This window comes from Vigna unguiculata, chromosome 1 (genome assembly GCF_004118075.2).
Source record: "Vigna unguiculata cultivar IT97K-499-35 chromosome 1, ASM411807v1, whole genome shotgun sequence".
Taxonomy (NCBI): domain Eukaryota; kingdom Viridiplantae; phylum Streptophyta; class Magnoliopsida; order Fabales; family Fabaceae; genus Vigna; species Vigna unguiculata.
In genome coordinates this window covers 20234216-20378394 of record NC_040279.1, presented here as the reverse complement: position 1 = coordinate 20378394, position 144179 = coordinate 20234216, and the positions used below count along the sequence as shown (strand labels likewise).

The 144179-nt window shown below is 35.0% G+C and overlaps 7 protein-coding genes across 10 annotated transcripts; 2 read left to right on the top strand and 5 right to left on the bottom strand.

Annotated features, from left to right (window-relative positions):
• Positions 1 to 14383: 14383 nt before the first annotated feature.
• Positions 14384 to 15894, top strand: LOC114175083 (major pollen allergen Ole e 1). Its single transcript, XM_028059842.1, has 2 exons — positions 14384 to 14889; positions 15238 to 15894. The coding sequence occupies exons 1-2, from the start codon at positions 14706 to 14708 to the stop codon at positions 15573 to 15575; spliced, it is 522 nt and encodes a 173-aa protein (XP_027915643.1). The 5' UTR covers positions 14384 to 14705; the 3' UTR covers positions 15576 to 15894.
• Positions 15895 to 28525: 12631 nt separating this feature from the next.
• LOC114173521 (omega-hydroxypalmitate O-feruloyl transferase) lies at positions 28526 to 30739 on the bottom strand. Its single transcript, XM_028057981.1, has 3 exons — positions 30570 to 30739; positions 29972 to 30422; positions 28526 to 29507 (listed from the first exon to the last, which is right to left on the bottom strand). The coding sequence occupies exons 1-3, from the start codon at positions 30722 to 30724 to the stop codon at positions 28650 to 28652; spliced, it is 1464 nt and encodes a 487-aa protein (XP_027913782.1). The 5' UTR covers positions 30725 to 30739; the 3' UTR covers positions 28526 to 28649.
• Positions 30740 to 49624: 18885 nt separating this feature from the next.
• LOC114189455 (actin-related protein 2) lies at positions 49625 to 66012 on the bottom strand. 4 transcript variants are annotated; one of them, XR_003605679.1, is made up of 16 exons: positions 65840 to 66012; positions 65583 to 65693; positions 65291 to 65425; positions 65139 to 65210; positions 64758 to 64836; positions 64356 to 64405; positions 61742 to 61845; positions 61590 to 61658; positions 61444 to 61507; positions 60791 to 60859; positions 60476 to 60559; positions 60062 to 60249; positions 58171 to 58256; positions 55584 to 55642; positions 51096 to 51162; positions 50129 to 50204 (listed from the first exon to the last, which is right to left on the bottom strand). XR_003605679.1 is itself a non-coding variant. In XM_028078008.1 (15 exons), exons 1-15 carry the CDS (start codon positions 65879 to 65881, stop codon positions 49944 to 49946), a joined length of 1170 nt encoding a protein of 389 aa, XP_027933809.1. In that variant the 5' UTR covers positions 65882 to 66009; the 3' UTR covers positions 49625 to 49943. The 4 variants fall into 4 exon arrangements, 1 of the variants encoding a protein (XP_027933809.1); XM_028078008.1 differs by lacking the exons at positions 58171 to 58256; positions 60062 to 60249 and adding an exon at positions 49625 to 50024 and having other exon boundaries at positions 50121 to 50204; positions 65840 to 66009; XR_003605681.1 differs by lacking the exon at positions 58171 to 58256 and having other exon boundaries at positions 60062 to 60254.
• Positions 66013 to 75122: 9110 nt separating this feature from the next.
• On the bottom strand, positions 75123 to 86671 carry LOC114189488. The gene is made up of 4 exons (XM_028078065.1): positions 86387 to 86671; positions 85882 to 86104; positions 85702 to 85836; positions 75123 to 75271 (listed from the first exon to the last, which is right to left on the bottom strand). The coding sequence occupies exons 1-4, from the start codon at positions 86669 to 86671 to the stop codon at positions 75123 to 75125; spliced, it is 792 nt and encodes a 263-aa protein (XP_027933866.1).
• Positions 86672 to 96273: 9602 nt separating this feature from the next.
• LOC114189482 lies at positions 96274 to 98948 on the bottom strand. Its single transcript, XM_028078056.1, has 7 exons — positions 98790 to 98948; positions 98409 to 98676; positions 98224 to 98287; positions 98016 to 98137; positions 97859 to 97943; positions 97178 to 97298; positions 96274 to 96471 (listed from the first exon to the last, which is right to left on the bottom strand). The coding sequence occupies exons 1-7, from the start codon at positions 98946 to 98948 to the stop codon at positions 96274 to 96276; spliced, it is 1017 nt and encodes a 338-aa protein (XP_027933857.1).
• Positions 98949 to 105859: 6911 nt separating this feature from the next.
• Positions 105860 to 114110, top strand: LOC114185205. Its single transcript, XM_028072801.1, has 11 exons — positions 105860 to 106206; positions 107027 to 107089; positions 107187 to 107278; positions 107944 to 108768; positions 108899 to 108998; positions 109084 to 109233; positions 109341 to 110126; positions 110260 to 112416; positions 112494 to 112560; positions 113174 to 113322; positions 113400 to 114110. The coding sequence occupies exons 1-11, from the start codon at positions 106140 to 106142 to the stop codon at positions 113735 to 113737; spliced, it is 4794 nt and encodes a 1597-aa protein (XP_027928602.1). The 5' UTR covers positions 105860 to 106139; the 3' UTR covers positions 113738 to 114110.
• A 23802-nt stretch (positions 114111 to 137912) lies between these two features.
• LOC114175354 (pentatricopeptide repeat-containing protein At5g14080) lies at positions 137913 to 140353 on the bottom strand. The gene is made up of 2 exons (XM_028060133.1): positions 138487 to 140353; positions 137913 to 138379 (listed from the first exon to the last, which is right to left on the bottom strand). The coding sequence occupies exons 1-2, from the start codon at positions 140147 to 140149 to the stop codon at positions 138096 to 138098; spliced, it is 1947 nt and encodes a 648-aa protein (XP_027915934.1). The 5' UTR covers positions 140150 to 140353; the 3' UTR covers positions 137913 to 138095.
• Positions 140354 to 144179: the final 3826 nt, after the last annotated feature.

The following is a 144179-nucleotide window of genomic DNA, read 5'->3' as shown; positions in this document are numbered from 1 at the left end:
ATAGTTGGTGAAGTTGGGACAGAGTTTGAGGATGATGATGATGGGGTGTTTGTAATTAAAAGAGAAAGGATTTCTTCAGGTGATCTTGTGAACGTGACATACAATTAAATCATTGTGTTCAAAGGGAAAGACGACTTACATTGCAACATTGGAAAAACATGTTCATCTGTTTTTAATTCAAATGTGTCATACATAATATTTCCTTCAGAAGTGATGGTGGGTCGTCTGAAGTATAGGTTGTTTATGGATGTGTTTGATGGGCATGGAATGGCTGCACAAACTCTTTGTTTCAACGTGTTGTATGTGCAGTTGTATGGAATGCGAAATATCTGAGGACTCTGACATATGAACTTGACTCCATCCTCACAGAGTTTCATTTCCTTATTTGTGTATAAGGTCGCTATGTAAGAATTGGTGAAATCCTGAGACTCTGTGATGCCAAACATTTCAGGGGAAAAATGTTCCATGTTAGGGTTTTGAATTAAGAAAGAAAAGATAAATGGAGATGGCAAGGAATGAATGTGTTTGACACTTGAATATTTTCATTTCCTGTAGTGTAGGAAGGTGGTATTTATAAGCATAATGACACCATTATTGAGTGAAAAGAAAAAAAAATATTATTGAGCTTCAATTGATTACGTACATATCAAGTTGTCATATTTAAATAGTACAAACGCATAGTAGAATATTGTCCCATAATCTCATAATTTTATTTCACAATAACATTATTCAACGATGGCTGCCTGTGTCGCATGGTGGCCTTTGTGCGGGTCGTCGCGGTCGTCTCTCGGGTTGTGGGGGAGGAGGGGGTGACTCACTTTCGTTATCAGTATCTTCCACTTCCACAGATTGAGAACCTTCTTTTGAAACATGAAATGGAATTTCTGGTCTGTAATATTATTGTGAAGATGATGGGCCTCAGTATGCGGATGGTGGAGTCAGTGATGGTGTCCCAAACATTTGTGATGGAACATCGCCATAGCTGGAAAATTGTGGGGCAGATGAACCACCATAATATTGGGATGGACCCGCTCCAAAGGTTGATGGCGGTGGGAAAAAACCATATGAAGTCGGGACCTGTTGAGATGACGGTGGAGGTTGCATTCTTTGATCCCAATTCCCATAACCTGGAGTTAGATTTTGTGAGTGAAGAAGGCCAAAAAAGAGTCTCTCCGTACGAAGTTACTGATGTGAAAGCGGATTTTGATATTGCTCAGGCATGTCATACTAAAAGAAAATTAATAATGAATTGACATGTTTGAAAATCAATAATAATAAAAATTCAATAGGCGAGATATAACGGATGGTATGATTTATGTACCATTGCATGTAGGGAGAGTTATCACGCAGATGGCCACTTTTAGTGAAAGGTTCGCCCTGAACAATGGAATTATGACGATTATTTCCATAGTATTATAAACCGATGATGATATTGCCTCCAATTAATTTCTCCTCTTCCTCGGAGATCAATTCGGTGAACCTCATCCAGGTTCATCGGGTCGGCTGGGATACTCTGTCGCCAACCAAATTGTCTGACTACCGGTCGACTTGGTGGAATTCAATAGTTGCAAAACAGATAAGAGGAACCAATGCCCGACTTATGAGAGAAACATTTATGATGATCATGTGACTAACATGGGGTTGTCGATATGGTGTCCATAAGAATTGCAAAAATTAAGGTTAATATTAAACATAAAAAAAACAAAGGGAATTTGAACAAACAAATTAGTAGAGCACTAGTGATAATGAACCTGTTTTGGTTGAATATGATCAAATTTTTTTCGAAACTCGATCACAGTTGTTTGGTCATGGAAGACGGAATGTGTTTGCCGACACCACCTCACACTTAAGGGGAACGCAAGACCAGCCACAATCTCGTCATCTGTGACTGGTTATATTTCTGGAGAGATACATGTGAATCTCTCCCACGCCCAACACTGCAGCAATAACATGCATCCACCAATGTTGTCTTGTTGGAATTTTGTGTTGTGAACCAATGCACGATACAGACATGCCAACACTACGGATCTCCAACTAAAATTTGAAACATGATCCAATTCTCTTAACAATGGCAAGAACATAAAATGAACGAGACTGGCTGATGTATCTGGCATTAACATGCTGCCAATCAGTATGAGGATGTGTGCTCGTGCATACTGTCCAATTGTTGCTAGGTTTGCGTCATCTGGTAATTTCTCGGAATCTAGTATTTAGCCATGATAGCTTTATCCGGTTCCCTGTGATCATATTTTCTGGTGGAATGTCCTCCAATAAATCTTAACACAATTGCAGCAGGTTCACCATCAATTGGCACCCTCAATTGTAGTGAAACATCCTTAAGGGTAACAGTTGTTTCTCCTAGTGGCATGTGGAAGGTGAGTTTCAATCCTCCACCTTTCGCATAGTGCTATTATCATGAGGTGGTTAATCTCCATATTACTCACTTTCAAAACGTGACCAAAACCAGCTTGATCAATTAACATTCTGACCCTAGGGTCAATAAGATTTGTATGTTTTAAAATCCAGATAGAATGGCGTCGTGGTCGGAGCACTCTCTCGTTTCCTTCCCAAATCTGGTTCGTGATGTGGTCGTCTTGATGATGCAATACTGAAAAGTTTGCTGACAGATTATTGTTCTGAGCCATAATAAACTACGTAAAAGAATATGAAAAGATTACAAGAATATGATTTAAACTTAATGAATAAGAAAACGTACACAAAAATAATTTCATAAAATTGACCGAACCTGTGAGATTGACGGATGAGAACTTATTTTTGATACACTGCAATTCCAACTACAAAGGCAAAGCTATGAAGTCTTTTGTGATGTGAAATAAGTGTTGCACCTAACATGCCTATTTAAACTACAACAACATACTATTCATTCACATGCCTTCCCTTTTTTTTTTCTCTCTTTCTCTCACGTAACAAATGACTTGTCTCACTAATGACAACCTATTGTACTATACCTGATAAGTGCCAAAATTCAGTAAAGATTCATAACAAAATCTGGCACTTATGCTTTTAATGGATGTTCATTTCATATTGATTCTCCCTAAATCTAAGTTTCAATCACATGCTTCCAAGTTTTGATTTAAAGAAATCATTTGATCCTATTTTGTGTGTTTTTTAGGAAAGATTAAAGAGAACTCAAGAAGAGTGAAGGAGAAAGCAAGAAACAGAGAAAATAGGGAAGGAATGCTGTCAAGGTCTCTCAAACCAAAGCATTCTCGCTTAAGCTAAAGCAATTGCCGCCATTCTCGCTTAAGCGACGCAGACTCTCGCTTAAGCGAGACTGGAGACCCTCTCTTGCCGCCATTCTCGCCCAGGCGAGCTCAGATGTTGCCAATCTCGCCTAAGCGAGATCCTTTCTTCAGCTTGAAGTATTCTTGCTCGCCTAAGCGAGATGTTGGCTTCAGCACATCTCGCCCAAGCGAGAGGCTTTCTTTGGGATGAAGAATGTTGTCTCGCTCAAGCGAGACTTAGGTAGCTTGAGCGAGACTTCGTGGGTATATATTCTCCGTGCATCAGAAAGTGATTTTCAGCTGGGAATTTTTGGAGAAGAACGCATCCGCGCTGCAGAGTTGTTACTGGGAGCATCACACAGATTATAATTCTTCTTCTTTTTCTTTAGCTCTTAGGATTTTGATAGCTACCATGAGTGGCTAATCTCTTTCCTTGGGATTGAATGTAATCTACTCGAACTTGAATGTAATCTGGTGATATTTATATATAGCATTTCTGTTTTACTCAGTATTGGTATTATTGTTCTGCTCTTAATGCTTACTTCTATCTGATCAATAGATGTTTTGATTTTGATTTTTAGATCTGATTGGAAAGTATTTCTAAAAATCCGATTTGAACAATGATACTTGATATACTGTGATGCTAGGAATAGATCTCAATATATCAATTGCTTTTAACACTCGACCGTAATGCTGGATAGTTTGTTGAATATGTGAGGAATCAATATTCAGGGAACTAATCTTATGAATTTTATACGCGAGGGATCGGTATAAATGTTTTTTTGAGTGTGCATCAATATTGGTATTTTTAGATGTTATATATTATATTCATCCAGATTACAGACAAGGGAAATAGATGAAATTCAATCCCAGTTTCTTTTATTGATCTTTTAACTAATTTTCTGTTTTACTATATTTTATTTATGCAATTTAGTTTAACTGCTGATAATTCATCGAATTAAAATTTCTGCATATATATGCTGATTGAGATAATTATTAATTTTCACTGAATCCGTTCCTCGTGGGTTCGACACTCCTACTTTAAATCATTATACTACAGTTGACTTTTGGTACGCTTGCCAAGAGGCCAACAAGTATACCCCGCATGCACACTACCACATGACTTCTTCTATTCACCACACACGCCTTTCTCTTGAATAATAATGGTCTTCTGAAAGATTCTCACACCAATTTTCAATGTTGCAGGTGAATGAGAGAACGGAAAAACATGCATTATTGTGAATAGTATTGTGCAGAAGCGTGAATTATTGTGAATAGCATTGTGCAGAAGCATGAATTTGGAATAGTAATATGGCAGCTTGCAGGTGCAACAGACGTTCAGGAATCACGTTCAAGTGTTGCAAAATAAAAGTGTAAGAAAAAACGTCATGGGGGAGCACGTTTTTTAATTGAAAGTGTATGGGGGTGACGTTTTCATAGTGGAAAGTGTATAGGGGGTGACATTTTCTAAATAGAAAACGTTGGGGGTGCATGTTTTCTAAAAAGAAAATGTCGGGGGAGGGGGGGTGGTGCACGTTTTCTAAATAGAAAATGTTGGGGGATGCACGTTTTCTATATGAAAACGTTTTGGGGGTGCACGTTTTCTTTAGTTCCTTTTTTTTCTTTTCGCACCCCAACCCATTCCTTTCGATTCTGGAAACTGAAACGCATTTGGTAAATAATGTTATGCCAACCACTTTCAAGTGTTTATATATACAATCACACCACCATTTGTTCTTCTATCAATATTTCCCTACATACCAAGCTTGACATCTCAAATCTCTTAAAATATATTTGCATACCAACGTGTTCATAATGAGTTCATGGAATTATAGAGGATCTTTTTTGTCTAATCCAATCGAAGACGAACCTGTCATTCCAAACATCGTCAAAGAGTTTACTTCCGATGATTTTTATGAAGACAATGTAGACGATCAAGAAATTGTTCTGGTTCCTACTATGGATTACAATCCATATGGGGAAGTCGAACTATAGGAACGAATGCAATTCGATTCAAAAGAGACAACAATGTCTGCCATAAAACATTATCACATCACCAATGGATACAACTTCAATGTGGTAGAATCGAAACCTCATCTTTACGTTGCACGATGCATCCATTACAACAATGGATGTCAATGACGTTTGAGGGCTAGTTACAGTAAAATCAGACATCATTGGGAAATCAAGTCCATTGATGGTACACATACATGTTTCTCTACATTAATTTCACAGGATCACTGCAATCTGGATTCCACCCAAATTGCTTCCATTTTTTTTCATTTGGTCCGAACAAATCCAAGCATTCGCATCAAAAGCTTGGTAGCAAACATAAAAAGTCGTTACGGATATACGGTCACATATAGAAGAGCATGGATAGTGAAGGAAAAAGCAATTACCATGGAGTATGGTGATTAAGACCAAACTTATAATTAAGTTCCCAGATGGTTACAAGCTGCCCAACAAACTAATCCTGGGACAATTTTCCAACTTTCCGATCCTCCAATTAATGTTGATGGTGAGGATGAGACATCCACATACATTATGGAACGTTGCTTCTGGGCATTTGGACCATGCATTGAAGGTTTTAAGTATTGTAAACCTGTTGTTCAAGTCGATGGAACATTTTTAACAGGCAGATATCATGCCACCTTGCTAACTACAATTGCTCAGGATGGAAATAGAAACATATTTCCTTTGACATTTACAATAGTAGGTGCGACAAAAGAGACATTGATTTGGTTTTTTCAACTACTACGAGAGCATGTAACTCCTCAACCAAATCTATGCCTAATTATTGATAGAGGCAATGGAATTTTGTCAGCCCTATGATCGAAAGAAGTTGACTTGGAATCATACAATCTTCACTTTGTCTATTGCATACGTCATCTGGGTCCAACTTCAACAACCGCTTCAAAAATGCAGATCTCAAGAAACAATTCATTAACTTGGGTATGACATTTTCCTAACTTTACATTCCACATGCACAAAATATTTCCTTCAAACAAAATATTATTTCATTTAATTATATTTTTCTTTTTCACAACTTACGAAGTCAAACAACCTACCGTGCAAGCAAAAATTTCAGCTATGAGGTCCCAATTCCCACAAGCAGTAGCTTAGATTGATAAAATCACCTTACATAAGTGGTCTCAGGCTTATGATGGGGGGCGGAGGTACACCCACATGACTACAAACTTGGTGAAGTACATGAACTCTATGCTTAAGGGGGCTCGATCATTATCTATCTGTGCACTATTGAAAATTACATTTCAAAACATAAATGCTTGGTTTGTTGAACGTGGCTTAAAGGCAGACTCTATGTTAAGAGCTGGTGTCAATATCCAGAAGACGTCACTGCCTTGCTCCAACAAAATCACCAGAAATCCGCATATTGTCATGTTCAACGCTACGATCAAGATAATTCTGAATTCGAGGTGCAAGAGATATCGAACCCCCATCAATATCGGCCAAAACCAATCTGATTCACTGTCAGATTAAATGATTGGTGGTGTGATTGTGGTCACTTCCAAGCTAGTTGACTACCCTGTCATCACGTCATAGCTGTTAGTTCTTTTGGTCATATGCCACTTACAAATTTTATCGATCAAGTTTACAGCCTTGATTACATAAATAAGGCTTATCAAGTCCAATTTCACCCACTACGAAATGGAGACTATTGGTCAACATATACAGGTCTTAATTTCAATCCGAACCCACAAACTAGGCACAATCCGGACGACCTACAACGACTAGGATCCATAACGAAATGGATCAACCCATTACGGATAAACCAAAAAAATGCTTTTATTGTCCCACTGAGGGTCATCATAGGGGACAATGTCCATTTCGCCAATAATTTGTACATTTTTAATTTCAATTAATTTACTTGTCAATGCTTTTTTCTTCTTTCTTCAATGTCAAAATTAAGACAATTTTTATGAAAATAACATTTCTTATGCGTTCATCCACTATAATTTCAAATACTTTATTCTTTGATGGACCAAAAAACTCTATAAAATCATTACAAATTATTATGCTTGCCTTTGTATCCAATTCAAATTTAATCAACTTTTTTTTTTTAAAAATTGGGACTGTAATCGATTACAATACCTTTGTAATCAATTACATTTAACCCAAAAATAATGCATTATGCATGTAATCGATTACAGTTCGTCCGTAATCGATTACATTAGATCCAGAACACTGCAACGCATGCAGTAATCAATTACATCATAGGGTAATCAATTACTGCATGAAAAATGTTACCCCCTGAACGATTTCATGTAAAAACATGTCCCCCCACAACGATTTTTTTTAAAAATAGTGCACCCCACACGATTTCGCCCTCTGACTATAATTGACCAAAAAACGTTTGGGGGCATGACGATTTCTTCATATGAAAATGTTCAGCCCCCACACGTTTTGCCCATATTGGTAATTTTTTAAAAATATGCCTACTTCCGTAATAAACCCAACTGAAATGCCTATAAGGGAAAAAAGCCAAGAAATGAACTTGACTGGAAATTACTCTCTCTGATCTCTATTTTGCCTCCTTTCTTAGTCACAATAGGACTGTTTTTATAGTCTTTTTCCTCTATTTTACTGACATTCCAATTAGTAAGTAAGGCCTGACCTATCCTCCCGCGTTGACTTGCATAACTTTCCCGTATATCTTGCCAAGTCGTTCTCCCTGCCACGTTTTCAGATTCGTGTCTATATTCGCGGACTAGTTCCTGATATCTAGGCCTATTTTCCTCCTATTGGGTGTGCCCTCTTTCGTGGTGGAGTTTAGTATCCATACATTGGGCCTAATGGGCCAAATTAAAATTCTCCATACTAAACTTTTAGGCCTTTGGCTACACAAGTCGGATCCCGAGCTCGAACCCTTAACAACTTATACAGGTCGGATTCCGAACTCAGATCTATACCAGTACACCATACTAAACCTTTGGACCTTTGGCTACACAAGTCGGATCTCGAGCTCAGACCCTTAACAACTTATACAGCTCAGATTTCGAACTCTGACCTATACCAATACAATTTTATAAGAGCATTTGTCCATTGATCGACCGTCGGAATAATGATAAACACGAGGTTTCTTGGATAAAACATTTTTCTTGAACAAAAAATATAAATTTTCATATGTTTTCTGCATGAATGAATAACAAGAAACTAATTTTAGAAACAAAAGATCGTTAGTCACGATAGTGACCAATTTAGATACTAATTTAAAAAATTAAAAATTATTGGTTACTAAAATAGTCATTATTATAAATAAAAAAGTATAATTAATCACTAATTATAAATAAAAAACCAGAATTTGTCATTAAATTGGTCACTAATTAATTAGAGACTAATTTATAAACTAACTCATTTTAGTAGTCAAAACTTAGGTAGCTAACTTTTAGTGACCAATTTCCTTTGGTAGCTAAAACCATGGTAACTAATTTTAAAGACCAATTTTAGTAACCAATTATAACTTTTTATTCATAATAGTGACTATTTTAGTAACCAATAACTTTTAGTTTTGTAAATTGGTATCCAAATTGGTCACTATAGTTACTAATTATTATTGATCACTAAAATTGATTAGTATTTAGATGTTTTCTTGTAGTGATTGTTAGTGACTACCCTTGTACTTTGGTTGTCACAATAGAGTTGGAACAAGAGAATAAACTGATAATTTAGTGAGCAACGTTTGTATTTAGGTTATTTTAGCAACAACACTAGCCAAACAATGAAATTCAACTTTAGTCGAGGATGTAACAATAACATGTTATTTCTTTGACCACCAAGAAATAATATTTTGTGTCAAAATAAATGGCAGCACCTGAAGTAGAATGTTTATCATCTAAGTCTAAAGCCTAATAAAAATCATAGAGAGCCTTTATCGAAAAGGATTGTGAAGAAGAAGCCGGTTGAAGACATAAACAATAATGAAGTGAGCATTTCAAGTATCGCAAGATACGCTTAACTACCAGCCAATGAGAATCCAAAGAAGAAGCATAAAATTAAAACACTTTATTCACAACATAACTCAGCTCTGGTCAAATAACGATAACATATTGAAAGCATCCACAATTGATCTATAAAGGGAAGGATCATGAAAATGGTTTGAACCAGCTTTAGTAAGTTTGTAATGAGCTATCATGGGAGAAGAAACAAACTAAGTTTGTAATGAGCTTGGTCTTTTGTAAGAGACCTCTTCTTTGGGTTAAAAGAAGAGAACCACCAAGCATTTATTTTATTTCGATACTAAGAAAATAGTCTAATTTTCCCAATTGTTTGAGAGAAAATTAGAGAGAAGATAAGAAATGAGTATTTGTACCACACAAACAGAATTGCCAATAACGATTACATCATTTACATAAACCAAGATAGATACAATGTGCTTGTTTGCAACATACACAAATAGGGAGGGATCACATTTATTGCCAGCAAACCTAAGTTGAAGAATGGTATTCTCAAGCCTATGAAATCATTGACTCCAAGCTTGCTTGAGGCCATAAATGGCTTCATGTAATGTGCACACCAGAGATTTATCAACGACTTCAAATCTTGGTGGTTAGGTCATATAGATAATTTCTTGAAGATAACCATTTAGGAAATCATTATTAACATCAAGTAATTCAATTCCCATTTATTTGTTAGAGCAAGAGTAATTACCAAGTGGAAGGTAAAGAGGTTAACAAAAGAAAAAGTCTCATTAAAATCACAACTAACATCTTGATTAAATCCCATAGTCATTAATTGGGCTTTATACTTGTTGGCAAAACCGTTGACATTCTCTTTAATCCGAAATACCCATTTACAACCAACTGCATGTCTACACCGGGAAGCAAAAAAAGATTCCAGCTTTTATTAGCAATAAAAGTCTCAAATTCTTGTCTCATGACAGCCAACCATTGAGAATCAACTAGAGATTGTTTCATAATTTTTGGTTCACAATGTGCCAAAAGAAGAGAATGATGAGTTTTAGGTATGTAAATACCAGACTTAGATCTGATTTGCATGAGATAGACATTTAAGGTTGTCCTAGGAGGAGAATTTAGAGTCTGAGATGATGAAGTAGACAAAAGATCTTAAGATGTAAAGGAACATGTAGAAGGAGGAGATGATGAATTAGAAATATTAGGAACAACAATAGTAGGTTCAAGGGTTTCAAGAGAAGAATGAAAGGAAAAATTGGCACTAGGAAAAATAACAAGAATAGTGGTAGGAACTAAACATTCAACTTTGGATGAATTATTAGAATGAGAGGTAGAGAGAAATAGGTCACGAAAAGAATATGTCGACTCGTTAAACACAACATCCTTCGAGATATACAACCTACCATTTGGAGAGTGTTAGCACAAGTGACCTTGGTGTATGAATTTGATGAAGCATGTGTATGAGATCATATGAGGTTGATGAATAATTGATAAATATTTGTTGATGATCGAGCTTCTAGTTAGTTGAATCTGGAAATGACATGAAGATAAAGAAGCTTGAATGTTGTATTGTATTCGTATACTATATGACATAGGTTAGATGTCGTTTTATCTTAGGTTTTTAACAGGTAAAAATGTCTGCTGCATATAGTTTTGGTTTGAATGTATTCAATGAGTTGAATTGTTATTCAATCGACTAATTTCACTTAAGTCAAGTGAAATCAACAGATTGTACGGACAAATCAACTTGTTGAATTCACTTATGATCAAGCTATATAAGCTGGTTTTTAAGAGAGATGAGTAACAAATTGAGATTTTTGAACGTGAAAAATAGTAATACGAATTTTGAAAACTCTCTCTCTAGAATACATAGTGTGCAACTATTGATTGAAGATCTTGCTTGATATTGGAAACATTTTTGCTTGGTGGAAGCTTGAAGAACATGTGTTGATTAATTGTTTTAAGCTTTTAATACCAATGAATTCATTAAGAACCACTAGTGTAGAACCACTAGAAACATTGATCCTGAATGTAGAAATCAAATCAAGAAAAAGATAAAAGTTGGAATCTATGAATCAAGGATCATGAACCAAGTTTTGATAGCAAAACTGAAAATGGGTTTGACCAAATTTTTGAATCTTTGAATTGCAAGAATTCATAAAGGAAAATTATAAAAAGTCAAGAAACATAAAAAAATATCTAAATAAAATTAGAAGACAACAAATCATAGAAAAAACAATGATTAATAACATGAAATTTGTGTTGCACCGAAAATCTGTAAAAATGGGTTTAAAACTTGTAAAACTAGAACTAGAATCTGTAAAATGCAGAAAACCCAGAACATGAATTGTAAATTGAATAAAAGACAAATGGAAAAATAGAATCCACTCAAAAGTAGTAAAATCAAACAAAGAACAAAGAAGAGAAATGAAAATTTGGCATTGAATTGAAAGCTGAAATCTAAATACAAGAAAAGAGTTCAATCACTATGGGATGGCTAGCAAACTTGCTCACATTGTAGTCTAGTTCCCCTCCCTCCTTCGAGCAACAACACCTCAAAGACTCCCAAAAAACTAAAACTAAAACTTTGAATTAAGTTTTATGCACGCGCGCGCGCGTGTGTGTATGTCTGTGTGTGTGTGTTGGTTTTGTTTTTATTCTACTTATTATATCCTATTTAAAGAAAATAAATACATGAACCAACTTAGACTTCTAGAAGACAAATTCTGAAAACATATTTATACAATGTATTTCTACTTACATGGTCTCCTAGGTAACTAACATAACTCCTCTTTAACTTCTTCTTGACTTCTCTAACTTCTTGCTACTCATTCCATGAATCCATGCAAGTCAGCTTGATGCTTTGTCCATCCTTGCTACCATCTTGGATTGGTGATGTTGACACTTTAAACTTTGCTTTTGGCTGTTTTTATTCTTTTACTTTGCCAACTTTCTAGGCTTCATGTCTTTAAATCTCATCTTAAGCTTGTTGGACAAAACAATTAAAGCTCAAATTAGTCAAGTCAAGAAGGTTAAATCAAAGATAGAGTCAAAACAACACGATACTAAAGTAGTCTTAAGATCAAAACCCCTTAAACTAGAATTCACTCTAAAAACACCCTTTTTAACACATGTTCACTAAAACAAGGATTTTTAGAAGAAAGAATGAAAATACTCTAAAAACAAAAAATAAGGAAAAGAAAACCTCCAAAAGAAGAGCTTCAAACTACTAGAATTGTGCCTAATTTATCACTTAACACACCCCTACACTTGGAGGTTTGCACTACTAGGCAAAGAAACAAGAAAACAACAACTAAAGACATCTCAACAGCATTGAAACATCATCTACCAACTAGCTGATCTTATTTTTTCACAAACCAACCACCAAAAGTAGCTTCCATACCTCATAGCTGTCAAAAACACATCAAACATGTTAAGTTAAACAACATTCAATTAAAACTCAGCTTAAATCAAAATTAAAGCCTCACAAGAGAATGTTTCTCTAATTCTCTCATGCATATATGGTAAGTGTATCACTGAGCATACTCTTGGAAAGCCTCTAACATCCACTACTTATAATCAATCATAACGCAAGAACCATTAGGACTTTATTTAAAGCTTGTAATGCAACAAAGATCAAGTTTTGAGATTGTTGAGCAATAGACAAATTGAAGGTGAATTGAGTAACATAGGCATGGGGTTGTGGATGAGGCATGGTATGTTTACAGGGTGGTGTCAATGAATTTCATAAAGGACATGTCTAAGAAGAAGGTCCATGATGTTCATAATGTTGTGTTGGGTGTATATTAGAGTAGGGAGTATAACGGGGAACAATATAATTAGGGTCAAAGTGGTGATAACAATGAGCAACAATGTGACCAAATCTGTTGCAGACCTGACACTAAATTTTACATGACCACTAATTGAAAAATTTATAAAAAAATAAAAAAAATTGAAAATTCCACAAAATGACACGTGGCATGTACGGAGACGATGTTAACATTGACTTAACGGCAGGGACCAAATTGAACATTTTAAAGAATTAGAAGACCAAATTGAACCAAAAAATAATAAGGAGACCAAAATGAACCAACCCAACAAATTAGGGGACCAAAATGATAATTAAGCCATTATCCAATTTTTAATAATCACTTATTACAAGAGTCAATCGAATAATTTGTTCATAAAACGTTTTTAAATAATTTTTGAAAATGATCTAATATTTTGTATAGAAGCTATGATGACTTATGCTTCTTAAACATAGATATAAAATTTCTATATACAAATGAATCCCACATTTAGTCACTAAAGTTATATAACATTTAATGCAATGTCAACAAAATCTTCAAGCAACTTCAGATCATGTCATGAAGTTGATCAACTTCATCAACATACTTATCCTTCTTTTAACGCAAGCAATATAAATTTACAGAGATTATCTTACTAGGGACTTGTGTAGGCAAATAAGTTATATTTTAGGTTAACTCATTTTCAACTCAACCAACCACCCTTTCAATTTTTAATGTTTAACCAAACAAAGATTGAAACCATTATGAAAAAAGAGGGAAACACTGTTTTGTTTGCAGTGTTGCAAAACTCAAGGTTTGTACTGTGTAAGTGTAACCATTTAATTTTATCATGGGACCAGTAGTTGCAATCTCACCTAGTGATGCATTCTCTGAATTGACCCTTTCTCTGTTCTGAAGTTCACATGAACGACATCAATGCTCCTACCCCTCCCCAATGTTTCACGCTTTTCTTCAATGCCTTACCCTTTTATGTCATGTCAGCCATAGTCACATGCTCACAAGGTATTGCTATTCATATTAATCAACTCAATAAATGAGTCACCCATCATAATATGCTTAATACATTAACTTTCCAAAAAGGAAATAAATAGAGATTTTCTCCAGAGAAATCTGTCATCAAAATCTTACGTCTCCTTTTTCTTTATAATATGTTTTTTTCTCTTTTGGGTTTTAATTAAGAACTGATATTTTATTGAACAGAAATATCATGTGACAGAATCTAAACCACTCTGCTAAGTGCTGTAACTGTTAGTACCATTTTATGTATAAGAAAGTAAAGAGAACCGTGACAACTTATAACCCTTCGTTGATACTACACAACCCTTTTTTATGTGCCTATGGTTGCATTTTCCCGAGTGGTATATCTCTATTTAAAGGAAACCCCATTTCTCAACTTCCCCAATAGAAGCTATCTTGTTCTTCTCCAACAAAAGAATCTACCACCACTTCTCTCTCCTACTCATGAACTCCATGTCTTGCCAAACAACATTCACATGTCTTTGTTTCTTGTGAAAAAAAGATAAAATTATTTTCAACTTTTTGCTTGGAGTTGCTTCTCCACTAACCACTGCTCCTCTTTATCCACACCCCTAGAATTCATCATCTTCTACTAGCAGCTAAATGCTAATGCTCTGAAAGAAAACCGAAGTTCTACCTCCTGCTGCTCATAAAGATCACATTCGGACGCTTCCCACCATTTTTTTTTTCCAAACTTGGCCATGAATCCCATGACCCTCTTGCTCCTTTTGCCTTTGTTCACTCAGTTTTTGGAAGTTGAGCCTGCAAAACCCAAGCTTTCAGGGAAAACCAGGTTCCCCATCTCACAAATCAGTGTGATGGGCTTTGTTTATTGTGATTTCTGCTCCAACAACAGCTTTTCCGGACACAGCTACTTTTTGCCAGGTGATAACTCTCAATAAACCTCTAGTAGAATGCTTTGTGTGTAGTGTTTTAAGTTGGAATGTGCATATGAACGAGTATTTGAATGTACGAAATGGTTAGTTTCTTGCAATGTGATAAATTATGACTTGAATCTTCCTCAAAAGTGCTGTTTATGTTTAGTGTTTAGTAGTGTCTCCATATGTTGGATTCTGTCTGAAAGATGAACTCAAAAATATGTTTTTTGGTACTAAAGAAAGAAAGAACTGCTTTCCTTTTGTGTTGAGAAAACAATTACTCTCCCTAAAACAGAAAGAGTTCAAATAGGGGTGCATCTTACACTCTTTTTTCTTGATAATTATGTCCATGCAGGTGCTGAGGTAAAAGTAGACTGCATGTTCAAAGCACTCTCAGAGAAAACTGCAGAACAGATTTCACTTTCAGTTAACAGAACTACGAACAAGTATGGGATGTACAAGCTGGAAATTCCTTCAGTGGATGGTGTGAAATGTGCAGAAGATTCTGCAGTTGTGTCTTCATGCCAAGCAAGCTTAATAGGTAGCTCATCCTCTGCTTGCAATGTTCCTGGCTACAGAACCACTTCTAATGTGATTGCTATCAAAGCAAGAAAAGCGAATCTCTGCATATACAGCTTCAATGCTTTAACTTTCAGACCATCCAAGAGGGACATCACCTTGTGTGGTAATTAAAAGAACAAGCTTACACAAGTAGCCCTAGAGCTTGGTCACTTGTGTATACATACAAATTTCAAGAAAATAAATGAAAAAAAAAAAAAAAACTCATATGTTCTCTTTTTGAAGCTCTTTTACTGCATTATTTGTCTGGTAATACTGTTTTCATGTTAGAGAGAGTATCATGGAAGTAGAGTTTGGATGTGAGAGATAGTTCCTTTTTGATTTATGCAGTTGATTAGGTTTGTTAAAATGTACTAGTAGATGTATATTGTACAGAGCATGTAAGTTGTTCAAGAAAGCAACCCATGAATAAACAAGTTATTGTTATGCATAATATATTTCCCACATGGATAAACACTTTGGAAAAGAGAAGGGAGAAGGAGCACATGGATCAAAATAAATGGGGCAAATCTTCAGTTCAGATCAATTTCTGCATATGCAATTTTTTTCTGAAAAAAAATGTTAACATTTCCTGGTTTGGTTTTGTAGACTAATAGTCATAAAAAACCCATCAATTCTCTATTAACTATGCCTCAAATTACTACTTGCTACCTGCTAGTAGACAATTGATTAATAACAGCATTCTATGAAAATATCCAAAAGTGCAACACAACTGAATCCAAAATTCCTAGTGTTAGCAGGATCCTTCTCCATCACTTTTAAGATTTGCCTCAATATCATAGAGCAATTGTTCTCCATCGCTTTTAAGATTTGCCTCAATGTGTCATATCATAGAGAAATTGTTCTTTGTCCATTTATATGTATACACGGGCCCTCAATCATGATGCAACTTGCTATTAACTCCAGAACTCCGTACAGAGAATATGGCAGGTAATTATCAAATATTGTCCCTCTGGTCCTTTTTAATCTGCTATACTGTGGAAGATAATTGCAACCAGCCTAATCAACAAAGGATAATCAAGAACAATGCCAAAACATACTTCTAACTTTTCATTCCACTCTTACATTTATGGCAATAATTAAGGAATGATAGTTCTTATTGAAATTTAGGGTGTTTACGGATTGAATATTGAATGATTCGAATCACATCTATTTTATATCTAAATAATTGGTTAAATTTTTTATCCAAATCTATTTTTTCAGCAAAATTAGTTTGAATATTTTAAAATCAAAATCCAAATATTTGGATCAAAATTTAAATCCAGTCCAAATATTTGGATCAAATTCAAAATATAGAATCCAATTTTTGTGAAAGAAATTTAAATTGATTTTTTTTAAATTTGGTTAGAGTTGTCAATTTGGCTCAACCCTTACGTGGACTAGGGTCAAAAAGGCCCACAGGACAAAAAAGCCCTCCATTAATGAAGTCCACAAGACCAAAAACCATACAAAAACCCTATGGGTCAAGGTCCGCCCATCAACTTTCTTCTTAAACATGAAAAATATATTATTTTTTAAAATATATTATTAAACTTTTTGTCGTCGGCTCAGGGTCGACAGGTCTATTCCTCGTGCCACCTGACCTCACACAGTCGGGTCATCGAGCCCACCTGACCCGTTAGGGTCGTCGACCCTGCCCGGTCTGTACGAGTCGTCAGGCCGACTCAACCTGTCTGAGGATCGGGTCAACTTAGCCTATCTAGGTCGTTGGGCCGACTCAGCCTTTCCGAGTCACCGAGCCTGCCCGACCCATCAAGGTCGTCAGACCTGCCCAGTCCGTATAGGTTGTCGAGCACAACTTGTTTGAGTTGGATTATCCATATTTGAAAATCTTGATTTAGAGAATGGAATCCAATTCATAAAATATATAAAATATAGATTAGATTGAAATTCAGATCCATTAAAATGGATTTTAAATGGATTGGACTTTAAATAAAATGGATTGGATCACAGCAAAAGTAGATCAGATCAAGATAATTATATTTTTTGCCCACCCCTATTGAAATCGATGAAAGATAACATAACAAATTATGGTTAAAATATGTTAATAAGATTAAATAAGTCATTTAATTTTTATAGTTTTATTTTTTAGTTTTTATATCTAAAAATAACTTCTTTCAATATAATTTTATTTTTTGTAGATATTTTTAGATATGGATCTTTCGTAGATATAATATAAAGACTGAATGTGGATTTTTTTAATATAAAAATTAGAGACATTTCTTTTTTAATTATGAGAACAAACGAGTAATTAATGGCAATTAATGTTGGCTTGTATGACGTGGAAAAGTACTAGTTCAAGTGGTTGAGAGTACTTGGTCATGTCGAAAGGAATTGGGTTTGTGTCCTATGTATGCTAATTGGGTGTTATTTTAAGTGTTTATTATTTTAAAAATATGCTTGATCATGATGAGTGATAATATAATCCTAAATTTATAGGAATTATCACGAAACATGAATTAGTTAAATTGGTTGTGCATTGACTTGACATTGGAATGGGTGTGAGTTTGAACCTTGATAGAGACAAATTAAACTTTCTTTTTGCCAAAATTCATTTTGGCATGAATGTGAAAGGCCAGAAACCCTAGCTGGCAATGGCAATTACAATCACCATTAAAGTGAGTTTAGTTTTTCTTTCCATTAACCATCATTAAGGCTTAGTAATTGGAGCAATTAAGGGGAAAAGAGAGAGGTTTGAAGGTTGTTGTTGGTTAGAACTGAGAGGAGAGGTTTCCATACCATAAATGGTTCTAATTGAGAAGAAGGAGAGTTGAATTGAGCAAGCACTAAAGGGGCCATTCTTGATCAAGGAAGAAGCTCAAGAACTACCAATTTTAAGCTAGGAATCCAGGTTAGGGGAGCTGAGTTTGTTTTATATTGTATTTTTATACATTCATGTAATGCATGAACTGTTGATATTGTATGAACTGCATGGCGGTGATGAGTAACCGCTAGGCGACACGAGCCAAGTTGCTCATTTTTTATGTTGTGGTAGTTGTTGAGCAACTTTGATCGAAGGGAAAGATATTATTATTTGAGAATGGAAAGTTGGATACTAATGTGGTGAGAAATAACAAGTAATCAGAATTAATTGGACTAAATTGGTATGAAGCTTTATGGTTTTTTTGGTGAATTTGGGGTTAATTGTAGTTGAAATTATGATGACAGAGGATTGATAATCTAGTAGTAAGAATTGAATGTAGCCACATGTTGAAAAATGGATTAGATTATCCTATTGAAGAAGAAATGGTAAAAGGTAAGGTGTTCTGGGTTTGGGTTCGTGCAGGTGTTGATGAACTCTGGAGAAATCAAGGTTTGAATGCACTGCCTAACGGTACCAAGTTTGCTGCCAGGCATCAACGCGGCAGTAGGTGCAGTGAGGTTTGGGTGACGCAAATTAAGGTGGAATTGTGATTCTAGGTAATTATTTAGGTCATACAGGGAAAATATCATAAGAGACTTGTGGTATGAGAAGTGAGAGTTGTCAACACTCAATTTCGTCCGGGTAAAAAAAAGTTTTTTTTTACCTAGATAATAATTAGGAAGAAAGTTAAAAAAATACAAAAAAATAAATATTTAATTAAGCATAAATATATATTTCAATTTTTACTTTTTATCTTATTTCAACTTTATTTTCATCTTGTTTTTGTTTTGTTTTTGTTCGTTTTACTTTTATTTTGTGGTTTTTATTTTACTTCATTTTATTTTATTACTATTATTATTGTTATTATCTTATATCATTTTTATATCCATTTTAACTTTTTTATTTTATTTTTTTGTCTTATTTCATTTCTTTTTTATTCATTCTTTTTATTTGGTTTCGTTTTTATTTTGCTTTGTTTTATTTTATGTTTGGGTTTAATATATTTTAGTGTACTTTTATTTCATTTTAGCTTATTTTTATCTTATTCCTTTTTATTTAGTCGTTTTTTTTAAAAAAAAAAAGTGATAAAAAAAGGTTTAATGAATGGTCTAAGTGATTTTGAAAGAGGTCAAGGTGCCTGCACCCGCCATCAAGCCCTACTTGCATTCGTCATTCTACCATTTCTTTATTTGGGTAATGATTAGTTGTGCAGTCTATGTTGTAGTTAGTTTGTATACGAAGATGGAAACTGTCTCTAATATCATAGGGTGGCTGAGGTGCAGGAAGTAATAATATGACAAGGCAACCTCCCTTTTGTTGGAGGGCTTATGTTCCCATGGATCGAGGATTCAAAAGGAGGGGAGAAGAAAAGGGGATTACAAACGGTTGGAAAAGGAGAAAAAAAAAGAGGAGGATAAGACAACAGAGGGGAAGGGAAGGCAAAAAAGGAGGAAAAGAGTAACAAGCAGCTGGAACAAGGAGAACAAAGACTCGAGACCATCAGCAAGCCAAGGAGCCCCAAGAGGTGTGGCACCTCTAATACTTGAGTGAGCATGTTGCAGGTGTGTTAGGTATGATATGTTTCATTTCCAATCTTGAAAGCCATGAACGAATATGACATTATTATGTTTGCTGCATTTTATCTGTAGGAGTCGTGATTCAAATATACTGCAAGATTTTGGTAATCCCCATTCATACCTTCATGTACCTCCTACTAATTACTCATGTACCCCTATATTTTGTTTTCCACTTTTATCCTTCTTAAATAATTTCATCCTTTTATTTATTTATTTTATTTAAAACAAAAACAAAAACAAATATATTTGAAAATCATCAAAAATTGCAAAAAAAATAAAAAAAATCTAAAAAATAAAAATGTTCTCTTTCACTTTATTGTGTCTGTCCGGTCACTCGCACCGTGTGACACTTATTTTCTAAAAATCCCAAAAAAAATTTCTTTTCTTGTGGTGTTTGTCCGGCCGTCCGCGTCGTGTGACACCATTTTTCAAATAATCTCAAAAACACCAAAAAATACAAAAATTTTAAAAATACAAAATATCAACATTTCCCAACAAACATTTCTTTTAAGAACTACGTGATCCTTGATTCTCCATTGTGAGATACGTAGGAGCAAGGCCAGTCCTTGTCAGGTTCACCTCTAAAAAAATCAAATCATTTTCTTTGTTTTCCATATATCTTGTAATGAACTACATAACCCTGATTTCTCATTTTTAATGAGAATACGTAGGACCAAGGTCAATCCTTGTCAGGCCCAAAAAATAAAAAAAAAATACTTTTGTTTCTTTTTAGCATTTTTGCCTTATTATTTTTGGGGGAAAATAACATTTTTGAAAATCACATCGACTTTGCATTTTTAATTAAAGGTACCGCCCTCGGGTGGGCGCTGTAGGGTGCTAACATCTTCCCTACGCGTAACTGACTCTCGAATCTAAAATCTGGTTTTTTCGCAGACTTGTTTTATTTTTATGGTTTTCCGTAGTTTTCCAGAATAACTATGGTGACGAGTCCAAATATCTTTTTAAATCCATTTTCTTTTATGGTTCGTCATCCGTCGCGATCCCGGTTGCGACAAGAGTTAATAAATATAATGAGAAATTTAAATGGGTAAACTTGAAACTTGTAAGCATGGATTGAGAAGAAAAGGTTAGTTATTAGCTAGAGGGAAGTCTAAATGTTACTAGAATGGGAAGCCTGAGTATGTTTGGTATACGTTCAATGGCTTAGGTAGATATTGCATTGATTAATATGGAGATGCATTCATAGAGAAACAAGAGACTATGCATATAGGGACTTAGAGGTGGGAGATACTGTGTGGTATAGAACTGATTAGGGAAAACATAAACAAAATTTCTACTGTTCTAGAGTCTTTTGAAGAGGAATGGTTGTGTGATTAAATTCGGTAATGATATGGGTTAGAGTCGAGAAGCTTCCAACATGTATATGAATGTAGTTGTGATAGTATATAAGGTTGTTATAGATGTTGGGATATTGTTGTAGGACTCACATGTATTGGGAAAACTGGACTATAGAGAAAAACTAGTAAGTTTCACTGTACTGGTGTAGCGTTTGACGGTGAGGTTGGAATTGCTAGGCGACGGGATTTGTTTCGCCAGACAATAGTTGTAGGATCAGAGGCTCTAGAGGCGTGAGGCGTCTTGTGGTAGAGTTGTTTTGTCAGGCGGTCTGTAACTGAGTTTCGCTTGGCGGCTCTGGAGTAATGCTAGCCGATAATGCTGAATCAGGACTTGTGATTTGTTTGCTTTGGTTGGGTGTGGTCTACAAGGCTTTGGTGATACCTTAAAGAACGACTTGCTGGAGTGTGCCTTGAGTTGTGGCTCGAAATGTCTCCCTTGAGTTGTGGCTCGGGATAGAGGGAAAACATGTGGCATTCCTTGAGTTGTGGATCGGAATGACATCTCTTGAGTTGTGGCTCATGATAGAGGGAAAACATGTGGCATTCCTTGAGTTGTGGCTTGGAATGAAATCTCTTGAGTTGTGGCTCGGGATGGTGGATGAAAATGAGGAATCCTTTAGTTGTGACTTGTACGAATGGGTCCATAAGCTTTCCCTTCTTGGTAGTTAGTCGACGAGTTTGGTAGTCTTGGGACTAGGAAATATGTTTGTATTGGGAACTCCACCTGGCTTTACAGAGTGTGGTCCGTAGCAGGTTCCCGCACGTGTTCTATAAGTTGTGGCTTGTAGGTGTGGCAACAAGGGTATCTTTAGGTATTCATATAAAGACGTAGATCATGGATAACATGGTGGTGGCCATGTGGCTTTGATCAAAGGATAGAGATCCTTTGATGAGTGTATGTTTATATATATTTGAATTATTATATGTTACTGATAGCTCACCCTATCTACTTGTGTTTGGCGATGATAGTGTATTACGTTACATGGGAGTTAGATGATGTTGCAGGTGGTACTAGTGAGGCATAGACTCGGAGCGGGGCTAACGTGGGGAAAAACTTTATCAGAGATTTTATTATTTATGGTTTTGAATAATTTTGTAAACTTTTATTTTACCCGACTTGTCTTGACCTTCAACTTAGGCTCACTCACCTCGATTCTTTGGCCCAGACCAAGTCAACTCAGTTCTTTAACCCCGGCTAACTCAACGTGCCTTTGTCTCGGGCCGACTCATTTTGATCCTTTGGCCTGTCCGAATAAATTCAAACTTAGACATGAGCTGACTTGGCTCAACGTAGCATGGTGAGTACCCAACTTGACTCAAACCAAGGTGGACTTGACTCGACTTGGGCCCGACTTGACTCAGGTGAATGTGGGCCTGACATTAGTTTATTGGAGGTAGGCCTGACATGACTCTAGCAGAGGTGGACCTAACATGACTATGCCAAAAGTGGGTCTAACATGATTCTTCCAAAGGAGGGTGTGACATCCAAAGGTGGGTTTGACATGGCTCAACCAAAGGTGGGTCAAACTTAACTTAGCATGAGGTGGGCCTGATTATAGTTGCCTAAAGCTGAGGTCAACTGACTTGGCTTATGTGGGCCCAAACTTACTCTACTCGAGGTGGGTCTGACCTTACTCGGTCCAAAGTAGGTCTAACTTAATTTGGCCTAAGATAAGCCTAGCTTAACTAGGCCCGAGGTGAGCCCAACTTGTTTAGAGTTGGGCTCAATTTGACTTAGACAAATGAAGAAATCCTTAGATGAAGGAAGTTAAAGCTAGATAAGCTCTAGAGGGTTTTGAAAAGAGGCTTAACACCAAAAGAAATTCTCTAGGGGAGGTAAAGAATTTCTTAAGAGCATTGTAAAGAGGTTTAGCATAAAGGAAACCCTACATACAAGGAAATGCCATCAATTGAGCAGAGCAAGCAAACTTTGAGTGCAAAGGTTTTAAAGAGGACATACTAGGATGACTCTTGAAATAAAGGGTAGATGTAATGTTGCAGACATTGAGTGCTAGAAGGCTATATTAGGTATAGTTCCATATTGTAAACATTTTGCTATCTGTTGTTAATGGGTTTATATAGTAATATCCTACTCATCATGAGTAGTTAAGCTTCTTTATGTTGGAATTGAATGGAATAATGACTTCTTTGTACTTTCTTCTTATTTATGCAATCATATTCAAATGTTTATGTTTTCCATTTGATTTAGTTTTGTGCTTGATTCTTAAATTGATAAGGAACCTTTGTACTTAATCATAGATATTGAATGAGATTGGAAAATGGTTCCATTATTTGAACTAAACTAAATTATCCAAAGCGAGCAACTATCAAGAGTGGAGTTTTATTTGTATGAGTTCATATTTATGCACTCATTTAATGTTTAATTATATGTATTTAATTGAAATTTTGTGTTTAAAAGGATGTCTTAATTAACAATTCTGATAATTGGGTTTATTGAACTTGTGTGTCAAAATGCACAACTTAAGTATCTTAGCTTTCCTTAGCCAAAGTGTTCCCCAACTAGTTTCACCAATTTCTCAACGAAATTCCTCAAACAAAAATTATGCTTTTTAAAAAATAAAAATAACTAAAGAAAATAAAATAAATTTTAGAAAAAGAAAATTGAGAAAAAGATGTTAGTAATAAACAAAAATAAAATAAAAACAAAATAATAAAAAAAATAAGAACTAAAATGATAAAAATTCTAACTGTGTTCCCCAACAACGACACCAAATTTGATAATGTTGTCGTTGACGCGATCAAATTAATACTATTTATCTATAACAACTCCGGTATTGTTTAGAAAATAGTCAACAAAATAGAAAGGGTAAAGTTAACCTTAGGTCGCCTCCCAACGAACACCAAATTGATTTCTAACAAATTAGCTCTTATAAAAAACTATACAAAAGAGTTAGTCAAATAAAATAAAATAAAAAATATAAGAGGATTAAGATAACAAAGAAAGAAATAAAATTTAAATGATAAAAAGAAATAAAAACAATAGTAAGAAAAATAGATTGATTCCATTGCCTTTTCAAAATAGGATTCATCATCGGTTATCTAAAGATTATTGCTCAATTAGATATTGTTGTAGATTTGCCAATTAATCAATGTAAATTCTCAATTAATTTGTTGGCGCTCTCACTATTAACCAAAGTAAATTCTCAATTAAAAGCAAGAACTATGTAGATTAGTCATAGTAAAGCTCAAGTCTGGGGTTCGATCCTCCCTGGGAACAACCCACCTGCAAGTTGGTGCTAGAGGTGATGGGTTGGGGTGTATTGGGCTGCGGACCTAACACAACCGGTTTGAGGGTGGCAGGTGGGATGCTTGGTAAGCCCAAGAGGATCCAGGGGTGTTACAAAACAACTCCATAGAAAAGTCCCCCAAGCTAGCCCACGCTCTGTCTTTATGCCTCACCAGATCCACCTGCAACATCATTTGCTCCTATGTACCGCGTACACAATCATCGCCAAACACAAGCAGATAGGGTGAGCTAACAGTTAGACAACATATATATATATATATATATATATATATATATATATATATATATATATATATATATATATATATATATATATATAAACATATATATCATTACAAGCACACCAAACGAATTCCATTCTTTGATTTTATTTCACATGGCCACCACTATGTTACCTGTGTTCTACGTCTTCCGATGAATATCTCAAGATGTCTTGCTGCCACACCTACCAGCCGCAACTGGTAGAGCACGTGCAGGAAACCATGCTACGGACCACACTCCGTAACGCCAGGTGGAGTTCCCCATACGAATAACATTCGTAACGTCCCAAGACTACCAAACTCGTCAGCTTAATACTGAGGAGGGCAATCTAACTAGACCCATTCGTACGCGTCACAACACGCACACTCATACCGGCAACACTCGCCAACCCAAGCCACAACTCAAGAGTTCCTCGTGTTCATCCGCCATCCCGAGCCACAACTCAAGAGATGTCATTCCGAGCCACAACTCAAGGAATGCCACATGCTTAACCCCTATCCCGAGCCACAACTCAAGAAACACCAGCAAGCCGACCTTCAAGATATCGCCAAAGCCTTGTAGACCACGCACATCCAAATCAAGCAAAACAAATTTTGCTACAGCAACATGGCTTGACGCTGCTATGGAGTCGCCAGGCGTAACACGCTTCCAGACTGCCTGGCAGGGAACACGTACCGCCAGGCGCCAAGCGCCTCAAATGCCACTGTCTGCAAGTGTCGCCTGACAGGATGACCCTCACCGCCAAGTGCCACACATTCTAGTAGCCCTTGTGTGTAGCTATCGCCTAGCGGTCAAGACAATACCACTAGGCGCTACACCAATATAACGAATTGTACTGGCTTAAACCTCTTAGATTTGATTTCAGTTCTTCTCCTCTCATCCGTGATACATCGCATAATTACCCATCATGTAAGTTCCATTATATGTTAATGAACTTACCTTAATTATGCCTTACTATCATCCTCATCCTCATTTGGCCAATTCATCACATCATAACACAATTACATGCACTCCAGTATTAAATTAACATACAACATTTCACTCTCAGTCCAATTCTCACTGTAATTGATTACCAAACCCAAGAATCCCTAATTATTCAAACCCTAGAATGAGAATGGGCCACAATGATCCAATTTCCCCTTATCACATCATGATTTTACAATTATTCACTTCCCTTTAATCAGTTAATGAATTAGACACCCTTTCCATCAATCAAAACTCGCTTAGAAAGCCCAAAACACCAAAATCGAACCCAAAATTGGTTCGCGTCACCTGGCGGGTGTTCATCATCGCCAAGCCCTTCATAGAAAACCCAAAATCTGGGTATCAAACATGTGTCGCCTGGCAGCCAGAATCATGCCACCAGGCGGTTCCTCTTCAGGAACCCAGAAACAAGCATAAAGAGATGAGTCGCCTGGCGACAGTTCATCGCCCGCTAGGCGGTTTCTGGAAAAATTCCAGAAACATAAAATCCATGTAATGTAAGGAGACGATCATACATATACATGCTATAATTCATACAATTATGCAAAAACATAAAGAGAATGTAGTCCAGCTTCCCTAACTTGGATTTCCTTGCTAAAACTTGAAGGTTCTTGGCTTCTTCCTTGATAAAAAATGGACGCCCCGTGCCTCCTTCTCACTTAGCTAGCACAATCCACTCTCTAAATTTTCTCTTCTCACAGTGCTCACTAACAACAACCTCTAATTCTCTCTCTTTTTTCCTCTTAATTGGCCAATTACCATGTCTTAATGGTGGTTAATGGCAAGGAAACAGAAAATCACCTTAATGGTGATGGTAATGACTATTCAAGGATCATTAAGAGTTGTTTTCCAGCCTTCTTGGCTACCCCTTGGCCAGCTAGGGTTCCTTTGCCCTTTTGCATTCATGCCAAAGAAAATTTTGGCAAAAAGAAAGTTTAATTTGGATCTACCAAGGTTCAAATCCATAACTATGCCAATGTCAAATCGATGCACAACCATTCAACCAATTCATGTTTCGTTATAATTCCTATAATTCTAGAATTATATTATCACTCATCATGATCTAGCACATTATTAAAATAATTATAAATTAAATAACACATAAATGGCATATATAGGACTTGAACCCAAGTAAGTCCTTTCACACAATCAAGTACTCTTTACCACTTGAGCTAGTACTTTTCTACGTAATACATGTCAGTGTTAAATGCCATAAAGGATCCCACTACCCGCATTTATTAATTATTTATTTATTTAATTAATTAAATTTCGCGGATCTTACAACTTTGCTTGACTTGAGCCTGAATTGACTCTACTCGACCTAACGTTGATCAACTCAATTTGAGATGGGTCTGACATGATGTGGGACTCGACTTCTCGACCCAATGCAAGCCCAACTTAATTGGGCTTGATGACCTGACCCAATTTCTCTCAATCCCACTTAAGCGTTATTAACCTAAATTTGGCAAGAATCAACTTGACATGGGCTTAGCCTAACTTTTGTTGGACGTGGGTTTGCCCCAACTTGGTTGAACGAGATCATGGCTCACTTGGCTCAACCTGGACGTAGGTCGACTCAACTTGATTTGATTGAATATGGGTTGGACACAACTCAATCCCTGTTGGACCCGACTTTACTTAGCCTAACATGGGTCTAGCCCTACTTAACCTCTAACTCCACCAACTTGACATTGTTTTAGCTCACCTAATTTGATTTAGGATCAACTTGACCAAGATTGGCCTAAGTTTGGATAACCCAGCTTGACTTGATCGTGCCTCTATTTGAGACTAGGCCTAACTTGAGAAGGTTTTGGCTTATCCAACGTATCTTAGGTCTAATTGAGCTTAGCATAACTTTAATGTGGCCTACTGACATATTTTTGGTTATCCAAGTCTAGTCTTAAATGACTTGAGTCCAATCTAACTCAACCTTGTATGAACCTAAGTAGTGTTATCTTATATGGATGTGACATAATCCAATAGTTCTTATTTTAAAATATTATACAAAACTTAATTTTAAATTTTCAAAATTTAGAAATTATCTTATCAAATTCAAATGTACTTAAATGAATTGGAGAGTTAAAATTTAAAAATTTGAATTTGAATATAAATTCATTTAAATAAACTTAGAATAAAACTTTTTATTTAGATAATTACAGATTGAATTTTTAAATATTTATCCTCATATTTAGGAATACGTGAATTGCAATTATTGAATAGCTTGCATCACCCTATGAAGAATTTAATTGAGTGACCAACTACAAATTTAATTATGTACATTCGTTGAATTCTGTCTAACGGTGCAATTGATCAAGCATGGGCAGGAGTAATTTGGTTCAAGCGGTGGCTGATTTGATCCGGAGATTCATACTTGGTGGCTGCCGCTTGATTCAATTATCACTGATTATTACTAAACAAATTGTGCGCACATGAAACTTTCTAATCGTGGGGCCCACAGTTCGTAAACAATTTCAGCTGAATGGGCTTGCAGTGAGAGGAATTGAATCATGCAATTTTAATTTGGTTGAACCGCAAATTTAATCTCAAATTAGTAAAACAAATTATGATACAAGATAAATTAAATCAAATAATTAATTCTTACACGTGCCATGTGTGTCAGGAAATATGGGCGGAGAAAAACAAGGAAGATCCATATCCTAAACTAACACAAGATCATTTAGGTTGTGTCCCTTTCAAGTATTTAGGTTGTGTCCTTTTCAGCATAAATTTAAATTAAATTCACAAACAAGACATAAAGTTTCAATTATTGATTGGTACAAATAAATTCATAAGCACAATAAATACTTTCTTCTTCCATAAACAACAGAATAACTTAAGACAAATAACACAATGACATAATAACACATAGTTTGTTAATTATATCTGCATCAACTCTTGGAAAATCTTCATGACAGTAGAAGGCAAACCCAGAAGCACATTTATATTTCTTCGCTCTTGGCCATGTGAGAGGAACAAAATCACTTCCTTCTCTGGAAGAGACACTGGCCCTGAAAGCACAGGGTCTCCCCATCCAAAATCAGTGGTGTGAAAGGAAAGTCTAGACCAAGTTGTGATGAGAAGAGTGCAAGCAAGAGAAGGCCTTGCTCTTGTCACCTCAAAGTAATCAATGGCTGATCTCATGTAGCTATCTGTCACCATCTTGATAGCATCTTGAATGAGTCTCACAGCAAATGAGAGAGGCTTTTGTGTTAGTTCCCCAGCTTGGCACACAGAATTTGTCAGCACAATTCCATTTCCAAAGTACCCTTTTGAAAGAGGAGGGTTGAACTTGGCCCTTCCATCAACAGCAAAAAGAAGCTTTGTTTGTTGCTCAGGTAGCATTTTCAGTGCCTTGGTTCTTGCTATCCACACAAACGCTGAGAGAACTTCAAATGTTGTGCATGCATCAAGAGCCCCATCTTGCATTGCTTTCTTCTTCAGCTCCTTTAGCTTCTCAGGGTCAAAACAGAAGGACCTGTAAACCATTTCATCTTCGTATAAAGTAGCAGTGTTTGATTTGTCTTCTATGTCAGCAAATTCTTGATGCAGGTGCTCTATCTTTGGTGGGTTTCTTGCCTTTAGTATGCTTCTATCAAGCACTGGAGGGATTGAAAGTGGCAAGTCTCTGGCCACTTGTCCCCAAGAGTTCACAAACTCCATTGCACCAATGCCATCAAACATGCAGTGGTTCATGCACAGCCCAAGAGCAAAGCCTCCACATTTGAACTTTGTCACCTGGATTATAGAGTTCACACTTTCAGAACTGCAATACCTTGTGAGAAGTGTGGGACCATTTTCTGAATCATTTTCTTGGTGAGAATGAATGCATTCACAAGTACATGGGAAAGGACGCATAATTAAGAGATGTTGTGTTGTTAAAGTTCTGACACGGATTTTTACTGTCATTATATCAGAAATAGAAGCTCCGGTATTTGCAGAATGGATAAGGTTAGCATGAAAAGAAAAGATATAGTGCTACTGATAAAAATTCAGAAACTAAACCAATTTTAGTCACAAACACTAGCATCCTTAAATTTTGTCAAACAAATGTGCTGCTAACTTTTATATGAGACATTCAAAATAGTCATATTTTTCCATTTATAAATCCTACCAAGAACTTGATAAATTGTTATAATAAAACAATTAAGAATTATGTACCAAAAACAAAGTAACTCCTGAAGGACAATGATAAAACTTACCTGAGCAACTAAAGGAGGCATCTGAAGAATGTGTTTTGCTCCAGGAATATCATAAACCAGCTTACCAAGAGTACCAGGGTCTGGTTTTGTGATGTCACCAATCTCTTCCATTGAACAGTTTGCTTGAGCCTCCACAAACAAGGCACCTTCCCCTGTGCAATCCACTATGAGTTTACCCTCTGAGCTTATAGTGAGTCTCCCAGCAAGAGGGTAATAGTGGACAAGAACCTTCTTCAGTGCATTCTTGATCACTTCCACAGCCTTCTCATTCCCCCTCTCAGCAGTTTTGAAGCAATAAACAGTTCTCACAATCACTGCAATGTTCTGGTCAAGGTTAGATAGGAAATACAAACCCTTCTTTGTTTCTTCAGCTGGTGGAACAAGAGTTGGTTCACCTAGCTTCACACTAAGCTGCTGGAAACCATTCTCATTAGCCATTTTCCTTAACAGCCTACAGAAAAAAAGCAATAGAAACATGAGTAGTGAATGGAAATAGAAGCACTCTATGAACTATTGAAAATAAGTGATCATGAAAATATAAGAGTAGAGCATGCAATGTTGAAAGCATCATCAGGAACACATGTGGTGTTTCTCATACCTGTGGTGTCCCTCACACAATATGACAAGGGTCTGAGTTCCCTCAAGGGAAAGTTGCAAGGTATATATGTATGATGTAGGTGGTGTGCTAAGATGTTCAAAACATAGCAATGGAACAAAATAAATATAATGTGAAGGTGAGAGGTAGTTGTTCATTGGCAACGGTCCAAGCTACTAATAAAATACGTGGTATCTTTAGGACTTGATTGTCTCTTTTTTTTTTCACTTTTTGTGTACTGTGGATCTATGTGGGTGAGGGTAGGCCACTAGTAAAGAGACCAAAGACAAAAGGAACCAAATCAGAAGATGAACAAAGATGAGCTTGTTTGGTGAGGTTGGTATCCCAAATTTGCTAACCTAATATTTTGTTTAATTAGTTGTTCCTTCCAAGATCATCACTTTTGGAAATTAACTCAAAATAGCATCATCGTGTTTCAGTGGCATGATTTTGAAGTACGTGTTTACATTCACATTGAATCCTCCCAAAAATTAATATTCAAATTATTATTTTAAATCTTAACCCTTTATTGGGTTAAGAAATTATTTTTAAGTTTAGAAATGATTTTTTTTTTAAATCATATTATTGATGTGAGATATTCACCGACATTTTGACAAAATAATATTTTTAAGTTTATTACTTTTTAAAATTATGCCTTAGTGTATTTGTTCACACATAAGTCTATTTCCAGAACATCAATTTTCCTGTTGTGGCGCAGACAAAATCACTACACCTACATCGAGTGTTTTCTGTTTTCTTCGTTTGAAAAATCTATATAATTTAGATAAAGACTGACACATTTGTTTTAACTTTTATTTAAATTATAATTTCATAATTTTCATGCCTATTTTCAAATATTAATTTTCTGTTCATTAAAACAATCCTAAATTGTAGCTTAACTGATCTAGCTTCCCAAAGTTAATTATGTCAATAATTGAAGATGATAATAAAACAATTAATACTAATAACATGTATTATAGAAAGTCTAGAAAGTTGGAGGAGACGTTGGAGACTTTTGTGATATTACTTGTTTTGTATGTATAATAGTAACATTTGATAAGTTACATGGTTTTGGTAATATTGATGGTGCATAAGAAAACATGAGGTAACCCAAAACTGAACGTTCATTCGTAAGGAGTTTAGTCAACTATAATCTGATAAGCGAAAAATTGCTAAACTTGTAGACCTTAACTTCTTTATTGGGCACTGAAAAATCAACATGACTTTGACCTAATTTTTAGATAATATTATATCTTAACGTGCACAAGTACATGGCCAGCGTGAAGTTGACATGTATAACGACCCAGAAATAAATTATGATGAAGTCACAAGTTAAACACACAAATACAAGTTTAACTCTTAAATTAATCATCGACTCAAATTAGTTTATTTTAATGACAATTTAATTTCTAATTTCCTTTTACTTTCTAGCTTAATTTTTATGTTTTCAATTTTAAAATTTTGGTTAAATCTAATTTGGGGTTGAAAAATATGTCATGGCACATATATCAATATACCAACTCATTAAAATTTGACGGTCGAGTTAAAATTTTTAATCTGTCAATTAAGTTTAGTCTAATTCACTTAGTCTTTCAAATTGATAAAAAATTTAATCCATCAATCACGTTTAGACTAACTCACTAAGTCCTTCAAATTGATAAACTCGAGGTGAGATGTTATAAGCTATTCGTGAACCTGTTCCTATAAATTGAAAATTAAAATACAAAATAATTTAAAAATGAATTTTTTAAATCATTAACACTTATAAATTAAGTTTCAATTATTAATTATGATAATAATTTTGAATGTAAATATAATAATTATTTTAATTTATCTAATTAAAGATATTAATTAATCAATTAAAAATTTAAAATATTTATATCATTAAATATATTTTTAATATTTATATACATAAATCAATTCTAAAAGTAAAAAAAAAAAATAGTTGGTGAGTACTTCCACTAATTTGTTGTCATGTCCTTTGGTGGAACAAGTCACAAATTCTAATCTATTTTACTACGGCGGGTTAGTCTAACTCACTTTAGTTTTAGTGAACCAATGACAAATTAAGTAAAAACTAGCCAACCCAACTTATTTTGTCACTTCTAGATCCAACTTTTGATGAAGGCATGACCACCACACCAAGTACCATGCAACCCATCCCAAGGAGAGCTACAAGAAGTATGACAAAAGGGGAGTTTTTTCCATCTCTATCTTTGTTTAGCATTTCATTAGTTTGATTTCCATGAAGTTGGCTTAGTTGACTTTTCTTAGTTGACTTGTTGACATTGACTCTTCCATATTTACTTATTTTGTAGGACAATTAAAGATGACAAAGGAGGTGGAACAAATGGGAGCATAGGTGGCGCAAAAGGAGCACATATGAAAGAGAGAGAAGAAGTTAAGCATTTTAGAAAAATCTAGGATCAGGGACCACATGCCTTGGTCAAGAATCCACCTTGAAGAGTTCTAGAAACATCAAGAATGTTTGACCACGCTTGTCTTCGTTGAGACTTGTAACATCCCGACCGGATATTACAAAATAAATTAATAAAATAAGGAAGTAATAAATAAGCGTCATTTATTAAAACATCATTTCCCAAAAACACAGGAAAATTGAACATTTATTATCTCAGAATTTATTTCAAAGTCCATACTTATAAAACTCAATTACAATACCAAAATCTGATAATATAAAAGTTATTATCTCATAATTTATTTCAAAGTCCATACTTATAAAACTCAATTACAATACCAAAATCTGATAATATAAAATTTTACAATTCCTTTAAAATCATAAACTTAAAACTCGGATAAATCTTTTCTCCCATATCCCACGCTCTAGCGCTATATATGTCTCACCAGATCCACTTGTAACATCATCTGCTCCCATGTACCGCGTACACGATCATTGCCAAACACAAGCAGATAGGGTGAGCTAACAGTTAAACAACACATATATAAAACATATGTACATACAAACACACTAGAGGAATTTCTACCCTTTGATCCCATATCACATGGCACCACCATGTCTTGCTGCCACACCTACAAGCCACAACTTGTACAGCATGTGCGGGAAACCTGCTAACGCTAGGTGGAGTTCCCAATACAAACATAGTTCGTAACGTCTCAAGACTACCAAACTCGTCAGCCACACACTGAGGAGGGCAATCTATCTGGACCCATCCGTACGAGCCACAACTCGCACACTCACACCGACAACACTCGCCAACTCAAGCCATAACTCAAGAGTTCCTCGTGTTCATCCGTCATCCCAAGTCACAACTCAAGAGATGTCATTTCGAGCCACAACTCAAGAGATGTCATTTTGAGCCACAACTCAAGAGATGTCATTTTGAGCCACAACTCAAGGAATGTCACGTGCTTAACCCCTATCCCGAGCCACAACTCAAGGAATACGTTCTGAGCCACAACTCAAGGAACACTAGCAAGTCGACCTTTGAGATATCCCCAAAGCCTTATAGACCACGCACACCCATAACAAGCAAAACATATTTTCTGCCTCTGCAATATTGCTTGGTGCTACTCCTGAGCCGCCAGGCGAAACACACTTCCAGACCGTCTGGTGGGGGAAACATGCTGCCAAGCGCCAAGCACCTCTGATGTCACTAGCTTACAGGTATCGCCTGGTGACATGACCCTCATCGCCAAGCGCCACATGATCTTGTGTTCCACTATTTTGGTAGCTTTTCGCCTGGCAAGTCTATTATTACCGCCAGGCGCTACACTAGTACTTGTGTATTACTAGTTTTTCACGCTTCTACAGATCAGTTTTCCAACCCTTATACTCATCACATCACGATACTCAATCTCTAATGAAACACCACACATCTCTACCATTGGAAGTTCCTTTCCCACATGTAATACATTTGTTTCTCATCTTCTCATATTCATCAAATTCCTGGTTCAATGCCTAAGTTCATTAAATTACCCTCACTCCTAAGGTTCATACAATAATTCTCCACTGATTCATACTTTCAGTCATGATCTTAACAGTACTTCTGGTTCACGTCCTCTATTATAACACAATGCATTACCCTCCAACATTTCACATACTCATTCATTCACAATTAAGATCAAATTGCTTATAAGTTATCCAAGGACTAAGGTATCCTACCTCTACTTGACTTAAACCAGTCACTGCACCTTTTTATAATCCAACCTCACTTTCATTGTGATATTAACATTTTAAAATGTGTAATCCCTATACACCTCCTTTAATCATGCTTATCTTTCTACCTCCAAGGTATTCAAAATAGCGGATTTCTCTTTTAGTTTTACGAACCATTTTCTCTCAGCCCTCCAATAGAATTTACCCTCGTTTCCACAAGACCCAAAACGCAAAACAACCACTGCGTTCTTCGCTGTCGCCTGACTGTAACTTACCCTGTGTTAGGCGGTGCATCAGTTCTAGGAAAAATCCTAGTTTCTGTCACACCTGTCACTCTCTCCAAAATCCCCAGAACGCATTCCTCTAATGATTTTCGTAATTCAACAGCCAATTTTACATCCTGCACTAGGTAATATCAATTTGGAAGTGTGCCTACACGTCCCTACTACAATTCGCACCTTAATCCTCATTAACTTGAAAATTCCCAATTTCTCAAACCCTAACCACACGTTCATATGATTTCATCCAATTAACTTACCACCGCGGTGTAATTCAAAGGTTATAGGCCTTCAATACTTAAGTAATGGTTTAGGCTACCCTTTCCCCCATCCAAGGTCAATCTAGAATCCCAAACCTGCTCACATCGCCTAACGGATGTTCTTCACTGCTAGGCAGTTCAGACAAAAACCTAGAAATTGGGTGGCACAGTTTGCGTTGCCTGGCGGCACATAGCTCATCGCCAGGTGGTTCCTCACAGGAACCCAGAAATGAATAGAAAACAGCATGCATCGCCTAGCGGCTTTGAAGACCTGCCAGGCGGTTTCTAGAAAAATTCCAGAAATACACAATTTCACAACACATCAAATCTTAGGCATCCCATTCAATCATACATCATAAAAAGATAAATAACACGAAGAAAATTCATGGATTCCAGCTCCCCTAACTTGGTTTCCTTACTTAAATTTGAATATGTGAAAGTTTCTTCTTGACTGAAAATGGCTTCCCTTAGCTCTCCCAGAATTCAGCTCCAATTAAGCACTCACTAAACTTTGTTTTCCTCTTGAATGGCACTCCTCACAATGCTCTAAATTTTCCAATCTGAAAACTCTTCTTTTCTTCCTTAATTTGCCCCTTTAATTAGATCTTGATTGTAGTTAATGTCCAAAAATGAAAATGCCATTAAAATTAGGTTTTAATTATCATTCAATGGTTATTCCTTGGTGGTTTTCCATCCCCTTGGCTGCCCCTTCTAACTGCTAGGGTTTTGGCCTTTCACATCCATGCCAAAAAGAAAATTGGCAAAAAGAAAGTTATTTTGCTTAGGCCAAGGTTCGAACACAACCATAAAATTGTCAATTCAATGCACAACCATACAAACAATTCATACTTCGTGATAATTCCTATAATTCTAGGATTATATTATCACTCATCATGATCAAGCATATTATTAAAATAGTAATCAAATAAATAACACATAATGGCATATATAAGACTTGAACCTAAGTCCCCTCACACAATCAAGTACTCTCAACCATTTGAGCTAATACTTTTCTATGTCACATCAATCAACATTTAATGTCATAAAGGCTCCCACGACCGGCATTTATTAATTAATTAAATTTCACGGGTCTTACAAGACTCACCTTAGAGGCAATGATCACTAACACAAAAAGGGCTTATAATGTCACCCATTCAACGTCCGCCCAAAAGAAGCATAACGTCAAAAATGACTGGTGGCATTTTTTGTAAATAAATTGACAAATTTTGTATTATCCCAAGGAAGCCCTAACATCACTTAATGTTGGCCCGAAAAAGTCCTGATGTTTTCTACAAAGGACGTCGGCCTAGAGAAGCCCTAACATCACTCAATGTCGGCCCAAGGCAGCCTTGACGTCAAAATGTGTTTTAAGTCATCCCCGCGAATAAGAAAGTGTCAATTGTTTCTTCCCAGGAGCTTATCCTTCATCGTCGCCGGCAACAAAGACCTCCACAGGTGAGTTTGGCTTTGTTTTCCATCATTAAAGTTGTTGGGTTTTTGTTTGTGCATTGATTTAATCATTTTGAACCTATTGGTTTTCGCTTTCATCTCCATTTCATGTAAAGGCAATGTTTTCATCCCCATTTCATGATATTTGAAAAATTTGTAATGAAATTAATATTTATTATTAGATGTTTCATGTTGAAATGATTCTAATTTTACTTGATATTTTAATATTATTGTTGAATTGATGTTTTATATATGAATATTATTATAACTTTAGTTCATAACATTGATCGAACCGTATTTCCCGTTTGAGATTTAGTACAAATGACTAAATTTTGAATTGCTTGTATTAAATCTTGAATTGTCCAATCGGATAGTTTGAAAATACTATTTTTCATAAATGGTTATAACATGTATATTGAGGTTTATGCATAAATTTGATAAAATTTTGATTGAGGTAATTTTGTGTTGTTTTATGGATGCATATTTGATTATGATCATAAGTGATCACTTTCATTTTGTGTATTTCAAAAACCAATGCGAAATGCTGTCAAAATTTTGTCAAATTTATGATGTTTGACTTCTTCGTATATGTGTTAGCAAATTATGAAAAATATTTTTTTCAAATGGGTAAGGCCTCACCTTGTGAGAGTTAAAAGTTTGAGATTGATGGAGTTTTTTATGAACATAGTATGGTAGAAGACATGGTACGTGATGTTGGGGAAGAAAAATTTGGAAAAGCTTATTTATATGATTCTCTTAAGTCAGATTCAAAGGAAGAGTTGTACCCAGGATGCGCTAACTTTACATGACTTATAGTAACTTTGAAATTCTTCAGTTTAAAAGCAAGGAATGGATGGACCGATAAAAGTTTCACAGAATTGTTGGAGTTGTTGAATGAGATGCTTCCAGAAAATAAAATGTTACCCATTCGTAATTACGAGGAGAACAAAATTTAATGTCCAATGGATTTGGAATATCAAAAGATACAAGCATGCCCCCTACAATTATGTTTTATACAAAGATGAGTTTGCATCATTGAAGACGTGTCCAACATGTGGTTTATCACGGTTTAAAAAGAAAATTGATGGAAATAGTGGTGATGAAGACAAAAATTATGTACATGCTAAGGTGATGTTGTACTTGCCTATAATACCTAGATTCAAATGAATGTTTTCCATTGAAAAAGATATGCAAAGAACCTAAAATGACATGTTGATGGAAGAAAGTGTGATAATTTTCTTCGACACCCAACTGATTCTCCACAATGGAAAAAGATTGATGAAACATTTCCAAAATTTGGTGCAGAGCCAAGAAGCTTAAAATTTGGACTTGCTACAGATGGTATGAATCTTTATGGTAACTTAAGTAACAAATATAGTTCATGGCCAGTTTTGTTGATGATTTACAATCTATCTCCTTTGTTGTGCATGAAGAGAAAACATATGATGTTGTCCATGATGATATCGGGTTCTAAACAACCTAGAAATGACATTGATGTGTACCTTAAGTCGTTGATCGTGGATTTGAAATTGTTATGGAAAAAAGGCGCTGATGTGTACTATTCATATTTTCAAGAAACATTGTATTTGCATGCAATGTTGTTTTGCATGATAAATGATTTTCCAGCATATTGAAACTTCAGTGGTTACAGTGTTAAAGGTCATTTTGCATGTCCCATTTGTGAAGAAAACACGATTTATATTCAATTTAAGCACGGTCAAAAAATTGTGTATATTTCAATTATATAACTTTGGTGAATGTAAGATTTTTTTTATTGTATTCCATATTTAAAACTTGGAATTGGTATTTTCTAATTCATAACTAATTGTCTTCATATAGGTACATGGGCAAAGTAATTGTGGACCAAGGTCGAGCTTCAATGTATGGATTCATTGAACCTCAGACCATTTAACCTTATGGAAACACACATGAGTACATCAAAATTTATTTGCAAACATAGACGGCTAAGTTAAAAAGAGAGATATACTTTGCGCCTTACATTGATGGGTAGGTGTTATTGCTTTTAATATTTTATGAAGTATTATTAATTATTCGACTAACTACATGTGATTGATGGTAGGTATAATTGGCAACTATTGGTGATCATTCCAACACAATGCACGGTTGTATGGTTGTGTTCATGTCATTGGAAGATTAAATCTGGTTTGAAAAACATGTTACAGAAGTAAGTGTTACTTTTTTTCATATCATCTACTTAGTTATATTAAAACTAACCTATGTTTTATGTTTCCAAAATTTCATTAGAATTTTGGGTATGCCTAGAGCACAACAACTGAAAGTATTATCCAAAGGTTGGAACTCATTCATTTAAAGTTATTAATTTCTGCATGTCAACCTATGACCTTGATATGTGATTATTTTCTTTGTCATGTTTAGTGTAACAAGTAAGAAGATTCATAGCATTGTGGTTATTATATCATGTCTTGGATAAGAACAATCATTCGAGTTACAATTAAAGATGATTGGACAAAGGTAATAATATATATACCCTTCACATATTATAAATCATATCAAACTTTAAACAATGATATTCATACATAATGAAGTTGAATTATTTTTTTCAGCAGTTCAAGAATTCATCCCTTCTATCGGAGGACATTATCTAGACACTAAGACAGGAGTAAGTAGCATATCTATTGCAACGATGTTGTTAGGACCACTAGCATTAGGAATTTTTTTTAAATCTTTGTTGGATAACACTTTGTTGATGTAACTTTTAGTTTGGTTATAATTGTAATAGTTTAGACAACTTTAGTATTATTAGATATAACTATATATCTAGAACTATGCTAGAAATATTTATGAATTGTTTTTGGAATTTTTTCTGGTTGTCAGGTGTGGGAAAATTGTAAATGCAACTAAAAAAATAGTTGATTTTGACGTCTGTTGTTGCATTCCAAACAACAAAGGACGTCGAACTGTGCAACAATCGACGTCCTTTAACATATAGCAGTGCAACATCAGACATCAAAACCAGCTGCATTTTGGCTCATTTGTCACGAAATTGGACATCTGGCTCCTCATCCTTTAACGTTAAGGGATGTCAGATGTCTTTCCCACCGACATTAAGTGACGTCGAGCATTTTTTTAAACGTTAATTTTGACGTCACCCTATACGACATCAGAATTTGGACAGATGTCAAAGTTCGAAAATATTGAACGTTGAAAGGCCTTTTATTTTATTGGATGATGCACTATTTAGCCTACCTTCTAGAATGTAGGGTTTCTTAGCTTGTAGCACTTTTTGAACTTGTGTGTTTTGCTTAGAGACCCCTAAACACTTCTATATAAGGAGTCCTCTACTACTTGTAAAAGGGTTGATCATTTCATACACATTTGTGTTCAGCCTTTGTGAGAGTATCCTTTTTTGGGAGTTAGACTTTTAAGCCTTATCTTGAGCTAGACTCAAGTCGCGGCACCTTCCACTCATCTTCAAGGTTCCAATGTTTTTGCCTAGCCTTGTAGCATGCTTTTCACATCTTTCATGCCTCGCCTTTCCATTTTCATGATTTATTTCTTCTTCTTTAAATTTGGCATTTAACTTTTGTTCCTCATCATATTTTGCTTCTTGAATCAATCCATTTCTCTTCTTCTCTAGAGTCTTTTGAAGTGTACCTTCACATCTAGATAGCATGCTATCTTAATGTCGAGTAGGAATCTTCACTATAGACTTTCTTAAGCAACCTTCACCATATTCATAAATCTTAAAAGGAATCAACTCAATTCTACATCAACTTTGTTCTTTAATATCCTACAAGAAATTTTTCTTTGATTTTAAGAAAATATAATCTCTAAATATTATTGATATCATAATCATCCACCTAGGTACATGATGTAGGATTATCTTGTTCCTTTTAAAAGATTAATGAATATGGTGATGATTGATTAAGAAAACCAAGGAAATCCCCACTGGACATTCAGATAGCAAGCTATATAGATGTGAAGGTTCCTTTCCAAGGTTCTAGAGAAGAGAAGAATGAATTGATTCAAAACAAATAAGAGTGGAAAACACATAAAAAGAGTAAAACCCAAGTCACACACAAAGGAAGAAGAAAGCATAAAATGGAAAGGTAAGGAATGATAAAAATGTGAGAAGCACGCCACTACAAGGCTAGGCTAGAAGAAGCCATGGCAACCTTGAAGATGAGTGGATGTGTGCCGCCACTTGAATCAAGATTCAAGATAAGGCTTAAAAGCATTCACTCCCTAGGGAGGAAGACTCTCACAATGGTTGATACACAAAGGTGTTTAATATCTCCAAAATGTTCAACCCTTGTACTAGTGTTAGAGGTCCCCTTATATAGAAGTGCCTAGGGGCCTCTTAGCAAAAATAAATAAGCTAAAAAGGATTACAATGCAGATAAAAAAAATCTAGAGTCTAGAAAGTAGGTCAACAAAGGAGCACATGGACACATTCTAGAATCCTTCTTGGCCAAGGCAAGGTGGATGCTCCTTCTAGATGTTTCTAGACTTCTTGGTGGCTAAGGCATGTGGTCATCCTTTCTAGATGTTTCTAGAAAGCTTTTCCATCTCTCTCTCCTCCACATGGGCTTGTCTTCATGTGCCACTTGTCTACTTTGTGTACCACCTCCTTGATTATCCTACAAAACAAATAAAGTTAGTTTAGCATGTTGGCTTTAGGATAAGCTAATATTTTGAGTCAACAAGTCAACCCAAAGTCAAGGTCAACAAGTCAAATTAAAAATAGTCAACCAAGCCAACTTAATGGAATTAAAACTAAAGAAAATAAAAGCAAAGGAAGGGATCAAGGAACTCCCTTTCTTCTAAGCATTTGCCATGTGCCATCATCATTGGTAGGGATCAAGCCTTCATCAGTACTGGAAACCATGTCACTCTTCTTTTCATGTGACCTTGTATATAACATGTAAATATTATTATACATGTTTCTAGTTTCTCAAATTTGAGTTTTAGTATCCTAAGTTGTAAAATACTTTTTTAAATTTAAAATAATATTTTATCCCTTAAACTTAAAAGTTATTTTTTTTTTGACTTCATTTTGATATAAAATTATTTCATTACTCTCAATTCAAATTATATGGAAATATGCTTTAATGATATTTCTGTAGTTTTAAAATTTAGTTTCTAAAACATATCTAAAACTTTCGGTTAGAAGAGAGATGTTTTAAAATAAGTTTTTTTATAAAGAGAATTAGATATCATATTTACATATGAACCACAAGTTATCCTTAGGCCTAAAATTAAACAAAAACAACATCCCTCTTTAGTGCTAATGAAAAAGGAAAAGAAAGTGAGGATGATAAAAAATGACGAAGATAAAGTGAGCAACTAAAAGAGTACGGAGAATGATTAAAAGAGGATGATTGAGAATGAGAATTATCAAAAACAAAGATACTTTAAAATTTCAAGATTCAACAAACTCTTATATCTACATTGTTACATGAAAAATATTAAAAATATGCAAGTCCTCAAATAAGAAGAGAAGAAGTGGAATATTTTTGTTATTACATATAAGGGTCCTACATAAAGGTGTTAAAATGTTCGTTTCATACGGGTTAGTTCAATACGGATTGAGTTAAAAATGAATTAACTCAATCCACTTTTCGATATGTCAAAAGTTTTGTAACTTGACTCAAGTCATCAAGGGTCGATGATTTAGGTGAACTGACTAATATTTTGTTCTCCCTATTTATTTATATATTTCTAATATGACTCAACTCATTTATTTATAGTAGTACAATTAAAGTGTTCACTCATTCCACCAAATATTATTATAAATATAGTAGTTGAAAATTAAATTGTCCACTTATATAATTAGATAAAGAAATAATTAAGTATCCAAATTATTCAAACATTATTAAACTAATTTAATTTTTAAAAAGATCAAATTGTCAACCTACATAATTAGAAATAGTAAATCATTACAATAAAAAATATGAAAAAATAGTAACAAAATAATAAAGGGTTGTTATTGGTGGGTTACGGGTTAATCCACTTCCAACCTAACCCAAACTAATTTAACTAGTCGCATTTAGTTTGACCCACATTTAAACAAGATAGATTATTTCCAACTCAACTCGTCTTAAACCTGTGGTGAGCCAAGTTGACAAGTTTGAACCCATTTTGACACCTCTAGTTCCATATTGGTAAAGTGTAACACACTTGGTATTCTTACTTGGGTATATAAGCTCTTTAACATGAAAGAGAATGAAAAAGTATACAAAGTATGTTTCAATAGGTCTCAAACCATGTTAAATGAACCATGTTCTTTTATGTAAGCCTTATGATTTATATGATCACAATGACCAAATATTGTGTAGCTTGCCTAACAAATGAATACCATAACTGATAACTTTAAAAGCATCCAAAAGATTATACAGAATGTCTTTAAAAGAGCTCATACATAATTCCTAAAGTGAACGAGTTAGAGTTACAACAAGATGTGATAACAAAGAAAGAAGTACAAGCACAAAGCTCTTAAGTAGGAAATACATGCCTACCAAAGCTTATAAGGTTAAAGAACTTTTAGACAAACCCTTATAACATGGAGAATTTGATGTAGAAGATAAGAATCATTTATCCAAAAGAAGATTCACCAAATTTGGAAAAAGAAGGGAGGTCCCAAAGGTAGAAAAGTACAACCTCACCAAGAAAGAGACTCTAGAGAAAAGAGAAAAGAAGCTCCAATTTTTTTTACTGGTGTAAGAAACTTAGACCCTTCAAATTAGAGCTCCTATGAATGGACAACAATCAAGAAAGACATTAAATCTTATTTAAGGAGGACGTATAAAAGGTGCTCATTTCCACTTAAGAAGATCTAGATGACTTTCAGTCTGAAAATGTAGTAGAGGAAATGGCCAACCTATGCCTTATGGCAAATATATCGTTTGACCACTCAGACGAATGTAAAGATGAGGTAGACTTCTCAAACTTACACTTAGTTATAGAAGCATATCATGAGCTTTTTTCTAACTCATCTCTCAAGCTTACAGAAAATATAAGAAGAGTGGTAAAAATATTTTCTTACCAAATTGATGCTTTAAAAACCAATTATTTTCCTTTAAACCATTCTTCCTTTAAAGAAAACAATTTGATGGAAGAAAACGAAATAGTGAAAAAAGAGCTTAAAAACTTGAAAGAGAATTATAACATTATTAGTTTAGAGTTTAAGGAAAATTAAAATAAAAATATGTCACTTACTTTCAAAATCAAAGCTTCATATAAGAGATTGTCTGAAGATGACCATCCTCTAATGTTAGATAATCTAATTATAGAAAAGAAGACTCAACAGAGAGTTATATCATCAACTACAAAAGAGCATAAGAGATTGAATCTTTTAATATGGTTATCATGAAAAATTTTCGACAAAAGAGGAATGGACTTTGAGAAAGAAGAAATTGAACTCATTCATTGTCAATTAATAATAAGCGAGGTGATCAATGGGCACATAAAGTTTGATCGTACAAGTTTGAGATTAACCTCAAATTTGCAAAAACTTGACCTTGTAAAAGGGCTACCCAAAACATCATTTATGAAAATAGGTTAAATGTGCAAGAAGGAAAGGTTGAATATGTATTAAAATGTCTTCAAATTTTTGCAAAGTTGCATATGATAGTGTGTTAACAAAGGGAAGTTTTTAATAGAACAAATTTAATAGCATGCAATTTATCAAGTTTAAAGAAAAGAAGGATTTACACTTAAAATTTTCATAATGGGTCATTTGTAAATGCAAACTACATCCAGATCTTGATCAACTAATCATGTTTCTCTAAGTATACTAAATTTTTGAATATACAACAAAGTATTATTTAGAACTTGATCACTCTTGGCTAGATAACCCGAGTATTGTTTGAAGCGCAACTACTTTGGCCAAGACTTGAGTATATTTTGGAATGCAATCACTCCTAACTAAAATGGTTTTACAAAGGAAGATTGCTTTATGTAGAGTGTTGAGGAAAGAGTCATTGAATATTATTTTTTGTTTGTTAAAAAACTTAAACTTGAGTATTCACCTTCAAAGTTGCATTTGTTCACACATGGACATAGAGATGCATTAAATGCACTTCATGTAGCATTAAATTTTTAATTCTTCTTTAAACAACATCCTAATAGTTGACATGACTTATTAGGCCTAGGTTAGAGAGCTTACGCCCAAACTGAAGTAAAGCACTTGACCCTGAACGACATATAGCCATTACAAGGTTTAACATAAGGCGTGTCAAGATGCTTGTTGGAAAGGAACACATTCATCGAGATATCTTTGATGCTTGTTGGTAGACCTAAAGATGAAAAACATTTTATGCAACACATAAAGCTTGTAGAGAATTTCATGAAGTAAAACATTAGTTTGACATTTGTATGTCGTCTGACTAAAACTTTGCTTATCAGATGAAGCAAGAGATTACAATGTGTTACATCATATATTAGATGGAGCACTAGCATCTGACATGATCTATTTTAAAATTATTGCCTTATAAATAAATCATATTCGTCTATATGTACTTTATTGTTGAACTATACTTAATCCAAATCATCAAGGGTTTGTTGTACTTTACTCTAACATCATTCAAAAAGGATATGCTCTATGAGATATGCATGAAAAATAAGAAAATTAAAACATTTTTTTTCGAAGTAAGAACATTGTTTCTACATAAAGGCTTGAACTTATTCATATAGATTTATTTGGTCGTACAAAAATTACGTCTACTAGTGGTAAGAGATATGGTCTAATCATTGTAGATTACCACACTAAATTGGCATAGGTTAGATTTCTTACCCATAAAGATGAAGGTTTCAATGCCTTTTATAAAACTTTATAAAAAGTTTGAAAATAAAAAAAAAATAACATTATATCTATCAAAATTGATTGTGGAGGAGAGCTCACAAACAAACATTTTCAATAGTTTTATGATGATAGTAGTTTCATCATAATTTTTTCACTCAACATGCATCATAAAAAAATGGTGTTGTAAAGAGAAAAAATAGGTCATTGCAAAAAATGGTTAGAATTATATTGATATCTAGTTCAATTCCCTAATACTTTTAGGTATAAGTAATAAACACAACCTATTGTTTGAAAAACAAAATTTACATTGAACCTATTCTCAATAAAATTCATTATGAATTGTGGAAGGGAAAATATATAGCATATCACATTTTCATCTTTCCATATGTTAATGTTGTATCATAAGAACCAAGGAGAAATGATGACTCCCTTTGTTATTCCATGGAGAAGATTGTCACTTTCATGGAGGAAGAGATGGTAATGGAAAGTGGAAGAAAATTATTACTAACCAAGCTTCCTAAAGAAACTTTTTCTCTTCCTAAGGAATGTTCCTTGAGAATAAAACTTAAGGAAAAAGGTCATCCTTTAGTGATCTTTGGGAGAATAAGCGTGTTTTTTTAAAAGTAAATTCAATTATCATTCTTTTAAGAGTATTTTTTACAAGAAGCAAGGGAAGCTATCTATAGAATGGAATAGCTTCTCTTGCACTGTGTATAGATGATGTGGGGCTAAACATTACATTGGTCAAAAATTTTGAAGCCTCTTGGAATGAAAATTTGTGTGCTCTTTGAAGGCCTCTTTCAAGTGGTGCGACACTTCTATTTGAAACTTTCTTCACTTGCTTTTGTGCATCTATTTCTCGTCTTGCACGCCTATTCTTGGCCCCAAACAAAGACCCATAGTTGGCCTAAATAAGTCTTTTAAAAAATACAAATAATTTGTACACTTGAACAAATATTTACAAAGCTAAGAAGAAAAAGAAAAAAAAGTTTTAATATTCTACTCTCAAATTAGAGCCTTCTTCCTTGAAGCTTCCTCTTCATCAATCTTTTTAACCATAGATATAGTAGTTGGTTGTTTTCTAACAAGAACCTTGACAATTTTGACTCCAAAATAACCATGTTTTGTTATTTTGAAACTTCAAAGGTTTATAGAGTCTATAACCCTAGGATTATAATAATAGAATAAGTTATCCATGTAAGGTTTACATATCGTGTCTAATAAGAAATTTCATGATTGTACATTTTTTTTTTGTAATTTTAAAATTAATTAGAAAAAAATGAAGAAAGAAGCATATTCACCTCAACCATACCGCATTGAGGACGAATCTAATTCTACATCAAAAAGACAAAGTTGAAGACCAAAACCAAATAATAGAAACATGTAAAGAAGATCATCTATTAGAAGAAATCCTTGAATATTCAACTAACTAAGTAAGAACAAGATCCATGTTTCAAGGGAACTTTGTCTTCATATCTCAAATTGAACCTAAAATTGTCTATGAGGTGTTAGCAGATAAAGATTAGGTCCAAGCCATGTAAGACAAGTTTTACCCATTCTAAAATAGCAATATCTAGATGCTTATGGAGGTTCCCAAAGATAAGACAATCATGTGAGCTAAATGGGTCTTTCAAAACAAAATGGACAAATAAGGTAACATTGTGAGGAACAAGGCTAGACTAGCAGTCAACGAGTACTCTTAACGAGAAGTCATAGATTGTTGAAGTATAATCAATAGTTGAACCATAATATATCTCAGTTGTAACATGTTGCTCACAACTATTATGGTTAAGAATCAACTTGAAAGACTACAACATCTATGAGAGTAAAATCCCTATCTATTGTGATAATAGTGTTATCACCAGTCTTTCAATCCCATTTTGCCTTCATGTTCCAAACACATTGAAATAAAGTATCATTTTGTAAGAGATAGGGTTCAGAAAGGTGCTATAAACTTTCAATTTGTACATAGAGAAGATCGACTTGTTGATATATTTACAAAACCATGTATAGAAGATAGACTCATAAGGTGGAGAGATCTTGTTGGAATGACTTTTATAAAAGACTGATTAATTCCAAGTGTATATTTTATATTTGTTAGCAATCTTAGATGCATAGTCTTAGATGTTACTTATAAACCATGTGTACATTTACATCTGATAAATAGTTATATGATTCTATACATACACACAATGTATAGCATGTGCAACTTAAGCAAAGAAGGAGAAGAGCCTCAGTGACCCACTTGGATGAGTTTAGTAGGTCAAAAGCCAAAAGTTTGAAAAGTGACCCTAACATCTTTCTACCTTGTCCATCTATAAATTTGTCACACATGTTGGAGAAGTTATGTCTTTTGTCTTTCAACATTAAAAGGACTATTATTTAGAAACTTCTCAAACAAGAAAACAAAAAGAAAAAAAGAAAAATCTTTCTTCCATCCATAACACATTTAAAAGAGAAAATAAAAAAGTATACAATCACCCTTGGACCTCCAAACATTACCTATTTAAAATGGGTTCAAACTTATGTGTTAGCATGACTCATTAAGTCACGTTGAATTGGAAAAAATATAGTTATTTATAAATGCGCATCAAACTAAATCATTCTCACTTAAATTGGAGTTTAAATGGGTTTGAATAAAGTTGGGGTTAACATGTAACTACCAACAATAGCCCATTATCATATTTTCACTATAATCGTTTTCTTCTTGTAATTATGTAGTTTGACACCTTGGTCTCTTTTAATAATTAAATATTGTTCAATTGTGTTTGAATGGTTTGGATTGTTAAGTTATTTGTTTGTTCAATTATATAAATTGACACTGATCTTCATTTATTATCTTTATGATACGCTTTGACTATACTATTATAAAACAGGATGTTACGAATAAAAAATGTTTAAAACATCCAACCTACTAATATGTTATAAGTTGAATCATTTTACAAAATTTTCAACTTAATAAAATGTGAATCAAGTTGAATTAACTCCTTTTTAGTTCAACTCATCATTATTCTTTTAGGGTTAAATATGCTTTCAAACCCTAAACTTGGACATGAAATAGGAATTCATTTTTATCTTAAATTTTAATACATTGTGGTCTCCAAATTTTATAATCCAACAGATATACTCCTTTTAACTTAATGACATCAATTTTTTTTTTAATTGTTAAACAATAATCTAAGCTAACAATTGAGTTGAAACATATCAATTTGAAATGTCATTTATTATGTCAAAAGTATTTTACCTACTTGGATTGAAAGGATTATAACTATTCACTTTTAAGGAACCAAATTGTATCAGAATTTAAGGTAGAGATAAATCCCAATTTTGTATCCAAATTTAGAGACTAAAAACATATTTAATTCTTATTATTTGATTTTATTATTATTATTACAAGTGTGATTGAGTTATAATTTTAAGAACCAATATACCTCTAAATCAAAAAGCATTCTTTTCATTAAACTATGATAATAATAATACTAAGAAACAATAAACATTATTTTTACATATATCACGTGCATATTTAAAATATTAATTGTCCATTTACTCTATCATCATAATAATTTTCATAGTACTATTATCAACATTATCACTCCAATCATACTTAACTTTGACAGTCACAATCTTCATCTGTTCCATTTCCTCGCTTATCACTCTCGCCCCATCATTATCAATCAACCACAAACACCACTAAACAAACTCACAAAATGTAAGTTATGTAATTTCAATTTAAAATGTAGTACTAACATTTAAAAACTGAAAACCAGGAAATTTTAAAACTATAAACCACGAAACTGAAAATTAGTTTTACTTTTTAAAAATTAAATCTAAAGTCATTCCAAACAAACTTGGAAACAAATTAATATACTAAGACTTCAAGACAAAATTTAGAGTTCTTGATATTTTAAGAGACAATTACAAATTGAATAAAAGACACGAGTTAAAGGGAACCTGTGTTCTTGAAACATAGGTAGACTACGTTGGTGAAAGAAAAAAAAAAAAAAAAAAAAAAACTCAGGACTTGTGAAACTTATTCCGTATTGTCATGCAAAGCACCAATATTTTTCACAGCTAGATAATATTAATCCATTAGTTGATTATTGCTGACGTAGATGTGTAAAGTCTTCCGTAGACAAGCTTACACAAAAAAGTAAAACGAACAAGGAACACTTACAAAATTTACAACGTATATTCTTTGTTCAACATTATGCCACATAGTTTCCACCATTCTTGTTACAAAAACAAGATACAAGAATTCTCTTGTCGTATCTATCACGAAAACATAAGTGCATACACAATCACAGCTAGCCTCTAGTAGCCATAGGGACAGCTATACAATGCCAACAACAATTAATGCAAGCTATTTTAGTAGGCAGTTTTAACAACTTTGAATATTCATCACTTAGCCTCTGGAGCGCTTTTGCTTCCCAAAATGATTTCCCGTTTTCAGAGCGATCACGGAGCTCAAAGTCATGCCTGGCCACACTTGCTTAGGCAAGCAATTCCTTCTTCTAGATAATCTTCCCTGTTAATCCAAAACTCTGGTGCATCCTGTGTTTAAAATATGCCAACAACAGCCATCACATCTACATTGACACATAAGCCTATGCATAGAGAAAAACCAAAAAATTAACAGCTAACTCAAACCTTCATTATTCCTGCAAGTACAGCACCTCCAAGGTACACCATGTGCTTCCTACGTGGTGGATCCTCTATTCTTAGTCGTAATTTCTGATCACCATCAGAACAGAAAAGGTGACAATACGGAAAAATAAGTCGGCCGAATTCGTCATTATAAACTTTCACATACCACAGACTGTTCTCTTTCTTTTTTAAAGCGTCCTGTATTTCCTTAACTTACATGGTTGCATGCTACTGCCATTTTTGGAGGTACCGAAAAGGAAAGTGATAGATCCATAAACTGAGGGACTACAGAAAAGCTTTAGATTTAATTCTTTTTTAATTTTCTAGTGACACCACGTTGGGTTGGGAGGAGCACGTCTTGATGCAATCACGATTCAAAATCATGAGCTGGGAATGTCAATTTAAGGTTAGAACATAATACCGCCAAAAGGCCATATTTAACTCAAGAGAAACAGACCTTTTCCTTCCATACAGATCAATATCTTCATAATTTACTCAACAAAATAATTCTCTCTTTAGGTATTGATAAGTACCCAAGCACTCGGGGAACTCACCCTCACCCTCAGAAGCTATAGCAATTAAGAGAAGAGAACCAAACACTAAAATACTCTACCTCGCAGGTAGCAGCCATTTCCAAGACATTGACAACAGCCTCCAATACAAATTGATAAGTACCGAGGACTTCGGGAACCCACCCTCAAAAGCTAAGGAGGAGAACTAAACATTTAAATACTCCATCGAGCAACCATAAATGTGGGACTTGAGGACCCCATAATACCCAAGTTCCTATCAGGTATACATATACTACATAGCTGATCCCGATAAGGAACTCCATAGGCTAATAAGAATTATTGATTGTTTCTAAATTAACAAGCAACAACAAGTTTAAATACAAAATAAAAAAACTTCCTTTAATAATACACATGCTACATTGGATACACATGCAGAAGCAAAAGAAAAGAAGAAGCCTAAGCTTACCTTCAATCCATCTTTGTTACCCTTCAGGACAACATCAAGATAACGATCAAGTATTTCTTTTTCCAATCTGAAAAAATGGGATGGAGGAAGAATATGAATTCACCAACTTTAACTTTGAAATACAATAAGGGGTGGTAGAACTGGGATCAGATTATAGAATCTAGAAACACTAACCAAAGAAACAAGAATGTCTTTATTGGTTTTATAGAACTCCTCAAACAGTAACAACTCTCAAAAGAATTAGTTTCATTTCAGTTATTTCCCCCACAAAACTGTGCATTTGTATTTTTCACCCCCAACTACTAACAAGCTTTCCCTATTGTCTTTACTCAACTAAATGACAGCTGACCCCATTAACTATTATACATTATAATTTTTCTTATTCTTTCTCTGATACATGTATTTCGTAGAAGGTTTATCAATACTCCCTACTTTAAGTGAGACCTTGTCCTCAAGGTGGAATTGAGGGAACACTAATTGAATCTCATAAGCTTAACTCCAAACTATTCTCACAAGCTCGAAATGTTGCCACTTGAGCAACACCTCTACATCAATCCTAATCGGCTCCTCTTACTGTGGAAGAACATACAGTAACTACTTATACCGGAATGAATGGTTATCTTGATTCATTAGAAATTGGACATGTGAGGAAATTTGTTGTTGAGTTACGTGCTTACTTAAAGACAAATAAACCTTAATTCAAAGAAATCATCTCTTCTACCAAAACATTCATTGGGAAGCAGAAGTCCTTTTAAGGGACACTATTAAAGAACAGATGGAACTACAAATCTTAGTAGATACTTTTACAAGATGTTTTATTTTTTCATAGAAAAAAATTCGCTCAAAAACAAATGCAAAAATGTCCATGAGCATTTTGTCTACTACTGAGGATAGCTTCTAGAAAAATTTAGAGCTCCCTTTCTTCAGTCAAAGCAACAGGTAAAGGTTAGGTTGTGCAGTAGAGAGGTCAATGTAATTTTGGGTTTTGTTATAATTTTTTTATGTTGTTAATTAAGAGCACCAAAGGCTGCACTTGGAAGAATATGAGGAATAAAGAAAATGGACTGAATTGTATGGTAGGTCCATGAAAATATATTATGTAATGTTATTTTCTACATGTTCATGAAGACTTGAGCCCAATTTGAATACAACATATGACAAGTCCAAATTCACATGATCTAGAAGAAGCAATGGGCTCAAGTTTATGTAGTTGAGCTAAATAATTGTTTAAGCCAGTTTTCTTTATTATTAATGTAATTTTCATATTTCTTTTTATTTAAATATTTCAAATGTCTTTTAAGATGGTCTAGGATAGTGTTCTTAGGCTTCCTAAACCATAATGATAAGTAGTGGGGTAGTGCAGAGTCAATTACAGTCGAAATAAGTACTGGTGGAAATTTATTTCTAACTAGAGTCTTATGGGCCTATACTACTTGTCACCCTAAAAGCTTATAAATATGAACATTTTATAAGAAGTTAGAGATATATCAATTTTGAAAGAAAACTATAGTTTATCTTTGTGAGAACTTTGTGAAGTTCTAAATTATAAGAACTCAAATTTGATCTTTTCATATAACTTGCCGTGATCAATCTCGTGACTTATTACTCACCTTTTCATATTTTTTAAGTGTGTCGTCAATATCCTTCTCCATGTTGAATATCAGATCAGTCTCCCTTATATGTTCTCATCTGATATCAAAGCTTCAGCTCTTAGCTCTTGACATTCAATGAGTTTCTTTATTTTTTTTTTCCTTTCAATTTGTTTTTAGGACATTGAAAGAGAATTATTAAGAAAGAAGAAGGAAAGAAATGAAAGAGCATAAGATATAGAGATAAAGGGAAAACGTTTGGTGAGTATTGGGAAAAGACATGATGTAATTGTGATAAGAGAGAGATGGAGAAAAGAAAAACACAAAGCTAGTAGAAAAGAAAATTAGTGAAGAAAAAGAAACAAAAAGAGGAGTTGAGAAAAATAAAAGATAAGGAGTGAAGAGAAAAAGAAGAAAAAAAAGAAGTTGGGGAAAAAGGAAATTCAAGAAAAACTATAGAAGAAAAGAGAAAAGGAAAAATAAACAAAAAAGAAGTGGCCAAAAAAAAGAAAGGAAGATATTTTTTATGATTGCGCAAATATTGTTGTTTTGTCCATTCAACAATGAGAGGAAGAAATTTCCGTAAGATTTCTCAACAATACATAATTTATTACCAATCAATCAACCGTGTTTGCAGGCATTCTAGTTCTGAAATGAAAAACTAATAAAAGGACGATATTTGATCCGGCTATTATGTTTCTCTTGGTGGAAGTGTACTCATGACATTCCATAACGAAGGTCTTCAAAGGAGGAATAATATGATCTAGAAGGATTAATGTAATTTTGGGTTTTTTAATAATTTTTTTATGCTTTTAATTAAGAGTACCAAAGGTTGTGTTAGAATCCCTTGATTTATGTTGTAGAAAATATTTCCTTGTACAATTAAGAAGAAGAAGAAGAAGAAGAAATCTACACGAATATTGAAGGAGAAGAAAAAATAAGGTGTGCATATTGCAAAAGGCTTTATATGGACGGAAACAATCCCATAAGAAATCTACACGAATATTGAAGGAGATGAAAAAATAAGGCAAAAGGCTTTATATGGACGGAAACAATCCCATAGAGCTTGGTTTGAAAGATTCATAAAAGCTATGAAGCAATTTAGCTACAGACAAATTCGTGGAGATCATACTTCGTTTACTAATCATTCAAGGAATGAGAGGACACCAGACCTTCTAGTTTACGTTGATGATATTTGGAAACTAGAAATGATGAAAAAGAGAAGAATTGAAACAAATAGACCAAGAATTTGAACTAACAGAGCTAGGAAGACTGAAGTAGCCTACTCTAACCAGGGAACTTTCATATATCAGCAAAAATATAAAACTGATTTGTTAGCAAAAGCTGGAAAATTTGGGTGCAGACCAGTACCAACTCCCAATGGATCCTAATCACAAGTTATGTAAGGCTGAAGAGGAACCAGCGGTAGACAAAAATATATATTAGAGACTGGTCAGAAATTAATATATCTACCCAAACATTGCCGCATTTAGTGAGTATCATCAGCCAATTTATGCATGAACCAAAGGAAACTCATCTTCATGCTGTTTATAGTATTCTACATTACTTGAAGGGTGGCCTTGGAAAGGGAATATTATTCAAAAGAAATGGAAGACTAATTTGAAGCCTGTACTAATGCATATTATGCAGGTTCTCTTGTTGATAAAAGATCAAAACAACTACATATTTACTTTCCAAGGTGGAACTAAGTGATATGGAGAAGCAAAAAACAGAATGTGGTTGAAAGGTCATATGCTGAATCAGAATCAGAATCATATTAGATGTGAGTTATTATGGCTAAAAATTATAGTAGATGACTTGAAGTTTAATTTGGAGGGACCCATGAAGCTCTACTGTGATTATAAGTCAGCAATAGACATTGTAAATAATCCCATTTAGCATGACAGCACAAAACAAATGGAAATAGATAGACACTTCATTAAGCAAAGAGTAAGAGGTTTAGTATGCATGTCACACATTCCATCTGAGCAATAGCTGGCTAATGTGCTGACAAAAGGACTCAATACCACAAACTCCAATAATCTCATAACCAAGCTGGGAATGGAGGATATTTATTCCTCAACTTGAGAAGTGTTGACATATGGATGTAAATATTACACATTTATTGTAAAATAAATATAGATTGATTGAATAATAAATATAGATTTGTTTGTAAAATCCATAAAATTAAGGGATTGAGATTACAAATTTATTTGGTAGATTTGCTCCTGATTTAGAGTCTTTCTTTCTGGACATCTATTTCCTTTATTACAGGAGATTTACTTCCTTTTATTAGGATTTTGTTTTTCCTTTAAATAACCATGTATTGTTTATTTGTGAGATCAAGAAAAGTAATCTCATAATTATTGCTTACTGCCTACACAATTTTTCACACCGACAAGATAAGGATTCTGCTGTTATTAGTCTTAGAACATCAATATAGAATTCTAGAAGGTACTCTCAGCCAAAGAAAAATGCACTAGGAGGCACTTTAAATATTTTGAAAAATGGACAAAAGGCATTCACAAATATGTATCCACACAGATATGACATTAACTGTCACTTACATCTAATTATCACTACCATGGATCTAGCAGAAAAACATACTGAAGGGTTGAGACTAGGGCGTGCAATACATGTTTGGGCATATATAACAATACTTAAACTCTCGAAGTTTTAGAAAGAAAAGTTTTTTAAGAAATGTATACAGCAAGAGTGCAGACTGTTGCACCTGCCCAAACAGTTAAAGCGGGAAAAGATAAGAGAGACTATTCCATAACAAGACACGTAATATAAAATGCAAATACTTATTTAGAAGTAATAAGAATATAAACTAAAAAATCAGCAACAAAAGATTAAGAACAATTAGAACCAAGGTAAAGAAGAAATGAAAAATTACCGGCTTGGTAATCCAGGATACATGGTGCTCCCTCCACTTAAAACTATGTGTTGATATAGCTGCAAGACAAAACATTACAGCATAAATAAATTGCATGAAAGTTTCAAAATGCCATATCAGAGACAGGAGTGCTGTGAAAAGATTATGGAAAGTGTGCAAGACCCACTAGAGCTGCAGTGGTTCTATTCATAAACGCAATTTTTTCACTTAAAGGAATATTTTAATGATAGATATTTGGACAGGTGGTAGATAACGATGCAATTTAATCATAACCCATGACTCAATACAAATATGATCATGTAATAGAGATCTGACGTCAAATCAAAATATTAGTACAAAGATTGAGAACTGGCTCGATTGAGAAAGCAGAAAGGTGTAACGGTGAAGACAGAGAGCGAGAAAAGAAAAAGATTTTTGCACAAAAATAATCGCCCAAACTTATTGAGTCATACTTTCCACCTCAACTTTTATACAATGCAAGGATACAGTGATTTTCATTCCAGCCAAAGAGTTCCTTAGTGTCAAAAATCAAAGAATATATGATTGTTGAAAGAAATGCTCTTGGGACTAGTTTGGCAGGAAATGACAGACCACATAAAAAAATTCATTAGGCTCGGTGAGTAACTGGATTGAAGTTATAACAAGGTATAGCTAAAGATTAGGCTAGATAACCTCCTTTTCATAAAGTGGTAATGATTGTTGGGTAGTTTGATTTGACACTACTTCACACCAAAAAAGATGTTGATTCTAGCTATATATAATGTAAAATTTGGAAATGAAAGTTTTCTTTCACTTTTCAAGAATGAAAACTAGACTCGTTGAGACACACGTACACCGTGAATCCAAAACAAAAGCAATAGTTTGTTGAAAGATGAAAACAAGAAAAATATGTCTATTACATGGAACTCCAAATTCATTAAGTACACGGGATTTTTAAGTGTACTTTTGAGACACGTGCAAAAAGAATACACTAAATACCAAGAACTCCAAATTCATTAAGTACACGGGACTATAAAGTGTACTTTGGAGACACATGCAAAAAGAATACACTAAATACAAGGAATCTAACAAATGCAATAGTTTGTTGAAAGATGAAACAAGAAAAATATGCCTGGTAAAAGACACACTTATACTAGGAGAAAAGAATTGGCTGAACAGGAGGGGGCTAAATGGAGGTGATGGACCATATGCATAATAAGAGGGAAGAGGAATTGAAGAAAATGACCACTCGAGAGAACATGCCAATGGAGGAGTTCTTTAGAAGACAAGAAATAACGTAACCAAACTATAGGAAACATATAGACAATGAGCTGAATTTGTGTATTTCTGAGACAACACAGGTGCTTTATTTATGTTGAGAAAATTGAATCAATACAATAAATACAGGAGATAAGGTATTATCTAATAATAAAGATAACAGAATAAATGGAAGTGTCCCTGATAATACATACATAATCTAGATATTCTTGATTCTAAATAATACTCCTGAATGTAAAAGATTTGTGCTTTTTATCTATAATTATAATATTCCATCTCAAGTTAGAGCATATTAGTCACATGTGCTCAACTTGCTGCAAATATGACAGATCCTTAGTCCTCCTAGAGACATAGGAAATATGCCTGTCAACTATTCACTTGAGTTGACAAATCTAGTGGTAGTGTCTCCAACTCAAGCTTTTCTCTTGTGAAATGATAATCTACCTCAATATATTCAGTCCTCTCAAGAAAGACAGGAATAGAGGCAATGTGTAATGTTGCTTGATTGTCACATATTAGGTGACTTGAGAATTTTCTTCAAATTTAAGCTTTTTGAGGAGTTGTTTTAGCCATGTGAGCTCACAAGTGACTAATCTCATTGCCCTATATTATACTTCTTCTCTTGATCTTGACACAACATTTGGTTTTCGTACTTTTCAACATTAAATTACCTCCGATAAGAACACAATACCTTGAAGTGGAGAGTCTATCACTTGGTGACCCTACCCAATCAACATCAAAATGCCCAACAATTTGAGTATTTCCCTTGTCTTCATAAATAAGGCCTTAATCAAAAGCATTCTTAATACACTTTAACATCCACGTGATTGCATCCCATTAGTCTTGATCTTGAAAGAGAGAGTTTAGAAATTGACTTATTACGCTCACTACAAAGTCAATATATCAAGGACAAAATATGGTTCTCCTTGGTCAAGTACAACTTTGACACTGAAATACACTGGTGTCCACAGGCGTAGCATTCAACATCTTTGTTTTTCTTATAAAATTACCACAACATATTTTTTGTAAGATATGATCAAACTATCATTGGATTGCTCAACTTCTATACCAAGGAAATACCTCAAATGTTAAAGATCTATTGTTTGGAATTGTTGAACGTGTTTTAGTTGGACAATACACTACCTGTGATAAAAATATCGTCCACATATACAATATGACAGATACATCCTTGGAAAGAATGACAATAAAGCTGAGAATGATCAGTGCCACTTCGTATTATCCCAAACTATTGGGTGGTAGACCGAAAAAACTCAAACTATGCACAAGGTGATTGCTTGAGAACATACAAGAACCTGCGAAGATGACATACCATATCGGAGACACTCCTTGAGCAACAAATGGAAGAACTTGCTCCATGTACACTTCCTCATCAAGATAACCATGTAGAAATGTATTCTTGATATCAACATGAAACAAAGTCCAATGATGAATAGTTGTAATGGAGAAGAGAAATTAAATGTCATTTTGGCAACATAAGAGAAAGTGTCAGTATAATCTTACCCATAGACTTTTGTGTATCCTTTGACAACTAGGTGAGATTTATAGCAGTTAATTTTGACATCAAACTTTGTTCTAAGAGTGTATAACCACCACCAACACCCAGCAATTTATTTGTTAGCTAGAAAAGGAACCAACTTTCAAGTACCATTACTTTAAAGGGCACATATCTCATCAATCATCACTTGTCACCTTTTTGGGTGAGATAAAGCTTCACCTCGGGAGTTAGCAACAAGAACATAATAAGGGTCTTGTACTACAAAGTCAATAGATTGAGAGTCGCATTGATATACCTATGGCAGTGTTGGCATCTAAAGGCATGGTAAAGTCATTTGGTGATGAAGAATGATTGACAAAGGTGGGAAATTGACTACATATATCTTGATTAAAAGGATCAAGTATATAATATGAGACGAAAGAAAGAGATGTTAGTAGAAACAAAATACTGACTAAATTTAGGAGAGAAATACTAGTACCATTTTTGAGAACGATACTAACCTAGAAAGACACATTTCAACTACCCAGGAGAGGGTTTATTTTGACCAGGTGTGAGATTATGTACAAAACAGATAAAACAAAAATCACATGGAAGAAGAATGTAAGATGAGAATAAGGAAAATTGACAAAATGACAACCTAATCATTAAGGATAGATAATGGCATCTAATTAGTGAGATAACATGTGGTTAAGATAGAATTTTCCCAAAAATAAAGGGGAACATGAATAGAAAGGAGAAGGTTCCAAGTAGTTTTTTCATTAGCTACTCCACTTTGTTCAGGAGTATCGAGACACGAAGATTGCCAAAGAATACCATTAGATGCCATAAATTGTTAAAATTAGTATGATAGGTAATCACAAGCATTGTCACTCTAAAAAGCATGTATGGATATACTAACCAATGGTTTGATTTTATTATGAAATGAGTGAAAGATAGAAAACATTTTGATCGATTTTGCATCAACCAAATTCAATTGCATTTAGAATATTCATCAATAAAGTAAACAAAATATCTAAAACCAAAAGGAATAGCAATACAAAAAGGATACCAAATCTTTATTATTAGAGGGTACCATATTTTCTCTATTTATTGTATTGATTCCGTTTTCTTAAGATAAATAAAGCATCTACATTGTCTTAGAAACACATGATATCAACTCAATGTTTCTATTTCCTACAGTTTAGCATGATATCAATGTTTATCCTAATAAAGTTTATTGGGCCTATCATACCACTACTATCGAGTTGCTAAAAGACCACCCACAAATACATAATTCCCACATTCGAGATGTTCAAGCCCTTTTGTATGGGATTGTGTTTGAAATCTCACATTGATTAAAGACATGATCAAAGTTCAGTATATATTCGGGTGGTACGATAGGTCCAACAAATTTAACTAGGATAGACTTGGATACCATTTCAGAAAGTAGCCTTTAACATAAGTCGATCTCACAATATAGGTTTGTAAGATGAAGTTTGCACTCACTCAAACTATAATTTGGTCATATCTCTAGTCGATGTGGGATCTCCAATAATACCAAAGAGAAAACATGTGGCAATAGAATTTAAAAACTCAAATCTAAACAAATGAGATATCACAACCCCCTAGAATGGGCTTAAGAGGTCCTGACAATCATGCCTGTGACGACAAGTGGGATTCAACAAAACTAGACACATGGGTTGCACCTTTCTAGCCTACCACTGACCTCAAAGGCGATGGTGGAGCCACGTGGCAACTCCATTCGAGATGCAACCACCAACGTTGTGATCACCCGCATGGTGTGCACCTTTCTATCCCACCACTAGCCTCAAAAGCAGCAATGGTGGATAGTGGCAGTGGCTGTTGTTTACGTGGCAGCGTAGAGTTCCTAAGACTGGGAGCACATATACCAACCTAAACTATGTAAGGAAAAAAAGAAATATTTTATTGAGAACAATTACATTCTCATCATCTCTACTTCTAACAATCAATCTCTACAAAATAAGAAAATAAAATATATGTTAAAATGAATATGAACATTGTTGAGATATTTTCTACCAATCAATATGAAGATATTCAGAATAATTTTATTTTAATAATTCGCTATTTGCAGCAATGGATTTCAAAAAGAGTATCGTACCATCATCCGATTGTCAATATCCATTTCCTGAATGCAGCGAAAAACCATGTCAGCCATTCCATCACCTTCTACATCTATGAGATCCTGTTCAATGGGGAAAAGGCCAAGCAATCATAAATGCCAGCAAATTACATGCTAAGTAATTAAGCTAAAATTACAAACATAGTGAAAATACTTTTGTTATCCTCTTAAAGAAGAATTGCCATAACGATTCTGATGGGATTTTCACTTCGAAAATATGTCATTTAAAGAGACAAAAAATAAATCTGTCTTTAACAATAGAAAACATTAGTCAAATGGGCAACAAATACCTACCGGAGTGAAAAGAGCCTCAGGAGCTTGGAACCTTTCGGTACCTACTTTAATGACCCTTCCATCTGGAAGCTGATTCACATAAGATAAATTAACATGGAGGAAAAAAGGGAAGGACTATTATGAGATTGATATTGACTTGATATGATGTGATATACTACAATGTGTGATTTGATTGTAAAACCTAGAGCATGAAACCTTAATTATACTAATTTTAGATAAATAATCATGACATAAGGAAATATGATAACCTCCCATCCCCTTCACCGATGCTCATAGGATAAACAATACATTACTCATATTTTCCCTCCCCTACTCTTTTCTTGGACCAAATCAAACAACAGAAGCCTCCCCTTCCATCCTTTAGACCAAAAGCACCACGTGGGCGACAGCGATGATATCAATAATAATCAATAGTACAAAGTACTTGCATGCATTCAGGCACAAAAACAATGAATCTAATTACTGAAAGTCTTGAAAAGCACGGGTATTGAAATTCATTAAAGAACATATTCAAGTATCAACAGAACATGATCCTCCTGTCCCTCTATCCTAAGGAAAGCCATTTTAACCAGAATTTCCAACTGAATCTAGAATTATTCACACAGAACTAGTCATAAAAAGATTTCAAAATAAAATGTAGGATCTCAACTTACAGTATAATTTTTAACAAGGATGGTGGTCTCAAGCCCCAACTGGTATTCCCTCTTGTAGTCGTAACTGCGGCGAAAATAGATGGACCAACTAAGGAAAGATCACAGGACACAGAAAATCAAAGTGTGGCTTCAGATTTGTAGCTAACCTTATATAGCACAGCTTCTCTTTGATTTCCCTAACAGTCTCAAAATCAGCAGTCCTATTTAATGCATACCTTGAGGACAGAAAATTGTGTTCTAATAAGAACTTAAGTATACATAAGATATTACAACTGAAATTAAAGGAGTTGGTCCATACCCCCTCCTTGAAAGCAAATCAACAAGATAGGAGGTTATATGTCGACCAGCAACATTCATTCGTTTAGTTAGATGAGGGAAAGAATAGCCATCAACAACTGGAACCTGGATGATAACTTTCATGATTAACAGTTTTTGAACGTATATAAAGAATAAAGAATAATAATAATTTAGTATTACGGTAATGGCAAAATACTGAAAATGTTAGCCACCTTTCACACTCTTAAACCATGGATCGTTCAACATAACACTTGTGTACATGATTGGTGATCATACAGTGTTTCATTCACATACTAGACTTCACAATCATTCACAAAATGAAAATAGAAATGAGGAGTCCCCATTCTCAATAAAAGAAAATAAACAAGGAATCACAAGTCACAATATTTTATCTATTCATTGCTTCAAGAAAATTCCAATGGCAGAGTAAAAGTTTTTTCTTGAAGAATTGATATAAATTCTCTACATCAATCTTAATTCCAAACTGCAAAACCACTAAGGATGTTTTTGAGACATGATACACTGTTACTTGCATAAATCATTGGCTGGGACACACATACAACAGGATCAAAGCCAGCCACTTTGTGAGTTCTGATTCAAGCTCTCCTTTCTCAGTTGTAGGACCTTTAGATGATCCTCCAATTATTTAGCCTTATTCAAACGCCCACTAAAATGTGGGGAATCCATTCAAATGTATGGTTTATATGCTTGGTATACATATACATTAGCTGCTAACCCATGTATGTGAAAGAAAAAGGAAACACGATGGGTCCAGACTCGAAGAAGTTGGGTTAATATCGACAATGAAGGCATAAGGGGTGGTGGAGGAATTGTAATTAAAGAAATAGTGGAGAATTCATTTAGTGCAGAGAACAGGGTTCCAAAGTAGAAGGCAATGTGACAAAATGATAAATGAAGGATGTGTTAGACCTCCCATTAAAGGGGTATAAGTGAGGCAAGATAAACGGCAGTGAAAAAACAGTAACAATGACAACTGTCAGTACACAAATGTGAAAATTGTAATGCACTAATCTGTCACAGTAAAGAGAAACAGACAGACTGGGAATTTATGACAGAGCAATATATTGGGATTTGAAACAGAGTGGAGGGAGATTGAGCAGGGCTTTTTGAGTTCTGAATACTCTTGTAGAGATTGTAGTTCTTTTCTTTCCTCTGAAGATCAAGATCATCTTGTTCCTGTTGTCCATTGGTCAGGGAAGTTGTATCCCAATAAAATTCTTTCCATTTCCTTGCAATCTGATCCAGTTCTATCAGCATGACTATGGTGTCATTGAGGGAAATTGGAAAAAACTTACACTAATGAGCTTGAAGGGATGGGGGTAAAGAGAATTTGGAGACATTTCTGGTAGTCTGAGGCTCTAAGACTGTGATCAAACAATATATGATTATACTTTTGTGGGTCCATTAGCACTTACTTTTTATTAAAATTCTAATACGGATTGGTGCCTCTTGGTCGATTGGAAACCATTGTCTGGTAAGTGAAGTTACTGCTTCTTCATTTATTATCATATAATAGAAATTGGCTATTAATCTAGCTATTGAATTAAAATAACTCAGCAAACTTTAGAAAAATTAAGCTATAAGCATGCAACAAAATAGTTGGTTTTTTTTATCTGAAAAGTATAATTCAATATAAGTTGACAGAGTACATAAGAGTACTAGTTAATGTAAAATGTTATGGCAATGTTACAAATGGTACAAGCTTTCAATGAGTGGCGGATTTCAAGAAATGAGGTTACAAAAGAAGTCATTCACTAGCTGAATACTGATTCTAATTTAGACTTTTTCAACAAATTCACTAACGACAACAATATACATATATCTAGGATTCTAATCAACCAATGCTAGGGGATGGATTCAGTGACTTTTAGCTGGAGAAAGTCACGTAACTTTAGTTAATTTTCATATGTCAGATGGCCAACTTCAATTTTCCAAAAAAAAAATAAATAAAAGAAACCAATTAAAATTTGAGCAAAGTTAACTAAAGTTACGGGAAAAAGTCACTGAATCTGTTCCCCAACGATAGTGTAGATGTCCATTCTGTTTTAACACTATTTAAAAAGTATTTTGACGACATGCTCACATATCCACCATGGAATTTAAAGCTTTCATCCAATAAGTAATATTTATAAAATTACGTTATATATATAACAAATAAATTAGCAATCCAATCCAAAAATATGAACAATGCTAAACAAACTAATGATTATATTCATGCACTAAATTGAAAGAAGCCAAATATGATATTCACATAAATGCAACAGTGACATGCATTCAAAGTTAGAATCAAATAAGCTTATTCACTACCCACTGTGCAAAATATAACATTCGTTAAAGAGAGATATGACATTGTCATATGTTTGATTTAGATACTGTGCCCAATTCAATTTAAGATTTGTTATAACAATCAACAAGGGAACAAGCTTGTAAGGTTCGGCATCATAATATTTATATACAACTAACATTGTGCAAAAATTGACTGTAGTAAAAAGCAATGTACAAAGAAGGAAAGAAGTGAGATTGAAACAAATAGACAAAACCTAGTGTCATTATAGTGGTCACCATAACAAGAGGCACAGAAGCTAATTAATTACCACATGAGTGACACCATCACCAGAGTCAATAACTAATCCAGTCAACAAACCTGAGACAAGTAAAGAAACGTTGAAGTGAAAGGTGAAAGAGGGCACAAAGTGAGCACATGTTGGAGAAGGAAGAGCAAGTTTTCCAGAGAACACATTGATGGGAAAAAAAAAAAAAAAAAAAAAAACTCCCTATTTCACAAAGAAGTTCTTACAAGTTATGATATGTAATTTCACTAAATGTGATGTGTAATTATAACAGAGTATGAACAACTAAACTTTATAAATAATTAAATGCTATAAAGAGAGTCGGCATTTTTCAAAAATGTTTAATAAGACTCATGAGAGTAAACTACAATTAGACTGAGATAACAGAAAAACAAAACATCAACCTTCACTCATCTCTATAAGCACCTTGAGCATATAATGTTAGAACAGCCTGGATTTGGATAAACACTCCAGCAAAATTGTACTTCTCAAACATCATCTCGACCTGCCAGGCCAAATAGCATAAAACAACAATATTATAACTAAGAATTTAATTTTTATCCTCAGCCGATATAAAGATTTTTACATTGTCAACTAATCAGAAATTAACTAATTAGAAATTAAATTGAATACCATTTTTAAAGTAACTGTATAAAAGTCAACAATCTTACTACATGTAATTTATGATTGGATAAGCATACAAAAAAACTTTTACCTTGATAGAATTAAATAACTGTATATAAGATATACTAGTTCTTTTATTTATTCTATTTTTTCAAAGGAAAGCAACGGAATCAGTAAGCAAACCATTTTTTCACGATTCTTGGAAGGATTGAGAGGCGGATCCGTGAGTAGAATCTTACAGTCTGGAGGGTTAATCTGTCAAAATGAACCGAATTACAGAGAGAAAGAGCAACAATAGTTGAAAGAAAATTCAGAAACAAGCCCCAGAGAGTCACCTTCAATTCATTGTAAAATGCATGATCCCATACATGACACATATCATCCCAATTTTGCACTATGCCGTTGTTCACAGGATAAGATACATCAAGCTGATGCCGCAACTCTGCACAGCTTTCGCCAACAACAATATCCTAATCACAACACAAACAACCAATCTAATTTCATAAGATCATCACAATCATCGAAATCATCATCATCGTTATAAATAATAATAATGATAATAATACCTTGCAACAACAACAACCTCTTATAATAAGGCTTAACATTGAGATAATGAATTTGGATTACCTTAACCTCTTGTTCGGTAAGTGATTCTTCGTAACGGAGCATTGGCCTTCCCACTACGCAAGGAAAGACCGATGTGGGGAAATTCTCCCCAGAAAATCCACACTTCACATACTGCATTCACATATATTAAGAACAAAAGTCATTTCAGAAATATACCACCATTCAGATCGTGGAAATGCAAATGTTGCACTAATTCAGCGTATTTTGCAAGATCCGTTCCAATCCAATGCAAAAGGTGCGAGAGAGAAGAGAAGTACCCCGGTTCCGTTGTCGCAAACAACGACTTTTCGGCTGTCCATGGTGCCTTGGTGGAGCTCCTGCAGTGCCTTTTCCTCGTTTTCTAACACTTCTTTTGCTTCTCTTTTTAACACTTTCGCTTCTGACTTTGGCTTCTACCGTGAAAATGCGGCAAAGGGGTGAGTGGGATCTACGGCTTGGTGGATCCAGTAAAAGGTGATAAGCGAAACGACCCCATTGCTTTGTCGTTTTACCAGTGGAAAAAATAATCCGGTGAATAGTCCTTTATTATATTATATGTTTTAACTTTTGTATCTATAAAAAAGTTAATTAAGTTTCAAGTTTTTGATAATTTCAAAAATTTTCAATTAAATTTTTATAGTATATTGAAATTTAAAAATTATATTTTTCAATTAATTTTTGGTTATTTAATTTGTTAGTTAATTAGATTATATGATTCTTAATACAATGATTTTTATTATTTAGTTTTTTTTTATATATATAATTTTCTAATACTTTACTTATATAATTTATAACTTAAGTATAATCCAAAGTTTATCCTTTTTTACAGTCTCCAGCTCGGACACAGGTTGTCCGTTACGGTCATGTTAAATATGTTAGTAAATTGTCGAATTAAAATACTATGTAATATGATGTTAATTTTATAAAATTAAGAAATTGAACAATTAAAAATTATAAAATAACATATGACAAGTAAGACGATAGGATAGAGTAACATCACTTAGTTAACATAGCTAACAGTCATATTATTTAGTTATTGTACTATATCTAGGCTGTTTAACCTAACTACAACCATCAGATCCGCATACATAATCCCTTAAGGATGCAAATGATCATCATGTATGTCGAACAAGCAAAAGTAAGCAGTCTAAGCCGCTAACTTAAGGAAATCAAACGAGAACTTGATAGACCTAAAACACTACTAACCAGGCCCATTTACGGCCCAATCAAAAGCTCAGCCCATGACGTGGCTAGACATAATTAATAATCTACAAATATGCATGGACCCCACGAATTAAAAGTACGCATTCATTAATCCATTAATCATGAGATTTGACTTTCTGAGAAATTCTTTGCTGACTTGAGCGTCGGAGTTTTCTCCGCAGGTAACCCCTCTTGGGTACGCACCGGTGCGAGCCGACACGTCTGAGGATAGCATACATCAGCCGAAAAAGAGCCTACTGAGGAGATTGCGGATTGAGGTAAGGTAATATTCGTGTCTAACATCTCTTATTTGTTCTCCGCAGAAACAATTGGCACCCACCATGGGGCACGAAGTAATACTTTACGAATCAACCCGCACTCTCTCGAAGATGGTTTCTACCCGCAACAGAGTCGGAGTCAACAAGCAACTGAAGCAGGTCCTGTAGCACATGCTGGTACCACCCCGGACCTGACCGCTATCCTTGAAGGCCAAGCCAAAATGCAACAAGAGCTAGCTAATCCGAAGAAGCGCATGCTAATGAAATGGAGGCACTCAGACAGGAAAACTCCTGGCTAAGGAGAAAGATTGAGGATGATCCCACTCAAAAGGGAAAGCCAAGGAAACGTTAGAAGCCACAAAGTCCTCGACTTTCCAGCCTAGTGAGGAGGAAAGTGAGTACAATCCTACCCCCTACACCTTCACCACCACTCAACAGACTCCCATCATCTCAACCCATCATACACACTTCCACCCTACCCTCCTAGGACACCCTGTAGCACCTACCCCCGCTACCCCCGCTGCCACCCTTCCCACTACCCACATTCCACCTCACAACTTTACCTCCACCCTCCTCACTACCCACATCCCACCTCACAACTTTACTTCCACCTTTCCTACTCTCATCCATCATCCCATTCCACCTCACCCGTTACCATCCCAACCACCCAGGCGCCGCCACCCTTTTACCGATTTCATCGCCAACACCCCTCTCACTGCCCAGTGGGAACCCTTCACGCTGGACCGTTATACAGGTGAAACTGATCCAGACGAGCACCTCAATGTATACATAACACACGTCACCCTCTACACTTCCCACGATGTCGTTTTCTGCAAAGCCTTTCCAACCACCCTTAAAGGCCCCGCCCTCGAATGGTTCACAACTCTACCTCCATACTCCATCGACTGCTTTGACACGCTCTTCCACATGTTCACTACTCACTTTGTCGGCAGCCGTCCACATCAAACCACAACTTTTTCTCTCCTCGGTGTCAGACAGGACCAAGACGAGACATTGCGGACCTTCATCGACGGTTTCAGCAAGGCCGCCTTCCGCAGCCACACCTTAACCAAGAGATAATACTGCAATGTATGGCACTCACTCTCAAACCCGACCCCTTCGCAATGTATGAACTGAAGCTCCGCGCTGCAGACTACATCCACATGGAAGAGATGCAAACCCTCAACACAAAATTCTACAACGACTACACACCCTCCGCTGCCACCCCCCCCTAAACCACCCTCACGGCCTGATCCTAGACCCAAGGAACCCCGCCAACCTCGCTTCACCAAATACACCCTCCTGAGTGTTCCTAGATCCTGCCTTCTTGATGAAGCTCTTCAAGCCGACCTCATCCCACCACCTCGCAAAACATCCAATCCTCCCAACACTGACATGACCAAATATTGTCGCTATCACCGTAACAATGGCCATACTATAGACGAATGTAAAGCACTCTAAGACAAAATTGAAGAATTGGTTCGTGCTGGCCATTTCCTTCGCTTCATCCGCGGAGACGACAACCCACACCCTCCATGATCCGACCACCAATATCCTCCATACGATTCTCACCGCGACAAACGTCCTCACCAACCCACCAGCCATGACCCCCAACCTGCTCGCACTGATGTCGCCCCAACCGATCCCCCACTACGCAGCACCATTAACACTATCTCTGGCGACTTTGCTAGTGAAGGATCCACCTCCTCGGCCATAAAGAAGCATCTTTGCCAACTCCAGTCCATCAGCCACATAACTCACTCCCACCACAGACGCCGCATGCCTCCCATAACCTTTACAGACGATGACTTCCATGGTGTCAATCACCAATAGGATGACCCCATGGTCATCACAGTCGAACTAGAAAACTACGCAGTCAAGAAAGTCCTTATCGACTAGGGCAGTTCAGTTGACATCCTATATTGGACGACATACCAGAAACTACAACTTCCAACCACTGCGATGGTTCCCTACGATGAACTAATATACAGCTTCTCCGGGGAGAAGGTCTCCACTCGCGGCTACATCGACCTCCACACCGTCTTTCGTGATGGCACTCAAACCAAAACAATCCCCATTCATTTCCTTGTTGTAGACGCGTCTACGTCATACAATGTACTCCTTGTATCTACATCTCATCTGGCCATGAAATTTCCCTCCTCATCTGGTGACATCCTCACCATCCACGGCGATCAATGGCTCGTGCGAGAATATTACATGGCCAGCCTACGCCCACAACTACCCATCCTTCAAACAAACCATATTGAGCGTCCACTCGACTCTGACATAGCCTTATCTAGAGATGATTTGGATCCCAGAGTAGGCCGTGATGCACGCCTCGAGCCTGTCGATGAAACCATACCACTGGAACTCCCTAATGGATGCACCCTCAAGTTGGGCATCGGTCTTCAACACGACCAACGTGAAATGCTTACACCCACCCTCATCAGCAACACCGACCTCTTCACCTGGTCTACCGCTGACTTACCTGGCGTTGACCCTCAAGTCGCGGTCCACAAACTCTCCATTTACAAAGAAGTCCAGTATCTCTCTCAGAAAAAATGTAAACTTGGTGAAGAACGTCGACTTGCAGCAAAAATCGAAGCCAACAAGTTACTTAGGGCAGGTTTCATCGAAGAAGCTCACTACACCACCTGGCTCTCCAATGTAGTTCTAGTCAAAAAAGCTAACAGCAAATGGCGAAGGTGCGTCGATTACACGAATCTAAATAAGGACTATCCCAAGGACGCAAATTCTTCGGCGTTGATCATGGCAAATTCCTTGACTTCATGTTGACACAACGCGGCATAGAAGCAAATCCCGAAAAATGCAATGCTATCATTGAGAGACGAAGCCCCAACAATGTAAAAGAGGTCCAACACCTCATTGGCCGCCTAACCACCATATCCCGTTTCCTACCGAAGTTAGCCGAGCAAACCTAGCACATCATTCAATAACTCAAGAAATCTGCAAGGTTCTCCTGGAGTAACGAATGCGAGCAGGTGTTCCAAAACCTCAAAACTATTTTAACCTCACCACTCATCGTCCACAAGCCAAACACCCATCAACCCCATCTTGTATACATCACCGCCACAGATCATACTGTAAGTGTCGCGCTAGTTTAAGATGTCAATGGCACTCAACATCCTGTATACATCATCAGCCGAACCTTACAGGATCCAGAAACCAAGTACCAAATGGTGGAGAAGTTAGCCATATCCATCGTACACACAGCACAACGCCTACACCCCTACTTCCAAAACCACATCATCATCATCAAAATCGATTACCCCATTCAGAAGATACTCCAAAAGCCAGACCTCGTCGGTCGCATGTCGTCTTGGGCCGTTGAACTATCCGAGTTCAACATCTGGTACGAACCCCACGACCCCATCAAAGATGAGTGCCTCCTCGACTTCGTCAATGACCTACAACACACCCCCGGCGAAGACCAGTGGACACTCTGTGTTGATGGTTCTTCCAATCCGAAAGGAGCAGGGGCCAGTATTGTCCTCGAAGGCCCCAACGACATCCTGATCGAAAAATCCCTCCATTTTGCCTTTAAAACCTCCAACAATCAAGCCGAATATAAAGCCATTCTCGTCGGCTTATCCCTCGCATGCGACGTTGGCGTCAAAACACTCATGTGCAAAATCGATTCCAAACTCACAATGGGCCATCTAAACGACAAATTCCAAATCAAAGACCCTACCCTCTTGCAGTATTATCACCTAGTCTGCAATGTCATTCAATCCACTTTTGAACAAGTACACATCCAACACATCCCAAGAACCAAAAATGTCAAGGCCGACATATTATCTAAACTGGCTAGTACTAAGCTCAAGAGCTGGCACAAATCCCTCTTACAACAAACACTATTCACACCATCCACAACCAACGTGTGCCTTCATCTAACCCAGAACCAAACCGACAATTGGACAACTTACATCCAGTACCTCTAAACCGGTAACCCTCACCCGATGCTAACAAGAGTTGGCTGGCTAAAGCCGCCAGGTGTAAGGACCAATTATTTTTTTTCTTCTCCTTTTATTTTAAGGGTTGCCCCAATCTATTGGGCCTAAAGGCTGGCCCAAAGAAGGTTCAGACCTAATCTGCCCTAACCCCACTCACTCCTTTCACTTTAAGAAATCCGCCCCTTCCTTTCCCCTAAAGTTGTTAAGAACTTGCTCTGCTAGGGTTTGGTTTCCGTCGCTGCTAAGTTCGCCCAAACTCGTTTCACACCAAGTAAGTTGTTCCTTAACCCATACTTTTTCTCCTTGGGCTGGTTTTCGTAGTTCCTAGTGGGGGATTCACAGTAGTGACCTCATTTCCCTTTCGTGTCACTGTTCACAACTCTCAACACTACTCTCGAAGCGACTGTGTTTGTGGGGTAAGCGTCGGGATCCCTTGCTAGCTTATTTCTAGGTAAGGGAAGTTAGGGTTTACAGTTATTTATATTTTTCGTATGCTTTCTGAGTTTGAATCATATGCTTGAAGTATACTCGTGGTTTGATTGCTTGGTATTGGTAAAAGTGTGATTTTTGGCGTTGTTCCTGTGTTTTTCACGAGTGAACAGTGGTGGGCACTGGTTTTCTCGTCCAAGCGAGCATGCCTCACCTAGGTGAGACTAACAGAGGCTCGCCCAAGCTTTTCTGTGCAAACTGTCGCTTAGGCGACTCGTCTTCATTTTGAGCGAGGTGTAATCTCGCTTAGGCGAGAAGGAGCTCGCCTGAGCGAGAATTCGCAGGAGCCACTGTTCCACTGCTCGAGCTCTCGCCTGAGCGAGAGGATCTCTCGCCTGAGCGAGGTCTTCTAGCCTAAGCGAGATTGGGGCAGGTTTTGGTGCTATAATATGAATGGCCAATGATGTGATTGCTTGCTTGACTGACTTGAATGCTTTGCTAGAAAGGTTTGAGGGATGATGCATTGATTAATATATGATGTTGAGATGAAAATGATATGTTGCTTTATTGTGTATGAATTAGAAAGCATGAGTTGTATGATTTGTTGTTTGTACATGATATCAGTATTATGGAAACTTTCTGATTGGTTGGTAAAACATCTACAAAGTTTGAGTAGGGCGTAATTCCATATCTCTTGTAGTGAGAGCTCATGGTGGTGCCTCATCTAATGGATGTAATCCCAAGGGCCCTCCTAGTGAGAGTCATTGGTGGTGCCTCCATATAAGGGCGTAATTCCACGCGAGTATCGTGGTGGCGCCTCAAGGCTAGGACGTAATTCCACGAAGGCTACATGGTGGTGCCTCATGTAAGTGTTATGATATAAGACTCTTTTACACTTGCTTACCCTTTCGCTTGTTGTATGTTTGTGTGTGGTCTTCTCCTTTGCGATGATCATCAATGTTATTGATGTGAGCATATGTGAGAGCCCCTGGCAGTGGTAATGATAATGGAAATACCGCAGCTTGATGGTTATGGACGAATATCGGGCTCACTATGGAGCCACGGCGGATGGAGTTTTATTAGATTAAGATCCTCTTGTTTTGGACAAGACTTTATGCTACTTTTAAACTAGCGTTCTTCGCTTAGGCCGTGTGTGGCTCTTTCTTTTTGGCATGGATATGTATGAGGTGCAATATACCTCCATAGCCCAAACGTTGTACTCTCTGAATACTTTATGTATGCGACGCTTTATTTTACTTGGATTTATCTATTTAATTGGGACGTTACACCAGGTACACGATGATAGGAGATGATTTATAGAAGCGTGGATACGGCCAGCCACTCCTTAAATGCGTCACAATCGAACAAGCCCAATACATAATAAAAGAATTGCACAAAGGCATATGCGGACATCACTCCGGCGCACGCACCATGACCACCAGAATCCTCCGTGCCAGCTACTTCTGGCCAACCATGGAGATAGACTGCCATACCTTTGTCAAAAAATACATACCCTGCCAGAAGCATGGCAACCTCATCCATCAAAAGCAAGAACAACTCCACTTCATACTCTCCCCATGGCCCTTCGCAAAATGGGGAATGGACATCCTCAGCCCCTTTTCCCCGGGGAAAGGTCAAGTAAAATTCCTTATAGTAGTCATCGACTACTTCACTAAATGGATAGAGGCCACCAGAATCCTCCGCGTCAGCTACTTCTGGCCAATCATGGAGGCAGACTGCCATACCTTTGTCAAAAAATACATACCCTGCCAGAAGCATGGCAACCTCATCCATCAAAAGCAAGAACAACTCCACTCCATACTCTCCCCATAGCCCTTTGCAAAATGGGGAATGGACATCCTCGGTCCCTTTTCCCCGGGGAAAGGTCAAGTAAAATTCCTTATAGTAGTCATCGACTACTTCACCAAATGGATAGAGGCCAAACCACTAGCCACCATTACAGCTCAACAAGTTCAGCAGTTCGTTTGGAAAGATATCATATGCTGATATGGCGTCCCACATACGATCATAACTGACAATGGCCGGCAATTCATAGACAAAGAACTCGCTAAGTTCTACACCGGCCTCGACATCAAACATGTAACCAGCTCTGTCGAACATCCGCAAACCAATGGGCAGGCCGAAGCAGCCAACAAAGTCATACTAGTAGAATTGCACAAACGGTTGGATAACACCAAAGGCCGATGGCCAGAAGAATTAGTGGAAGTGCTGTGGGCCTACAGATGTACCCCTAATCAGCAACAAGTGAATCTTCTTTCAGCCTAGTATACGATGCAAAGGCCATGATACCGGTAGAAATTGACAACCATCTCTATGTCGAGAACTATACAACCCAGATCAAAACCACCAAAACATGTGCACCCACCTCGACCTTCTGTCTGAATTAAGAGACAAAGCTCAAATAAGCAACTTAGCAGCTAAACAAAGAGCGACCAGAAAATATAACGCGAATTTATGCCCACGATCATTCGCCAAAGGAGAACTAGTTTGGAGGATGGCCAGCAGCGCGAGAAAGAAGGATGGCAAATTCTCCGCCAATTGGGACGACCCATACCGAATACGCAAAGATGCTGGGGGTGGCGCTTACAAGCTTGAACAATTATCAGGCGAAAAGATACCAAATACATGAAATGTGTCCCATCTCAAATTTTACTTCAGTTAGAATACTTACTGTACCGAATACTTGTAACTCTGGGTGTACTATTTTTCCTCACCTGGCATTTTTCCCTAAGGAGGGTTTTAACCAGGGAGTTTTTAACGAGGCACCCCAAAAAGTATGAATAAAACAAAGGGTTCTTGATTACACGCTCACCTCTTCATCCATCCTTTACATTGTTTTAAGTTCCCCACCCTTACCATAAGTAAGCAGCCTGGGTCGAACATTTGTTATTTAATTTTAAATCGTTTAAGTTTCCCATCCTTACCACAAGTAAGCGGTTTGAGTCGAACACCCTTAACCTAATTTGCAATCGTTTAAGTTCCCCACCCTGCCACAAGTAAGCGGCCTGGGTCGAACACCCTTAACCTAATTTGCAATCATTTTAAGTTCCCCACCCTTACCACAAGTAAGCGGCCTGGGTCGAACACCCTTAACCTAATTTGCAATCGTTTAAGTTCCCCACCCTTACCACAAGTAAGCGGACTGGGTTGAACACCCTTAACCTAATTTGCAATCGTTTAAGTTCCCCACCCTTATCACAAGTAAGCGGCCTGGGTTGAACACCCTTAACCTAATTTGAAATCGTTTAAGTTCTCCACCCTTACCACAAGTAAGCGGCCTGGGTCGAACACCTTTAACCTAATTTGCAATCGTTATAAGTTTCCCACCCTTACCACAAGTAAACGGTCTGGATCGAACACCCTTAACCTAATTTGCAATCGTTTAAGTTCCCCCTTACCACAAGTAAGCGGCCTGACTTGACCACCCTTAACCTAATTTACAATCGTTTAAGTTCCCGACAAATAACGCATACAATAAACGAACTAAGTACATAACATCATTCGAACAAGCGCGTTTCTACTACATGCTATCGTTCACAATCAAACATCAGATATAATCCACAATATGCATCACTTTAACCGACAAAGAAAAATAATGTACCAGTTATTACAAACTTAGAATGAATTGAAAAACAAAAGCATCAAGAAACTTCATCCTAAGTCAGCTCATCACCACCCATCACGACTTCTTCTTCATTCTTCTCGTCCTCAACCGCTGCTTTCTCTCTTTCCCCCTCAGGACTCGACTCAACCTCATTGACAAGTTGTCCATCCACCACGTCCTTATTTACATCTACAATATCGTCTACCAAACAAAAACAATAACGATAATAGGAAAAATATCATAATGAATGATAAAAGGTAATTGAAATTAAACAAAGAGAGTCAACACGTAGAAGAAATTTGTTTCAATTGAAATGCTACCGAACTTCACCTACATTATTGACAAAATTCACTATCATAAATCTTACAACTTGTAGTCTCTTTCTTGCCATTAACTCACTTAAATCAGTTTCTTAATGTGTCTATTGAACAAGAACTCTTAGTTAGTTTCAATTATGGTACAAATTTCTATATAAATAGCATAATTATTATGACTAAATTTCATTAAACATTCAATAATTTAAGACATGTACAATAGTTTCAAAATGAAACAAAAATATTAACAACAATAAAGGTTATGGTCTTAGTAAACACTATAAGGACTAAATACACTATTAATATTTTATTCTAGTTCTTATAAGAAGCATTTCTTCAATTAGGAGATCTTATAAAGTTATAGGGTTTTGTAAACATTTTGATAAGATTATATTATATTTACATATATTCAATTGGTTTATCAGAAATCTTATGTTAAGAGTTATTTCACTTGTCAGTAAACTCTTTACACACTTAATCACTAATTAAATAGATCAAATATAAACAATGATAAAACTTGTTGCTTCAAATTTTGTAATCACGTCAAAGGAATTATGATTTATTGAAACATTAATCACATTCACATATTCATGAGCAATTTTCTCTTACAAAATGTAGCTTATCGTCATTATGATTCATTTTTTCATGGTATACCTTTGACAATTATTGTTTGTCAAGGTAGACGATGGCAACCTAGTCTTACACCCTCGAGTTTATAGTTACATCTTTTAGCCACAAGATTTCTTTCACTATTTTAGTTATAACAATGTATTATTCTTTATTGGTTGACAACACCGTTATGTTATGTAAACTAATATTCCAACTAATAAGAGTACCATATGCACATGTGGTAGATTTTTTGGTGCCTAAACACTCACTATAGTTCGAATCAATAAGTCCTTTTATTAAAGCATCTTTAGCATGTCGTCTAGGACTATAAACTAACATTCTACCAAGCGACTCCTTCAAATATCAAAGAATTCATCGAAGAGCTTGTTGATGAACTCTCCTAAAATTTGACAAGAACCTACTAACAACACTCAACAAGGGCTATGTTAGTGTGAATGCAAACCATTGCATATATCACAGAACAAACAATGTTGGCCTATGGAATTACACTCATATAACTTTATTTCCTAACTATCTTGAAAGATTATACATCACTTAACTTGTAATGTGAAGCAAGAGGCATGGAAACATGTTTGAAGTTTATAATTTGGAAATTTTCAAGGATTTTGTTAAACAAATATCCATCAAACTCTATTTATTTTGATTAAGTGTTATTAAAACAACAAAGCATAATATATATATATATATATATATATATAATGTTGTATATTATACATCATATATGTTTCTTTGAGATTCTTTTGATGATTAGATACCATATTAGATAATATGATTGCATATAATACTATATACTAATGTTGTAACTAACAAAAATATTTATGAGCTTATTTTGCACATAAAATTTATTTCATCTTTACCTCCACTAAAAAGATTTCACAAATCCCAAGCCAATGTCAAATATATCCTGAAATATGTGTTAAAGTTGTTTCATGCCAATACACATTTCAATGTGTCCTATATGAACTCTAGTGAGACTATATGCTTTGTATGATCCTATGTTTTTTATTAGTTTGGTTGAAATCTCTCTTAGCAAGGTTTAACAGGTCATGCCAACTATTAAAATGTTTATTAAAAAAGGGATAAAAATTTGATGTTACATTAAGTGCATTTAATTCATCTCTACATGTATGAGTGAACAAATGAAGTTATGGGTCACATAAGTATTTAGGATAAATGGGTTAAAAAATAGGTTTTGTGAAGACATATTTTGAAAGTTTATATGTGTTTGTGAATATGTTCCACCATAGCTAGGATGACCAGCGAGGTTGCTCGGAAGAGCGAGGTGTTCCATCATAGCTAGGGCAATTGCTTGGAAGAGCGATGTGTTCTATCGTAGTGGGGGAGGTTTTCCACCATAGTCGGGGAGGCTAATACGGAAGAGCATTAGGTTCAACCATAATCGGGGAATGTTCCACCATAATCGGGGAGACTGCTCAGAAGAGTGATGATTGTGTCCAATATTTGTTTTATGTATTTGATTTGGTATCTTTGGTTTTTAAATTCTAAAAGTTTGGATTTTGTTTAAAAATGGTTACATTTTTTAAACGAGTTTCATTTTCTTAGTTAGAAATAAGATGTCTGAAAGTGATAATGGGAAAGCTCTGGATAAGAAAAAAAAGTTTTTAAGTCTATCCATTGTGACTCACCTCTCTTTCATAGGAGTCTACTTGGTGAACTTTCATATGTTTTACTTTTAACAAGGAGAAGAATCTCGGAAAAATTTATATTTTTATATGTTTTAGGATTTTATTGTGAACTTATTTTTAGGATTGAGGTTTTACGTTGTTTTGTTAGCTTACCCTTGCATTGGTTTCCACCTACAATGATAGTATTTTATATGATAACAAAAAATTAATAAGTGTAGAGGAGGATGCACAACAGTAAAGGATGAGAGTGAGGCAAGACCACTTGGTTTGTGGAGCAAACTTAGAATTTTATTCCATCATTATTTTATTTTCTTCAATTTCGTGAATTGAATAAAAGTATTCTAATGTAAGACATGAATTCTTTTCCATTTTATTTGAGATTTAAATAAATGGTTAATAATTTTATTTTTAGTAGCGATTTGAGATATTATTATTTGTATAGTTATGTACCCTAGGAAAGTAAAAGAAATGGGGTGTTACATTTTAGAGTCAGATCAATTAGGTCATAGGTGATTTGGGGGGAGTGAGCTCAACATTATTTGTCCGAGTCAAAATGTGTTGTTATGTCTCTATTGTGCATTGATTGTTTGTTATTCAATTATTGAGTTTCTGTTAAGAATCTTAGAATGGCTAGTACATAAAATGATTTGTCTCAATATATTATTGAAGAGTATGTGAAATTTGTATGATTTAGAGATAAATTTTATTATGGTGTTCCTTTAGAATTCTTAAAGTTAGAAAAATAATATGGAAAATTTATTTTCAAGGATGAAAAATTTTATTTGTTTGTAGGAATGTGAGATCCTATAAAATCATAACAAATAGCATTGTGGCACAATTGGTTAAGGTAACCGAAAATGTAATTTTTATGATATCATCAAATTAATTATTATAATAATACTAATAATAACAACAATAATAAAAGATAGAAACTTTGGTGAATATGTATTCAATTAAAGTGGTTACAAATTGAATCCCATAATATTTATCAAATAAAAACAATTAGATAAGTTGGTTTTGGCTCGTGAAAATTGGAGTTGTCATGATTTGTAGCCTTTTATCGTTAATCTCTCTTAGGCTACAAGATTTAGGGGGAATACAACTCTGTAAGTAAGGTAAGAGGCAAGCCACATTTTTAACCTCGAAAGGACGTGTTAGAAACACGAGAAAGAGTGAAGAAAATGTATAGTGGGAGGAAAAATAAAGAGAGAGAAACTAGGGAAGAAGATAAGGCCTTCAAGAGGTGAGGGGAGGTAATTAAAATATATGAATATCCAATAAGTCAAAGAGATGAAATTAGAAGAGCTTATTTAAAATAGGGTTCATATCAAATACAACTTCAAAGCTATCCTTTTTTAATTAGAAACATCCAAGGGGATTTTAATCTAATTGGTTTAAAATGTTTACTTTTTAACTAGAGTATTCCCTGACTATGGTTATCTACTTAGTTCAAAGCCAGATGGTCGTTTTGGTAAGATGTGTTTATTAAATACGATTTTAGATCATGAAAAAAGTTTAATTAAGGAAAAAATGTGCATTTCTCAACCAAATTGGAGATTAGTCCTTACTTACCGAATAATAATGCAATGAAAGCTTGTGAAGACCTATTGAATAAATTTTTGCACATTAATAACATTATAAATGTTCATAGTTTTGAGCAAGTTTGCAATAATCATTTACAACTCAACACGCCTATTGATACAATTTGTTGGCTAGCATTTCAAGTTTGGGCTTTTAAAGACCATGAGAAAACACCATAATCAAGCAATAGAGGTAAGTTTCTTGAGATGATTAAACTTCTAGCATCATATAATGATAAAGTGGCACCAGTTGTGTTAGAAAATGCTCCATATAATGTAAAGTATACTTTTCATCATATTCAAAAAGAAAACTTGCACATTTTTTCTAGAAAAGTAAGAAGTCACACTTGAGTAGAAATTGGAGATACTAAATTTTTCATAATTGTTCATGAAGCACATGATGAATCTAAAAAAGAGCATATGGCTATATTTTTTAGATTTGTAGATAAGGTTGGTAACATAAAAGAACGATTTTTTTGTGTTTCTCTCGAAGCATAATCTTGATGTTTCTGATATTTGCGGGCAAGGGTATGATGTGCTAGTAATATGAGGGGATAATGGAATAGATTGCAAACATTATTTCTTCATTATGTTTATTATTTGCATTATTTTACCCATAAATTGCAACTTGCTTTGGTGGCTACTTCGAGATAGGTTATTCCAATTCATCAATTCTTTTTCCAAATTTGGTTTTTATTGTAAATATTGTGTGTTCCTCTAGGAAATGACATTATGAGTTGCAAGCGGTTGAATTAGATGAAATAACTCAATTGTTAGAAATGTGTGAACTACGAGTTGGTGATACTAATCGGAGCTCACATTTTTGCTCTATTTGTAATATGATGAAGCTATATATAATGCGTTTTGTCTTGTCTTCAAAAAACTATTTTTGATGGATTAACTTATTCTTAAAGGGGTGACATTGATGTTGCATTTAGTATGTTGTCTTCATTTTAGTTTATATTGATTTTACACATGATGAAAAACATTGTGGGAATTACTAATTGTCTTTGTCAAGCTTTGTAGAAACAATCTCAGGATATACTAAATGTATGGATGGTAATGTGGGCTTGGTCCAACGAGCCGACCCATAGGACTGCCAAAAATACGGGGCGGGTCGAGATATTGAACCTGTAGGCCCACTAAAGCCCAGTCCACACGGGCTGGCCCGCGACGCGCATAGGTTGGCCCACGACCTACATAACCTAACACCTTTTACCCTAACTTAATAACAAGTTCATGTTTTGATGTTGTTTATTACACGTGTTTTGATGGTCCAAGGCTTGTTTTATTGGACTATTATGATGTTGTTTATTGGGCTTGTTTTAATGCTCTAGGACCTATTTTATTTGAATCTTTTGATGCTCCAAATATAAAATTATGATGTTCCAAATATTATGGATTGTTTTGATTTGTTATATTGGACTATTTTCATGCTCTAGGTTCATTTTATTAGACTATTTTGATGCTTCAAATATTAAAATTATGATGTCTAGGACTTGTTTTTTTTAAGTCAGGATGCCCAAATACGTGGGCCAACGAGCTGGCCCAAGTGTATATAGGATAGGCCATGTTTTCAAGCCCATAACTTCTCTATGGGGCAGGCTAACCCGACTAGCAATGTGGTGGCCTAATGTAGACCATGCCTAAATAGGTCGGGCCGGTCCACATTTTCATCCCTAACTGAATGTTATGCAATTGGTTTGTTTTATTAAAATTTATATTCAAAAGTTGAGAGAGGACAGTTGGCAAAATTTATTGAAAGGTGTGATATTGTTTTGTGAACAACATGACATTGATATTCCTAATTTTAATTCTACTTATGTTGTAGATGATGGTTGTACAAAAAAAACCATGTCACTATAAAACATCATTTTAAGGTGAATATATTTTTTGTTGTAGTGGATAAGCAATTTCAAAATTAAATGACAAGTTTAGTGAAAAAACAATGACACTTTTAACTCTAAGCAATGCCTTTGTTCCTAAGGATGCCTATAAAGCTTTTAATATTGAGGATATATGCACCCTTGTGAACAAATATTATCCTTTATATTTTAGCGAGCAAGAGAATATTAATTTAAAATTTCAACTTCAACATTTTATTCTTGATGCTCTTAACCATCCAAAATTAAAAACTTTATTAACCATGCTTGAATGATGTCAATCATTGACAATAATAGGAAAGTCAATGACATTTTATTTGATTAATATTTTAATTCATCTTATTTTAACTCTTCTTGTTTCGACATTTACAATAGAAAGTTTTTTTTTTATAATGAAGATTATAAAAAACAAGATTAAGAAATAAAATGAAAATGAATTTATCGTCGATAATATGATTATTTACTATGAAAAAGAAATAGTTGAAAATCGTAATTTTGATTCAATTGTTATTAATGATTTTAAGAATTTGAAAGAAAAAAACAATATTTTAAATGTGTTATTTTTTTCATAAATGCGATTATATTGATTATCTATTTTTTTCTCTATCAATAATTAAATATAAAATATTAATCAATATTTACCATATATATATATATATATATATATATATATATATATATATATATAAAGGAGAAAGGGCGAGAGAATAGGCAACTACATTTTTTACAAAAACACTTTATAGCACATGAATTACCTATTCTTCTTACATAAAATTAGATTATTTGAGTTTTAATAAAAAATGAAATAAAAGAGATTTAAACTTTATTATGAAAACTAAGCTCCAATAATATTACTAGAAAAAAACATTTATTTCCAATTGATACAAACAATGAAATAAAATTTTAAAATGAATTTATTATGTCGAGATAAGAATTTTTCAAGGAAGATAAAATTAAAAAAAAAATTTGACTTTTCAAAAAATCTAAGACAAGCTTGTGTGCTAGTTAAAAGAAATTAGAGAAGCTACGAGAAAACTTTTATAAATTAATGGCTTAATCATATCCTTGGTTCCCATTTTGGAGATAAAATCTCAATTTGGTACCCTTATTTTTAAAAGTCTCAATTTGGTCCCTTTTTTCATTAAAATGTCTCAAATGTGCTCTTTTTGTTAAGTTGGGCTAGACGGTGTTAACTAAACAATGACATGGCAAGTTGACCAGTGGTAGAATTGTGACGAGGAATAAAGCATAATGACGTGGAAGGGGAAATTTAAAAAAAAATAGTTAAGTTAAATTATGATTAGGGTTTTTAAATGTTGGGGAAATTGGGAATTTTGTCATTCGAACCTTCACTACAACAAAAATTACTTTAGATAACGGCATAAAATTGTGATGTAAATGATAAAAACCGTGGTCTAAAGATTAGACTGCAATTTTTTAGGCGTGGTATAGGTGAGTGTAGCTATAGATAATAGACAACAGTTTTTAGTACGACAATACTTTTAAAACCGTTGCTTAAAATCCTCATAATAGACAACAATTTTTCAGATTGATTTTAGACTTCACCTATATCTTTAGACCACATTTTTACTGGTTTTGCCCACATATTTTAAATCAGCAGTTATATAATCATGGACTTTCATGATATTTATACAACATTTATAAAAATATTGTTTATCATATGTTTAAGCCACATTTATTTAGTCGTTGTCTAATTTAGTGTGGTCTAAACTACAAAATGTTGTAGTGCTTGCAAAGGTTGAGTTTCACCCTCTCCCAGCTTAGAAGAATACTGTATAGAGGCAAGCTAACAGGGAAGATGAGGGGAGGATCCAATCAACTCTGGATAGTGAGGAAGCTATTCCTGGAAATGGGGACTGGGTTGTAAAGGTGGGAATCACTTTCTTTTATAGTGCCAATCTTAGCTGTTCAGCACTTTACAATAAGCAGATTCCTTACAATTTTGTTATACTAGTTTTTTGACCATTATTTTTAATATTGATTATAAATTATAAAATTATAAAAAAAATGTCTACAATTTATTATTAATCTAATGAAAACAATGATATTGTCATATAACAAAGTTCAATAACCATAATTGATGAAGTACACAACTTTGAAGATCAACATTACAAAATTATGCTTAATCTAATCACAACAACAACCATTAACGAACACTTCAACATTTGGTTCAATGAAATCATTGTCTGCTTGAAAGGCAACAATATATCCTTCTTTTAATTCATTTTTAGAACAAAATAGCCTCCAACCTTGACCTATCTTTGTTGAACTTCTCTGTTTGTTCGATATTAGTATTTTGCAATTCACTATAGTTTTAGGCCCTATAAGATAGACATCTTCTACATTCTTCTCTAGAATGAAGTTGGCAAACTTTGATGGCAAATCCTACATGATTCATAAGGTTATTGTTAGTACATTAAGTATTTCAATTTAATTATACTAATAAGGATAAGAAGAAACCAAAAGGAATATACCAAGTGACTTGCTTTGCTTTGATACTTTGTCAATTTCACTGCAAATATAGATCTTGTATTTTGATGACTGATACGGTGCATAAATGTTGTCAAACTCCTTGTTGTACAACCACCTTTAAACACTATGAGGTGAAATAAAGAATTTCCCAAATACTGAAACTGGATGTAAGAATCACTTTGAATGTGATACAAATTTTTCATATTACTCCAACCTTCAATGATCCTTGCGTTATCTGAATCCATGTTATAGCAAAGTGTCAATCGACAACTCCAAATGGCTACAAAATAATGAGGACACTAAATTATTTTTCAACAATAAATAAAGACATTAACAATCTTTTGTCTGCAAGAACACAAACATAAACCAAAACATATATAAGTTATCAACTAACTTATATATAACTTATTTTAAAATTATAATTAAAAAATATGATATTCTAAATGAGAAAAAATAGTTAAATAATTAAATAATAAAATAGAAGTATAAATTATATTATATGTAAACTCAGGTTCATAAAAATAAAATAAAGAAATAATAATTCTTTAAATAAAGAAAAAAAACCAACTGAAATAAAGAAAAAATTTAGAAGATTGAAATAAAGAAACTATGAATCTTTATATATATATATATATATATATATATATATATATATATATATATATATATATATATATATATATGAAAGGCCAGTACATTAAGTAAATTAACGTTAAAAACGTTAATAAATGTTATTTCATTCACTCAAAAAATAAACTATATTTGATTGTAATTCTACTATAGTAGGGATGAGGATGATACAATTGGAAGACACACCAACAAAATGAAAGTAACAAAATTACACAGCAAAGAAAACATACAACAGCACATGTCAATGCATACTATTAGATCTAAATGTGTTTTTGTGTTAAAATTGAAGACATACCTGAGAGCATATGTAGATGGTGTTGAACTTCCAAAGTATTGTTGTCTAATTTTGGGTTTGCTCGATTTCCATTTCTGTAATTGCAGAAGAAATGGACGTTGAAATGTAGTGGTGGGTGAAAAATGTGGATGCAATAGTAAAGTGAAAGTCGGGAATGGAATGGGAAAGTTTAAGTCAGAATGGAAAACATTATCACGTGCAAACAGTGACAACAAATTTTAAATTTTTATTGGTAACTGGTAGCAAAAGTAACGTAAAACATAAAGTATAGAAGTTTCAGCAAAAGTAACAACAAAATTTAAGAAGTTTCATTCTTTAACATTTATACAATTAAAAGAAATGAAATGCAATTATGTAAATTTAAATGAATGTTGTTTTTTCAGTAACACCCAAGCATATTTATCTACACATTTATTCTTGACAATACAATAGAGCAACAAATAACAATTCAAAATCAACATATATATATATATATATATATATATATATATATATATATATATAACGAATATCAGAATCAGTAATGTATTAATATATAAGTAGCTTTACTGGAATCCAATGAAGTAGATCCTGGAAAACAGATGAATATCTAATACAACTATCAAAACATGTATCAATCACTGTATATTATACACTACTAATCTGCATCAATTGTAATGTGCACCAAAAATTGTTGCAGCTTTCCAAAAAAAAAACATGAAATTGTATATGGACCCAAAATATCAGTTAATCTACACCAATTGTAATCTGCATCGAAAAAATGAATTAGAGTTAAATGTACAATAATTGAAAAATTAGAATAATGTTGTTAAAGTAATTTTTATACCTTTATCAAAGATTTTCAAATATTTTTTTGTAAACCACATTTGTAGTTGTAGTGGTTACTTTTCCCTCTTCATCCAAAATTAAGATTTTTAGTGCTTTCTTTGATGTCACTCTAGAAATTGCTACGTACAATTGTCCATGAGTAAAAACTGGGCGAGGAAGATAAAGTCCAACTTTAGAAAGAGTTTGGCCTTGGCTTTTGTTTATTGTCATTGCAAAGCATAGAGATATTGGAAATTGTCTTCTTTGAAATTTGAACAGGATGCTGGAATCAAAAGGTGTCAAGTTCATTCTTGGCATGAAAATTTTGTCAACAACATTTTTCCTGTTATTACCGGCAGAGATAACATTCTTTTCCAGATCATTAACTTGCAACCTTGTACCATTGCAAAGACCATTTGCTTGATCAATGTTTCTTAAAAGCATAATTGGTACGCCAACTTTCAATTTAATCCTATGATTTGGAATTCCTGAACATTTGATATCATTTAGAAACTCTTGAGTAAACCACTCACCTTGAATTTCTTGATCATCATCAGATTGGCAAGGAATATCTGAACTTAAATAAACTTGTTCTTCACCAGGAATCAAAGATAAAATGAAGTCATTTACTTGTTCAACACTATCAATTGTAGGGCAAAGTATAACACCGTCATCAAAGAATCCAGGAGTCATGATATTTTCAATTAGACCACCATAAACAAATTTGACTAAAGAAAGTAAAGGTATTTCACTTTCCTGAATTAGAAGATTTATTGGTATTGAAATGTTTACTTCACCACTTTCATTCAAATTCATAGTTCCATCTCCAATTTTAAGAATCCAATCAGCAAATTCTTTTATATCTTTTGCAGTTTCATTTGAAGCAGCAGTCTTTAACCTCATGTTTTGTGATAGCTTAAGAACTATGCAATATTGCCACAAATTAGAGTAGTTAATTGATGAGTTCACAATATCAAAACTTGATCCCTTTCTTACTACTGGCAAGATTTGTCTAGAATCACCGCCCAAGACAACAACCTTTCCACCAAATGGTTTGTCAGCATTATGTTCATTTGTAGCTCTCATAATGTCTCTCAATGTTCTATCAAAAGCTTGAAAGCATAGCTTATTCATCATAGGAGCTTCATCCCATATTATAAGTTTTGTTTCCATCAATAGTTTAACACGAAGACTTCCTAAATTAATGTTGTAGGTTGATTCATCATTGATTGTTAATGGTATGCAAAAAGTAGAATGAGCAGTTTTACCTCCAAGAAGCAATAAAGATGCAATGCCACTTGAAGCTACATTAAGGGCAATCATTCACGTGGCTCTAATAGCAGCTGACAAAAGTTTCCAGAGATATGTTTTTCCAGTACCACCATAACCATATAAGAAAAAGAAATTCCTTACTTCTGAATTCACTACTGTCATAATTTTGTTATAAACATGTAGTTGCTCATTAGTGACTGGCTGCAATAGAGATTGATGTAGCTTCTCCACTTGTTCTTTATCATAATTCATTTCATCAATAATGAACCTGTTGTGAAATTTGAATGAATTTGAAAGATTAGGTTGAGGAAGGGAACTATAATTTGTTAAAGCTCGCCCATTTGAATTTAGAAGTTCTTGTACTTCTAGGAGACAAAGATTGTGTAAATCATGTTCTTCCATTTGAAAACCTACAAAATAGAACATGTAATCAATAAATAAACATGGAATAAACAATGGAGATTACTTCTATTTAGTACCTGGTATGTTCAAGTCTTTTCTTTTTTGATATAGGATACCATCTGCCAGTAAAGTCCAAGTTGCATCCCAAACAACATTTGGCTTTGACATTGTATTCATGATTAACAAAGCAACAAATAACCTTCTAAGTTGATTTCCAGATGCAAGATGGCTAGCCTCTTTAATGGCATCAATGAATTCTTTATCATCTGTCAATAATCCTAATTCTTGGCAAGCCTCTTGGTATGTGGAGAATGTTTTGTCGTTAATTGTCTTTATACTATCATAATCAATACAACCTTTTTGTTTTGTTAGTAAGAATCTCATGTAGTAGCATTCACCTGATTTTAGAGGAACATATGTTAGTCGACCAATACTATAACCCTGCTTTCTTAGTTTCCATTGTTTTTGTTGAGACATCCAAACAAACTTTGTTGGAAATTCAACATAGGTCAAGTTCCTGCCTTCCTCAAATTTTTTGTTAGCTTTAAACCAAGCTAGAAACATGGTATTCATATTTTCATTCCTTTCCAATACATCATCAATTTGATCATCATCTTTAAACAAAACTGGTTCTTGATCTTGTAAGTGAAAAGTTAAACGTTGAACATTTGGCAATCTATGATGGATATCGAAACGATAAATTCTCCAAACTGCTTCACATGCAAATAAATATCTACAATCATAGTATCTTTTAATCTCATCAACAATACGCATTTCTGTAGATTCATTCTCTTTGTCTGTAATTTTCATTGTTGCTCTATCAGGACCTTTGTTGACATATTTGAACAAATACTTGGTTGAGTTGGATTTGTTGCAATCTTTTGTATTAACATGAGCTTGAAAACGCATTAAGAGAAGAGGACTATAAGGCACGACATTTTCATTACCTAATTTATGTCCATTTTTCAACACAAATAAACCATCATCTCTACGTCTATATATAGGATATCCATCTTCATCAATTGTAGTTGAATGTCTAAATTTTTTAGGAAAAAATTTAGAACACCGACCTTCTTTCATACATGGTGAGTTGAATCTAGCGGCTCCGCACGGACCATGTATCATATATGTTTGAACAACCTTTGAAAGTTTTGGATATAGATCTGGATGAGGAAGTTTAGCAAAGATGACTTGATCTATGTACTTTGCATTTTCTAACTTGTTTGAGTCACTCAACCATAATAATATATGAGCATGTGGCATACCTCTCTTTTGAAATTCAACTGTATACATACCTAAATTTTGAACATAATTATTAGAGAAAACAATTGGCAGTAAGAAGACTAAATTAAGAAAAGTAGTATGGTATACCTGCATTCACTTTGCCAAAGAAATTATTCTTCTTGAAATATGTCATCATTTGGTCTAATTTCATTTTAAAAACTCTGCAAACAATGTCTGGCCTATCTGAAGCAGTTAATCCTCTTGATTTGACAAAATCAAGAATTTCAGGCTAATTTACATTACATGTGATTGTTATAACAAATCTAGATAGCCATACCTCTTACAAATTGTCATAGCATCTTGACAATTATTGAACATGTATCTCATACCACCTGTAAATGAAGCTGGCAAAACAATACGCTTACCAATGGAAGAAGCATCACTTTCACCTTTGTTAACAGCTTATTGTAACCCATTCAGAATATCGGAACGAATGAGGTTTTGATTATTTCGTATGAAAGACAAACTTTGGGCTTCAATCATAGTGTATGTATCCACTAAAAACTGTTGAAACAATCTACGTGAATTTACAACGTTACCAAATTCAACCTTTCTATCTTGTATTCTAAAAGCAATGAATTCTCGTAAAGAAATGCGAATTCTCTTTCTACTTTGTCCATATTTGTGACAATCTCTAACTGGAATATCCTCTTGATAACCACCCTCTTCATATGGGAAAATCAAAGGATATTGCAGAGGAATGAAACATGTGTGTGTTTCATGCAGTCTTGTTAACTGACCAGAAACTTTTGTTGACAATGATGTCCCTTCCTACATCTAAGGTGCTCAAATCACCAATTATCAATGTTGCGACTTCATTTGCTATTGGTGTATTATATACTTTAGGATCCTTAAAGCGATGTCTAAATAACCTCAATTCAAAATCTGATTGTTCATCATCATGTATAAAATCTCTTACTCTTCTGAATGTTTGAGCAAGAACATTGTGTTTGTCAATCATGTTTTTTAACTCTTTAATCAATGATTTATCAAATATGGATTGTTGTGTATCAGACCTGTAAAATTAGAAATTAGTCAATTATATACGCAATGATCGGTAAAACATAAATAAAGTATGTACACATACCCAAATTGACTAATTCTCTTTGTTGTTTCATTTTCTGTGTCATAAATATATAGTTGTGCAAATTTTGGATTTGACCCTTTTTCGGGCAATAAACTTTCAAAGCGATGGTAATTTTGACCACTTAGAATAAATTGAGGAGGACCATATCCATCATTGATTGACAAATGGATCTTAGCACTAATGGATGTAAATGAGAACATGTTGTTGTAAATTCTTATGTAATGTAAGAAATGTTGGCTTGTAGTGTCTTCACCTTTGAACAACTTTTGAAGCAATTGTGGAGGTTTCTTCAACAATGGAAGTTGGACTTTTCCCTTTTGACAACAAAGAGAGAAATCTACTTGTTTTAATCTTTTGCATTTATCAGATCTTTCTTCGTACCACAATTGAGCTTGACAATAAGGACACTCAATTGAACACTCCCCAACATCAACATTTGCTAAGTACATAAACAACATATATTTCATTACTTAAATATCATTTATATTTATATGTACAATATAGTAATATAAAAAGACTAAAAAGTATTGTTGCACCTTGAATTTCAGCTTTTGAATACAAATCAGAGGAGAAATGTCCAATTATGTAATCTGAAAGAAAAAAAAGAATCAATTTTACATAAAGAAACAATAATTATTTATTCTTTAAAATTAACCATTATTGATTACCATCATTTTCATCTTCGTCAGAATTATTTTCAAAATCCAATATCTTTGAAATAGATCTAATAGTATGCTCCCTAGAAAGCTGACAGAATTGTACACATTCAACATATATTGAAATGAATATTAGGAATATGAATTTGTAACAATTAAAGTAATTAAAGTAATCAAATTAATTTTGTTAATATTAGAAATTACCATGACTTTGGTTTTGTTGAACATAAAAATGATTAACAACTTCAGAAAAAGCAGAACAATTCAATGAAGTAAGACTGGAGCTGCTACCAAGAATTTCTTTATCTAACAGTGGTTGTGTATTAAACAGATTCGTTTTCTTTCTTCCACTATGACAATCAAATTGAACCATACCTCCAAGTACATCCATAAATTCATGAACTGAATTCAACATTTATATAAACATGAAATATCAATTGATATATATGATTTTGTAATTCTGATTTTAATTTTATATTGTACTAAAATATATTTATACATTTGAATAACTAAAATAACTTTCAGTTGCATTTGAAAAACTAAAATTAATAAAATATATTCAAGTACTGTGTTTGAACTTTTTCTACTAAGAGAAAAGCATAAAAAAAAGAAATTTAAGTTAGATTTGTACCTGTGTTGTTACTGTTGGTATTGTGCAAAATTGGAGCATTGGTTATCTGAATTGAAGTACAATCCATTCTAGATCCAATGGAGGTAGAACCATGAATTTCTACTAAGAGATGTAGTAATAGTAACATTTAGTATGAAAGGAATGGAAATCAAGATAAATTAATAATAGATATATGATGAATTAGTCATTAACAATTATTATCAGCAATGGTATTACTTTTTTCTGCCAACTTCTGATTCATAATAAGTTTCCTTCTTCTTCGTGCAGCTTTACCATTATTTGGGTCAATGCCTGCAAAATGTAGTTAAATAAATGATTATCAAATGCATTAGAAAGATGAAATAGAAGTAACATGAAACAAAGTGATTATGAAATGATGTCATTTTATTATCCATGTATGTCAATTCAATAATATGCATTAAAGATCATCAATGAGAATAATACGTCTTTAGTGGTAGCATTTGTACTAAATTTGAATGAATTTTAAATTAAATTAACAAACTTACCACACAATATGTCAACTCCAAAAGTGGCTTTCTATTTGTAGATTGAATTCTTTTATCCTACAGGTGTTTATCTTGATTGAGAGATAAAGAGGTTTTGATAGTTGCATCTGGGGTAAAATTTTCTTTCCATACTGGTAGAATTGTTCAAAATTCAGATAAGAACAGAATAGATAAATTTTATTTCAACTAAATTTGTTTACTTTAGTAGCAAAAGCAATGTAACTATGCAACACAAATAATAAACATATTGAAAAATATCAAACTGTAAGTTTTTACAAATTCCATATTTGTGTTAGTGCATTGAATAAATTGGTTGTGGTGCCTTTTTGATATCAATATCTATGAAGGAAATTAAAAATAGATTGACAATAATGTATCCAGTAATAAACGTTTAAGTTGGATCAAATTTATAGTGAATGAAAAAATGATTACCACAATGTCTTAATTGAGAAAAAGGTGTAGTATTAGGAAAAGGAAATACTTCACTATGAATGGATTTTTCCTCATTTGTAACTACAATCAAGAGAACAAAATAAAAATAACATACATGAAGGAAGATTGGTATTTACATCTTTGTTTTTACATCTGAATGTGGATTTCATTGAATTGGATGAGAAACGAATGAAATGAGATACACAAAATGAAGAAAGTTTAAAATGCAATGTCAGAAACATAAATTTATTTAACCTAAGGACTTCATCATGCTATTTGAAATATTTTGTGAGACAATGCTCTTCCTTTTTCTTCTTCCATTTCTTGAATCATTTGAATCCATTTTTTTGTAGTAATGTTCAAAGTGTGCAGAAGTTATGTATTGTATTGTTGTATTATGGTGCTTTACAAATTCAGAATAGGTTGGAAATAAAAAAAGATTAAGATTTAAAATTAATAATACAAAAATAATAACAAACCCAATTAACAATGCACTGTGAAGAAAGTAAAAGCAGAAAGCACAGTAAAAAGCTATGAATAGATGTAGGCACATTTTGATATTTCCATGCACATTCTTCCTGAGGTAGGTAATGTAAGTACAAACTTTTTACACAAAAGAACAAACATTTCATTGATATGGAAATATCAGAACTGAACATATAACTCAATATTTGGAACAACGTACCTTTTCAAAAAGATTTGATCTGCAATGTCCAAATTGATGATTTGCAGACAATGCAATGCTTCAATTCAGAATGTGCATCTGTGCTATATGTCCTTTTTTGGCTAACTCAAAAGTACTATGGTTTGTAATAGTCAACCCTCAAAGTGGACATTTGTTTCTACATTTAGTGTAACATGCAACTAATAAAATATTTGTTTAAAAAGTCATGGCAAACCAAAATAATTTAATTCTTTTGAATTTTAAAAATTTAAATTAACTTCAAAAAAAATTAATTTAAATTACAACACTTGTTAAAGAGTTACAAATAAATTGGATTTTAATTTTTTCAAGGTTACTATATTATTCGAATAAGTTATAGATTACTAAAAAACAATTAAAAGCAATATTGCAACAAAGATTAAAATATTTTTTTTAGAGAAATTAAAATAAGTTTATTCAAATTATTGTGTCATAGGAGAATTTTTTAGTCGAAGATTTCAATTTATATTCAGTTAGTATTTCCAAATATTAGCACTGCAAAATACAATATTTACTTCTTTATTATGACTTCAAACGTTTTTTTAGGAAAATCAATCAAATCTTTTAAGATATTTGAATTCCTCTCATACTCATTTTGAATTATTTTTATTATCAGAATTGAATACTTGTTTTATAAAATAATTATTTAAATAAATATTCTATTACGAAATAAACAAAAACGTAATACATACGTATAATACATATTTTGAAGGATGAAAATAATTAAAATATTAAAGTTGACCATAACTAACTTACGTAAAATAGTTATAGATATGGCTTCTAATTATTAGAAGCAACAAAATTAGGATGGTAAAAGTATTACAAACAAAATAAAAGCACACTACTTTGAAAGTTCTAGAAAAACCATACATAATATCAAAAGTAAACTGAAAAAAAAGTGCAATATTAAAAACTGAATTCTTTTTTGACGTAGACTTTGATCTTCTTCTTTGTCATTTTTTTTGTCAGCTACAAACACAAGAATATCTCCTTCTTTCAACCGATTGAATGTGCAAAAGTCCTTCCATCCCTTCCCAATCTTACTTGACTTATTAGGTGAATTATGGAGCAAAAGCTTACATTGAACAATGAAAGTGTTGTCACGTTCCTGCAATTCCAACCTCCTGAATCTACGTTTACGAACGTAATCTGCAAAATCAGATTATAGGTCCTGAAAAAAGAACTAAATAAGTAACAAAAAAAAATATATAAACAAAATAACATTTAAAACAAAAATATAAAATCACAAAGTTCACCAGATGGTTGGCTTTACATTGAGATTTTGTATATTTCACTCTAAAAAGATGTTTCTTTCGCAACCAAATTAGGTTTGAAAGAAACTTCTGCGCTGTCGATATTGTAGACATGTTGGAGAATACAATGATTTGGACGGTTGAGTTGCCAACATATCTAAATAAAATTTGATGGATATGTTGCAATTTATAAAAAACTCTTAGGCTAGACCAACCATCAGTGAGCACGGGATGATTCACATCCATATTAAAAGTTAACTGATGTTGATTCCCTTGAATATCTTCTACCTGCCAAGCCGGTCCTAATTCTTGACCAAACATAGCAAAAAATATTGGATCAACCTGACCAAACTCCTAATGAGACAAAAAACAAAAAGAAGGGTCAAAAACATCAATAAGACAAATATTAAACTGATCATGAAAGCAAAAAGATTTCAATCAAGGAATAAAAACATGCATGGGTGATGTAAGCAAAAAAAAAATCGAGATAGATGAAACATGAAAAAAAAGTCGTTAATTTGAACGATTATTGAAGAAAGTTGCCATCTTTAGAAAAATCAAAATAGTAAGTAAGATTTGCAACAAAGTAAAAATAAAACTTGTGTTATGAAAGCAAAAAAATGTCGACATACATTAAGAATGCATCAAATCAGAATATGTCATTGATTTGAACAATTATTGAAGAAAGATGACATTTTAATAACCAAAAAACATAAGAAGTAAGATTTACAGCAAAAGTAAAAAAAAAAATGCATGGATGATGAAAGAAAATATAGCTTGACATACATGAAGCATGGAAAACAAAAAGAAAAAGCTGACCTTTGAACGATTATTGAAGAAAGTTTAAATTTTTAGAAAGAAAATCGAGAATAAGTAAGATTGTCAACAAAGTCAAAAAAGAAATGTATGATTTTGAACGAATAAGATGGATGGAAGAGACAATGTGTTACGGATTAAACTTTTGTAAAAAACAAAAAGCAAAGAATTCACAAAGAACATACTTTTTGAACTTTTTGTAAAGTAAACGTACCTGATTATGAACAAAATGAAACATAGTGAACCTTCCTAAAGTTTTTCTGGCAGCCACACTCACAGAAGAATCCATGGAAGTAGGTTTAGGGGAGTGACCCTTATGTTTCCTTGATTGATAATAAACCAAAAACTTGATGGATAATAAGGCAAACAGACAGTTATATAGATATAAAAAGATTAATATTGATTTTAATTAAAATAAAATAGTTTATAAAAAAACAATCATATATTATTGAAAAAAAGATTTTGAAAACTAAATTTAACCTATCCAATAACTTATAGATATCGCTTATTTTGAAATTATAATTACAAAATATGATTCTTTATTTCATAATTTTTTTCATAGCAATAAACTATTAAGGAATACAATATTTATAAATATTTATAAATTATTTTTCATAAACTATAAATATTTTTCATAAAATATTTAAGTCATACATATATTTTTTACAAATAAAATTAATAATCAAAAGTTGAAAGAGTAATAACAAATAAAAATAATAATTAAAAGTTCAAACAGTAATAAAAAATATTCAAAAAACAGATAACTAATTAAATAATAAATAAAAGTGAATATTATATATATTTTACTTATAAATAAGAAAAATAAACGTTGATTTAAAGTTATTTAAAATAAAAATAAAATATTTAAAGTTAAGGTACTTAATGTAAAAAAAAATAGACAATTGTTTACAAAATTATAAGAGTAATCATTTTTTATCTGAAAACATTAACAAAATAAAACTTAAGAAAAACTTAAGAAAATAAAAATAAACTTTGACTCTTTACATGGAAAATTATTTAGGTTTATTGCTTGGTTGATTAAAAACGAAGCCCAATACATTGAGTAAAAAGTAAATTTTAAAATTTTAATAATTTTTGTTTCTGTGTAGGCAAGACAATAAAAAAAAAATTTGAAAATATATATATTATGAGCAGAATTGTGTAATATTCATTGTAAAATGTATTAATCAATCACCGAAAGGAGAATTGTGTAAAATATTTGATAAAGGTAGAATGGTTTTGAAAACATTAAATAAGTTTTATATGTTGTGAAACCAATAATGTAGTTGAAAAATCTTCACATACATAAAAACTTAATCACTTTCATGTAGCTAGCATGATAATGTAGTTGACATAAAAATTAATATCAACACTTCGACATTCAGCTAGCAACATATACTCAAGTTTAAAAATAACCATAGACAACAAAAGTATCTATATTTTTAGAAATATATTTAAAAAATGTACACAAATACTGAAAAGATACATTTTTTTATAACACAATACACAAATAAAAAACTCAAGGAAATAACTCTGGTCAACTTACTTCTTTCATGTAGCTAGCATGATTATAGTGTTGACAATATAAAATAATATCAAGACACTTTGATTCAGCTAGCAAATTGTGACTATAAACATAGAGTACAAAATTAAGAATAATAAGCCTGAAATCTTTTTAGAATTGACTTATATTTAATGTAGTTCATAATTAAATAAAAAGATACTTGAAGTCAATGTTTTCAAAATAACAACCTAAGAACAACAAAAAATATTGGTCATGAGTACAAATACTTAAAAGCAACAAATGTTTTCCAAAAAATAACATAACCAACATAAAACACTAAATAAAGTCTATTACAATTTTTAGTTTGAAATGATAGAAATCACTTTTCATTCTTGATATTCTTCTTCAACATCTTCACTGGAATCTTCTTATTTTTTTGAACCATAGATCGAATCTGTCTTTTAAGTGCTGGAAGAGGTGGTTGAGTAGCCAAGTCAAGATTGTCCAGATGAGATGATTCTTTGCGGGTTAACTCATCAATTTCAACATCAATTACAGCTTTATTATTCAACGATTCCTTTGCAGAAACATGGCTTAATACTATAGTGTTCAAAAGATCACTTAGAGTCTCAACATCATTTGATTCTTTTGTGAATTTGATCAACAAATCATAAAAATAAACTTCAAAAAGTTAGCATATACAAAGCTTTACAAATAAAGTAAAATTGTAATCTTCAACTACCTCTGCAATGGAATCAGATGAGATTTGATTTGTTAGGTCATTTACTTTGCTTTCTTCTTCATTTGTAGAGTATAGATCTAAAAAAATTCCAATTAAAATAAGATTACAATTAAAGAAAAATATATGATAAGACGTAAAAAGAAATAAATAAGATCTTACCAAAGACTTAACTTCAACATCAGTAAAGCTTTCAATGAGTTTTTCATCCATGCACACTTTTTTAACTCTGAATGATTGTTCAAATTTGCTATTATAATCATCTTGCACTCAACTTTGAACAGATAGGTCTTATCAATTAGGACTTCAAACTCTTTAAGCAAGTCTCTAGCAGCAGTGTTCTATTACAAAAAGTATAAATATAAATGATGTAACTTAATGAAAAAGCATTATTGTAGATAACAATAATGATTTAAATAATTGGAAAAGAAGTACCAAATATAGAATAGGAAAATATTGATTCTGAATTACTTTGAAAATCAAACAAAACATTTAAGTTAAATGTCAACAATATAAGAAGAATTGATTACATATGAAACTTAACCTTGTCTTGTAAGTCAAGAATATCAGAGCATGATTTCTTCAACATTGCACTTGCATCACGATCAAATACAACAAAAATTGTAGAATTCGTAGCATCAATTACACGAAGTTTAAGTTTATACCTAAAAAAACATTAAAGACATTATGAACATTATTAATTTTTTATAATATTATATTCATAAAATCTGAATTCTGAAGATTAATAATATTACCTAGGTGTAACCTTAATGTCATGTTTGTTACACTTTTCACAAAAAAATATTTTGGAATAAGGATAGACTGCTTTTTTGCAGATACATGTTGTATACCACCAATCATCATGATCTAGCACATGTTTGATAATAGCCTTTACTACAAAAGTACTTTCCTGAAAAATAAAAAATGCAACAATATGAATAAAAATATGAAAAGTAATGAACAAAAAAATATTTATGTGCAACATAGAGAAAAATATTTGAACCTGTTTAAAATCTTTGAGACCTTCAATTGAACTCCTAGGATCCAACTTAATGAAATCATCTTCTAAGCTAACTTTAGAAGACTGACAAAGTTGGGTAAGAGGTTGAGAAGGAGATTCAGTACTATCCCACATCCTACAAAAAAAATATCTTATATATATATATATATATATATATGTATATCTATCTATAAACAAAGATATATCTTATGTATATATACTTACATTTTTTTCAACTTCGTTGCATCTTCACCATCACAGTTAAAAATTATCTTCGTACAGTTCGTACAGTTTTGAATAGAAACTTTATCTACAAAATACAACATGTCAAAAACAATTCAAAAAATTAATACAACTGTAATAATCAATCAAAGTTAGTTACCTTGGAAGGTCTTCACTTTGCAAAAATGTAAAGCAATGACAACATGTTGATCCTCTCCGGAGGCTAAAAATACATTTAACATATCAACATATTGACCAAATAAAGTACACTCTAGTCGCAAACTATTGCATGTTAAACATCAGATAAAAGAGAAACAAATGAAATCAATAAAAAAGAAGAACAACGGTAAAGAAGAACATCCGCTTACCCATCAGCTTCAATAAGGATGGCATTCATTTTGGTCTTCTTACCACCTTTCTCTAGCTCTCTCTCTGTTCCAACACCAGTAAACATTCCAATGACATCAACAAAAAAAGGAAACAATAACAAAAAAAAAAACATTAATGAAAAGTTAAACGCAAAGAAAAAGAAAAAAAATAGAAATATACTTACTAACTAAGTAATCTGTGTCAAAACCAGTAGCTTTGATGGTTGAAAAAGGGGTGTATGTAGTTCTAGTTTTCGGAACTAAGGTACTTTCAACCATATTGACCTTGGTTCCAAATTGGAAGTTGATCTTATAGGCGTGATTTGTAGTTCTATAAGAACCACCACTACATGAAGCACTAAAAGATTGAATGGTGTAAACCTTATCCTCTTTGATTTCAGTCTGAAATTTGTATATCAATGTGCGTCTAACAGATGCATGGATTAGGACACCCTGCACAAACACTTTCATAAATTGCATAATAAAATCATATTGAAACTTAAAAAAAACTATAAAACTTAGGAAAAGTAAGAAAATAACATGCGTTTATAGTATTAGAAGGGTACCTCTTTGTCTTGAAGAACAATTTCCATGGAAAATGGAGATTTTCCTTTTGTGCAATCTTCAACAAACCATAACCTTACCACTCTTGCAATGATATTCCAGTTTTCCTTCTCCGGGTTGAGTTCTTGTAAGGAGTGGGTGTGTTTTTGGATAACAGACATGGTGTAAGGAATGAGGGAAATTAGACAATAGTGAAAGAAGGAAGGCTTGGAGACATGTATTTGTACAAAACAAAAACACATGAGTGAATTTTAATTTGAATTTTACATTAAATTTAAATTAAAATTGGAAGATCATACATAATAAATAACACCATACGCATGCTCTGGTTTTGGTTTCACAAATTTAGAAAAAATCGGGAAAAGCAAAAGCACTTTTTTGACATGAGTAAAGATATTTACTAAAACCATACGCATACTGTGGTTTTGGTTAACCAAATGGAGTAAAAATTGGGAAAAGTGATTGTCAAACATATGAAGACCATAGAAGAAACCAAAAGCTCTTTTTCACATGGCTCAATGTTGTGCAAGAAAAGGAAAAAGGCAGATAGTAGTAGAAAAAGAAAACCTACAACAACATTAAATGTTGCAAAAGGTTGAAAAATAATCGGAAAAAGGAAATAAAGATCTGATTTCAAATAAAGATGTCGTTTGAACATTTGAAAAAAAGGAAATTATGAAAACAACACAAAGAAGAAAAAGGAAAGAACTCACCTAATGGAAACAGTAACATAAATGTTGTAACGTAGATGAAAAAGGAAAGAACTGACCTGATGTATGCATATCAAAAGAGAAACATAAGATATCAAAAAAACCTACATAAAATAAAATAAACATAAAATTAAAAATCGTGGAAAGGTACGTCAATTTAAAATTTTTAAATAATATAAATAAGAAAATCGTTTCGAAAAAGATCAGGTCAACAAACAATTAATTACAAAATAATTATTTAAATTTAACAAACATATTATAGAGATTGTACAAAAATAATACCTATTAAGAGTGTATTTTGTAAAAGTATGTTGATTTTTATCGTTATAGAAAAAGTTATACAAAAGCAAATGATAGCATGGACATATTTTGTCTAATCTATTAATTCTGATATACAATCCCATCGAGAACTTTTGTTCTCGCTTTGAACTTCTGAAGCATGAAAATTAGTATAGTAGTTGGACATCTTTTTTGAATAAAATTGCTTCCTTTTTTCTGAAATTCCAACACTGCCTAAGACAACAGTGCCAGCTTGGTTTGAAATCAACATATCTGAGTAATATAGGTAAAAAAAATACAGAATTGAGTAAACCCCCAAAATAACATATATAAAAAAAATTAACTGGATTTAAGTGATAACCTTTGATAACCTCTCTTCATCAGAAGTCAATTTTGTAATGAAGGGAAAGTAATAGCAACTATAAAAACTCCATAACAATGTAATCAGTGTTTAGTGTATAACAACAATCAATCATAGCATTAAAAAATTAATCTGTTATCAAAGGATCAAGCTTTTCTTTCATCTAAAACAATTGTCATTTTAGACACAATGACACATAAAAAACAAAAAACATCAAAATAAAAATGTCATCACAAATTTTTTTTCGTCTCTTCATGAGAACTGAACTTTGCAATAATCTAAACTCCATAACAATGGAAGACATGTTTAATCAAAACATGTGAATCATCAAAACATGTAAATAATAGAACATTGTACTGCAATATGCTTTAGAGTAAAACATAAGCTTGATACTCTAAAAAGAAACAACAGAGAGTAAATGTAAGATTTATATGCTAAACAACCAATCCCACTTCATGTTTGTTAGTTTTAATTTATTGTCTTGAGTGCATATACAAATGAAGATAAATCCATTAAATGTTAAGCATTTCCTTCTACAATTAATAAGCACCTTTCTCAGGTAGTAGAAAGAAATAAAAGATTACACAGCCCACAAAACAATAATTTTCAAACAGTATTATGGTGCCAAGAAATCAACAAACACAAGCCATGCATGTGAAAAAAAACTTATAATTATATCTTTGAATCAACAATACAAAAAAAAAAATCAATACAACATATTAAAGGCATTCCATTATCAATTTAATTCAACTGTGGAATCAGCTTTTGAGTTTTATTACCTTTAAAATTTGGTTAGCATTATCAACTACTCCTCAGACTCTGCTTATCTCAATGCCATATTCAGAACTAATTCACATGATTTGCTTATCAGTTAAGTTGGCCACAATTTCTGCAAGAAATTATGAAAATGCAGGTCTTGACAACAGAAATTATGAATGCATTTAAACAAAAATAAACCTGAAATCTTGGTGTTTCTTGAAAGTTGAGGTCCAATCAGATCAAACTTCAACACACATTAAGAATAAAAGCTCAAATTACATCCTGGATGGAGAAAAATGATTTTATCAGACATCATAATAATTTTTAGAATATTTTTATGATGTGTTTTACACACAAAAAGAAAGAAGTGGTTGCTTACTTGTCATCCGAAACTGGAATTCGCAATCCTCGTCATGATAAAGGTATCTTCTTAGAGCATCTACTTCGGCCTTGCCTCTTGTAAAGACTTCTTGTATCTTTTTCTTTGTTAATGAAGGCATAACCCAAAAAAAAATCTACAAAAAAAATCTACACAAACAAAAAAAAACAAAACCTGAGTTAGAAGAAACATAAAATAAATGTAAACGAAGTTGGAATCACTGACATTCAAAAAAAAATTAGGGTTTCAAAATGAATAGTGAAGAGATCAAAATAGAAAGTATGATTCGAAGAAGATATGAGAAAGAAATGGTAGAGTTTGAGGCGACAAAGAAGTGGAGGGGGTTTGAGTCGGCAGAGACGTCGAGAGGGTTTAAGGCGGCAAAGAGGTCGAGAGCGTTTGAGACAGAAGAGAGGTGGAGAGCGTTTGAGGCGAAAGAGAGGTCGAGAGCGTTTAAGTCGGAAGAGAGGTGGAGAGCGTTTGAGGCGAAAGAGCGATAGAGAGCATTTGAGGCGGTAGAGAGGTGGATAGGGTTTGAGACGGCAAAGAGGTGGAGAGTGCGAAAGACATGGTAGGGTTCGAGAGATGTAAAGTGAATAGAGTTTTTGAAAAAAGTGAGAGAGGTGGAAAGTGAGAAAGAATGGTTGAGAAGACTGGTTGAGAAGACACGTGTAAAAATTACTTTAAGAGGTAAAAAATATTTGAATTCTGAAATGGAAGAATGCCTAAGAAGATGACACGTGTAAAATTTTGCTTTTTGTCATCCTTTCAATTGTATTATAGATAAATATAAAGCATTTGGTCAAAATCGTCCTGCAAGCTCGCCTACAGAGCCCAAGGTCTATCAGAGAAGGACCAACAAGTAGAAAAAGGTAGTTGTTGGGAAATGATGTGGCAAAGTTTGGATGTCCAATCAAGTTCATCCCCTTTTAGCAAAAAGAGATTCTAAAGATGTTGAGGATGAAACAAGCTTACATGGGTGGCCATTGCTTAATGAGAAAATTGAGAGATCAAAAAGTAACCATAAAAGTTATACCTCAACTCGAAAATCTGGTAAGAAATGGAGAAAATATGTTCAGAAAGGAGGAATCTGGGAAGAAGCTTTGTCGAGAGAGATTGGCTTTCAGATAATTCCATTGAAGATAAATCGAAATCAAAGGAGGATTATTGGGAGTAAGCGCTCCAAGCATATTGGGAGAGATGATACTACTTCAGAAGGGGATTATTCTCCTCTGCCACTTCATAGAAAGCCTATAACCAAGCATTCAGAATCTAGTGAAAATGATGCAATGTCTGATTATTTGTTGGATGATGATTCTTGTATACAAAATCAAAGGAGGGCTAACACTAATGAAGCTAAATTTATTGACACTGATGTGTTTTCAGATGATACAATGGGCTATGGTTCTGATTGGTTGTGGAGACGGGAGCTTAGCAATGAGCAAGATGCTATTTCAGACGATTCATTAAGTGTTGGTTCTCTTCAGCTGCGTGGAAAGACGCCCAAGGGCAAGTATCGCAAATACATTACTGAAGAATACATGATTTCTGATGACCAAAGGGAGGTTTATTTTTGGAAGTAGAGAGGGAAGATATGTAAAGGCAAACAAAGATCAAGGGTGAGTTAGAATGACAGAATCCCCAACTTTCCAAATGTTTAAAAACCTAATCCTAATTTAACTTAACTATTATTTTCTTAAAAAAAATTCCCCTTCCACGTCACTCTGCTCTATTCCTCGTCATAGTTCCACCACTGGTCAACCTTGTCATGTCACTGTTCAGTTAACGTCGTCTAGTCCAACTTAACAAAAAAGACACATTTGAGATATTTTAGCAAAAAAGGAGACCAAAATGAGACTTTTAGAAAAAAGGGTACCAAATTGAGATTTTACCTCCAAGATAGGATCAAAGACATGATTAAACCTAAATTAATTCATATGTAAGTCCATTTTGACTTCTTGACAATCTTATATAAGAAAGCTCAAACCAACGAGATCAAACCCGGATAGACTATGCAGCGGAGCTACCATCGCCCTATTGACCACGAGTATTTCTCGCATATGCTCACACCAATAAATTGATGATCATCACAAAGAGAGAGATCCACACCACAAAACATACAACAAACAAAAGGGTAAGCTAGAGCCAAAAAGGATTTTATCATGCAATCAGATATATGTTAACAGTCAAATATACACACATCATCCAAGCATGCTATGACTTTCAAATCAATACACTAAGACTCGACTTGACTCATCCGGATACATATAATCTGGTCAGATTCAGCGGATGCTTGCATTTGTGGTGGATTACCCTACTCACCCCCGAGCTGCTCACCCCCGAGCTATGTGTTACAAGTGTTACAATGATTCAATCCCTCACACATAAGGTTAGCCCTTAATGAGTTTCAGGCCTCTTACTACTTTCACCACAAGAGTCAGTCCGCTCTAAGTGAGACTAACTGACTCCTTAGAGTGTCAGGATGCAACCTTACCTTGAATCCTTACCAAATTATATAGATGGGACACCACCATGGACACTCACTAACAGGGGCCATGGAATTACGTCCCAACCACTGAAGCACTACCCTGAAATCTCACCTAGAGATTTCAAGGAATTACGTACTGACACGGACCAAACATACTCAATCAATCAGGTAATATTTATCATGCACGTAACTCTCACACCAACCTTTATAAGCCAATCCTCATTCATATTTCATGTTGAATCCATTCCAACTCATCCTTCCCAATCCATGAATATAGAATTTCACCTCATATCAATACCATGCCATTTTGATACCAACTGTTTCATTGAAATCACATGCCAAGATCATACCCAAAATTCATCATTTGCCCACCTATGAACAATTCCATATCTCATATCAAATTCATACCCAACTCATCATATTCAATTCATGTTAAACTCATAAGCCACAAACCATAATCCATCATATTCACACAAAGTCACTCAATTCATACTTTAAACGGCATAATCAGTCCAAACATATATTAGTATCCAAAAACAAAGAAAACAAGGAGCAAACCTACCCCTTGCGCAACCCCTCGCTCAGGCAGAAGGCTCTCGCTCAGGCGAGCTCCCTTCGCCTAGGCGAGAGCTTGACAATCTGGAACACAGGCCATTCACACTAGTTCGCTTAGGCGAGATCTCCTCGCCTGAGCGAGGCATTCTCATGCTCAAAATAAGGATGGCCCGCTTGAGCGACAGCTCGCGCAAAAGGCCTGGGCGAGCCTCTGCCAGTCTCGCTTAGGCAAGCCTCTACCAGTCTCGCCCGCTTAGGCGAGACTAGCTCACTTGGGCGAGACTATCAGTTCTCGCCCTTGTTCTCACCTGCAACAGTCACATTTTCGCACCAAACAACAAACGCAAGCACTTTGCATGTTCATAGTAACATATAACCCATACAACACCAAACAAAACCAAGAATAGGCCAAAAATCATTTAAAACACAAAGCCCTAACTCCCCTTACTTGGAAAGAGCTATCCAAAAGACTCGTATACACAAACAGTGAGCACCACAGCTCCGGGAATGACTTAGTGAGCTGGAAACATAGCATAATGGAACAAAACAAGGGCATTGAGATGAGCCTCAGAGTAAACACGAAAATAAGACTAGGAGAGATCTAATATGAGCTAAGGAGCAACTTACGTGGAGTCGAAAGAGCTTAAGCAAGCTTGACGAATGCTAAGGATCAAACCCTAGCAGAGCTTCTGTTGAGAACGAAGGGGTTTGAGGACTGATGTTTTCTGAAAGTGAGATGGGAGTGAGAGTGTTAGGCTGGTTTAGGGTTTTTGACTCCTCATGACAAGCCCTTAAGACCCAATTAGATTTGTGGCAGCCCTTAAACATAAGGACATAAAATATCGGGTCTTACATTATACCCATTTTTTTTCTATTTCAATTATAACTATAAAAATTAATAATTTTTTTTATTGTTTCTTTTCTGTATTGACATTTTACAATTTAATATAAATTTTAATAATGTTTTTTCTATCTTAATAACTATCATAATATCTAATTTTTAATTGTATTTTTATTTTTTATTTTTATTATCAAAAAAATTCGATGCAAATAGCGGTAGATTCCTTTGTTTTCATTAGTGTATTTAATGTAGTTTAAGAAAGTTATGTTTTAAACGAGAGACATTATGGCAAGAATGTTTTAAGTACTAAAACTTACGCAATTAAATTAAACACTAATTTTAATGATCTCGAAATTAGAATAAATCTTTTTGTGTGAAGTATTTAAATTGTTATAATAATATTATGACTTATAAAATTAAGATAAAGAACTTAAGCATTGTGAATATTGTGAGATAATTTAAATTTTATAAACTAAATCCAATTTTCAGAGACAAATTCGCAAGCTTTGAATATTTAGAAAGACCTAATAAAGATACTATATAATAACCAACCCTAATTTATCCGATCTGGAAATTAACCCAAGTGAAAAAACAAAGTTAGATTAGAATTTTTTATCATTTATATCATTTATCTCATTAAAAACTAAAACAGAAAAAAAAAATGCAATAATATATGACAGTCTTGTGGTTGCTTCTGATGTTTACCACACCACACCACACACCCTGAGCCCTCAAACCCTTACCGCATTCATTCGCTCTCTCTTTCCTTCGCTCTATCTTTCTACCTCTCTCCCTCTCTCTCTATCTATCTTATACCCTGCAATTCGCAAACCCTACCCTCTCAATCTTCGACGCGCACTTCAACGTTCAACCCTACCTCTCTCTCGCATTCCTTCGTCTATTCGCATTTCCTCTCCTTCTTCTGTTCCGTTTTCGGATCTCTCTGTTTTCGAATTCCGACAATCCCGAACTCCACGGCGATGGGCGACGGCAAGGTCAATCTCCCTGACGATCTCTTCCTCTCCAAGACTTCTGATTCCCTCAGAGGTGATTTGATTTGATTCATTCGAATTCTCTTCAACTTTCAATTAGGGCTTTTTTTTTTCGAGTTTGTTGAAACACACGTTTTCATTGTCTCGCAATCATTGCTCGATCTCCTTGTCTGGATCCGTTGAATCTCAATCCGCGATTTGTTCTGCGTGTCAATTGCGCGCCCGACAGACGGGCCTGTTCATGCTTGTGTGGCTCTGCAATTTGTTTGTTTTTTATTTTTGTTTTTGTTTTTTTCCCTCTATGTGATTTTGTTAGTGTTTTTATTTTAATTATGGGTTAAGTTGACTTTAGCTTGGGGATTGATCTATGTAAGCGTCAATTGATTTAGTCAGTATATATTGTGATGTATGTACTGCTGTTTGCTGAGAAGTGTGGTTTTCTAAGGCCGTTTTTTGAGGGATTAGGAGTAGCTCACTTTGCTGCTGTTGGTAATCTGAATCTGGAATTATCGTGAATTTTTTTTTATTGCATAAGTAACCTGATTTGATTGTGCTGTTGGTGGGGTTGTTTTCTTCGGCGTGTGCGGCTGGTTGATTTGATTTTTCTGTTGACTTTTTCTAAAAGGTTTTAATGATATGTAATTGTAATTTTGGATGCATATTGCAGATCCCGTCATTTAGCACTTTTATGATATATTTTCAGAAGCTACTCTTTGTATCTTACGAGGAATGAATTTAACTGCCTTTTGTTTTGATTTGTTTTTCTTAAAATACTTCTTGTACAATTTATGTTACTGTACTTTAGGCATTTTTAAAAAGATAGTTATAAACAAATTGGAATGGCATGTCTGTTAATTTGCATTTTGGTTTGTTAGATGAAGCATCCGGAGGACATGGTGGGGAGAAAGGAATTGCAGCGCTACTTGATGATTCGAAAGGTATCGTGTTTATCTTTGTCCAAGTTAAAATCTAGTCATGTTTTTTTATTTAATGCATAAATTGTTATGGTTAATTGATGAAACATTTTACTTTCAGATCAATTGTCATCTGACAACAGCATACCCCTATCCCCACAGTGGCTGTATTCCAAACCTGTTGATGCAAGGACAACTGCCAATCCGGTGGGGGTACGTATTATTTGATGTTTTGGTTTTGCCTGTGCTATTGGACACCCTTCCCCTTCCATGAAACCTATCCGTGTCTCTATTGTTATTCTAAATCATTTTGGCCACTAAAAGTTTGTAATTTCAGAAACGTGAGTATAACATGTCACTATTGTTTATGCATTTTTTTTCCTACAATACCGGCAGTGAACTTGTTGGAAACACTGAGACGGAAGGATTTTGGTCATGGATTCATTTCTTGTTTTTTTTGGCAATTTTAAGGGTTTGTGATGTTTGTTTGATTTGCCTGGTACTGTTATTAAACTTAAAGTGGAGAGGGTATATCTTCTTGCTCTGAGTTTTAGTTGTTTTTAATTTAGAATATTCTTCCAACTTAATCACAAAGTGTTTTTCTGGACCCATCTGTCTCATGTAATCATGGGGTTCTAGTTTAAACTATCAATGTCGATTTAGGTTCCTAATTTGCACGGTAAGATTTTCTAGGCCTTCTTCTAATACAAACATGTAACTGATTAATATCTATTTGGTCGATTAATCAGGTTTTCTTTTAAAAACTGAATTCTTATGTTATGTGTTGTTCTTAGGGTTAAATTTGAGTGGTTATTTAAACTGTAGAATTTGATATGATAAATGATAGGATGACATCTCTACTTGGCTTTTTGCCTCAGGTGAACTCAACTGATCCCATACTGAAAGATAGTTGGCGTTTGGAGGGGTCCCAGGACAAGAAAGACTGGAGGAGGGCAGCTCCTGATGTTGACATCAGTCGCCGCTGGCGTGAAGAGGAGAGGGAAACAAGCTTGCTTGGGAGAAGGGATCGCAGAAAAGAAGATCGTCGTTTGGAGAATACTTCAACATCAGAGAATAGATCCTTGCCCTCTGATCGCTGGCACGAGAGCCGTGGTTCTGGCCATGACTCTAGAAGAGAGAATAAGTGGTCATCAAGATGGGGTCCTGAAGATAAAGAGAAGGATTCTAGAAGTGAAAAAAGAAACGATGTTGAGAAGGAAGATGGTCACACTGAAAAACAGTCTTCTGTTGGTGGCAATCGCATTGGGTCTGACCGTGACACTGATTCTCGTGATAAATGGAGGCCACGACATCGATTGGAAGCTCAAGCTGCTGGTGTGGCTACATACCGTGCTGCACCTGGATTTGGGCTGGAGAAAGGACGTATAGAAGGCTCCAATGTGCGATTTTCACCAGGAAGAGGAAGGGCTAACCTTAATGGAAACTTACAAATTGTAAGGTCTCCTATAGGCTCTAGTCTTGGATCTGCACTTGTGGATAGGAATAAAACTATACTGGGGAAGTCTAGCCTTGGTGCCGATTTGTATTACTACCCGAGGGGTAAGCTCCTTGACATATATCGCAAGCAAAAGGTTGATCCAAATTTTGATAGCCTGCCTTCTGAGATGGAGTATACATCGCCCTTTACTGAACCTGGTGCTGTTGAACCATTAGCATTTGTTGCTCCTGGTGCTGAGGAAGAGGTATGCGAAATGCAAAATATGAAGCAAGACTTCCATCATGCCTTATCGATGTGTTTCAATTTTTGTATTCTTGAAGGGTCATTTTCTTTTCAGTATTGATATATTGATTATATATTTTTTCATCTTTTAGGTTGTCCTTAAAGAAATATGGAAAGGAAAAATTACTAGCAGTGAAGTTGCGGGCTATTCCTTTAGAGGAAGGGATGGAGGGTCAAATGATGATATTTCAGGTAACGTATGCATGGATTTGTTTGTTACTGTAAAATAATTCAAAGCTTACTCTTTCTTATCGTCTCCTGCCTTGGCTTATTTCAGGCCCTGTTATTGTAAGTGAAGGAAAACAGCAACCTTCCATTGGCAGCAGTGCAAAGGTTATATCAGGAAGTGATATCTCGGATGATTCTGATCAAATATTAATTAGTTCAGCATCAACTGCTGGTGGTTTATTGAGAAACATTGTTGGGGGTGAGAAATCAATGCTTTTTTTATTGTACTGTGCTAGTCTGTTGAAAGTAAAGATTTTTCAGTTTTTTTACACATATTGATTGAATACAAATAATCATCATTTTTAGAAGTTGCAACTGTCCAAGATGGCAAGCAGAAACAAATGCCTGCTATTGGTGTGCATGGCAGAGATGAGAGTTCTGTTAGCAGGATTGGAGACGGCAGCATTCCAGGAAACAAAGTTGTTGAATCAGCAACTTTTGATCTCCATCAGGGACAATCTTTAGCTTTTCTGGAACATGCTAATCGGAATGGTGTTGATTCAATTGGTGGTTCTGAAATCAATAGCAGTCTACCTGATGATTCTCGCAATCTCTTTGATTTTTCATCTCTGCAGCAAACTCCAAACATTAATCAACAGGACTTCAAAGTTAATGAGAAGACATATGTGCCTGAAAGTGTTATTGCTCTTGAGGAGTTGAGTTTGTGCTATCTGGATCCTCAAGGGGAAATTCAAGGACCCTTTCTTGGGATTGACATTATTTTGTGGTTCGAACAAGGATTTTTTGGAATGGACTTGCCTGTTCGCTTGTCAGATGCTCCTGAAGGATCACCATTTCACGAACTTGGTGACATTATGCCTCATTTGAAAGTCAAGTCAGGATTAGGCTCTGGTAGTAATAGGGTTATTCAATCAGAACCTTCTGATGCCATTGGAAGGAACCTAAAAGTAGATGTGCATAATTTTGATTATGATGGGTCTTCTGCCAGCGATGATCAACCTTGGTCTTCTTCCCGACCTGATACTAGCTCAAGTGTTGGTATTCCTTCTCAAATACCCAATCAAAGTTATCACTCTGAGGTCAAGTTCTCTGATGATCAGGGCTTCGGTAATATTGTTGCACATGATGAGGGTAATATATTGGCTTTCTCATACATACTGCTACTTTCATGTCTACATACTATTAATTTTCTTAGCAAATTATGTGGCCTTATTTGTGATATATGCATCTATTTCTTCTTTTATTCATATATTTGTTTTTGTAGATATCTCTTTGTCAAAATTGGCTGGAAGCATAAATGATAAACCTTTGATGAGGCCTATGGATGTCAATGCTTTGCATTCTCATCCTACTGGAAAACCTGTTGCCAATGAAGTTGCAGTGAGTGATTCTCACCATGAAGCTGATAAGTTGCACCCATTTGGGTTATTGATGTCTGAACTCAGAGATGGTTCTCATTTAAGGCGTGCACAATCTTCCAATAGTTCTATGAGGTTGGGTGATCAGGGTCATTTTCTAGATCCGTTAATGGATAGAGATGCTCCTTTTACTGATCAACAAAGCTGTATTAGTGGCATGGTTAATCAACCTTCTTTCAGGGAGAAATGGGGTGATAAATATGGGACAATTAGACATTTTCAGGAAGATCAGTTCCTTTCCCATATGGGACAAATTCAGAAAGAAAGGCTTCAGCAGCAGAGTAATATATCTAATCATTTCCCTGCTCATCTTAATGGGTCAGAGTTAGAGAGGTTTCCAGGTTTTGCACTTTCGCAGAACATGAACTCCAACCTACAGCAGATGATGCAGAATTCTGGGTCAGATTTTGAACGTATTCTGGAACATCAGATTCAACAATACCAGCTTGAGTTACAGCAACAGCAAGATATGCATCACCAACAATTATTACACCAACAGATGAAACTTCAGCCCCAGCAACAGTCTCAAGTCCAACAATTGCTTCATGAACAGTTTATGCAGCAGCCAATCCCTGATCCCAACTTTGGGCAGTCCAAACATGATATTTCGAGGGATAACCTGTTAGATCAGGTACAAATGAGGAGATATATTAATGACTTGCATCTGAATTCACATTCTTTAAGGCACCTTGATCCATCAATGGAACATATTATCCAAGCAAATATGGGCCTCAATGCTGCACAAGGAAGGCAAGCTGATTTGTCAGACCTCTTGTTGCAAGCAAGGCATGGTAATATATTACCTTCTGAACAACAGCTTCATTTTCAGCAAGATCAGTTGCAGGCACAGCAGCTATCTTTGGCTCTTAGACAGCAGTTAGGCTTAGATGGAGAAAGGCATTTTGGTAGGTCATGGCCAATTAATGAAACAGGACAGTTGATTAGAAATCCTGGAACCCATCAACTAGGTCTTTCAGCAGGATTTAATGTTTCAGATATTCACAAACAGCAGCAGAGGCTTGTGACACAAGAGGAGCAATTAAATTACTTGGGGAGGAATCTTCCAGAGCAGAACCAGAGAGGGTTCTATGATAATCCTATGATGTTTGAGAGGTCTGCACCTATTTCCCAAGGAAGGGAATTACATGACCGTCGTCGCTATTTACATCGAGGTGATCAGATGGATTCTTTATCCTCTCATCATCTACAACCTACTGACGATCTCTTTGGTCACCACCCTGATGCCTTCAAGGGTTCACTCCACGTCAACAATGGACATGTGGAAAATAGCTGGATTGATCCCCGGGTGCAACTACAGCAGCATCTTGAAGCTGTGAGGCAGAGAAGAGAGTTAGGCGATACTGTTTCATCAACAGATCTGAACATGTCTGGATCTGTTGGCTCTCATGAAGACAGTTCCGCACGAGGTTTTATGGACCTACTTCATAAAAAACTGGGTGTTCAATCCGCACAACCATCAGCTGTTGATAAATGGCATCCTCTTTCATCAAGAAGTGACAAATCTTGGCATGTTCCAGAGGCTAGTTCAATAATGCATCCTTTTGAGCTTCAGCCTGATCATCAGCAAGTCCATCTGAATGACCCTTTTTTAGAAAGGGCTCAGAGTACTAATTCCAATGCCTTAATCCATGATCATTTATCCAGCATGCATATCTCTGACCAATACAACAATCTAGGGAACACTGAAAGAATGCCTCTTCGGTCTAGATCTGGTTCATTACTTGAAGAACAACCAGTGTTATCTGCAAATATGGACCCTTTACATCCCAATTACAGAATTCCTTTTCAGATTGGTAAATCATCTATGGAAAAGGACTTACTGGAGTTAGAAGCAAATAAGGGTCAGAGACATGAATATATGGGCACAATTAATAATTTAGTTCCTGGGATGTCGGACATGTCAGAGCAAGTGGAAAACATCATGAATTCCATGGAACTACCTGCAATTGCCCATAGTAGACATAGCTCACTGAGCAGTGCAGGTAATATAGCACACAACTGTCGTTTTTTGTTGAACTTCTGTATATGATGGTTGAAAATAATAAACAAGATTCTGCAGGTGGTGATGGCTCATTTGGTCGAGAGATAGGTTTGAATAATTCACGAGATGAGGTTTCTGGTGACAGGTAGCATCTTTTTTTGCAAACGGTTCCTTTAGGTCCTAATTGAATATGGTTAACTGGGTTCTATAAATTTCTCTTGCTGACCGGTTTTTATTACACGTTTGTTGAGTTCAAAGTCTATTCCTGTATATGGTGCTTTACTGTTTTTAATTTTGTCTATTCCTGTTTATCATTTAGCAGTAGGCTTTGCCCAAGGTTGTTATAGTCTGGATAGCCCATACTATTGTTCTGAAACTTTTGCACTAACTGCAAAATTTTCCCCATGTTTGAAGAAGTTTGCAGATAATTATTTATTTTATATACTTTTTGAATGCAACTGAGTAGGATTTCATTGACTAAATTTATCTAAAAGTGATAAAGTAATTAATCTCCCAAAATGGTGAAAATGGGCTGGGGCTACATATTGGAAAGGAGGAGTAGCAGAAGAATGACAATTTGTTCTAGTTATGACTTTGTACTCGAGTTATTATTGTCAAAAGGGATAGCAATTTGGATATATCTAGGTTCATGCATTCGTCTTGATGCATTTGCATGCATACATGGATGAATTGATATAATTGAATGATTATTGTTGGAAAAAAATTATTAAAGATGTTTGATTGTCTTTTATTGGCAGGATACCTCCTTCAACCAAAGGTTTTGATAATACTTTCCATAAGCGCCCCCATGTGTCTCGGGTTTTATCTTCACCTGATGTCCAGTCAGACCAGCCATCCGCACCCAGTGTCAATCAAAATAACTTAATAAATCTCACATCTAGTGAAGGTATGTGATTTTCTCACAACATTTTACATTTTACGTATGAAAATTTCAGCAGTCTGAAATAGAAGATTGTATGGTAGGGAGACGAGAACCGTCTGCAAATTCGTCAATGAGTAGCATGACAGATGCTCAGGCTGCTGGAAAAAAAGAGGTTCGGTTTAGATCTTCTTCGTTCAGTGAAGGTGCTGTGTCAGAGACATCATTTATGGACATGCTGAAAAAGCCCGTTCTTCCTGAGGTGGTGGTGGAGTCGCATGCCGGTAGTGGAATTGGGAGTGAGTCATCTGATGCAGCACAAGCAGCAAGAGGGGGGAAAAAGAAAGGGAAGAAAGGAAAACAGATAGATCCTTCTCTTCTTGGTTTCAAGGTCTCCAGTAACCGGATCATGATGGGTGAGATTCAACGCCCTGAAGATTGATAGTTAATTGCTTGTAGATTAGGTGTAAAATTTTGCGAATTTTTGTTTTTTTTGGGGGGATAAAGGATGAAATGGTGTACAGTCCGCTAGAGCATAGCTATAATATCTGAATACATCTGTTTTTTACGATAGGTGTATAATAGATTTGCATTTTTAAAGCGTCGACGAGTGTGTACATAGTCAGTCAGTCAGTCACTGATGAGTGTATATAAACGAGGAAGCTATGCTTGTTATATGGCTATGCTTATTATATGGTGGATGATTTTGGTGTGTGGGAGGAGGGGGGATAGACACAATAGAAGAATCAAAGAGAATTAATTGTATCCATCGTGGTTTGTTCAAGAGTTAAATTCTTATTCTCTTCATTTCAAAACTAGGTCGAGTAAATCATGTTGTATTCCCTATCTTTTTTAATATAAAGTATTAAAATTAAATATTGCAATGCCGTGGTATCGATTCGTAAGATTAAAATTTAAACTTCATTTTGTTTTGAAGCTTGCTTATGAGAATTGAGAATAATGAATATAAATTATTAATGTATTTTTGAATGATTAAGTTCAGTAGATAAGGAATTTAACGATAACCGTTGAAGATCATCTTCTATCCTGTGTCACCGAATGAAAAAGATAAGAGCCTGTTAAATGAAAGAAGCAATTTTGGATCACTTTTTTTTTCAAAGTTTTATTAGTTATGATTGGTGGACGTTCTCCAACATAAATATATTAGCATGTGGCAGTTCCCATTCCCAAATGATGATGAGGAATGACAATTCCAAAGTGGTTGGTGCATCCCATAGCCTATGAGTGATGTCCATCCCACAGTCCATAATTATTTGACCTTTTTGGACTTATCCAATACCTTCATGAGACGACCAAAGACCAAGTTCTATTATTTTGGATAGTTGCGATAAGGTTCAGCTATTAAATATAAGAATAATTTATGTTATTGGTCGACACAAAAATATTTCTTCCATATTTAATTTTAAAAATAGTACTGTACTCCGTAAAATACAACAGAACTCTAATAACTCACTTTTGAAAACAAAAAGTATTTTACAGTTTTGTTTATAGTTAAATTTATATGTTTTAATACTTTCTTCTGCCCTTCTTTAAAGGTGATAGAGCAAGTTATCCAGCTCGACGTGGGTTTGGAATTCATTGGACCTTGAAAATGAAGTTCAAACTTATTATTTAGCTTTTGTGAGATAGGGTCAACTCAAGTTATCGTCTAATAACTCAGGGCGATTGCTTCCAACCACTCTTAACATATTCTCACCCAAACCGTTATACAACTCATTTGTTACCAAATCACAAGAGTCTAACATTCAACTTTATCATCAACAATACAACCAAAATTATTGTATATTTACAATGGATGATCGTCCACTGTTATTGTACTATTATTACGCCAAAAATATATTATTATTATTAATATTTTTTTATCATTGTTGTTTTTTAATTTTTACTTAATAAGAATTAAGAAGAATGTCTGATTTATGAAAGATTTGTTGCTTTCAACAAATATATTTAATACATTTTTTAAAATTTAAAAAACGTATATAAATTTTAGAAATATTCGTAATTGTTTTTAATAAGAATGAAGTAATTATGATTAATGATAATTAGTATTTAATTTGAATTTATGAGTATTATGATCTAAGTTATAATTATCAATAATAATAATAATAATAATTAATAATTATTATAAAATTAAGTTAATATAAATTAATAAAATATTTAAAATTATAATTAATGACTATTTATATCTAATTCAAACTTTTAAGTATTGTTAAAAATGTTATAAAATATGATTATGAGTAATCATTATAACTAATAATTATTTTAACATTGTGCTAAAAATAAAAATAATAAAATATTTAAAACATTAACTTAGAATGTTGATTTAAATGATGATAGAGGGAGTCATATACTTTAGAATGATTTTTAAATTAAGTCATACTTATTAATGATGGTTTTAGTATGAAGTTTAAGATGTTGACAATTATTATATAGTGAGTTATAAAATTGGAAATGTTAATTTAAATTATTTTCTAATATTAAGAACTATTACTAGTAATTTAAGTATGTTATTAAAAATTTTAATTAGAAACAATAACTGTTTTTTTTTGGTTTTGAAGGAAATAAAGATGCTAGGTATAATTGTGGATGTCACTTATAAATGAAGTGGGCTATGATGTTAAAACAAAAATAAAAGGAGTAAATGATATGACAGTTATGAAGTGGATTTTGATAAAAAAAAAGATAAAAACAACATATTTGATGATCATGACATGGATAAAGTATATTTTGTTTTAAAGGAAAAGTAACGGTATAGATTTTCTATTGGATATTTTGGTGCTATCATCTATTGGGTGTGACGATAAAACAAATTACTTTTTAATTATTATTTATTTATTTATATTATTTTTTATACTATACTAAAAAAAAATTTGAAACATAATTTTACGATAACATATTACATGATTAAAATATTCATATAAACATATATTTACAATACTGTATGCATCTTATATCTACACCATTTATTATATTTTCTACACTAGAAGAGGAAGAAGTGTTATTTATTTACGGTTTTCCCTTCATATACTGACTTTCAAATAGGTGGAGGGAAAAAACTTATGGATATGATTCACTTGGACTGTTGGGATAAAAAGAAGGTACTCCAATTTGTCTTTCTGACAATCGATGCATTTGAAGTAGAGAGGAAAGTAATAGTAGAGTTTCCTGTTCCCTGAAATGTCACATAATTATTCACTGCATTGGTTTGTCATACATTCTCCAAGAAAACAACCACAATGTCAGCGAAGAAGGATCAAACATGTTGGGAGCAGCCCATCTATGATAAGGTTATAAAATTTTGTTTTTCACACACAATCATAAAATAGGGAAGTGAGACAAATATTACATAAAAAAATATACAACATATCATAATAAGATAAAATGAAATGAAAATTCTCCCAAATCATAAAACTGGATTTTATCATATTTTATAAAGATATTGATTAATTTTGTAGTGACTAGTTAGGATAAATGAGCTCATGGCCAACCAAGTAACATCTCATCTTGAGTAATACTAACTCGTTTAAATCCCCAAGGTCATACCTCCAATTTAAATAATCAAATTTTTATTTATCATAAATTTTATTTCAATATTAAACCATATAATTATATAAATAAATAAATAGATATGATCAATAAGTAATTAAAATAAATATAAATAAATAAAAAAGACTAGTACATAAATGGAGATAAATATAAATAAGTAAATGAAAGTAAATATAAATTGAATAAATAGGACCACTGCACAATTAGAGATGAATATAAATAAATAAATAAGAATGAGAACTAAGTATAAATTAGAATGAGGTTAGGGACATCTCACTTAAGGTAAATATAAAGATAAAAATAATTAAAGTAAAAAGATAAAATGATAGATGTCTTATCTCCTTACCTTAGTTATTGTGAAAGATATATCCCAAAAATTTGTAGTTACTCTGTGAACATTTTAGCCTTCTTCTTCTTCTTTTTATCTTCAATGTCAATCTCCACACTTTTCACACTCACAAACTCCTCTTCTATTTCTTTTTTTGATCTTACTTTCTCCGTTTCCCTTTCACATTCACTACCCCTATTTATAATACATGTGTAATCATTACCTTCAGTTAGAAAACACTGTACATTTTCTTCTCCTTTCAATTTCTCTGGTGAGTTTCGTTTCTTATGGATAAACTTTCCATATATTTTTTTTTCTAACCTGTATTGTATTAAATCTCAAATAGCATTTATTATCCATCTTATTCGATGCAAATACGTGGAGCAGAGAATTGTGGTGAAGATTTTTCTCTCTTGTTTTTTTTCCATTATATATCAATATATGAGTTTATTTATTATTATATGTACAAGTTTATTTGTAACCGTAATTAATATATATTTTATATGATTATATATACATATTTACGTAAACTTAACTTTTATATTTTATTGTTTATATATATATATATATATTTATTATAATTTAGTTTTATTTCTAATTGATACAAAAAAATAAAAAATAAGATTTTTAATGTCTTTACAACAATCTATCATTGGAAAATGAAATAATTCTACACGTTGAAAATACATTTTGATATTTTAACATATTGAATCCATTGGTTGTTATATCTTAATTATTTCATAACTTTGATGTTAGATTTTTATATTTTAGAAACCCATGGTGTGTTAATTGACAAAGAAAACTTTGGTTACATACATAAAAAATGGAAGATAAAGAAAACAATCCTCTCAAAGACAAAAATCTAAATCAACATTTTAGTAACAAATTTAACAATATAGCGCATGTCGTAGACTTCTATTTATTGTGTACAGTTCTTGTTCACTACACTTACCAACATCGTCTAATTGATCATTACTAATGAGAAATTGATGTTGCAAGAATTTATAAGTAGTTGAGTAAGTCTTTTTTTTAAATAATTTGTAGTGTCTTTTATTTTAATTTCATTTCAAAATTTCTTTTATTTTTTTTTTTGATGTTACATTGAGCATTAAAGATACACTATATTGGTATTTAATTTTTTTTAATATATTTCAAAATTTCAAAATCAGTGCTCATTAGTGTATTTTGAATGCACACTAAAAGAACAATACATGAAAACCCATCAAAAAATCCAAAGCAAAAAATAATGAAGTCAATGACCATTCCTATGGTTGGAGTTGGTTGGATAAGTATGAAAAATTTACCTTCTATTGAAAAAAAGTTCGTTTAGTAAAGGTAAAAAACACAACTTACAACTTACTTAGCATACATCAATTATAGGGCGATGGGTGTGAAGTTGTTTTTGATAAAGACCAATGTGTAGTTTACAACCTTGATGAGACTAAATCATTTCCTACAAATATACATCGCAAATTTTATAAAATCTATATAGTTTTAGAAACACAATCTCATTAGGGTATTTTAGTTATGTTATTTAAAAACAATATTCTATAAGTTGTGTATAAGAGGCAAGCAATTTAAAATATCTTTTCAAATTGTTGATTGAGTTTCCAATCAAAGACCTAATTTAACTTATACAATTGGACTTGTTTAGATCTACCAAAATTACATCTATTGGTGGTAAATGATATAATTTAATAATTGCATATAATTACACTAAAGAGACATGGGTGAGAAACCACGAGAACAAGACTTTCAAAGTCTTTTCATAATTCTATAACAACAATAAAAAAAAAGTCAATTATTTATAGTAGAAGTGGTCATGGTAAAGAATTTGAAAGTAAAAATTTTCAAGTTTTGTCTTTTGCTAAACTTAGTATATTAACCATAGTTTTTTTAACTTCAAGAATGCCTTAAGGTGTAATGGAGAAGAAAAATCTCTCTTTACAAGAAATCGTTCCAATGATGATCAACACAAAGTCTACTCCAAATAATTTCTCAACAAAAGCAATTAACACAACTTGTGCTAGAATATGATCTAGCACACTCTAAAATTTTGATTTAGTGTTGGTAAACAATAAAGCACAAATCATGAAAACACTTTGTCTATACGACACAAGTTTTATAAAAGACAGATCATGTGACATGCGATGAGCTTCGTTTGACAAACAACACAACACATGTAATCTCTTTCCATCATCTAATCATAAGATGATACACATGCACACAATGTTTTAAGTTAACGTTGTACCTAATGAAAATATTTATGAGATTATTTTATGTTGTAGAGGATATTCTCATCTTTACATATGCCAAGATGATCTTACAAAGGAAAAGTCAATGTAAAAAATATCTTAAAGGACGTGCTAAAAATGCTTCACGTTAATGCATATTTTGACGCACCGATGTCAACTTTGGAGATACTATCTTCCTTGTAAGGTGCTATGTCATACTATAGTTTTGTGAAAAGCTCTCTAATTGAGGCTTGATAAGTCTTGCCACTATTAAGATTTTACTTTAAGAATTTATAAGCATTTAATAAAGCATGAAGAACATTTAATGCACCTCTATGTTCATTGGTGAACATACAAAGCCCTAGAGATGGAAATTAAGTGAAGTCTCTTAATCAATAAAAGCGGATTTGCAATGACTATTTTCTCAACTCCAGTTTTAAAGAAATCTTCCAAGTTGAAGACAAGAAAGACAAGATGTCGCAATCGAGATCGCGGCGGGACGGCGAAAATAATTTTAAAAGAAATAGAGGAGTCGCCACCATAGTTTATTATGGAAAGCTATAGAAAAACCTTAAAAAGAATGGTCACTGACTTGGGTTTGGGAGTCGGTTATGTGTGGGAAAGGTATTAGCACGCCACAACGCCCGTCTTAAGACGATTCCCTCGTTAATTAAGTGTGCAAGATAGAATTTAATGTTTAAAATATTCGTTGTTCCCCAAAAAATCAAACAAAATAAAAAACACATACAAAAATAATAAAGATTAAAAACAAAATTATTTTTTACTTTTTTGGCCCGACAAGGATTGTACCTTGCTCCTATGCCATTTGGAAAATGAGGGATAACGTAGTTCTTTTAAAGAGACTGTTTGATATTATTATTATTTTCTAAATTTTAGATATATATATATATATATATATATATATATATATATATATATATATATTATTAATATCAAGAGAACCCGAAATTCTACATGATAAAAGATTTAGTTATCAAGCAAATCCGAGATTTGACATGATATTTAAAATGATTTTATAATTTTTATTTTTTATTATTATTAATTTAAAAAAAAAAAAAGAATTAAAAGCCTATGAAGGAGTGTTTTGATTATCAAGCAAGTCCGAGACTTGACATGATATTCAATATTCATATAAAAGAAATAATACAATTTTTTTATTTATTATTATCTTTTTTAGAGAGAATTAAAGTCTACGAAATAATTTTTTTTATCAAGATAAATGGCATTCCAAATAAAAGAAAAGAGAAGGATTGAGCATATTAATGACAAATCCAAAATCATTTAACGTGCGAACCCCAAACACATTTAATCATACAACAGGTCAATCGACCATACATTTGATATTATAAGAGAATTATGAATAACATATTAGGAGCAAAGAAAATTTACCTTAAGGTGACCCCTTTTGTGTGTGTGCTCTGGTAATAAAAAAGGAGAGGGTTTTTCGAAATTTTTTTCAGTGTCTTGCATTGGAGAAGTTTTGTGCTTATATAGTCACTTGGGTACCATAGAAATCCTAGTCTTTAATTATAATAAAATATACGAGGAAGGAATTGGTCCTGATGAAACATATTATAGAAATTAAATGGTCGCATATCCACGGTATTAGTTATAATTATTAACGAAATATTGCTTGTAATTACTAGAATCATATTTTCCATCACATAAAGATCTTGATCAAATCATAACATATTATCATATAGTTGATTCTAATTATTACCAGAAATATTTTCTTCCAATTATTAAAATCGTACCCTTCTCTAAAAAGTAGAGATTATAAAATGTCCTTTTCTGATATGTCATGGCTGGAGTGTAAATAACAAACCGTGAGGATGAAAGGATGTACATAACATTTGGGCCCATGGAAAGGGTTTGATAATTAAAAACAAATTAAATTCTCCCTTTTTTTTTCTTTTTTATTTTTTTTCCATGGTAGAATTAAAGTTAAAAAACCTACCATCAATCAAAATATATTTATTTTATTTTATTTTATTTTTTACAAAACAAATACATTCACCCAGATGAAATTTGGTGTTGACACAAGATACCAAGAATGAATTGCAAAAACACTGTTAATTTTATTGCTTAAAGTTTTAGTACCTAGAACTTCACAAGAATATTGCTTATGCATGAATAAAAAATTAATCGAGTGTTTTAAACCTTGAATTCATCGATAGATATGCTTTCTCAACCTAGTGAGCAAAACCTTATGATTGTTTAGATCAATCCCTTTATTCACCAAACTCTCAACAATGAGTAGCTACTTTCTAAACAATACTCATGTCTCAGTCATAAGTGGTTGCATTCCAAAAAATACTCAATCTTAGCTAAAAGTGGTTGATATTCTAAGGGAGAGTTATATTGTTTTCTAAGGGTTTTTCAAAATTTTTGCAAAGTGTTTGATGATATAAAACAAATGATAGTTTTAGTTGATAAACACATTGTTAAGTAGTTTTCTTGAAAAATTGCGTCTAATGAGGAACAAATGATAGTTCAACTTTAATTCTAAGGGATAATTGGATGTATAAATATTAATTGAATTGATATGCAAGGTCATAAACAAAGGTCGAAAGTAGCGCAATTGGTTAGAGCCTTGTTAAAGGATGGATGATCATGGGTTTGATTCTTTACATGTGCATTTGTAACAAATATTTTTATATATTAACTTAGCATTTTCTTGAACGTGAAAAATAACTTAGCATTTTATTTGTGTTTATGTGATTAATGTCTTGGTTATGAGATAAAAAATGTTTATCTTTATGGTACAAGAAGGTTAGGTTTTTAGTGTAAGGGGTCGTAAACCATTTTCTTATTATACTTGATTTATGGAATGAAGGAATTGTGAAATACATCTTTGGGTTACATTTTGGTGTAAAGGGATGTTAAACCTTGTTCTCATTATTTTTGTGATTATGAATGAAGAATTGGTTGCAATTTAAAATATGGAATTATAAAGGGGTAATTTCGTTCTTATAGATGGAATATGATAACAAGTTTCTTTAATGGTTGAATTCATGGTAGTAGTGTAAAATGTATCGTTTAGGATTAAGTTTATTTTTTGTGTCTATGATTGCTGTCAATTTTGTGGTGAATATGAGATGAGATGGATGGAAAATTTGCTTTGATGGTGGGGTTAAGATGTTTAATCTAGTTACTTTAATTTTTGGTTTGGCTGAATCAATAGGGAAAATTAGGGATTTTGATCTTCATCTTGTTACCATGTGAAATTATTTGAGGTTAGAGAAATTGTTGTGAATGGAATTTGTTTCCTTTGGAGTGTTAATTATGGTTGAAGTAAGCATGATTTTATAATGGGTTTTTGGTTGAGGCTGCGAAATTTTGTGAAGTGCAGGGCATTGAAAGTAAGTTGATTAGAAATTTTGTTAAAAGTGTTTGATGGATTGAATTTGTCATTTAGAAAAGTAGAGGTGAAATGTTGTATGGAATAAGATTGCTTTGTTGTTGTTCTTACACATATGGGAAAATATGTGGTGTAATAGCAATTGGAGATGTTTTCTTTTGATGTTGAAATTATGGTTTGTGTTCCTGTAGAGAACAAATAATATGAGTTAGGCACAAGTGTCACCTTACCACGTAGTCCGCTATCTCTTCAGTTGATCTCTCTCCGGTTGATACATGTCAGCTTGAACCCAGGAGGGGTTACCTGCAGAAGAGTCTCCGAAGCTCAAGTAAGTCAAAGCTCTCAGAAAGTCAAATCAGTGATTAATGAATGCGTACCTTTAATTTGTGGGGTCCATGCGTATTTATAGAGCATTAATGATGTTCGTTTATCCAATGGGCCGGGCCTTGGCTTGGGCCCTAGCCTGGGTTATGAGTGGGCCTGGGCCCTAACCCAGGCCCCCAAGGTCCATCGAACGCGGGGACCTCCATTTTACTAAGTCTTCGAAGGCGGTCTGATCCGTTTACTTCTTGGCTTGTCAGATGTCGTCCTTGGCCGCGTACTATCCGTGTTGGCCATTTTGTTGTTACTTTAGCCTTTGTTTAGTTAAATTTGAGACCATGGCGGCCCAGGTCGTGTACTTGGGTTGTCTCTGGCATGTTCGTGAGGTTTATCATTTATATGGTTAAATTGACCAGGTCCGGTATAAGTTAGACTTACTCGGCCTAGGCTGAATACTTGGCTGCCTTGATGTATTTTTTACTTATTTGATTGAGTTCGGTTAGGTGTGGTACACCAGTCCACCAGCCTTGTCCGATAGGAGTTGTCGGTCAAGGGTGATATGTGTTGGTATGCTAGTGCAACCGGCTAGGTGTGATACACCAGTCTCCCAGCCTTTAAGTGTGATGAATAGTGTTAAGGCTAAAAAGTGGTAACCGTCAGAAGGTAGGTGAAGGGGTGCCATGGGTCCAATCAAGAAGTTTTGGCACCGTCGTTTTTCAAAAGTCGTATCTTTTGCAATGATGGTGTCGACTGGTCTGGGGTTTTAGTTTGGCGGGAAGAGTTTTCGTCGTTTGGGACCCTGGACTATAAATATAGGTTTGAAATTGGGTGAGGGGTTACTTGTTTCATTTGCGAGAGTTATGAATTCAGAGATCTTGTGCGCATCATACTGTCCGATTAGTTCCCAAATTCAACTGACATCTTCCCGTAAAAATGAAAATAGGTATGTCTAGTAGTGATAGTATGTCTACGTCTAGTAGTAGTGAGAGTACTGAGTCAGAGAGAAGTAAGGATAGACAACTTGACGGAGAGGGTACGAGTTCTGGGGTTGTTACAAGTGGGATTCCAATGGAGATTGTGAGGGAGGTTCGAGAGGATCCCCCCGAAGAGTTGGAGGAGAGCAATTGGCCGGCGAAAGGTGGCTATGGGTGGGCGGCTGCTGACGTTCGTGACCAATCATCTTTGTTCAGGTGGTCCCGTCTACTGAACTCTTGGTTAAACTACACACCTTTCATCTCCAAGGGTGTCAGTGGGGACATTGTTTCTCTAGAGAGGGTTAGTGCTATCGACCGGGTATGCCATGGGCAGGAGGGGGCTACCGAGAAGTTTTTCTACATGTATATGTGCCACTTTTCTCAACTTCATGTGCGATTGCCGTTAGACGGTTTCACTATGGGCGTATTGTGGGCGTTGAATGTGGCACCTACACAGCTACATTCGAATAGTTGGGCCTACTTGCAGGCTTTCCGCATCCTGTGCCAGTCCTTATACTTGGAGCCCACTCCTTATGCTTTCTTGTATTTTTACGACACCAAACCTCGGCGGCCGGCTACTTGGCTATCTTTGATAAGTCACCCCAGCATCAGCAGACTGGATGCCTTCTCCCAGTCTTTCAAGCATTTCAAGGATGGGTACTTCAAGGTCGTCGTTAAAGAAGGAGGAAAAGCTTATTTTTTGAACGCAGATGGAAGCACCAAGTTCCCTTTTAGTTGGACAAAAAATCCTTCTCGGTATAAGGACATGAGGATGGATGAATTGTCGGCTGGTGATAAGGAGGTTGTGGAGATCTTGTTGAAGTTTGTTGATAAGTTGCCAAGGGCCTAGTTAGAGTTTATAATTTGGTGCACCCGATAATAGATATTGAAGGTATCTGTTTATTACTTAAGCTGTGTTAATAATTCTAAGTTGTTTTGATCCGAGTTGTGATGTATTATTGTAGGGCATATGGCGCAGTCTGGAAAGAAGAATTTGGCGCTTTTTCAAACGTTGAGGAAGGAGATGGCCGCTAAGGCCAAGGCGGCTGGGAAAACTGATCTTCCCAACTTACAAGAATCTGTGGTGGAGGTGCATGTGCACGGTGGGACGAAAAGGAAGGCTGAGCTTCCGCCTCGACCTGGGAAGGGAAAAGATGTGAAGAAAGTAAGGGCGACCCTACTCGGAACGGGGTCGGCTAGCGGAGCAGGATCGACCAGTGGGGAGAAGGGGCCGGAATCTGGATTGATCGAACTACCGAAAATATCTGTGAGGAAGGACATTTCAATTACCCTCCCAGATACCATTGTAAATTCTATTGACAACATGGATGCGGACCACATTGTGAGAACAATGGTCGAGTTTGGGAGCAAGGCTTTCGTGTTGAGCCGGCGTGTGGGGTCTCTTTATAGGAGGGAAGTGAAAGAGGGGGGCCGGGAAAAGCTGGAGGAGCTGCAGGGGAAGGTGGACAAGTTGGAGGAGGAAAAAGCTGCGTTGGAGAAGGCAAAGGAGAGTTGGGATGCAGAGAGGAAGAGGTTGGTGACTTGGAGGGTGCGTTGCTTGGATTCTGAGGAGAAATTGAATAAGAGAATAGGGGAATTGGAGGAGGACTATGATGACTTGAATGATAAGTATGATGGAGCTGTTGGTGAGCTTGATGACCTGAAGAATAGCATGATCCAGGAACATATCAACGATTTTGAGAAGGGATTGCGTCAAGCTGCTTTTTTCCATCAAGATGTGGACGTAACAGATTCGAGGTTTGATGTGAATAAGGATGTTGTTGATGGGAAGTTGGTCCAGGAGGATGAGGACAGTGGCAATGAGGAGGCGCAGGAGAAGGTGGCGGAGGAGGAGAAGAAGGCGGGCGATTCCGAGGACGCACCTGCCCCCACAGACTAGGATTTTGGTCGTAACTGATTCAAGAATATTATTTGAGCCTGTCTGTAATATTTGGCACATTTAGCTACATTGGTATATTATTGCACTTGTGTTTAAATGCGATTAAGATTCTGCATGTTATTATGTATGTTGTGTTTTATTTATATGTGGTGTATGTGTGTCGCTATAAGTTGTAAGTTAGGGGTGTTCGACCCAGGCCGCTTACTTGGGGTAAGGGTGGGGAACTTAAACGAATTAACCATGAGGTAAGGGTGTTCGACCCAGGCCGCTTACTTGGGGTAAGGGTGGGGAACTTAAACGAATTAAGCAAAAGATAAGGGTGTTCGACCCAGGCCACTTACTTGGGGTAAGGGTGGGGAACTTAAACGAATTAAGCAAAAGATAAGGGTGTTCGACCCCGGCCGCTTACTTGGGGTAAGGGTGGGGAACTTAAACGAATTAAGCAAAAGATAAGGGTGTTCGACCCAGGCCGCTTACTTGGGGTAAGGGTGGGAAACTTAAACGAATTAAGCAAAAGATAAGGGTGTTCGACCCAGGCCGCTTACTTGGGGTAAGGGTGGGGAACTTAAACGAATATGAAAGAAACACATGGAAAAGTCGTATAGTTGGGAACCCTTCTTTTTATTTATTGAATAGGGGTGCCTCGTTAAAACCTCCTTGGCCAAAACCCTCCTTAGGGAAAAAAGACCAGGTGAGGAAAAAGAGTACACTCGGGGTTACAAGTATTGGTTCGATTACATTACACATTCAGCTGAAGTAGAACTTGAGGTGGGATACATTCCAAGTGTTGGGAATCTCTTCCCTAGATAATTGTTCTAGGCGATAAGCTCCTCCTCTTGCATCTTCGCGTATGCGGTACGGGCCGTCCCAATTGGCGGAGAACTTGTCATCCTTCTTTCTAGCACTGCTGGCCATTCTCCATACTAGGTCCCCGATGACGAATGATCGTGGACATAGATTTGCATTATATTTCCCGGCAGCTCGTTGTTTGGCGGCTAAATTGCGTATCTGGGCTTTTTCTCTGAGTTCGGGTAGAAGGTCGAGATGTAAGGCCATGTTTTGGTGATTGTGGGTTGGGTCGTACAGTTCTCGGCGCAGGGATGGTTCGCCAATTTCTACTGGTATCATGGCGTCTGCGCCGTAGACTAGGCTGAATGGGGATTCGTTTATTGATGATTGGGGGGTGCATCTGTAAGCCCATAGTACTTCTATTAACTCTTCAGGCCATCGGCCTTTGGCGGTATCCAATCTCTTGCGCAGCTCCACGAGGATAACTTTATTTGTCGCCTCTGCTTGTCCATTGGTTTGTGGATGTTCTACAGAACTTGTGATGTGCTTGATGCCTAGGCCAGTGTAGAATTTGGCTAACTCTTTGTTGATAAATTGTCGGCCATTGTCTGTGATGATGGTATGTGGTACACCATATCTGCATATAATGTCCTTCCACACAAATTGTTAAACTTGCTGGGCCGTGATGGTAGTTAGTGGCTTGGCTTCGATCCATTTAGTGAAATAATCGACGGCTACAATTAGGAATTTTACCTGCCCCTTGCCGGGTGAAAAGGTGCCGAGAATGTCCATTCCCCACTTAGCGAATGGCCATGGGGACAATATGTGGTGTAGTTGTTCTTGTTTCTGGGGAATAAGGTTGCCATGTTTCTGACATGGCTTGCATTTCTGGACATGATCTTGGCAGTCTGCTTCTATGGTCGGCCAGAAGTATCCGGCTCTAAGAACTCTAGTAGCCATGGTGCGTGCATCGGAATGATAACTACAAATGCCTTCGTGTAGCTCTTTGATGATATATTGGGCTTGCTCTACCGTGACACATTTAAGGAGGGGTTAGCCATATCCGCGTTTGTAGAGGTCATCGCCTATCATGGTGTACCTGGCGGCCTTAGCCAGCCATGTTTTGTCCGCGTCTGGGGGGGGTTGCCGGTTTTGAGGTATTGGATGTAGGGGGTGGTCCAGTTTTGGCTTTGGGAGGGGGTGACGTTGCTAGCTGGGGTGTGGGTTAAATTTTGACAAGTGTGTGTGATGGAAGGTGTGGATAATGTTTGCTGTAGTAAGGATCGGTGACAGTTTTTGAGCTTGGTGCTGGCCAATTTGGAAAAGATATCGGCCCTGACGTTGTCGGTTCTTGGGATGTGTTCGACGCGGACTTGTTCGAAGGCGGTTTGAATGACTGCACGGACCAGATGGTAATACTGTAGAAGGATGGGGTCTTTGATCTGGAACTCGTCATTTAGATGACCTACAATAAGTTTGGAGTCGGTTTTGCACGTTAATCTCTTGACGCCTACCTCTCGGGCTAAGGAAAGGCCGGCGAGGATGACTTCATATTTGGCTTGGTTATTTGACGTTTTGAAAGCAAAGTGAAGGGATTTTTCAATGAGGATGTCGTTGGGGCCTTCTAAGACGATGCCGGCGCCGACACCCCTTGGATTTGAGGAACCATCTACATGAAGCGTCAACTGGTCCTTTATAGGTGGTTGTTGTAGGTCGTTGATGAAGTCTAAGAGACACTGGGCTTTGATGGGGCCGTGGGGTTCATATCGGATGTTGAATTCTGATAGTTCCACAGCCCATGATGACATGCGTCCGGCTAGATCTGGTTTTTGTAATATTTTTTGGATTGGGTAGTCGGTCTTAATAGTTATGGTGTGGTTTTGGAAATATGGGCGTAGACGACGTGCCGCGTGGACCAAAGATAGGGCCAGCTTTTCTACCATCTGGTTTCAGGATCTTGTAACGTTCTGTTCACGAAATACACAGGATGTTGTGTGCCTTCTTTTTCTTGGACCAGCGCGGCACTGACTGTATAATCGGTGGCTGTGATGTATACGAGCAGGGGTTGATGGGTGTCCAGCTTGTGGAGGATAGGTGGGGAGGTTAGGGTTGTTTTTAGTTTTTGGAATATCTGTTCACAATCATCTGTCCACGTGAATCGGGTGGATTTCTTTAGGAGTTGGATTATGGGTTGGGTCTATTCGACTAGTTTGGGTAGGAAACGGGAAATGGCTGAGACGACCAATGAGACGTTGGACCTCTTTAATAGTAGTGGGACTGCGCATTTTGATGATAGCCTTGCATTTTTCAGGGTTGGCCTCTATGCCGCGTTGGCTTAACATAAAACCAAGGAACTTGCCCCGGTCAACGCCGAATACGCATTTGTCGGGGTTGAGCCGGAGGTTGTATTAGCGTAGCGCAGAGAAAATTGCTGACAGGTCTTTAGCATGTTGGTGATAGCTTGGGGATTTGACAACCATATCGTCGACGTATACTTTGACACAGTGTCCCATTAGGTGGCTGAACACCTTGTCCATTAGCCGTTGGTAAGTTGCTCCGGCGTTTTTGAGGCCAAAGGGCATGACCCTATAGAAGTAGTTGGCATCGTCCGTGATGAAGGCGGTTTTGTGCATGTCTGATGCAGCCATGGGGATTTGGTTATATCCTGAATATGCATCCAAAAAACTAAGCACCTTGTTCCCTGCCGCGCCGTCTACTCCAGGGAGGTCGGCGACCGACTAGGCGAAAAGATCGGTGTTGTTGATAAGGATGGGTGTGATGGTGGCACGCTCGTCAGAGTTTAAACCGGTGCCTAGGTTAATAGAGTGACCATTGGGAAGTTGTAGAGGAGAGGTCTCCTCAACTGGTTCGAGGCGAACATCCAAACCTATTTTGGGGTCAAGATCTTCGCCGGATAGGGCTATACTGGAGCCAGGGGGTCTCTCAATATGGTTGGTTTGTTGGATTGGTAGTTGTGGTCGCAAGCTGGCCATGTAGCATTCTCGTGCCAAGCGCTGGTCGCAGTGGATGGTAAAGATGTCGCCAGATGGGGCAGGGAACTTCACGGCTAAGTGAGGGGTGGAGACGACGGCGCCAAGAATTGAGGGAAGGGCGGCCCAAGAGGATGTTATAGGATGTTGGCGCGTCGACGATGAGGAAGCGGATTGGGATGGTTTTAGTTTGGGTTCCCTCCCGAAAGACGGTGTGGAGGTCAATGTAGCCCCGGGTGGATACCTGTTCACCGGAAAAGCCATATATTGGCTCATCATATAGGACCATGGCGGTGTCAGGAAGTTGAAGTTTTTGGTAGGTGGCCCAGTAGAGGATATCAACAGAACTGCCCTGATCAACAAGGACTTTCTTGACAGCATAATTTTCGATTTCAACAGTGATGACCATGGGGTCGTCTTGTTGGTGGTCAAGGTCGTGGAAGTCATCATCTGTGAAGACGATAGGAGGCATACGGCGTCTGTGGTGGGAATGGTGATGTGGTTGATGGATTGTATATGGCGAAGGTATCTTTTTCTGGCAGAGGCGGTGGAGCCTCCGCTTGCGAAGCCACCAGAGATGGTGTTAATGGTGCCACGTAAGGGAGGGTCGGCAGGGGTGGTGTCGGTGCAGGCCGGTTCCGGTTCTTGATTGGTGGGTTGGGCGGGGTGCCTGTCGTGACGGGAGTCATGTGGTGGACGTCTGTGATCGAGTCGAGGGGGTGGCGGGATCGAAAGGAGGAGGAATGGTCGTCTCTACGGATAAAGTGGCGAAAGTGGCCAGCACGGACCAGTTCTTCTATTTTATCCTGGAGTGCTTTGCATTCTTTTGTAGTGTGGCCATGGTTGCGGTGGTAGCGGCAATATTTGGTCATGTCGATGTTGGGGGATGTAGTTGTCTTGCGTGGTGGAGGGATTAGATCAGCTTGGAGGGCTTCGTCGAGGATGCGGGAGCGGGCTACGGTAAGGGGGGCGTATCTGGTGAAGCAAGGTTGGCGGGGTTCGCGTGGGCGAGTATCAGGACGTGGGTTAGGATGTGGGGTGGGGTTGGCGGGGGTGGCTGCATAGTCGTTGCAGAATTTGGTGTGAAGGGTTTGCATTTCCTCCATGCGGACATAGTCAGCTGCACGCAACTTGAGCTCGTGCATGAAGACAGGTGGGTGGAGATAGACGTTGTTGGCGAAGGGGCCGGGTTGTAGGGTAAGGGCCATGCACTGGAGGATCATCTCCTGATTGAGGTGTGGTGTACGAAGGGCTGCCTTACTAAAGCGATCTCTGAACGCTCTGAGTGGTTCGTTTTGTTCCTGTCTGATGCCTAGGAGGGATATGGTGGTAGTTTGATGTGGGTGGCTGCCGGCGAAATGGGTGGAGAACATGTGGGAGAGGACGTCGAAACTATCGATGGAGTAAGGCGGAAGGGTTGTGAACCATTCTAGGGCAAGGCCCTTGAGAGTGGTGGGGAAAGCTTTGCAAAAGACTGCGTCTTGGGATGTGTATAGGGCGACATGGGTGATGTAGACCTTAAGGTGTTCGTCAGGGTCGGTTTTGCCAATATAGCGATCCAGGGTGAAAGGTTCCCACTGGGCTGGAAGTGGGGTGTTGGCGATAAAGTCAGTGAAGGGGTGACGGCGCCTGGGCTGGTGGGGGGGAGCATGTGAGGTGGGATGGGATGGTTGATCATAGCGGGGAAGGTGGAGGTTAGGTTGTGAGGGGGGATGTGGGTTGTCGGAAGATATTGTGGGTTGTATGGTGGAATATGTGTGGTGTGTAGGGTGGTGGGTATGTTGTAGGGGATCTGAGTGGTAGGGAGGGTAGCGACGGGGGTTGGGGGTGCGGTAAGTCCCGGTTGACCAGATGGGAAGTGATGGGGATGGGTAGAGGTAATGGGTGTTTGTTGGGTGGTGGTGAAGGTGTGAGGGGTGGGGTTGTATTCACTTTCTTCCTCTGTGGGCTGGAAGGCCGGGGACTTCATAACTTCAGAAGTTTCTTTGGCTTTTCCCTTCAGATTGAGATCAGCCTCAATCCTTCGCCTCAGGCGAGAGTTCTCTTGCCTCAATGCCTCCATTTCATCAGCGCTGCGTTTCTTCAGATCCGCGAGTTCTTGTTGCATCTTTGCTTGGTCGTCTAGGATGGCGGCCAGATCAGGGGTGATGCCAGGAGGTCTAGAGGGACCAGCATCCGCTTGCTTGTTCACTCCAGCTTTGCTACGGGTGGAAACCATCTTCAGAGAAAAACGGGTACTAGAGGTGTTCGTCTCGTGCCCCACGGTGGGCGCCAATTGTTCCTGCAGAGAACAAATAATATGAGTTAGGCACAAGTGTCACCTTACCACGTAGTCCGCTATCTCTTCAGTTGGTCTCTCCCCGGTTGATACATGTCAGCTTGAACCCAGGAGGGGTTACCTGCAGAAGAGTCTCCGAAGCTCAAGTAAGTCAAAGCTCTCAGAAAGTCAAATCAGTGATTAATGAATGCGTACCTTTAATTCATGGGGTCCATGCGTATTTATAGAGCATTAATGATGTTCGTTTATCCAATGGGCCGGGCCTTGGCTTGGGCCCTAGCCTAGGTTATGAGTGGGCCTGGGCCCTAACCCAGGCCCCCAAGGTCCATCGAACGCGGGGACCTCCATTTTACTAAGTCTTCGTGGGCGGTCCGATCCGTTTACTTCTTGGCTTGTCAGATGTCGTCCTTGGCCGCGTACTATCCGTGTTGGCCATTTTGTTGTTACTTTAGCCTTTGTTCAGTTAAATTCGAGACCATGGCGGCCCAGGTCGTGTACTTGGGTTGTCTTTGGCATGTTCGTGAGGTTTATCATTTATATGGTTAAATTGACCAGGTCCGGTATAAGTTAGACTTACTCGGCCTAGGCTGAATACTTGGCTGCCTTGATGTATTTTTTACTTATTTGATTGAGTTCGGTTAGGTGTGGTACAATTTGTGTTGGAGTACTATGATTTGGTTAAATTTGGGGTCTTGGATAAAGTTAGTGGAGTGAGTATGGTTCCAAAGGGAATTGTTAATTTGGGTTCAGGTGTAGTGAGATTTTATGTGTTTATTAAGAATCCATCAGTTGGGTCAATGTTTGGGTGAATTTTAGTTCTTGGTTTGCATCTTTCATTTTCGAAGTCAAATCCACAAGTTGTGGTAAAATACCCTAGTCACTTGTGGAACTCATTGTTTTGACTCTTGCACATTAGAAGCCAAATCTACAAGTTGTGGGAAAAATCCATTGGTCACTTGTGGAACTTGTTGTTTTGACTCTTGTATATTCGAAGTCAAATCCACAATTTGTGGAAGAATCCACAAGTCACTTGTGGAGCTCGCTGGTTCACATTTTTTGTTTTTTGGAGCTAAATCCACAGGTTGTGGAAAACTCCATTGGTCACCCGTGGAACTTACTGTTTTGCTGTTGTGATTTTTTTTAACATGACATTGTTACTAGTTTAAAAAATGTGGTTATTTATGTATTATTTGGTGCATATGTCAATATCCTTAAGTGTAAGGGAATATTGCTTGGGGTTATGTTATGATAATGATTTATGATTAATCTTATGATGATGTGACATGATATGATGTAATTGCATGATGAGTTGATGTATGTTTAATATTGTGATGAGGTACGATATGTAGGGGTGTACATATGTGATGAGACTGTATGAACTCTCTAATAGTTGTAAAGCTAGGATGGTTTCTTTACCTAGAGGACTTTGTTGAGTCAAGGTAAAGGGGTTTCATTCCTTTGTAAGTCTTTGGCATGAGCTTAGCAAGAGTGTTGAGTGGGTTGTTGTTGAGAACCCAAGGCTTTGTCGAGCGGGTTGAGTTGTTGCCAGTAAGTTTATGGAAAGTAGGGGAAAATATTTTTCCAAGAGGCGTTGGTGTGCAAGAAGAATATAATGGTTGGCTATGAGAGAATGACATACCGTTAATATTACTTGGTGGTAATATTCTGATGAGTTCAAGTTGTGGTGTTGAGAACATGTATTGGTCATTTTTTTTATGAATAAATTATGTTACATTATAATATGCAACGTGAGTTACATGTTAATATGCATGTGATGTCATACATGGTTACCTCACCTTTGCATGTTTGTGGATGTGGTTTCCACCTGCGATGATCTTATGACTTACATTGTACGGGAGTAGATGTGGATGCAAATGCTAGTAGAGAAGTTTAGCTGTGAGGAGCTCGTGGGAAAGCTTTATGGGAGTTTTATGAAAATTATTTAGAAGTGTTACTTTTGAATAAGGCAAATATATTAGTTTGGCTGAGTTTTGAACTTGAAATGACTTGTAATGAGTTTTGGTTTTAACGACTTAAACCGGTTTGGTTTATTTTATTATTGCCTTATTTTGAATAATAAAGTTTTATTCAGATGCACTTTTTGGCAATTGGTTGTCGAAAAATGTTGTGAAGTTTCCTATTTAATAGGTGTTATCAAAGTTTTATATTTTGGCATTTTGGAAATAATAAAATTACATGTGGCATCTCGAAAAGGGTGTTATAGATTGCCTGTCTAAAAACATTTTTCAAACTTTGCTTTGGTAAAATTATCCTTATGAGATTAGTTACAAGTAAATGATATGTAATATAAAGAGATAAATTAAATAAAGATTTACATTGTGTTTTTGTACCCATTTAAATCTAGCTTTAATTAACTGATTAGGTTTCACTAGGTTGACTATTGATGCAAGATACAAATGACTGTTATTTGAACATTGGCCACTCCTAGTTAAAATGAGTATTATTCAAAACATAGCCACTCATGGCTAAACACAAAGTATGATTTGGAGCATAGCCAATCTTGACTATAATTAAGTATTATTTTGAATGTAACCACTTTTGATTATGATAATGATGCCAATGTTATTTTTGGTGGGGAGAAAATAATTGGCACAAAAATACAACAACATTATCATCCTAAGGTGGTTGGTGCACATGACGAGACTATGGACTCTTTAGCGCAAGTGGTAAAACTTGCAATGGAGCCTATGGTGTAGTCTGTGGTGGAGCTTATGGTGGAGCTTGTAGCGAAGCCTATGATGAAGCCTATGGTAAAGCTTGTGGCTCAGTCTTTTGTGGTGCAAGATGTTATGGTATAGCCTGTTGCTCAATCACAGCCTAAGCTAGAGGTGGTTAATCATGATAATGTTTGTGTTGAGAATGGATCTTCTCTCGATAAGAATCTAGATGGTGGCGTGCCAATGAAATTTGATTCCTTTGCTGATATGCTCTCTTTGAAGGACATCACTCTCATTGTTAATAATTTGTAAGGTTTACAACAATAAGATTCAACTTTGAGTAGTTCTGAGATAGTTCCTTAATTCTTTAACGTCTAAGAAAATTCGTTTTGAAGAGGAAATGAAAATAACCTCTAAATGGACTAATATGCTTGATGAGAGAGAAGATTCTAATACTGAAGTAGATGAGCCAATTCAAACTACAATGAAACCTGGTAAGGGTTGGGCAAATAAAGTTTATACAAAATCCTCCAAAGTAAGGACTTTTAAAAATTAAAGGCCTCCTAGGTTAGCTAATGATATTTTTTTTTAATATGTCCAGGAGTTTGTATTTTTCCTGGTATATGAAGTTCAAAGTATTGAATGATTTTTGTGAAGAAAATCAAGGGTTTACTATTATCCATCCATGTTTTTACTTAGTTTTTTTCCCTTTTATAATAGGTGTTTCTTCCCATATGTACAATGTAATTTTATCATGGATTTGGTGTGGTTCCTTCATGTTTTTCTTTTTTATTTTTAATAAAATTTTCATGTAATGATAGTGATGCCATGAGTTATTTGGAAGTTAAGAAACGTACAAAATTACAATAAAATTAAATAAAAATTTAAATACTTAGGTTTTTATTTTTTATTTTGTTTTTATAAACAATAAACTATTGGTTACAATTTTTTTTTTCAATTTATAGTGTTTTATTGCATATATTGAATATATTTATTGTGTAGAATATTTTTGGTAGTCAAGTCAAAATCATCTAATATTAATTAGGAAATGTTAGAAGTGGGCTTTAAGCCTAACTCAACCCCACAAAACCGGCTTGTAAGGTTAGGTTTGCACCTCACTTATATACTATGAAATTGCCTTACCTCTAGTCAATTTGGGACTTCCAACACACCCTCTCACGCCGAGGTATATACATCTCGTGCGTGGGATAAAAAATTAGTGGGTGGTTCGTTAGCGGCCCGATATTAGGTGGAATAGAATGTCCAAGAAAGTTCGTTAGGATAGGCTCTAACGTGGCTCTGATACCATGTTAGAAGTGAGTTTTAAGCCTAACTCACTTATAAGTCTAAGTCCCACATTGGCTAGAAATGAGAAAGTAAAACACTATATAAGAATAAAGACCCATAAACTCATTGCCTTAAGGTTTTTGGTTGAGAGTGGTGTCAATGCCTTATGTGGTTGGGCTCAGGTCTCATTGGTGTTGTATCTCCCTAGGGATATCCCCTCCTTATAAACCTAACAAATGGTATCAGAGCCAAGTTAGAGCCTATCCTAGAGAACTTTCTTGGACATTCTATTCCACCTAATATCGGGCCGCTAACGAACCACCCACTAATTTCACGAGATGTATATACCTCGGCGTGAGGGGGTATATTGGAAGTCCCACATCGACTAGAGATAAGGCCAATTCACAATATATTAGTGAGGTGCAAACCTCACCTTATAAACCGGTTTTTTTTAGGGTTAAGTTAGGCTTAAAGCCCACTTCTAGCAGGAAACATATCTTCTCTTTTAATTTTAAAGGGTTAAATATGCTTTTAATACCTTAGCTTTCATGCAAAATTGGATTCTGTCCTTATTCCAGAATCATTTTCATCAACATGTGGATACACGTGACAATGTCATTTTCCATATCAACAAATCTTTAATGTTGTTTGGTGACAAGGATTACATCCATTTAATTTTAAAATTTGGAATCAAACTGTATCAAAGTTCAATTTTTTGTCATAATTTAGAGGGACTAAAAATATATTTAACAAAAAAAAAATTAAAAAGAAATTAAAAATTGAAAAGTACTCTCTGATCACAAAGAGCTAATGCTCAATCCAACAACATATCATCATCTTTTCCCTTATTCTTCTGAACTAATTAGCATCTCAAATGACTAACTCATTAATATTATAATTATCTGAACTGATTTCTCCTCCTTATATCCTAACACAACACAAGTCCTAAGTCCTGAATTTTGATTTAGAAGATATAAACACATAGCTTCTTATTAACTAATGAACAAACCGTGAAACTAATTACAATCATAAGGAGAAAGAAGATACATTAAATAAGGCATTTTAAATGCTTAAATGAAAGTTGTTGCGTTATATGTCTCAAACAGGTATAGTAAACTAGTTATTATTTAGCTTGTTCATATTCTACATATCGTACACAAAGATACAAATAAGGCTATCTCACTGGGCATAGTAGAAGTATAAACCCTGGTATTGACATCTCTTTCTCATTTGACTTATTTCATCATAGGTGTTTTCTGATATTATATATATATATATATATATATATATATATATATATATATATATATATATATATATATATATATATATATATATAACTCACTCTAATTAATAAGTAATTGGGCCAACTGAATTAAAGTCACACTTTATGAAGTATATAATTTTTTCTCTGATACTTATTCCCTGATACCTTAGACCGACTTTGGCATCAAAGGTTTTTTCAGATGTCTCCCCCCCCTCTTTTTACAAGACCAGAAGAAGAGTTTCTTTTGAAACCGAATCCGTGGACTCTTGAAACTTGTTTAAAATATTTTACAAAATATACTTGGAAATTAAAGTCACAAATTGAATTGAAAGATATCTAACAAAAGATAAATGCAAATCAATGAAATCAAACAATAAAAAAGAAACGAAACATAAATCAACATGAAAAACAAAACTCATATTGAATCAACAAACCCTGTATCATAGAGATGAGAATTCGAGACAAACTAGGTATGAGAACAGTCGAGAAGAGAGAGGTCTGTATCAAGAGAGAGAGAGAGAGAGAACGTTGCGAGAGGAGCGTACACATGGAGTAAGAATTTCGAGTTCTAATGTTTAAATTGATTAGATATATGATAAAAATATTAAAAAAAATTCCTTTTTCTCAAAATTCCTAATTCAAACAACACAATTCTCCATATAGAACAAAAATATTCAAAAAATACTTTCTCAAAATTTCTCATCAAAATACACCAATTGTAAAGGTTTTGTTACTAAGTTGCATGTACACCTAACCAATGGCACCTAAAACTGAGAAGATCATCTTCTCAGATCGTAATCATCTGTCACACATATCCTTCGAAGTATGGGAGATGAAACACATTTTGTATTCTTTGAAGAAACTGTAACATGGGCTCTGGGCATGTAGCAGAAGAAAGAGAATCCAAAAGTGCAATACATATATCTCTTAGTATCAAAGGTGATTTTTCCTGAACCCACTTCAAGTGCTCAATGGAAATTGGAATCTCCTGTGCATCTGACAAACTTTTCAACAAAATTATATGGGATTCTGCACATCCTGTATCAGGATTGAGACTGCAAAGTAATTTGGATGCAGCCATAAGATGTCCTGCTTGAAAAAAATACAACATATGTTAAGTTGTGATGAGGCAATAAGCTGACAAGCACGCATTTGCAGTGCATTATGTTTCAAATATTTGATTGAGTGAATAATACCTTTCCTGCATAATGATGATGTAAACGAGCTCAATATTTCTCTTGCATTGATTATGTCGTGTTTGAGAGACTTGTTATAGAGCTCAAAAGCTGCTTCTAGCTTGTCTTCTTGGCAGAGTCCTTCTAGAAGAAAATTGTAAGTTGTAACATCAGGTTCCACTCCCTTGTCTAACATGTGGTAAAAGAGCATTTGAGCCTCTTCAGCTTGTCCCACTTCAGAAAATTTTCGTATAAGAATGTTATACGTTTTCAAATTCCCGCAACAGCCATTCGAGAACATCTCATCCCAGAGCTTCCTCGCAGGACGCAGTAGATCCTCCTTACAACACGCTTCCATTATGTAATTATAAGACAAGACATTGGGTTGGAACCCTTTCTTCTTCATCTCCTGCAGAACAGTATAGCCTTCTCTCACTTTCCCAGCCCTGCACAAAAATGAAATCATTACATTGAAACCCTCCACATCTTTGAAGTAGTTTTGAGAATTCAAAACATGGAACACCTCCAACAACTCATCAACCTTGCCATGCCTACACAGATTCCTACTCAAATCACTGACGGCCAAAATAGTAGGGAACCTTTCTTTCTCAACCATGAAATTGAAAAACATTATCGCTGCAATAGGATCTACACTTGATACCGATCCTATCAATGTATTGAGAACATCGTCATCAACAGGAAAATTACCACCAACTATAACCTCTCCGACTTCTTTTGCTTCACACATCCGTCTCTCCGTAACCAAGCCAAGTATCAAGTCCCTGTAATCACTGCTTCTAGGAGCCACCCCTAACTTCCTCTTCATCTTCAAAACCTTCACTTCATCAGCCACATTTCCCATTGACCGGAACCCTGCTGCAACAACCCAGTAAGCCATGAAATCGGGTTTCCAGCCCCTACTCCTGAGATCATCCAACATCCACAAAGCCTCCGATACCTTAGAAGCCCGACACAACCCATGAACAATCAAAACCGCCACAACAGAACCATTAATCCCAGAACCACATTCCTTAACCTCATCCAACAACCTCACCACCCTCTCCAAATCACCCTCTCCACAAACCCGCCAAATAAAAACCCCAAATCCCAGCGTGCTGAAACCAATACCCCTGTCAGTCATTCCCTCAAACAGCTGGCAGGCATTTTCCAAGCACCCATCAGAGGCAAGGGCAGCCAAGAGCGAGTTACACGTGGGCTCTCCAATTTCGGCACAAAGGGGAGCAACACTACCCAAGAGCGAAAAGGCTTCGCGAGCACGGTTGTGGGCAACATGGGATGCTATGATGGAGCTCAAAAGTGAAGGGTGGATGGAAAAGTTGAGGGCTTTGGCTTGTTTGAGGAGTGAATGAATGGCAGTGAAGTGGTTGTTGTGTGAGAGGGATTTGAGGAGTGAGTGGTAGGTAAAGGGTGTGTGGGCAAAACCAGGGTGCTGAGAGGCCCAATTGAAGAAGCCAAGAGCAAGAGAATGGTGCTTTAAGAGGAAAGGGTCAATCACATTGGCCACCAATGATGGGGTGAGGCATTGGCGCCAACCCAACCTGTGGAGTGTCTCCTCCACTTGAGAACCCCACAAACATTGCCTTCCCTTCCTTTTTGAGGCTGAGATCACAGCCTTGCTTAGTCCTGTTGCCAAATCAAATGTTGTTGCTCCACCTCTCATCATCAATTTTTCTAATATGGATCAATCCCCTACTCCTCCAATAAACAAATTTTATGAATGCTAGTTGTACATGTAGAATGTAGCATGGAGGGTATTTGACATGAGGAACCTGAGTACGAGGAATCAACACAAGTAGCAGAGGTTAAGAAGAGATGTGATGGAATTGGATTTAGTGTATGAGTAATTCTCTATCCAATATAAAGAAAACATCTTCATGTGTATCAAATATCTACAAATGCTTCTATGGAAGTAGATGAAATTTTTTAATAACCCATTCATTGGAAAATTTTAATTGAGGACATATTAGTTAGTATGTGCATTCATCTTTCGTATAACTATTCATGTATTTATTTGTAATTTTGATATTGTATAAATAAATTATTATGGATAAATAAGTTCGTAATCATATAAAAGATAAATTCTAATTATTTGATATTTTTTTAATCTTTAATATATAATATTAATAATAACAAATTTCATAAAACATTAGTATTATATTATTATTCATTTTGATTATAAAGTAAGGGTTGTATGAACTTATACAACATATGTGTTAATAATACTCTCTTCAACTAAAGTACACTAAGGGTTGTTGTATTATATTCATATTTTTTTATTAGATAGTGTAGCATTCTAGACATATGTATAATTATGTTCTTAAGATATCAATGTTTATAAAAAAATTAAGCATAATAGTTAAGTTAATTATTTTCCAAATGATGTTAGAAGAGCAAAAGAAATGGAGTTTATCCAATTGAAACAAAGAAGTATGACAATAGAAAACTATGCTTTTAAGTTTGAAGAATTAGGAAAATACCCTACTTCTTTTTATCACCCAGAGGAGAGGATGAAGTGTATATAGTTTGAAAATGCACTTGGCCTGAATTGTGAAATGTAGTGGGAATACTAGAAACTTTTTATTTTTCTACGCTTATTCACAAGTGTAGATTTTTTGAATATTTTGAAAATAGTTAAGTCAACATACCAAGATATTTTGGGTCCCTAACAAAAAATATAAATAAATGCAATGAAGGAAAACCTTACAATCGTCCCCAATGGAGGTCTCAACCCAACCAATCTTCACCAGGAAATTTTAGTAGACCTGTGAATAATCATATAAGATGCTTTAAGTGCAAACAAGAACATTACACAAAGATTTTCATCTTAAGGGACCTATCAATTTCAAGTTTGGAAAACCTGGTCATATATTCTCTGTGGATAACAAAAGACACATTTCAATACTTAAGGCAAGACCCACCACAATAGGGAGAAGTCTAGACAATGACTGGAGCTAAAGCCGCTAAAAACCTTGATTTGATTCAAGGTATGCGTTTTATTAATGGTAAAACTTTAAATGTACTGTATGACTCAGACACAACTCGCTCATTCATTTCCAATGATTGTGTTCAACACCTTGACTTATCGACCTCTTTTCTAAACACTATTTTGATTGTTTCAATTCCCACAAGTAAGTCTGTAATTATCGATAAAGTTTTCTTAAATTGTGCTTTATTCATTGAGAATAGAAAACTTATTGTAAATTTAGTCTGTCTACCTTTGTCTTAATTAGATGTTATTTAAAGTATGAACTCATTATGATACGACCCTATCCAGGAAAGAGTATGGTCATTTCTGAATTTGAATCCTCAAGAGGCACGACACGAATAAATCAGAGAAGAACGCGGAATAAGACAAAGATGGAGGACGCCACAATCTAGCAGATTGATAAGTCAAGTGAAGATTCACCACAAAGATGTTAATCTTTGATAAGAACCGAAGGCCTAAGCCAAGAACAAAGAGAAACCTCTTTTTAATGAAATCAAATTCAATATATGACTAAAAGTGTCTACAATAGTTTTTGGTACCTCTATATATAGGCACATGAGTTTAAGAAAACCTAAGAACCCTACAAGAAGGCCCAAACCAAAACATAAACTAATTTATAAAAGAAAGCCCAAAGCCCAAAAACATAACTTATTTTCTAAAAGAAAACCCAAAGTTTAAAAATATAAATTAATTTCCTAATAAGTATCCTTCAAGAGTGCTCCAAGCCATGATCTTCATATCCTTTGAATTTCCACTTGTAGTTGCTTGTAGTATCAAGAGTCTTGAATAAATGTGATTTTCCAATCTCTTGCTCCTTGCCTTTGTCATAGGTCCTTTGAATTGTAAAGGTTCATCTTCAAGTTCTTCTTGTATGAAATCTAGGGATAGTCCTCTATCACTCCCTCCTTCTTGAATCGAATTTGTCCTCAATTTCGAACCTACATCAAATGGAGACAAGTCATTAATATTGAAACTAGAGCTTACCCCATAATCTTGTAGTAGATCAACAACATAGGCATTGTCATTGATTCTTTTAAGAACTTGAAATGGTCCATCTCCTCTAAGTAAAAGTTTAGATTTCCTTTTAGAAGGAAATCTCTCCTTCCTAAAGTGAACCCACACCCATATGCCAGGTTCAAACTTGATCTGCTTCCTCCTATGGTTAGCCTTAGAGGCTAACTTCTCCATCTTCTTTTCTATTTGGGTCTTTACCTCTTTATGCAAGTTCTTGACAAAGGTTGCTTTGGCAAGTCCATCTTTGTTAGTCATAGAATCAATATCAGGTAAAGGTAACAAATCTAATGGAGTTAAAGGATTAAAATCATATACTACCTCAAAAGGCGACATCTGAGTAGTAGAATGAACTACCCTATTATAAGCAAACTCCACATGAGGTAACCATTCCTCCCAAGTTTTCAAATTTTTGTTTACAAAACATCTAAGGAGTTGCGAAAGAGTTCTATTTACCACTTCTGTTTGGCCATTTGTTTGAAGATGACAAGTTGTAGAGAAGAGAAGCTTTGTACCTAACTTACCCCACAAGACCTTCCAAAAATAGCTAACAAGTTTGACATCCCTATCTGAGACAATGCTTCGTGGAAGGCCATGTAATCTTACCACTTCTTTGAAAAATAAATTGGAAGGAATGAAGTGGGCCATCGCTCTTGTGGCAAGGAATGAAGTGGGCCATCTTTGAGAACCTATCAACCACAACAAAAACATAATCTTTTCCCCCTTTGGACCTTGGGAGACCCAAAATAAAATCCATAGAAATATCGGTTCAAGGAGAGTTAGGAACAGGTAAGGGCATAAACATCCCATGATGCATAGACTTAGATTTAGCATGCTTACAAGTGATACATTTATTACAAAAAGAGTGCACATCATGTTTCATGTGAGGCCAAAAGAAATGATCATGCAATATGTCTAAGGTCTTTTGAACCCCAAAATGTCCCATTAAACCCCCTTCATGAGCTTCTTTTACAAATAATTTCCTCATTGACCCTTTAGGCACACACAACTTTGTTCCTTTGAAAAGAAATGCATCATGCTTGAAAAAATCTTTAAAAGCTCCTTTTTCACAATTTTTATAGATCTCACCAAAATCATGGTCATCCATATACAATTCCTTAAACAGTTCAAAACCAAGGATTTTAGTTTCAACCATAGATAATACTGCATGCCTCCTAGATAATGCATCAACCACAACATTTGCCTTACCTGATCTATGCTTAACAACATAAGGAAATTGTTCAATAAATTCTACCCATTTAGCATGTCTTTTTTTGAGTTTACCTTGGCTCTTAAGATATTTAAGGGATTCATGATCACTATGAATTACAAATTCCTTAGGAAGCAAATAATGTTGCCAAGTATGCAAAGCTCTAACAAGGGCATATAACTCTTTGTCATAAGTGGAATAGTTTCCCACTGCCCCTGTCAACCGTTCACTGAAATAGGCTATAGGATGCCCTTCCTACAAGAGAACACCGCCTATGCCCACATTTGAAGCATCACACTCTATCTCAAAGGATTTGTCAAAATTTAGTAAAGCTAAGATAGGTGCATGTGTGAGTTTGTATTTGAGACTATCAAAAGCATCTTGTTGTTCCTTTCCCCACTTAAACCCCATATCTTTCTTAACAAGTTCATTTAGTGGAGATGTTATGGTGCTAAAATCCTTGACAAACCTCCTATAGAAATTAGC

Bases quoted from the DNA above. Each gene is read 5' to 3' on its own strand.
- LOC114189455 (XM_028078008.1), bottom strand. From the start codon at position 65,881: ATGGACAGCCGAAAAGTCGTTGTTTGCGACAACGGAACCGGG. The intron at 64,837-65,138 runs GTTTGCTTACTG...TTGGCCTGGCAG, and splicing joins CCAAGAATCGTGAAAAAATG to GTCGAGATGATGTTTGAGAA. The intron at 61,846-64,355 runs GTAATTAATTAG...GTTATCATCCAG, and splicing joins GTGATGGTGTCACTCATGTG to GTTCCAGTTGTTGATGGCTA.
- LOC114175083 (XM_028059842.1), top strand. From the start codon at position 14,706: ATGAATCCCATGACCCTCTTGCTCCTTTTGCCTTTGTTCACTCAGTTT. The intron at 14,890-15,237 runs GTGATAACTCTC...ATGTCCATGCAG, and splicing joins ACACAGCTACTTTTTGCCAG to GTGCTGAGGTAAAAGTAGAC.
- LOC114173521 (XM_028057981.1), bottom strand. From the start codon at position 30,724: ATGAACAACTACCTCTCACCTTCACATTATATTTATTTTGTTCCATTG. The intron at 30,423-30,569 runs GTATGAGAAACA...TTTTTTCTGTAG, and splicing joins TTGTGTGAGGGACACCACAG to GCTGTTAAGGAAAATGGCTA. The intron at 29,508-29,971 runs GTAAGTTTTATC...TCTATAATCCAG, and splicing joins TGCCTCCTTTAGTTGCTCAG to GTGACAAAGTTCAAATGTGG.
- LOC114185205 (XM_028072801.1), top strand. From the start codon at position 106,140: ATGGGCGACGGCAAGGTCAATCTCCCTGACGATCTCTTCCTCTCCAAG. The intron at 108,999-109,083 runs GTAACGTATGCA...GGCTTATTTCAG, and splicing joins GTCAAATGATGATATTTCAG to GCCCTGTTATTGTAAGTGAA. The intron at 112,417-112,493 runs GTAATATAGCAC...AAGATTCTGCAG, and splicing joins TAGCTCACTGAGCAGTGCAG to GTGGTGATGGCTCATTTGGT.
- LOC114189488 (XM_028078065.1), bottom strand. From the start codon at position 86,671: ATGATTGCCCTTAATGTAGCTTCAAGTGGCATTGCATCTTTATTGCTT. The intron at 86,105-86,386 runs GTTGTTGTCTTG...CTTCTAATTCAG, and splicing joins ACAAACCATTTGGTGGAAAG to GAAAGTGAAATACCTTTACT. The intron at 75,272-85,701 runs GTAATAACAGGA...TTTGTTTGGTAG, and splicing joins AAAGAATGTTATCTCTGCCG to ACGATATTGTAGATGTAAAT.
- LOC114175354 (XM_028060133.1), bottom strand. From the start codon at position 140,149: ATGATGAGAGGTGGAGCAACAACATTTGATTTGGCAACAGGACTAAGC. The intron at 138,380-138,486 runs GTATTATTCACT...TTTTTCAAGCAG, and splicing joins ATCATCATTATGCAGGAAAG to GACATCTTATGGCTGCATCC.
- LOC114189482 (XM_028078056.1), bottom strand. From the start codon at position 98,948: ATGTCTGTTATCCAAAAACACACCCACTCCTTACAAGAACTCAACCCG. The intron at 98,677-98,789 runs GTACCCTTCTAA...GTGTTTGTGCAG, and splicing joins TTGTTCTTCAAGACAAAGAG to GGTGTCCTAATCCATGCATC. The intron at 98,288-98,408 runs GTAAGTATATTT...GTGTTGGAACAG, and splicing joins TGACACAGATTACTTAGTTA to AGAGAGAGCTAGAGAAAGGT.